This window comes from Protopterus annectens, chromosome 2.part1 (genome assembly GCF_019279795.1).
Source record: "Protopterus annectens isolate FY-2018-M chromosome 2.part1, PAN1.0, whole genome shotgun sequence".
Lineage (NCBI taxonomy): Eukaryota > Metazoa > Chordata > Ceratodontiformes > Protopteridae > Protopterus > Protopterus annectens.
In genome coordinates, this window is record NC_056729.1 from 628,275,880 (window position 1) to 628,420,058 (window position 144,179).

At 38.5% G+C, this 144,179-nt stretch overlaps 1 protein-coding gene across 1 annotated transcript; it reads right to left on the bottom strand.

The window, feature by feature from the left end:
- Positions 1-6,781: 6,781 nt before the first annotated feature.
- On the bottom strand, positions 6,782-93,901 carry LOC122794752 (L-gulonolactone oxidase-like). Its single transcript, XM_044063387.1, has 3 exons — positions 93,743-93,901; positions 83,872-83,962; positions 6,782-7,668 (listed from the first exon to the last, which is right to left on the bottom strand). Exons 1-3 carry the CDS (start codon positions 93,898-93,900, stop codon positions 7,540-7,542), a joined length of 378 nt encoding a protein of 125 aa, XP_043919322.1. The 5' UTR covers position 93,901; the 3' UTR covers positions 6,782-7,539.
- Between the last annotated feature and the right edge of the window lie 50,278 nt (positions 93,902-144,179).

Consider the following 144,179-nt stretch of genomic DNA (forward strand, 5'->3'; position numbering starts at 1 on the left):
TATCTGGATTTACTCAGTGGAAATGGTACTGATCTGTTTAACATAAACGTGGAGTATACATTGGGATAAGTCTTATTTATAACTTGGTGAAAGTTATTAGGCCTTCTAAGCAGGTATTTGAGGAACTATTTGTTCAGCAAAGGAACAAGAAGTCAAGGAGTGTTGGATGTTTCATGGCTTAAAAGCCAAGGCAAAGATTACCATAGAAGAGTCCATAAGAGATTAAGTAGAGAGAGAGAAATTGAGAAATAGAGAGCTGCCAGTCTGTCAGGATAACTGAGTGCCTTGAGTCCATTGATCTTTTTAGTTAGGAATCCATGAGGTCTGTCAAGTTGAATTAAATAGTTTGATAGACACATGCCAAAAGGGGCACTATATTTAATAATGAATCTGATGACAAATCCATAAAGGGAAATTAGAACTTCTTTGGATCTAAACAGGGTGACTTTGTTAATTAGAGGAACCCCATTGAATGTTTTCTAAACTACAAAAGAGACATGATTGTCAAAAAAAATCATTATTGACAACAGTACTTAGATCCCTTATAACTTGATTGGTAGGTTACATCGCTTATATGGGATAATGTGGAAAGGCTGTTTGCCAGAATGAAAAATGACACACAGTGCCAAAAAGAAATTATTTTTTTCATTTTACAGTCTTTTTCTTTTGTGGTTTGGTTGTTTACCAGAATGAACTATACTACATTTTTTACATTCAGCTTGAGACCACTGTCCTTGCAACAACCTACACTGGAACAATTGTCAGTCAGTGAAGAAACAGATACCCTATTTGCAGATATCAACAAACTTAGACAATCACATGCCAGATGTTTTGGCTAAAAGGTGAGTGATGAACTGCTTTCTGTTTTACCTGATCCATTTTTTTTTGTTTTAAGAAATCTGCTTGGTCTGGTGTTTTTGTTCTATATGAGAGATAGACACTTAAATTATCTAGGCTGCACATTTCACATGTTTTTTCATTGGTTAAATTGTTTGTTTGTTTAGTGATACTTAAACAGTGCATTTCTGGGGCTTTATCTTTTCCTGAATATATTTCAAGCCTGCATAAACTAATGCACTACTTGTGATTCCCTGATAGTTTTTCTCACCCACCCTCCCTTTCATTCATCAGATTTAAAGATGCCCACCCCTCCTGTAAATTGAGCTTAATAAGCTTTTTCCTTTCTACAGTGTCGTTGATATATTGAATTATTTATTTGCCTTTCCTCGTGCTTATATTGAAAAGTGCATTTTGCCTCTTATTGTCTGTTCTGCTGATTTACTTGCTGTGAATTCATTATCTAGCTAGTTTTTGGACAAAGTAGTATATTTTTACACTCTTCCAAACACTTACATCAAGAGGTCAGTGGAATTTTGATCTAGTGCACTGAGAGGTAGCTTGGTCTGTTTCGGTTGGGGAAACACTTGAGATTTCTGTATGAAATTCTATTATATGGAAGGCTTATTAATCAGCTTATCTTGTTTTAGTGCCTTTATAAATGCAGTACCATTGAGCAGTTCTTGGCTCATTTATACAAAGCAAAGTACTTTCATTGAATGATCACACTTTTATAAGTTGTTTAAAGTAGACTACTTTATCCACATCTTTAAGTTTGTTTGTGGTAGCATTTTCTATTTTTAAGTTTGTTTGTGGTAGCATTTCACTCTAGACACTCCATTACTGTGCCTTTACATTAGGAGGACTGAGATTGTTCATCTAGTGGCAGTAGGTGTTTACCTGGTCTGTCTGAGCTAGAAATAACACAAAAGGGCTCTAAGTATGTTTTGCACTTCTCTTATATAATGTGACTTTACTTTAGCAGTTTAAAAAAACTGTACTGTCTGCTGTTTCTTTAAGTAATTAATTGCACTGTGTTAAATTGTATGTGTTAGTTGTAGAACTGTTGTTGGTAGTTTGTGTGGTCTTGTTACACTTGGACTCCAAAGAAGCTATTCTACATTAAAAAGGTGTTTTCTGCACTCCTGTGGCAGAGGTGTGCTGATCTAACCTGTCTGAGTTGGTGATTGCTGATGTAAGGCTTATTGTGTGCTTTTCTGATTGGTAATTGGCTTAAAACTTGTTTTGCTTTGCTTGTATTTAAGCCTTTTATCTGTTAACAGTGTCCTGTATAGGTGCAAAGGGCTAGAAGCTCAGTTTTCCCTAAACAGCTGACAGGGAAACCTTTCCAAGCTTTAATGCTGCTCTAGGACAGGCCATGCTGCTTTGCCACAGATGATCTGCCTCTCTCTCCTCTAGGCTTTTGGATACTGGCAAAGGTATTAGCCACCCTCTTGTGCCTTTTTTAGGCAGAGACAAATTAGACAACCTCTCAGCATAAAAAAAAAATCCTCTGTAGAGAAACTCAATGTACTTCTGCTTAATGCTAGGAGTCAGAACATGAAACTGCACTCCCTGGAAGCATGCCTCACTTTGGAAGATGCTGATATCTGTGCAGTCACCATGACATGGATCAAAGGTGCAGAAAGCACCTCAGCCATGCAGGGCTACAATGCCTTCCATATGTTCAGACCACAAACTGAGCATTAAAGAACCAAAGGAGCAGTTGTGTCCATCTTCATTAAGGATAAGTACACCTTGAGACTGGTCAAAGAGTATGACTGTCTTGAGCTACTCCATGTCCAGTAATCTATAGGCAAAGTCCCCTACCACATAATAGCTAGCTATAGGTCCCCCACCATGAAAAAGAAAAGCATACCACATGCCTGTACTTGCTGGAGTCAATTGCCATACAGCTGAACATCTCACTCATGGGCAATTTTAATTATCCTACCATCGAGTGGGAAACATACATGACCAACAAACATTCTGACTCAATGGTTCTTGAACTTTATCAATGCTTATGCACTGGAACAGCTAGTCAGCACACCAACAAGAGGCTCAGATATCCTGGACATAGTATTCACGAACATTGGAGAGCATTGCACTACCCTGTGTGATGTCCTCCCTTGTAAGATCAGACCATAAATTAGTCTTGTTCAATGTAATTATAAGACCAGATACCTCATCAAGCTTAAAAATGTTAAGAATTTTTCAAGGACAAATTACCTCCTACTAAGTGATGGTATAAGAAGTTTTAAAGCTCCCTTAAATGCAGATAACATAGACTCCTATGCAGAAGTGTACACCAATGTCCTGTATAACCACTTAAGCAGTTGTATAGAATCAGCTGTACATGACCGGATTAATACCAGGTCTTGCCAGAAAAACAAGCCATCATGTTGGACCCCTAGTACAAACAGGCTATACAACAAGAGAAAGAAACTAATGTCCAAGAACAAGAGGGAACTGGCTCAGCAGAGGAAGCAATCCATCTCTATCTTAAACAAACAAATTAGAGATATTGTCAAGTCTTCCAAAGCTAATCACACAGAAAAAATAGTCTGCTTAGCTAAGGATAATCACAAGGCCATTCTTTAACTATGTCCAAAATCAAAAAAAGAATACCCAGCTGTGTACTGAACAGGTTGTGGATGGCACCATCCATACTCAACTGGAGCTAATAGCCAACCTGCTAGGTGAAATATTTGGAGCAACCACCCCATCCCCTGCTGTCATCTCCCAAAGTATACCTGCTACCATTCCGCAGCCTATTATCTTAAGAGAGCAGGTCATCTCGGCACTCTCCAAGACCAAAAATATGTAATCAATGGGACCAGACAACATTCCAGGCTTAAAATGACTTACTTGGGTCTCTGTTTAACCACCTCATGTGAACTGGCTATGTTGCAGTGGAATGGAAGACAGTAACAGTAATCCCTCTGAACAAAGGTGAACCATCAACTGTCCTTGGGAATTTTAGGCCCATAAGCTTGACTAGCCTCATCTGCAAGGCCATGAAAAGAATCATTATGGATCTTATTAACAAGGACATAGGTAATCTCCAAACTCTGGACCCAAACCAGGCCAGATTCATTAAAGGTAGATCATGCCTGTTAAACATGGTTAACTTCTTCAAGAAAGTCACCAAGGTCCTGGACAAGGGAAAGGCAGTGCATACCACCTATCTTGACCTATCCAAGGGATTTGACACTATCCCCCTACTCAGGTATTAAACAGAAACTCTCCCAATTGGAAATGAACCCCATACATTACCAGATGAATAGGCCAACTGGCTCACTGACAGGGCACAGGCTGTCAAAGTGGATGACTTTACCTCTATCAAAAGACCAGTCACAGTGACCTACCACAGAGTTCTGTGTTGGGCCCCTTACTGTTTGGAATTTATTTTTTAGAAGTCCATGCAAACTTGGATGGCTTGTGGCTGACCGAGTTCACTGATGATTGCAAATTGGGAGTAATCACTGAATCCCCAAACTATGTTAATATACTGCAGACAGGGTTAATGCTGACAAATGATTGGTGCCAAAGTCATGGATTAAAGCTAAATGCAAAAAAAAATCATTAATATTCCCATTGGGAAAGCTGGCTGACATCCCTGATAATTGCATTATACACAGCAACCCCATAAGTGTAGCCCCAGTGGTATGTGATCTGGGTACTTTGTTTGATAGTAATCAGAACCTTGACCACCATGTATCCACAGTAGAAATGAAATCCTTCTATGTGGCACATCTTAGAAGTAAAGGCATCACATCTACATCTAAGGATGTTATAATTCCATTATATTTGACCTTCATCAGACCAGTAATTGAGTATAATGCTCATTTTTGCATGTACCTCACCAGACACTTGCATCAACTGGACAGACCACAGAAGTTTCTCACAGGGTACATACAGGTCATAAAAGGAAAGACTGAAAACCCTATTATTGTATTCTGTCTTCTACAGATTGCTAAGAGGTGATCTGTGCCTGGCTTACAGGGCAGTCTCTGACCCAGCCCTGATGGAAATGCTACACATTTGTAAATCAAACTGCACAAGGGTCATTCACTCCAGGGATCTTAACTAGCCTCTGACATGAACAGGCCATGCTGGAGAGACAGATACATCTCTCAGACACTGACTCTTCTCCAGAACAAACTTCCAATTCATGAGAAACAAGCCTTTCCCGGACCCCTTCAAATTCAACCTATATCAATGGATGGGGACCGCAACTTCACTTCTGGGGTGATGCCTATGTCAGTCCTGGACAGAAGAAGTTGGTAATAACTACCAAAGACCATTGTAAAATTCACTCAACTGACTACTGACAATTGGGGCAGTTGAGGATAAATATGGCTAGGCTTGCAAGAGCTCTAGGGCTTTTAGCTTAGTAACTTTCTATGAACCTATGACATTTGTGACTCTAACCTTGTGGGTTCTTTCAGACTACCAGTTAGTTATTCAATGCAGAATATATGGATTTATATTCAGATCTACATGCCTGTCACTATCTGCATGGGGCCTAGTGTCAAAAAGGTTATTGCTATAAGACTGCTGATGAGAAAACATTCACCTTAAAGTGAAATGTGATTAACACTGACAACAGAAATGCCAATGGCAAACCAAAAAATTATACACATAGAAAAATATGGTAGTGAGAAAATCTACATTGAGTTCTTTATGCATTATTTTTTGAAATTTTCAGTGTTGGCTTTTCCTGTGAATATTTAAAATATTTTATTTCTTGTTTGATGACCAGGTCTATAGTGAGACTGAAACAACTAATGTAAAATAAAAGCGTAATTTATTTAGGCCGAAATGTGTTTTTTCCCTCATGTCGGAGTTGTGTGTGAAATGTTCCATAAGATTTTGTAAATGAAAAACATTCATACAGTTAAACAAAACAGATTAACAACCTATTACTGTGCAACATGCAAATACACAATTTTACATTTTTGTCAGATGAGCATTTTCCAGGCTTTGCTAGGAATAATACACGGTAAAGCTGCAACAACAAATGCAGAACCAGTGACAGGCATTTCCTTCTTGTTAGCAGATTCGGACTAACGTCTAAACTGTATATATATCACGTTTGTCACTTGTTTGTCAACTAGATAAGATTAATTAGGTATAGAGGTCTCTTTACATGGATTATCTAGGAGTACTGTTGTTTTGAAGTGACTTAGATAAACAACAGTAATGTATTCTGTTCATACAAAATGGTACACAAAGCTTGTAGCGTGGGTCTGATTAGACTCTGCTAATGAAGGCACCTGTGAATACCTGTTTTAATCAAAATGTGGAATACTGTTGAATATTACAATATGGTGCAAAGGAAATAGTGACACATCGATTAGTTTTAAAAGTTGGCACCTATACATAGTATGTCAAAATTACACTGGAATAAACAACATATTACCCATGATTCAAGTCATTCAACAAATTAATTTAATTCTTCTTTAGAATTTTAAGGTTTCACATGTAAATGTTCCACAAAATGGCAGATGCTAAAGCAGATTTAGCAGAATGTTTATTTATGTATTTGTTTTATTAGTATAGTTAAAACATCAGCAATCAAGAATGTAGGTTTATAGTTACTTTTTCATACAAAACAATGTATACACTATTAGTTTTAGTTTGGTAATTGATATAGGGAGTATACCTTTTTTCCCTGGAGTCTTTTATTTTATTATTTGCTTTCTGTTAATTTCATAACTAAAAACGGTCAGCAAAGGTTCATTTTCAGACATGACTCAAGATTTAGTGTATACAAAGAAAATCAATACAAACTACTAAACAAGTCAGACTTCACTCCATGCATTAGTAATGTAAGTGTATAATTTTAGCAACTAATTTACATGGCTGCAGAGATGTGATTCAAGACATCATTACTGGTTTTGTCTTGACCGTATACCTAAAGGCATGCATTATTAGTTTTAGTCTGGTAAAAAAAAAAATACAGAGAGTGCACCTCTCTGAATAGATGAACTAGAACATACAGAAAACAGAAGTACAACAATGCAGGAAGTAAGAATAATGACATTATAAGGAAAAACCTATGAAATAATAGCCTGCCAGTTTTAAGGAGATAATTAGTAAACTGATTGCTCCTTACTTAAATGTAAAGAAGTTTTTTTAGTTTAGGTCTACATCAAGAAAGGCACTATGAATATATCTGTATAACACCGATTTTCATTCCTAAACTCATAGTGGCTTCATTGATGCCTGATGCAGTGTTTTACTAGACAGGGGATCATGTACCTACCTGCTGATATTTAAAATTACAGTGCAAAGAAGAACACAATGTTGGGCATGTTTATGATCATGAGACATAATAAATGAAACTGCAGTTTACAAATCTGAAAATACTAAATTATTTTAAAGCAATGCTAAATCTATTGATGCAAACTGTTTTCAGTCACCATTACACAGTTGGCTTATTATGGGTTAATTGTTTATTTTGGTGATCAGTACATTATTGATATCTTGCAGATAATTTCAAAGCAGTGGCATTAAAACAACACCAATGAGTACGATTACATTCATACAAATATCAGAATAATTAGACGTAACACTTTCAGGTATTGACCAGCCTGAGGATTCTGTCTATACATTAGATGTTCATGATATGCGTTTGATCAGGGTTATACTCTTTTACTGCAGGGATGAGAGTATCTAATTTCATATTGTTGAGTCTTAGTAGAAAACTTTCTCCAGGTAAGTATTCAAGAACATGCCAGTTGGATCCAATTCCTCTCTGATGGAGCAGAACTTCTGAAAGCTGGGGTACATCTTTTGAAAATCTCTGTTGGTGCATGCATGAGCCTATTTAAGAAATTATAAAGAAAATGAATCAACCAGAGCAATGAAAAGTATTTATAAACCCTACACAGTTCAGCATAATATTTACTTTGGAGCAGAAACTACTTCCATCCTTTATACATAAAAACATACTTCTTTCTAAGCCATTCAGAAAGCCTGTGGAAAAAATTGATCGCTTGCCAATGTTTTTCAAAAGAGTACTTGCATAATGTTTCTCTGTATGATCACTTCACAGCTGGTATACATTACCTGTGAATTTACTACGTTTGAAATGTCATGCTTTTCTCTTCCTCAAGTCACAAGCACATGTATAGTACTTGAAAATAGTGCTATGACATCTAACTTCACTTTTGGTAAGCTATAAAATAAGGGAAAACAAAGCCAGTACATATCAGGTTTATGGGGTTGTTTTATTTTTTATAATTTCTGCTTGTTTTCTACACAGGTAGGAAGATTGCTCCATGGCCAAGTTAAGAGAAGTAATCACATGCTATGTGGAAAAGAGGGATAAAGTCCTGACTAGTTCAATTACTGGCTCTGGAGCCTGACAATGGGAGATTGATTACTGGTTCTAGATTCTGACAGTGTTGGCAGGGAAAATGGTCTTGCCTATCATGGAGTGGATGGATAATGCAGGATATCTGTCTGTCATATGGTACCAGCTTAGGTGGGTAGGAGAAGACAGCAATTGTTGGCCATCCCTATGACCCCAGGATGGGCACCGACTCTACCTACTCTTCATTGCCCACCCAGACAGATAGATCTCACTGGCACATAGGGAGAGCGGTTAGGACTAAAGAAAATCATGGCACCCATCAAGGTGATGGTACTACTCATGGTAGTGCAACCTTTTCCCCAGGGATGAGAGAAGTAATGAACTGCAAAAGTGAGCCTCTACCCTGGGGAAAGGAACAGACCAAGTGAGTGTACTGTATGTGGGAACTGATTGCCAAAGTAGTCACTAAACCAAAAAAAAACAAAAAACAAGAAAAAAACTGAGGAGTAGAAAACAACTCAATTTACATAATAGGATAACAGTCTATTGTATGCACAACACAAATCAGACATTTTGTATCAGAATAATACATAACAAAAATCTTTAAATATATTGTATTAGGAAAAATTAAAAGCATTATATAGCTCCACAATAACTGCGGTGGTGATGCTGCGGTAGCATTGCCGCCTCACAGTAAGACATCCCGTTCGATTCTCAGCTAGAGCGTCTTCTGTCTGGAGACATGCGTGAATGGGCGTACCTTCGTTGAAGGTTGTGCGTCAGGGCTTGCAACTCGGCACGTAAAAATCTACTGCCAATCATTAGCGGACCGGAGTTCCGCTGTAGCGACCCCTAACCAGGAAAAGCCGAAAGAAGACAGAAGACAGATATAGTTCCACAATACCATAAAAAGGACACATCATTAAATTACTGATTATCAAAATACACTGAAAAATATGAAAACCATGAAAACTCCAAAAAGTGATAAACGGACTAGTTCAGCAAAGCACGGGCTGTTTATTGAACGTAAGCGCTTGCGGCTAAGATATTCCTCAGCTTTCTTCAGACAAAAACAATATGTTATTCACAGCAGACCCTTATATATAAAAAATATGTGCTGATTAAAACAATTAAAGTTCAAATTCATTAACCACTTGACTGGCTAAAAACTTAAATTTTAAAGGGCTAATACCTATTAACACAGGCAGTTATTTACTTTCCCACTCATCGCACAATATAAAACAAGACATAATAAAACTACTTACGTTTTCTGTTTTCTAAATAAACAATAAACAAATAAACTGCGAGTTTATGAAATATTTCAAACCTATCAAATGTATCAAATATTTGATCAGTTATTTAATCAAGCACAGTAAGCTGCAATACGCTAGACTAAAATAAGCTACAATACGCTAGACTAAAATACGGAACTCCTAAGAAAGTATAACCATAAAAAATTTAAAAATATATATAAATATAAATATAAATAAGTAAATAAATGTAAATGTACATATTACCTACCTAGTTTAACCAATACATAAGTCACTTAGTAATGGTGACATTTATATCAATATAGAAAGGAACCAACAATTATTATTGTTATAACCATTGTTGTATCTATGAACATAAAAAGTACATATACATATATATATATGTATATTCCCTTCATACATTATATATATAAAAATACTAATAATAGTTACAATATGGAAACTCATCTCTTCAGTGCTTTTAGTTTGAGGATGCTCTTTATAGAGGCATACTCGTTTAAACCTGGTACCTGTAAAGTTCTAATTTGCCAAAAGACCTCCTGTGCTTCCAACGTTAATTGCCATGGACCACCCCTAATGTGGGATTTAACCTGGTGAACAACGGAAAACAGAAAGGAATGTTCCGGATGTTCACAAGTGTGCTTTGCCAGTGCATTGGTCAAGTCTTTTCTCCCTATGGCATACAGGTGTTCGTAGATTCTTTTCTTTAATGACCTCTCCGTTTTGCCAATGTAAAAGGAGGGACATTTCTTACACAAGGCCACATATACTACTCCTTTAGTTTCACAATTGTACTTATCATTAATAAAATAAGTTCTACCATTAATATTAGTTTTATTACCAGGTAGAATATATTTGCACTGGGGGCACCTACCACATTTAGCCATACCCATGTTGTTCCCTTTAATTTTAGTTGTGTTCTTTTCAACAAGGTTCTTTAAATTAACCCCTCGTCTATATGTGAATGTTGGACAGTGTCCCACCACTTTAACCAATGCCTGGTCCTCCACTAGAATGCTCCAATTCTTGTAAATGATGTCCCTAATAATGTGAAATTCTGTACAATATGTAAAGAGAAAGTTGATAGGGAACATATTCCCTGTGTTGGCCTTTTGTTTTGCTTGTAATGTTCCCCCTGCCAGAAGGGATCTAAAGTGCCCTGTTTCTCTTTTATTCTGTACTTCCAACATAATATCTTTTACTAAAGAGACTGGATTCCCTCTCATGGAGAACATTTTACATAAGTTTTCACATTCGCTAATAAAATCATGTTTTTCAGAAACCGTTCTTGCCGCTCTGACAAATTGCCCCTTCGCCACACTTCTCTTTTGGTGAAAGGGATGGCTACTAGAAAAGTGGAGGTAAGAGTTTGAATAAGTGGGCTTTCTGTAGATCATGGATTTAAATTTGTTATTATTCTTATCCTTACTCAATTTAACATCCAAGAAATTAATCTCATCTACCCCTACACTGTAAGTGAATTGAAGAAAATTAGACATTTTCGAAATGTTGTTAATAAATTCAGGTATCTCGTCTGGTTGCCCTTTCCAAAAGAAACACATATCATCTTGATATCGAATGTACCATGTGACATTGTGTTGATACATCTCATTTTGAAACAGCCATTCTCTTTCCCAGTATGCCAAAACACTGTTTGCAAAGCCACACCCACAGGGGGACCCCATGGCTATTCCTGTTTTTTGAAGAAAAAACTGATCCTTGAATACCAAAAAGTTGTTTGATAACACCAAGTCCAAAAGAGTTTCTAGCAGATACATTTGCTCATTACTTGCCTTTTTAAACAGCATAAAATTTTTTGTCCACTCAATTCTCAACTGATGAGGAATTACCGTGTACAAATCCTTAATATCCACAACCAGAAAAATAAGGCCTGGTTCATACTCAATCTTGTTAACATGTTCCAAAAAGCCCCAGGAATCCTTTCAAATTTGTACTTCTTCCTTTAAAAGGGGTTTAAGAATACCATCCACAAATTTGGCACACACATAAGTGATGGATCCCCTTCCATCCACAATTGGTCTGAAAGGCGGGTCGATCAAATCTTTATGAATTTTTGGAGTGCCAAACAAGGTTGGGATTCTGGGGGCTGGCATGGTCAAATAGTGTAAGATGTCACAATCAATGCTCCCCTCTAGGAACAAATCATCTAGTACACCCCTAATTTTTCTGTAGGCTACATGTACTTCATTAAGGCTCGACTTAAGATAAGTTCCTGATTCTAGGTGTTCAAACATCTTACTATCATAAAGATATTTGTCCATGAAAACAAGACCCCCTCCCTTATCGGGCATCATGACTCTTATTTTGCTTTCATTAAGGAGATAAATGAAATCTAACTCATTCTTAGAAACATTATTTTTCATTGTTTTAGAACACACATTTGAGTTAACCATTGACCTTAAATCTATCTCACACAACTTTTCAAAAATACTTAAAACTCCATATAGTAGGGGATTAAAAATGCTTGAAACTTTATAGGTGTTAAGTAGTGTAGGTGTGTTACCTAAACTGAAGGCAAGATTTAATTTATGCACAATTAACTTCAAGTCTATAATGGTGTTAACAAGATTACATTTTTTATCAGGGACAAATGAAAGTCCTTCGGAAAAAAAATATATCAATGCCTGTTCCACCTTTAACACCGTGTAATTGTAGATTTTAAAGTCCCCTTGTTTACTTGTGAGGACATTAGGTCCCCCTATTAAGGTGGAACTCATCTCCTGCGTTGGTTCCCTCTTTTCCTCCTCTGTGTTCTCCCCCTGTTGTTCAACGTAGTGTTGTTGTTGTTGGACGTTGCATTCGACCTGTTTCTGGCCCTGGAAAAACCCTGGTTATTTTCAACTTCATTTAAGGACTGGTCCATTTGGTTTTGGTTATTAAAATGTACATTATTACCACTTGTATTATTAATGTGACTCCTTATACGTTCACTCCTCCGCACAGGCACCCTCTCTTGGTTCAAGGCATCGTCTTGAACCACCGGTGAGGAGTTATTAACAGGAGCATCATTGTTCCCCCAAGATCCAGTTTGTCCTGGGGGAGGAAGGGGATAGGCCTTTTTATTTCCATAATCCTTGATGTCCCTGTCAATTTTACGTTTCTTGTTCAACAATAGCTTAGAAATAGATGCTTGAATACTGGACAGGATCCTTAAGTAGTCATACTTGTGGCCAACTTTCTTTCAAAAAAAAGATTTTTTTGCCACTGCCAGTAACGTAACTGATGCTCCAAGTGACCAGGAAAACTTGGTGAGTACTTTTTCTGACAAACTTAATATCTTTGATTTTAAACTATTTCGATGCAGGAAATTACAGTTGGAGGTCTCTTACCTTCAAGAATGCATTGGCAAGAAAATAATTCCTAAGGGCTTGTGCCAATGGTGATATCCTGCCGGTGTAATCAATAATTCAGTTTTTCATCAAGAGTTGTTGGCCCTATCCAATAAACAGGGCATTGAATTTTTAGCATCTTTAGTAAATTACTATAGTGCTGAGATAAACAGTTTACAGGAAGACTTGATACAACTCGAGTCTTTCTTGCAACAACATCAGGTCGAATGCAACATCCAACAACAACAACACTACGTCGAACAACAGGGGGAGAACACAGAGGAGGAAAAGAGGGAACCAACGCAGGAGATGAGTTCCACCTTAATAGGGGGACCTAATGTCCTCACAAGTAAACAAGGGGACTTTAAAATCTACAATTACACGGTGTTAAAGGTGGAACAGGCATTGAGAGAATTTTCTTCCAAAGGACTTTCATTTGTCCCTGATAAAAAATGTAATCTTGTTAACACCATTAAAGTTATTTGTGCGTAAATTAAATCTTGCCTTCAGTTTAGGTAACACACCTACACTACTTAACACCTATAAAGTTTCAAGCATTTTTAATCCCCCACTATATGGAGTTTTAAGTATTTTTGAAAAGTTGTGTGAGATAGATTTAAGGTCAATGGTTAACTCAAATGTGTGTTCTAAAACAATGAAAAATAATGTTTCTAAGAATGAGTTAGATTTCATTTATCTCCTTAATGAATGCAAAATAAGAGTCATGATGCCCGATAAGGGAGGGGGTCTTGTTTTCATGGACGAATATCTTTATGATAGTAAGATGTTTGAACACCTAGAATCAGGAACTTATCTTAAGTCGAGCCTTAATGAAGTACATGTAGCCTACAGAAAAATTAGGGGTGTACTAGATGATTTGTTCCTAGAGGGGAGCATTGATTGTGACATCTTACACTATTTGACCATGCCAGCCACCAGAATCCCAACCTTGTTTGGCACTGCAAAAATTCATAAGGATTTGATCGACCCCCCTTTCAGACCAATTGTGGATGGAAGGGGATGCATCACTTATGCGTGTGCCAAATTTGTGGATGGTATTCTTAAACCCCTTTTAAAGGATGAAGTACAGATTTGCAAGGATTTCTGGGGCTTTTTGGAACATGTTAACAAGATTGAGAATGAACCAGGCCTTATTTTTCTGGTTGTGGATATTAAGGATTTGTACATGGTAATTCCTCATCAGTTGGGAATTGAGTGGGCAAAAAATGTTATGCTGTTTAAAAAGGCAACTAATGAGCAAATGTATCTGGTAGAAACTCTTTTGGACTTGGTGTTATCAAACAACTTTTTGGTATTCAAGGATCAGTTTTTTCTTCAAAAAACGGGAATAGCCATGGGGTCCCCCTGTGGGTGTAGCTTTGCAAACAGTGTTTTGGCATACTGGGAAAGAGAATGGCTGTTTCAAAATGAAATGTATCAACAAAATGTCACTTGGTACATTCGCTATCAAGATGATATGTGTTTCTTTTGGAAATGGCAACCAGAAGAGATACCTGAATTTATTAACAACATTTCGAAAATGTCTAATTTTCTTCAATTCACTTACAGTGTAGGGGTAGATGAGATTAATTTCTTGGATGTTAAATTGAGTAAGGATAAGAATAATAACAAATTTAAATCCATGATCTACAGAAAGCCCACTTATTCAAACTCTTACCTCCACTTTTCTAGTAGCCATCCCTTTTACCAAAAGAGAAGTGTGGTGAAGGGGCAATTTGTCAGAGCGGCAAGAATGGTTTCTGAAAAACATGATTTTATTAGCGAATGTGAAAACTTATGTAAAATGTTCTCCATGAGAGGGTATCCAGACTCTTTAGTAAAAGATATTATGTTGGAAGTACAGAATAAAAGAGAAACAGGGCACTTTAGACCCCTTCTGGCAGGGGGAACATTACAAGCAAAACAAAAGGCCAACACAAGGAATATGTTCCCTATCAACTTTCTCTTTACATATTGTACAGAATTTCACATTATTAGGGACATCATTTACAAGAATTGGAGCATTCTAGTGGAGGACCAGGCATTGGTTAAAGTGGTGGGACACTGTCCAAAATTCACATATAGACGAGGGGTTAATTTAAAGAACCTTATTGAAAAGAACACAACTAAAATTAAAGGGAACAACATGGGTATGGCTAAATGTGGTAGGTGCCCCCAGTGCAAATATATTCTACCTGGTAATAAAACTAATATTAATGGTAGAACTTATTTTATTAATGATAAGTACAATTGTGAAACTAAAGGAGTAGTATATGTGGCCTTGTGAAAGAAATGTCCCTCCTTTTACATTGGCAAAATGGAGAGGTCATTAAAGAAAAGAATCTATGAACACCTGTATGCCATAGGGAGAAAAGACTTGACCAATGCACTGGCAAAGCACACTTGTGAACATCCGGAACATTCCTTTCTGTTTTCCGTTGTTCACCAGGTTAAATCCCACATTCGGGGTGGTCCATGGCAATTAACGTTGGAAGCACAGGAGGTCTTTTGGCAAATTAGAACTTTCGCACAGGTACCCCCAGGTTTAAATGAGTATGCCTCTATAAAGAGCATCCTCAAACTAAAAGCACTGAAGAGAAGAGTTTCCATATTGTAACTATTATTAATATTTTTATATATATAATGTATGAAGGGAATATACATATATATATGTATATGTACTTTTTATGTTCATAGATACAACAATGGTTATAACAATAATAAATGTTGGTTCCTTTCTATATTGATATAAATGTCACCATTACTAAGTGACTTATGTATTGGTTAAACTAGGTAGGTAATATGTACATTTACATTTATTTACTTATTTATATTTATATTTATATATATTTTTATATTTTTTATGGTTATACTTTCTTAGGAGTTCCGTATTTTAGTCTAGCGTATTGTAGCTTACTGTGTTTGATTAAATAACTGATCAAATATTTGATACATTTGATAGGTTTGAAATATTTCATAAACTCGCAGTTTATTTGTTTATTGTTTATTTAGAAAACAGAAAACATAAGTAGTTTTGTTATGTCTTGTTTTATATTGTGCGATGAGTGGGAAAGTAAATAACTGCCTGTGTTAATAGGTATTAGCCCTTTAAAATTTAAGTTTTTAGCCAGTCAAGTGGTTAATGAATTTGAACTTTAATTGTTTTAATTAGCACATATTTTTTATATATATGGGTCTGCTGTGAATAACATATTGTTTTTGTCTGAAGAAGGCTGAGGAATATCTTAGCCGAAAGCGCTTACGTTCAATAAACAGCCCGTGCTTTGCTGAACTAGTCCGTTTATCACTTTTTGGAGTTTTCGTAAATTACTGATTATAGAAACGGTCAGCAGTTTAATGATTTCATATACTCAACATATATTTTAGCAAATTATGTTTCTCATCCATTGTCTTAACAAAAATTATATAAACACTATTTAGGTGATCTAACAGCTTAGTTCTAAATTAACTATGGTTCTGCTTTTTACTTGTTGTTGATAGAAAGTTTCCCCTAAATAGTGTTCTGGCTTTATTAAGGTTTTTGTTGTCTGCCTCCTTTCTAAAACAATGCCCCATAAGTCTTAACACATGGCTGGTCTTGTGATTTCAGTGAGTGGTTGAAGTGAACAATTAACCTTTTTAATTTTGTACCAGACAGAGGCAATATTCCTTGTCAAAGCTTAAAGGTAGCAAGATTAGTAACAGAGTAGCTCTTGTTGTTATGAAGTGCCAGTTGGCCATTTTTAATGACAAGCAGTGAAATTCTAAAGGACTAGACAGGGAAATCAGTCTACACATTTTATGCTGGTCTAGAGCAAACTGAATACACAGCAATTTCCATGAAATAAACTGAAAGAGATGGCAGACAGAGTGCACTCCATCTTAACAATGTCTGAGTGTTAGTATCAGGGTCTTTCTCATCCATACAAACATGACTGAATGTTAGTGCAAGGCATACCTCTCAACCATACTGAATTCCTCTGTATTTCCCAGTTTTGAGGGCAAAATAGTGGGGTGCCATGAACTCCTGAGCTGCCTTGTCAAATCCGGATTTTTTTATTTACAGTTTGCAGTTACCACTGACGTCAGTGTAATGAGACAGTGCCTGATTGTAAATACATCACGCAAGCAGCAAACATGAAGCCAGTGCAACCACTCTCTAAGGATCGCTCTTGCTAGTCAGTTCTTAACCCAATAATTAACCAACAGGGTTCAACGAGAATCAGCTCACATGGCTGTCACACAAGATGCTTCAAGACAGGATAAATCCTCCAACAGCAGATGTACTTTTAAATGTGTATATTTTACAAACATTACGGTAGGTTGAACATTAAATCCACAAGTACTCAAAAATCATTTATAGAAAGTCATAAACTATTCTATAATACAAAAAAAAAAAACTAACAAGCCAAAGATGTGAAAGGTTGCAGCACACATCTCTACAGGTCAAATTATTAGTTTCACTCACCAAGAGACTATTGGCAGTAACTCGTTGGGCTTGTTTTACTAGTTGAAAAGATCTGTTGTGTTCCAGGCAGGCTAAAGTACGTTTGTGTTAATTAATATTTATCCATATTTGCTGCTCCATTCCACTCCACTGCAGTAGGGTACCTAGGGCACCAAACAGCTCACATGATGGTTGAACCATCACTTGACCCGAGAATTGTAACATAGAAGTGTTTCACTTGGATGGGGAACTGTAGACATTAGTTCTGATGGTAAAAACATACAACGTGATGGTGAAATGAAAAATAACTTCTGTGGAAAGTGGAATGCATTTATAAATCACGAATCTGCAAACTAAAGTAAGCAGACTATTCCAGAATGGGACAACTTAAGGTAATAATGGTTATTTTATGTGTTCCTGCTCCATGCCAAGAGTAGTAGTAGTACTACTAACAACACATTTACAAGAACATTTTTTTTGTCACTGTACACATTATACCCATATCTGTTTACTCCTGCAGAGTGTGGAAGCTCTCATACTGCTTATTTATTGAACTGCAGTTTTTACCTGAGGAGGTTGTTTCTAGCCTAGTTTGTAGGCCGCACTTCTGCCTTGAGAAACAGAAGCCCTTTTATTTGTACAGCAGCTAATTCATGTTTCCTTCCTTATTCATGTTTTGAGCAAAACAAGTGCGCAGCAGCCAGAAGCCATTGAATTTTATGGGAACAATTTGTTTGAATGCTACGGTATATTTACAAAGTTATAGACTTGGTACTTTTTAACATGTGTACTTGATTTATCAATGATTCCACATTTGTATGAAATTAATTATCTGTTTAAAGTTTAACTATTAAAGTTAGAAGTGTAAAGCGAACCCTTTGCTTGCCAGCATTACAGAGTTGGTGACAGGCTAAGAACTAATTATGCTGTTACCAGAGTATTTTCAGCTTGACGTTCTTTATTCACTGTTTCTTTCTTTCTCTATGCAGGAGAATTTGCTTTCTTCTATTATACTTTGTTACTACAGTTCTCTTAAAGCTTTCTGCTCCAGTCCAGATCACACCTACTCTTTGCTTTAAGCAATTCAATTATGATTTGATAGTAGGAATGGTCGGATGTCAAAACAAATATTCTAAGTTCCAAAAATATGCTATTCTTAAAAACTTTAATAAAAAAATGAGGGCAAATACACCATTTTAATGGAATGTACATGACATTTTAAGTGGTGTGCATTGATTTGTTTTTTACTTTTTATTTATTATTTTTTTATGGCATTTGCTCTTAGGATGGTAGTCATCCTGCTCAACTGTCCAAATTTTTGCAGAATGTCTAGATTTTTGCTTAATATTTTTGGTCCGTTTTTTATGAAAGAGTGGCAAATCACTGACAATTCATTGACGACTGAAGTCAGAAAATAATGGCACACCTTTTTTGAGTTTCAGACTTCATCAGAAAAATTCATGCAAATGCAAAACCTGTTATTTTATCAACTTTCTAAGTTTGCAAGAGCAATATTTTAAAAAGTGTCCCTATTTTTGGGCCTTTGCCCCCACATCAGTTTTGCCTTTGTCAGGACTTCTTGCTCTAAGAGGTTGACAGAGGTTTGCCTGTATCAGAAACATGAATGGAGTCCACTGGTGTGCTTTGAGGAGTAAGTTTTCTCTTAGTTATCCAGGGCAGAGCACTGATTTTTCTGGACCTCTTTTATGCTCAGCCTGAGAGAATTGCAGAAAAGTACAGAAATGATTAGCAATCAGTGACAAAGAATATGAATGCAAAGAAGCACAGAAAGATTGGGATACGTCATGACATAAACAATCATATTTAAACTTGACAAACTTCACTAGTTACATAGCATTTAAAATGTTTGCATAGTAGTATTCATAGTATGAACATTCAATAGTGAGAAAATATACATGGAACAAAGTAATTTACAGTATTTATAATTACTATTGTTCTGGTTATATTTTGTGTTTAATATTTTGTCTGGTCTTCAATTTGTGTTTGAATGTTGGTATCCCACAAGTCCATTGGAGTGGGTGTGGCTACATAATTATGTAAGCACATTTTATGTTAATCAGCACCCAGATTTATGGACAGTTGTACTTACTTTTCATGAACCTTTGTCTAGATTTTTGAAGTTTCCAGGTTGAGAACTATGGTGTAAGGGTCTAGTTCTGTATATACATTTGCCTGAATGTTAGTATGATGGTCTTTCTCATGCAAATAAAGGTGTCTAACTGTTAATATGAGAGTCTTTCTCATATATAAAAATGCGTCTGAATGTTAGCAGGAGGGTGTTTCTAATGTATATACATATGTCAGCATGAGGGCCTACCTCATGTATAAAAATATATCTGAATGTTAACATGAGGGCCTAGCTCATGTATATAAATATGTCTGAATGCTAATATAAGAGTCTAGCACATGTAAACAAACCTGAGACAGTGAAGGCATTCAATTTTAACTGCCATCAAGTCTCCCTATAATGCAACCAGTTTTCCCAGTCCCGCCCTCTGGGGTCTATGCTCACCTGCACTAAAATAGCAAATAAAAATTCAGTAAGCATTGGCTGTGCCAAGGTGTGGTTAAATAAAGCATTGTTAGAATTCCTTGTCCTAATACTGTAAATATGTTCATATATACGCTTATTCAGTGGTCTTTCGGTCTTCTCTACATAAAAGCATGTACATTCCTTGCACATAGCCAATTAAACAATCCCTTTACTGTAACAATTGCCCCTTTTAAAATAAACCTTACTATGGAGATTGTTGCCTAAAGTAACAATTTCCTCTTCAAAAATGAACTTACAGTAAAACATCTTTCACATTTTTGGTACCACTAGTACGCTTATCCTTTATGGTTTTAAAAGCTCTTTCAAAAATGCATTTAAGATTTTTTCCTGTTTTAAAAACAAATTTTGGGTCTGCACCCAGTTTCACAACTAAAGATATATATATATATATATATATATATATATATATATATATATATATATACACACACACACACACACATATATATATATATATATATATATATATATATATATATATATATATATATATATACATATATATATATATATATATATATGTACATATATATATATACATTTACATACAAGAGCTAGGCCCTCATGTTAACATTCATATATATTTCTATACATGAGGTAGGCCCTCATGCTGACATATGTATATACATTAGAAACTCCCTCCTGCTAACATTTAGATGCATTTTTACTCTCTGACAAAAAGAACTACTATTGTAAGCTACAACAAACTCACGAAAATAATCCACAGAATTTTTTTACTAACATAAATAGGCTCCTTCACCCTGGTCACTCTAGCACACCATCCCCTCAAGATGCTGATCATAATACCCCACATCTAATAGCCAACAACTTCAACACCTACTTTACAGAAACCATACAATCCCTAGCTAGCCAGCTTTCCACTGATAACACAAGGCTCCCTCCTCTTTAGCTGATTCTTTACCAACATTTACATTTCAACCTATCTCTACCAATTTCATCTACAAAATCTTACCAAAACTTCAGCCTTGCACTCCTTCAGCCGACCAGTTACCTTCTGAATATTTGCAAATAGCAGCCAAAGTTATAGCCTTTCCCATATCCATCCTACTTAACAGAACCATTAATGAAGGAATCATTCCAGACATCTGGAAAATCTCCCACATCATCCCCCTACATAAAGGTGGCAAATCCAACAACTACTCTAATTACAGACCAATAGCTCTACTATCACCTTTAGCAAAAGTCATGGAAAAATGCATTCACCACCAGCTACTAGACCACCTAACTAAACACGACATACTGGCTAAGTGCCATCATGGCTTTAGGCCATTTCATAGCACTACCACCGCTCTACTATCTTTCACTGACTCCATTTATAAAAACCAGAATAACAACATCCTGTCTTCTGCACTCTTCATTGACCTTTCAAAGGCTTTTGATATGGTTAATCATCCCCTGCTTATAAATACTCTTGAACTTCTTGCTCTAGATACCTCAGCTATACAATGGTTCAAGTCTTACCTTAACAATAGGCAACAGGCAGTTCTCTGGGAAAATAAACTATCATCCCACCTGCCAGTCACCCTTGGAATCCCTCAGGGCTCCATTTTAGGACCTCTTATTTTTTCACTATTCATCAATGACCTTCATGTAGCAGACCCTGTAGCCACCTGTATTAAATATGCCAATGATTCCACACTTATATGTTCTGCCAACTCCATTTCTGAACTACACTCTCTAACTCAAAAAGTATTCAACTCAGTAGAAGATTGGTTCCTGAAACGCTGCCTCCTTTTCAACGCCAAAAAAAACCAAGCTCCTACTCTTTACTCCTACCAATAGGTCCTCTCCTATAGACTTCTCTATTAAATCTAACAACGGTACCCTCATCTTTTCTGATCCTACCACCAAACTATTAGGAGTCACAATTGACAACAACCTTAACTTCGATAACGATATAAATAACACCATTCAAACAGTGAACAGAAAAATGGGCTCCTTATATAGAATCAAACCCTTCTTAACTCCTATAGCTAGAACCACCATTGCCCACTCTCACTTAATCTCAACTCTTCTCTATGCTTCTCCTATTTACACTAATCTAAAGAAAAATAATCTTCTCAAACTATCCAACTCCTATAACAATATTGGCAGATTTGCCCCTGGCAATGCATTTCGAACACACCACTGTCTGAATCTAAAGCAGCTAGACTAGCTTGAACTCCCCAACATGCTAACGTTTTCCCAACTAACTATTGCTCATAAAATCTTTTACCAACCAAGTAATACTCCAATACTTGCTAACCTCATTACCCCTTATAATAATCTTAATTCCCTATGCTCTTCGAGTAAACTACTTGCTGGCATAAGTAAGTCCAATAACTTGTCAGGTGACAGCCTTTTCTCCAATACTGCTGGGAAACACTGGAACCTTCTACCTATTGATCTCACTCTACTACCTTCACTGTCACTCTTTAAGCAAAAACTCAAAAGTCACCTAAAATCGCACTGGTTATGTCCCTGCACTAACCCTGATTAATCTACTACCTTTCCTATTTTTATCGTCATACTGCGCTGGATACACCATCATACTCTTGGTATGCTAAAAACTCGTAATTGTAAAACATATATAACCACAAGTATATATGTTAACTAGCAATGAACTCCAATGTAACTCTCTTATCAAACGATCACATGACTGTTATATTACTTTATACTCAACCTTCTTAGTATTGTATTTTTTAAACTCCTTCTTTTAATACTAAATACCTCTTACTTTATTTGTTATACAATTGTATATTATATTTTGTGCTATGTTGGAGCTTTTCTCCCCGGGCCTCTACTGAAAATGTAAATATATCCAGTTGGACTAGCCCGGTCAACAAATGTAAAATAAAATAAATATATATATATATATATATATATATATATATATATATATATATATATATATATATATATATATATATGTATAGGACTTTTGATCGAAAGATCAAAAGTCCGAATCCAAAACCACCGAACACACTTTAACGAAAGCTCTTTCACTGAAAAAGCGCTTTCATTAAAGTATGTTAAAAAAAAAAAAAAAAACACACAAAATCTACTTGAATGCAGGGGGGCAAGCCTGGGTCTGTGCCCCCCACTTTAATATTCTCACTCCGAGGTCGCACTACAGTGGGGAAAAGGGAATTTTCCCTTAGCGCACTGTAGTATGACCGGAACAACAAGCGAACTTACACAAAAAAGCTTTTCATTGAAGCAAGTATGCTCACCATTTTTGGGATTCAGTGAAAGATGCTGTCGAGCATCTGTACTGATCCTATATATATATATATATATATATATATATATATATATATATATATATATATATATATATACCAGGACAAAAGTGCTTAATAACTATATTGTTTGGAAAATTAACATTTTGGATTTTATTATGTTCAATTGTGTTTTTTCTCCAAGGTATGTGCACTGCCGTACTGCTTTGAATTTGTAACTTTACATCAATGTAATTTTCACTTGTATATAACTTTTTGCTCTTGACTATTCAAGGTTTTTAACTGCCTTTTGTTAATTTAATTTCTATTCTATATGAGGCCGGCCATGTATTTTTTTTGTTGTTAAACTCGAATTTACAGTTTGGAATTATTTGTATTGTACTGTATTGGAGCTTTTCTCCTTTGGTCTCCACTGATAATGGGCTCCTGGTTTAGCTGGACTACTCCAATACTGTCCTCATTCAGTCACAAATATTTTGAACAAAATAAACTTCATGCTCAGTGGAATCTAAACATAGAAACTCATCCTAAAAATGGCACCAGTCCATCGCAGGGCACAATAATTCTCACACACACACACACACACACACACACACACACACACACACACACACACACACACACACACACACACACACACACACACACACACACACACACACACACACACACACACACACACACACACACACACACACGTATGCACATACACAAATGCTTAAAGGTAAACACAAACACCAACAAAACAGAAAATGTAAACTATCATCGATTCATCTATGCTATATATTTGGGATATGAGTGGAAAATACAGCATCCATCAGAAATCCTTTTGAATGCATGGAAGACACCAAACAGAATGTACTCCATCTAAGAAATGAACTGGAGACACTGGTTGAATTCCATTTTTATATCTTTGTCTTTGCCTGTGCTCCTGAGGAGTGATTCCAGTACTATTCCACTTTATCACCTAAAATGATTTTGTGCCTCTCTCCAGTAACCTGTTAAAATCCTTTGCTCTGTCTATACATATGTATCTGCCCATATATTTTATGCTTTCCATGTCAAAGAAGAAACTGTTTTGCTCACTTTAGTTTGCTTGATTATCCTTGTAGCAACAGTTTTTTCAATCTTTAATCTCTTTATGTTTCTGTAAGCTCAGCATTCAATCGCCTAATTTATTCTTCTTAAAGTCACAGTGTATTGTTTCTTTCTTGTTATAGGTCTTAGTACTAAATCACATCATTTAAATGAGTTTTTTGATCTTTTATCACCCATTTCCCACAAGATGTGACCGGCACATACTCACTATTCTGAGTGACCTTGCTACTTTGACCTCTTTGCTAAGGCTCCTTACTCCTTCCTGTTCTGTAATACAGTCAGGACTGCTGTGAGCAACATATTATCAAATTATTTCCCTTGACTCTATTTAGCAGTTTGTGTTACTCTGCCTAATACTTAAAAAATATGGCAGTGGATAACAGAAGCACAATTAGAACTTATTAATTCCTGAACAAGTTCTGAACCTTGTAAGACCTCTGCAAAGGTGTTTGAAGATGATGAAACATAGGGGAACCAGATGTCAACAAAGACAAAAAAGGGCAGTTTTTATAATCTAATTTTTATATAAAAGCAAAAAATAGCCAAAGGGCAAAGTGCCTCAGTAAAATATCAAAGTCCACGAATCAAAACTTTTGAGGCAACACCACAGTATCGAAGAAAACTTTTTAATAGCAAAACACAAAATAAAAGCAGTATACCAAGTAAGCGCTTTCATGTTACATTGAATGCCTCATCAGACATATAAAAGAACTGCTGTGGATACCATTTAAATATGTTAAAATGTTCTTACAAGTTCAGTATCTACCAAACACTACTGTGCATCAACTAAATCATACAAAACACCAATAAACAACTCCACCTTTAAAATCTACCTGAAAAACTTCATCAAAAGAAAACTGTATATATTTATACATATTTTATAAAACCTATTAATAAGAACATCTTTTTAAAAAAAAACAGACTTAATTATGTGTATTTATAAAATACAGTAAATAAATACTATTAAATGAATTTATTCACAAGAAATGATTAAAATAACTGCATCCCAAAAAAACACTTGGTGGCAGTATACACATTAAACTATATTCATATTCATACACAGTGGTATAGAATGAGAAGTTATGTACTTACCATAACGTTCCATGTTAGTTGTCTTCTTCTCGCCTTCTTTCTTGCTGGATGGGTTCGGAGCCGAACCTCGGCTCTGACTTGGCCTACTACTAAAGCTCGAGAGCTATTTTTACCGGCTCGAGGCTATCCTATGTCCCATAATGCTAGGCGTGATATACCCAGATCTTGTTTGATAGCTAACACTATGGACATACATGTCCCCACCATGACAGAGAATATATATATGTATATATATGGGATGCAAGAAAGAAGGCGAGAAGAAGACAACTAACATGGAACGTCATGGTAAGTACATAACTTCTCAATGTTAAGTTGTCAATCTCGCCTTCATTCTTGCTGGATGGGACAGCGTCCCTAGCACCTTAGTCCTGGGTGGCTCAATGGAACAAACTCTTGAGTACAGTGGAACCAAAAGTAGCCCTACTTCTAGAGGTCATGTCCAGCTTGTAATGAGAAATGAAGGTATGAGGAAGGCCCATGTGGCTGCTGCACAAATGGAATCCATTGGCAATCTTGCCTGAAAGGCTACTGAAGAAGCTAATGCTCTGGTTGAATGAGTTCTGGGCTTAATAGAGAGCTCTTTATGTCTCAGTTGGTAAATCAACATGATAACAGAGGTCAACCACCTGGACAAGGTTACTTTGGAAACTGGCAGGCCTTGTTTCCCTTCCGCGTAAGACAGGAAGAGCTGTTCTGATTTCCTCATCTGCTTGGTTCTATCCAGGTAGAAGCGTAATTGATGGTGAACGTCTAGACAATGTAACTTCCGTTCAGACCTATTGGTGTAAAGTGGGAAGAAAACAGGAAGATCGATGGTCTGATTCAGATTTTTTTCAGAGAGTACTTTGGGTGAAAAGGACGGATTAATCCTAAGTGACACTCTATCTTTGTGAAAAACAAGGTAAGGAGGGCGAACACAAAGGGCTTGAAGTTCCGATACCCTTCTCGCTGAAGTGATGGCTACTAAAAAAAGTTTTCCAAGAGAGCAACTTTAACGAACAGGAAGCCACAGGCTCAAAGGGAGGGAGAATTAAAGACGACAGCACCAAATTTAGGTCCCATGGTGGGGGGGGGGTCTTTTACCAGGGGCCTAAGTAAGAGGATTCCTTTTAGAAAGGCTTTACAAAGTTTGTGTGATATAATGCTGGTCTCTGACAATCCAACATGGAAATTCGCAATAGCTGCCAATTGAACTCTGTTGGTGGCTGAAGAAGGTCCCATTTGAAAAAGTTCTGCCAAAAACTCTAGGACTGTATGGACAGGAGCTGTAAAAATTCACAAATCATACTCTACACCTCCAGGGAGACCCATAGTGTCAGGTATTGGTTCATTGACGGAACCTCTGTCTGCCTTTCTTACTCAATATCTCAAGCCTTTGTTATGTTATATTAGGGCCAGATTACAGGATACTACGGAGTTTCTTCAGATTGTTTTTGAATCACAGCTCGAAGAGCACTGGATGATGTGGACTTTAGATGTTACATCATTATATACCAGTATACTACATTGGGCAGGGTTAACAGCTCTTGAATATTGGCTACAGAAGAATTTAACACCCTATTGATTTGCATGGCAGAACACATCCTTACTAAAAACGTGTTCTATTTCAAAGGCAATTGTTACTGGCAGATACAGGGTACTGCGTTGGGTGCGTCTTTTGCACCCATTTATGCAGATCTCTTCATGGGATATGTGGAAGATCAAATCATATACAATGAATTGCACAACCTGTATCTGCCAGACATGGACATCTGGAGATGCTATCTTGACGATTGCTGGCTAGTTTGGAAAGGAGGTATTGAGTATCTCCAAGAATTTGTTGAATATTTGAACAGCAATAAATGGGGTGTTAAATTCACAGTCAATTATGATACACAAGAAATGGATTTCTTGGATGTACACCTTTCTCGAGAAGTAGACAACACATTATGTACAACAGTACACAGGAAACATCCACAATACAACATTTTACTACATGCTTCTAGTTTACATCCCAAACACATTATCAAGAACATTCCCAAATCACAGTTCATTAGGATTAAGAGAATTTGTTCATCGAACCATGATCTTAAATGTTGTCAGGATGATCTTTCCAACAGATTTACACAGAGGGGTTATCACATCTCAGACATTCATTCAGCAGTTGGCATGACTGCCAACATGTCTAGAGATTCCCGGTTATGTTCCAAACCTAAGGCTGTTCAATCACGTGATCAGGTACCGAGATTAGTTAACACTTTTGGTTGAAACACCCATCAACTACAAGACATAATAAATCATCACTGGAACATATTAACCAATAACAAACATCTAGAAAAATGGTTAGATGACCGATGCCTTTTCTCTTACAGGAAAGGTAAAACCTTGGGATCACATTTTTCGCATTTCAAAAAATCACTCCCTTGGAAGTTTCCAAGATTCAAACCACCATTTTAGGGGATAAACGAACAGGTTGTCACCCTTGTGGTCATTGTGCCTTTTGCAAATTTGTTTTTACAACCAAAGAATTCACTAGCAAAAACACAGGCAAGATTTATGACATCAAACATTTTGCCAATTGTAGCACGGACTGGGTGATCTATTTAGCCACGTGCACATGCAGGGCCTTCTATATTGGACAAACATCCAGACAGTTTCGTATCCACATTTCTGAACATCTGGGGGATATCAGGAATGCCAGGCAAACCAATGCATTATTTAAACATTCCATCATACATAAAACGGCCCATTTTTCCTTTGTTTGTATTGACAGAATTGTTGGCAACAGAATGTACAAAACAGGATGGCACAAAATATTGGATAACAAAGAGACCAAATGGATAGTGAAATTAGGTGGCTTATTCCCACCAGGTCTAAATGATAAACTACAATGATTCACTCAGTGTTATTCATCACATTATATTAACAATGGTACCATGTTTAAAAGATTTTTTGGTCATTTTCTTTGTCAATAATTATTATTTTTTTGAATGCTTGTTATCACATTTACTAGCATTTACATAGTACTTCATATTATTTTATCATGAATGGTTGTAGCTAAATAATACATTTTTAAACATAACTAAATGTTTTATTTTTGGGAAATATTTACTGTCAAACATTAATTTAATTCTTATTTTTTATTTTTTGTGGCTATATTGTGAAAATACAGGAAGTGATGTCAGGTCACCTACTTTATATTTCCTATATATATGACTCATTGTGTTGTTGCAAAATCAGCCACTGAAGAAAGCTAGTTGCTGAAACCGGTTTGGTTTACAATAAACCTTATGTTTGTTACTCATGCTTAGGGTGCTGGATTCTTTTTGTTTTCAACTTGTGTCTCCCCTACCCAAACAGAGAAGCACTTCCATTTGCTAGCATAAGTCTTTCTGGTAGTAGACTTGTACGAAGCGAGGATGCTGTCACGAACTGAATGAGAGATTGAGGGAAGCCTTGCTAGGGTTGGAAGTGGAGCAACCAAGCTGTGAGGTTGAGAGATTGGAGAGATAGATGCAGCCTGCCCGACTGATGTGCCAGAAGATCTGGCGCTGGGTCCAGATGCCAGGGTTGATCTAGCAGATGACGTTGCAGGAACGGAAACCAAATTTGTCGAGGCCAGTAAGGGGCAACAAGGATCATTCTGGATCTCAAAACAGATGCTTTCTGGATTAGCTAAGTAATTAAGGGAAAGAGGGGAAAAGCATACAGAAGACCCCGGGGCCAATCATGGACAAGAGTGTCTCTGGGGGAAAGACCTGGGAGAGGGAAGATGGTGAAGAGTCTGGGCACTTCCTGTTTTGAGGGGTTGCAAAAAGATCGCAGCAAGGCTGACCCCACCTCCTGAAGATATTTTCCGCTACTAGCTGGTTGAGAGACCACTCGTGGGACATGAGAATGGCTCTGCTCAGCCTGTCCGCTATGATGTTGGACTTCCCAGGGATATGCATTGCTACCAGAAACCGTTGAGAAGAGATCACCCACTGCCACAGTCTGAGTGCTTCTCGACATAGGGGGTAGAACCTGGTTCCACCCTGCTTGTTGATGTACCACACTACAGACATATTGTCTGTCTGAATTGCAATAGTCCCAGTGGGTAGAGAGTCTTGAAGGGCCTGCAACGCTAAAAGTACTACTCTTATTTCCAAGACATTTATGTGCATGTGGCTTTCGAAAGGCTACCATGTGCCCTGGACTGTCCTGACCTGAAAATGCCCCCCCCACTCGATCAGGGAGGCATCCGTTGTCACAGTAGCCACAGGAGAAGGAAGGACAAAGGGTCTGCCCTGAAGAACCTGAGGGGAGACCATCCACCACGAAAGGTGCCTTTTGCATGACTGAGTGATTAGAATGCTGTGTGACATTGGAAGCTGTTGAAAGGACCACTGGGAAAACAGCATCCATTGCAGGATCCGCATATGAAAGCGAGCTAGGGGGAGTAATGTGATAGCTGCTGCCATGAGACCTAGGGTTTTTAGTACGAATCTGGCCTGGACTCTGCTCTCTTGTAGTAGGATTTGAACATGATCGCGAATGTCTGAAATCCTTTGTAAAGGCAGTTTTGCTGACAGTTCCACAGTGTTTAAAATGGTGCCTATGAAGGTAATAGATTGACAAGGTGACAAGGCAGACTTTTCGGAATTTATAGAGATACCTAGCTCATTGCAAATTTGGAAGGTATAATCTCTGGAATGGAGTAGCTGATGCTTGGTGGTGGCAGTAAGGAGCCAGTTGTCTAAATATGGAAACACCTGGAATCCTTTTCATCTCAGGAGAGCCGCAACCACTGCCATACATTTGGTAAACACCCTGGGGGCTGTGGTGAGGCCAAAGGGCAGGGCTTTGAATTGGTAGTGACTGGCTCCCAGCCAGAAGCGGAGAAACCTCCTGGAGTGCCTGTTCATTTTGATATGATAGTACGCATCCTGAAGGTCTATAGAGCACATCCAATTGTCCTGACCCAGGAAGGGTAGAATGGACTGAAGCGTGACCATCCGGAATTTCGTTCTTTGAACAGACGTGTTCAGCCTGCTGAAATCCGAAATAGGTCTCCAGTCCCCTGTCTTTTTTGGTGCCAAAAAGAACTTGGGGTAGACTCTGGATCCTTGCTGGTCTGCTGGGACTGGCTGGATGGCTCTTTTTTCTAGCAGCTTTGAAATTTCTAGTGCTGCTTGATCCCTCAGACCGGGTGGAATGTCTGGAAGGGGCCCTTTTGGTGGTTGAGGGGTATGAATAAAGGGAAATTTGTAACTCTCGGATATGATCGACCATACCCAATTGTCTTGCGTGAGGGAATGCCAGGCTTCTGGGTGCAGTGATAGTCTTCCCCCGACTGCCTCCAAAGGTAGACAGTTGGGCAGCTCCTCAGGGGTGCTGGAAGGGTTTGTCAGAGAAGGATTCTCTGCTACCCTGATTCTGCGGACCTCCCCTGCCCCTCGGGCGGCATCTATTATTGTTCCCTCCTCTGCCTCTGGAGGGAAGCTCACCACGTGTGTCAGGCAGTACTCCCTGAGGTTTGCAGAACCATATTTTCCCACCATTCTGACCCTTAGGGTATGGTCTAGAAGGGGTAGAAAAATGGACTCCTACGGCAGAGAGAGTCTTGCCTTCCTGCTCGCACCTGGTCAACGTATCCTTCACTTGAGGTCCAAACAAGGCAGAACCATCAAAGGGGGTGTTAGTGAAGGATGCCTTGAAGGGGTCAGCAAAATTGCAAAGCCGCATCCAGGCATATCTCCTTAGAGCAACGCCTGTGCCTGCAGCCCTACTCGCTCCATCGGCTGCATAGTAAATGAGCCGCATGGAGGAGTTGACAATAGAGTTTATGGTCCCCAGCTGGGAGTTGATCTTTTCCTGAGACCCCGCAGCTGATGGGTCCTGTAAGGTATCACCCAGTTCCTTGAGAAGGTCTCTCTAGAGACGGGTGAAATGGCACAAATAATTCATCGACAGCATAGCAAAGGTCGCTGAGGAAAACATCCGCTTGCCATACCTGTCCATAGTCCTAGATTCCTTATTAGGAGGATGGACAGGTACTGAAGGGTCAACCAACTCCTTTTTAGTGGCTGCCGCCACCACCATGGCATCAACAGGGATGCCCTTAGTTTGAAACTGCTTGTCAGAAGGGGCTGTAATACATTTTGTAGGCCTCCGGGGAGTTGGTTCCATAGTATCTGGAGCCGTCCATGCCTTTCGAGTCACCATATCCATGAGTGGGTCGAAAGGCGGAGACACCCAGGAGGTGGAAGGGCGAGAACCGAATGCATCTGGGTACACCAACTCATCCTCAGAAGGGTTAAGGGCAGACCAGTTTTCTCTCTGCTTAAGAATCTCCAGGATGTCAGAAAATAAGACATCCTCAGAGGGGGATCTTGGGGACCTTTCTGAGTCATCCAAGTCAGTGTCCGATGTGACTGACTCAGGGGAGTCTACATACTTCCTCTTGCATTTACTCTTTCAAGGGGGCTCCCCTGAAGGATATGGGAAGGCCTCGGAAGAGGAGGATACACCCAATGGGGCTACCTGAAGTGTTGGTTCTCCACTCTTGGGATCGGAAGAGCAGGTAGAGACTGAAGCAGGCACCATAGAGGGAGGAGCCAAAGGAGCCGACTGTGGAGCAGGCACATGGGCCAGCACACTCCTCATGACCTCAAAGGCACCCCTTTCAGGCAGGGAAGGGGGTCCCCGCTCCAAAGAGACAAGGACTCCTCCCGGCACCGAGAGGGACGGCTCCAAGGCAAATGTTGGGGCTGAACTCACCTGCGCCGAAGCTCCGAGAGGGAGAATGGGGTCGGACACGGGTCCGATGCCACTCACCCCCTTGGAACCGACGAGAGATTCCCGGCACCCGGATCCCTCCAAGGATGGAACCAAGGAAGAGATTGGAGCCGACGAGGGAGCTGAAAGGAGTGGTATCAGCTCCAACGTTCCGACGGTCCTGACCCCTACGATCTCCGGTTCCAAACTCAAAGGAAGAGTCAGAGGAGGAATCGAAGAGGGAGTAGTGAAAGCGACTGCCTGATGAGGAGGGCTATGCAACATTTGGGCCAGTGCCTGCGACTTAAGTAGTCTGCTAACCACCCTCTCGAGGTCATGGTCCGACAGCCTGGAAGACTGAGAGGAATGGGACCTGTGACTCCGCCCGATAACAAGGGAGACTTAAGAGCCAAATGGACAGATTCCAGGGAAGGAGACCTGGGATGCTTTCTGCTCAAAGACGGCTCCGACAGCAGATTCGGAGCTGACTGAGGCCTCAAATCATCGGTTCCGGCCGGAACCGGTGCAGTGGTAGTAGTAGCATCGCTTGGCAATGGCTCCAAACATGGAGCCGATGGTTTGGCAGGCTTGGAATGTTTACCCGATGAAGGCTTAGCCGGGGAACCTTCAGGCTTTAACAAACCTCTCAAAATAAGTTTGTTTCTGCATTCCTGCAGGACTCTTGGACTGAACACATGACAGACAGAACAAGAGTCCTGCAGGTGCAGAGGGCCCAAGCAATATACACAAGAAGTGTGACTGTCTGTCAGAGACAGCTTCTGACAGCACGAGTCACACTTCTTGAAGCCCGAGACCTTGGTGTCTTTCGACATACTGAAACAAGGATGATGGGCAGAAAAGGACAACTCTGGGAGGTCTAGTCACAATCAGCCAACACACATGCACACACACAAAAAGGTTGTAACAGACCCAGAAATAAACAAAAAACCCCACACTTATTAATACAATTTGACTAGGCACACACATACATCTACAGACAAAAAAACAAAGGGATTTGCTACTACAGAAAAGTATGGAAGATCTTTGGCCAAGGGGCTAACTATTCAGTGAGGGGAAAAACTGTATAAAAAACTACCTAAGAGGGAATCCTAAACAAGGATCTAAAGGGTAGTAACTATAAAAAACTATCGCTAAGATTTTAACCCAAAAAGCTGACTAAAAACAAGAAAAATATGAATACAACCTGGAGCAGGCAAAAAGACGCAACCTCGTAGCTGAAGCGGCAAACAAGATCTGTGTATATCATGCCTAGCATTATGGGACATAGGATAGCCTCAAGCCAGTAAAAATAGCTCTCAAGCTTTAGTAATAGGCTGAGTCAGAGCCGAGGTTTGGCTCTGAACCCATCCAGCAAGAATGAAGGCGAGATTGACAACTTAACATCTAACATTCGCCTTGGTAAAATTTATCCATGTGCAAATGAAATTATTCATATATCAGAGCATTTCAACTAAAAATAAACTAATCAAGCATTAGAGTACCATTCTTTTACAAAAATCTCAAAGGAACCTAAAAGTCATTTAATGTTGCAGAGGTCTATCAGCAAGAAAAAGCTTTAGGGAAATGCTATCATTAAGTCCATGTGCTTTATCCGCTTGGAGTGTAATAATCCACTTAACCTCTAACTTCTCAGTATAATTTCTAAAGTTCCTTAGCCTAACACTCTTATTAACTAATTCTATAGCAAGGAAGGTAAATTTATGACAAAGGTCATGATTAATAACATGCTTTGCCAAGGTATTGATTTCATATTCCCTATTTATTGCATATAAATGCTCCCTCATATGTTCCCTCAAGGTCCTATTCATTTTCCCCATATAGAAGGCTGCACATTTTGTGCATCTAGCCAAATATATCAGGTCACGGGATCTACAATCTGCATAATGCTCAAAGGTATATACTTTCCCTGTGTCGGGATGTATAAACATATTAGTATTTGCCATAAAGGAACATTGATTACAGTTCCTGCGTGGGAAAGTACCTTTCCTCATGGACTGTACTCTATTATCGCTATTTTTCTCATAGCAAAGTAGACATTTAGTGATTTAGTGTTCTTGTAAGAATATTTTGCAGTAGCCCCTACTACACTAGTAATCCTTTCATCTACTGTTAAAATAGTCCAATTTTTATTTATAATCCCTTGTACCTTCTTCCACCATGAGCTTGTTGTACAGTGTCTGTACCTGCAGCTATATTCGGATCATTACTCCTCTTAAAAAATGGTTTACCTTTGCCTTTCCTATCTATAACTCCGTCATCATATAACTTCTCACATTCATCCTTCTTATAACCTCTATCTAAAAATTCCAATACTAGAGTCTTAATGGACTTCTGAAAAATGGTGTCTTAACTGGTTAATCTAGAGGGCATAAGGCCTTGACACTTGACTACTTTTCTATATATGTGAGGAGAGTGCATACTACTACGATGTAATAAATAATTTTTTTTACAACTTTTCCTTTACATATGTGTATGCACTTCATTCCCTTCCTTCTGAACCAATACATCGAGACATTCTATCATATCAGTAGACCAATACCCTATAACCTTCAAAAGTCTAGTGGTATCATTTATATATTTAATGAAGGCTTTTAGACTGTCCTCTGTTCCTTCCCATACAAGGAAGACATCATCCACAAACCTCTTGTAGTATTTTATTCTGCTTGCATATTCTACATTATCAATGACAAAGGTCTGTTCCTAGTATGCCATCACTAGGTTGGCATATGAGTTGGCGCACTTGGTCCCCATTCCCATCCCTTTAGTCTGTAAATAGTAAGAATTGCCATATGAAAACACATTATTGCTGAGAATCAAATCTGATAACATTGTACACTTTATTATTATTTCAATTCAAACGCCTTTCTTAGTCAAAAACAATCTGACATAGTCTAACCCTATGTTGTTAAGAATTGCTGTAAATAGTAAGGTTACATTCAATGTCACTAATGTTACTGTGGATCTATATTCATTTGAGGACACATAATGTGAAAAACATTCTAAGAAGTGTTGAGTATCTCTAATCACTGTATTAGTTTAATCAATAATTTTCCTCAACTACTTTCTACATAAACGGATAGAGGTTCAGTCAATCATCCCCTACTTAAAACTATCAGTTTCAGTGGCGGATCATGCAATTCTTTATGGATCTTGGGTAGACCTCTAAACATTGGAATACATGGTGATTCAACCAAAAAATATTTATGCAAGTCACCACCTATAACACTGCTCATTAAAAAATCATATAAGTCACTATGTACATTCTTAATAACTCTATTCAATAGTTCATTACTTAGGTGCGTATATGTGTCGACATCCCCTAAAATACTTTCCATCTTGTTATTACAAAATTCACTATCTAAAATTACCACAGCCACCTTTGTCAGCGGGTCTGATGATGATATCCACATTTTTTTTTTTCAATAATCATTTTTTATTATTTTTCACAACCATATTACAAATTCACACATTATATACAATATATATAAAATGCTTCCATTGGTTAATTTCACATATATATCAACCTCATGTATTGATCAAAGGTACAGCACTAACAATCAAAAGGAAAATAATAAAAAAAAAAAATTCAACATTAACAAATCCAAGCCAACAATCTGTCTTTTCTGTACATTTTCTATCTAATCTAAGGTTGATTTAGACTATATTCTGGTTCCCGAGAAAAAGTGGATAGTAACCTCTTAAGCCAAAATAATATTAAAAATTTGCTCCCAGATTTTTATGTTGTTGATATTTTTCTTGTGATCACTAATTAACAGTTTATGCGCTAAGATGTGTTTTATTGCCAACAATCTGAAATTTTCCCACGATGTCTGGGCTGGGTTCAACCAATTTGTGGCTATATATAATTTCATTAATAGGCAAATATTCATAATTACAATCGCTTTTGATTTATTTAGATTCTCCGGGGAATATGAAGAATCATAAACTCCCAAGAGAGTGTTGAATTTTGGTAACCCATTTTTGTAACTGCAATTTTAATGAATTCCACAATTTATAAATGCACTTACAACTCCAGAACATGTGAAGCAAATCTGCTGTCTGATCAAAGCAATGTGGGCATATGGGTGAATTCTTCGCATCAAATTTGTGCAAAGTGAGACGAGTATAGTATGCATTGTTAAATATCATCAGCTGTAAATACCAATTTCTGAAGGGATACGGACTTTAATGTTAATTTAAATGCCTCCAATATCTTATTGTCATCTGGGAATATCAATTTCTCTCTCCAGTAACTCGATAAAAGAATACAATTATTATACTTCCTCTCTTTTATCAATTTATATGCTGCGGTTATATATTTTCTATCCTGCAACAGCGTTTCCCATAGATTACGAGAAATGATTAAATCTTCCCCTTTCATTTCAAAGTTGTTAAAATAGTTTATAACCAAGTCTTTTAGCTATCTTACTATAATTAAATAGGAAATAGGGAGTTCTATTTCTTTTAAAATATCCTGTACTGGTACTCCTAGAAAAGGATATAAATCGAGTACAGTTAACTCCATGATTAAAGGGAATTTCTTTAGATCAATCAATTGACCACCAATTGTTAAATTTGGGTTCCTATGAAACGGTTGGAAAACCATCATATATTTTAGTAAATTTAAGAAAGCGAAAAGAGTTTGAATTGCTGTTACATAACTTTTGATGTGCTCCATTAGCTTATATTTACTCATTGTCCAATTATTTAAAAAGGGTAATGCTTTAGCGTTGAATCCCACTTCATTTATATGCTTGTACATTAAGAGCACCCATTTGGGTGTCCATTTTCTATTATCACTATCGAAGTAAGACGTCTTTAAAATCCTATTGGCCTGAATCACTAAATAGTACATTTCAAATCCGTAATTCCAGCCCCCTTATTTTTTGGAGCCATCAATTTTTCATATGAAATTCTCGTCTTCCTAGGTTCCCAAAGAAATCTTCCCAATCTTATATGAAGCTGTTTAAAGAATGTTTTGGTAATTCTGAGTTGTGCAGCTCTAAAAATATATAACATTCTAGGAAGGACATTCATTCTTATGATAGCTGCTCTTGCCATCATCGGTAACTTCAATCTACTCCATCTTTCAAGATCCAATGTTATTTGATCTGTAGTTGACTTTACATTGTTAATAAAAAAATCTCTATTTTCAGTTGAGAAGACAATTCCCAGATATTTTATCTTTTCTTCCGTCAATACTTGTCCTATTAATGGTAGCATTGAAAAAGGTGTGGGTCTCTTTAATGGGAATATTTTAGATTTTTTAAAATTCAGCTTGTAATTGGAAATTCTCTCAAAGATTTCTATTGCAGCTAATATTTTTTTAGTATCGGAAACAGGTGTGGTACAATATATGTTTAAATCATCTGCATAGGCAGCCATCCAAACCTTTATTCCATACAGTACAGGAGAATTATAAAAAAACATTTTGCTTAAGGTATAAAAATAAAGGCTCCAAGTAAAGATTAAATAAGATGGGAGATAATGGGCAGCCTTGTCGGGTACCATTTATGATTTTTATCCTATTCGAGCATTCGTGATTTATAAATAAATTTGTGTATGCATTTCTATATAGTATCCTTAACATTGAGATAAACTCCTGCGGTATATTAAAATAAGGTAATGTATCAAATAAATAATCCAAATTAACCCTATCAAATGCTTTCTGAGCATCAATAATTAGGGCATACAAATTCAGGTTTTATATTTCGCATAAGAGATTAAGGTATGGAGCGTTAAGGTATTATCCGTGGTCTGCCTCCCATCCATAAACCCCACCTGTTCCTCTGATATTATTGGGTTTATTACCTTTTTCAGCCTACTCGCCAGAATGGATGTCATGATTTTCATGTCCATATTCAAAAGTAATATAGGCCTGTAATTATCAGGATTTTTGGAATCACCTTTCTCTTTTAATATCAGAACTGTCCTTGAGGCATTAAAATGAGGATCATTAATTCTATTTAGAATGATATAATTAAAAGTCTGTGACAATACACTGATCAAAATCTCACTAAAAGATTTGTAGAATTCCGAGGTCAAACCATCTGGGCCTGGGGCTTTGTGAGGCTTCAGTTTCTTGATTGTTTCAGACACCTCCTCAACTGTAATCGGTTTGATTAAATCTCTATGAAATTCCTTGTCAATATTAGGGAAAGTGATTCTCTGTAAAAAATCTTTTCTGTCTTTATCTTGCAAGAGTGTCTGCTTCTCACCATAAATCTGATTAAAAATTTTTTCAAAGGTCTTCATGATATCCGCCTTGTCAGTATATGTAGTATTGTTATAGTGTATTTCAGTAATTAATCGTGTTGATTTCATCTGGTTAATAATACGAGCTAATGCTTTCGAGGGGGTTTGAATATGATTTGCATATTTAACTAAATTTCTTTGTTCATAAAGTGACAAATTTCTATTATGAAGTAAAAATAGTTATTTTTGACATCTTAATAGCTCAGTTTCTGTCTGTTCATTATAGTTCTCATCAAATCTTGGTCCAGTAATTGAATTTTAGTTTCTAAATCCAATTGAGTCTTCTTTTGTAATTTTTTATAATATGTAGCTTTTTGTATAAATAGTCCTCTTAGCTGCGTTTTAGTTGTAGCCCATTCTATATCTATTGGGTGTCTATTTTGGGAAATATTATTTAATGACTGTTTAAGTATTACTTGTAGGAGACCTCAATAATATTTTAGAATGTAAGGAATCCTTGTGGCAACTGGTGTTTGGAGCTGACACAACACCAGGATTAAATGAAGTAATAAATTTAAAGTGTTTTTTAATATATAGGTAAAAAAATTTTTACATAGTTTTTTCACACGGTCATTTGGCTAGTAGTAATGAATGACACTAGTTATGATACATAGTAATGAATGACATTTTCACATGGATGTTTTAAGCAAGTTTTTACTTATTTGTGATTTTGAAAACATCATTGAATTTAAAGTATGACATATGCATTGTTAATTCAAGCATTTGAAAAAAATCTTTTTCTAATCAATGACATCATTTCCTGTAACAACAGTATTTAAACAATGGTTTTTAGATGTAATTTATTTCTGAGGAAGTTCACGATAATAAATGTGGATGAAAGCACTAAAGAAAGATTTGGGAGTGAATCTTTTCGAAGCTGTTCATGGTCATCTGCCTGGTTTTGGTATTTTATCTCCCTGAAAGTGATTCTTAACTAAAATTGCCACCCCTGCACTATTTGTTGTTCCTTCCGCCGTCACAATCTTCCTAACCCATTTCTTATCCTTCACTGACTCCCACTGATCATTAGTCATATGCGTTTCTTGTAATAAAATACAACATGCTGGTGATTTGAGAAACAAATGAAAAAACAGCTTTCTTTTTTTCATGTTCTGGAGTCCTTTGACATTCCAAGATTCTATTATCCACATTTAACGTTCATTAGAAATATAACTCGATATCTAATCTCTTTGAGCAACCTTAGAATAACATAAGTTGGCGTATCATCAATTGCATGGAAGCAAAACTGCCATCCTATCCCTACCCAGTGCCTACCCACTATTCCTCTGGACCAGGATGAACATAGGTTTTTTACATTACTGGAAACCATCTGAGTAACTAATCTACTAATTCTATTATTTAACAATGAAACCCCATGCAAAAAACCTACAACAACTACTTCTACGTCTACAAAGCCTAATTCTGACATTCCCTACTAAACACTACTTATAGGTAACTACAGCTCTGTACATATTTATGGATATACAAATAAACTAATTGTACCCTGAGATTCTAATGTACTTCAATTCACTTCAGCTTTATATTCAGCAATAGCAAATAACATTCTAATTTGTTGTTCTATACAGTATTAAATATTAGTTGACATAGAAAGCAGACAGTTATTTAACATTTCCCAACATCCTGTATCTACTGAATAAAATGATCTAACTAATTTAATCTGCTTTGTTCTTCCCTACAACTTACCTACTAACATATTAATATTGAAAACCAATGCAGTTCAAAATAAAACTATAATGGCACTTTCATTTGTAATAACCATATGTGAATAAGAGAGGAACCAAGGGGTTAAAATAAAAAAAAGAAAAAAACATGAAGGAGCACAGCAAAAGGAGAAGAAATAAGAAAAATGCCTTAAATTACACATAAAAAAATAACTTCTTTTATGTTCTGTTATTATTATATGCACATTGTTTAAATCTGATCAACTAACCATTTTTACATCATTTATCAGTTAGAAATAATACCACCTATCTACAGGAATAAAGGAAAGGAGTAAAGAGAAGAGAGATATAGGAAAAAAAAGAGAAAACAAATCTAAAAAAAAAAACTACAGTACCTTATTCTGCCACTACACATAACCATCTCCTTTTTTAATACACAATGCATTTCCACAGTGTTTACCTGCATCACTTTGACTTCACACACTATCTTACAGTCCTTTTCCTGCAAAATAAGTCCAAACAGGTTTCTTTTTACTTCGCCAGCAGTTCCTCTTTCTTCTCAGCTATTTAAACTGTAAAGGCAGTTCAATCAACTGGAACTACAAGATAAGAAGATAAGAAAATAAAATTCCAGGCCTGCTACAAGAAACAGAACAGACAAAGGATTTTAAAGCCTCAGATTGTCATAAATGAAACATCCCATTCTCCCTGGTGCTGCAGAAAGCCAAAATGGACTGTTCACATTTCTGAAGATGGGAGAGCCTTAAAGATCTTCAAAAAGTAGGTCTTGCTTCTTTCCTTGTGCTTACAGAGTATTTAATGCCATCCACAGTAAAAATTAGGTTATTAGGATATTTCATTTGAAATCTGATATTTTTGTCAATCAGAAACTTACAATATGGAGCCAGCATTTGTCTAGATTGCCTTATTTGTGTTGGTAAATCCTGTGCTATAGAAATTTTATTATTTTGCCACATTATAGATCCACCAGATTTTTAATAGTTAACAGTACTTTGCTCACATCTTGGTAGTTCAATATTTTAACATAAACAGGTCTGGGTATATTTGAAGCTTGAGATTCTCTGTATGCTCTATGCGCCCTTTCTATGACCATCTGCTTAACAACCTCAGAGTTCTTGAGCAGTATTTCAAATATTTGTGTAATAGAAGTGATCAGGTCATTATATTGAATAGATTCTGGGATCCTCTAATGATTATATTGTTACGTCTGGATCTTGCTTCCAAGTCCAGAATTTTATTTTGCATCATTTGAATGTCAGTTCCATGTGTCTCTGTTCTTTTAGTGAGCATTAATATATTGTCTTCATTGGTAGCAATTCTAGTTTCTGCTTTCTCCATTCTTTCGAGAATCCGATTACATGTGTCACTAAATGAAAGTGTTTGAGATGTTAGCTCTTTTAAGGCATCCTGTATAGGTAGCAATGCTGATTTGATTTCTTCCATTGTGACCTGTTGATCAGATTTTGTTGATGGCCCTGTTTTTGCAGTCTCTTGTTGTTTGATAGTTTTCTGTCTCTTGATTAAAGATTCTTTCTCCGTTGATTGCAAAGCTGACAGCGTGGTTTTGGAAGTTGTAGTTTCCATATTTTTGTCCTCCTTTGACCTTTCAAAATTCTGCATGAAGATTTATTTCCCAAAGAAAAGTTAGTGAGATCAATCAGTCCTTTGTTTGGTGCTCTGTTCAGAGTCAACCTGACAATCAGATCCAATCCTGCTATTACCAAGTATTTTTTTTCGATTTTTCTTTCTCAGAACCAAAAGTGACTTCTGGTCAATTAGTAATAACTGCCAATTAGTTTGTTTACTCTAGGTATAACTCCACAGGGTTGATTTTTTTCTTAGGTATTTGAAGAGCTGAAGTACTGCAGTGCTTATAGAACGGCAGCCATCTTTGTTCTCCGATATCCACATTTTGTTGTAAACCAATCAGCGCATCATACTCATCTTTGCTTAAGTTATAAAAATCCTGTCTATTCTTAGTATTACTAGGTTCAAGTAGTTTCAAAAAATCCCTCTCACAGGCTCTCTCAAAAGTTTCAGGGAGAGGATGTGAGGGAGGTATAAAAGTAGAAGGTTTCTTAAACTCATTCATCTCATTCACATTTCTTTCACCGTACAATAATTTCAAAGATACATTCCTAGTAAAAATTTAATATCTACAATAAAATAAATTATATCAGTATTTCTTTTAGGTATAAATGAAAGCCCTTTACTAAGCAAGGATCTCTCAGCATCTTTTAAATTATATTTAGAAGTTGATCCCCCACTGAGACTGATAATTTCAGGTAGGGGATGGTTGACTGAACCTCTATCCATTTATGTAGAAAAGCAGTTATGGAAAATTGTTGATGAAACTAATACAGTGATTAGAGATATTCAACACGTATTGGAAAGTTTTTCCCATTATGTGTCCTCAAATGTATATAGAGCCAAAGTAATTTTAGCGACATTGGATTTAACCTCACTATTTACAGCAATTCCCAATGACATAGGGTTAGACTATGTTAGATTGTTTTTGACTAAAAAAGGCATTCCAAACTAAATAATAATGAGTACAATGTTATTAGATTTGATTCTCAGCAATAATGTGTTTTCATATGACAATTCTTACTATTTACAGACTAAAGAGGTGGCAATGGGCACCCCGTGCACCAGCTTGTATGCAACCTAGTGATGGCATACTGGGAACAGACCTTTGTCAAGGATAATGTAGAAAAAAATATTAAAATAAGTTTGTGGGTGATGTCTTCCTTGTATGGGAAGGAACAGAGGACAGTCTAAAAGCCATCATTAAATACATAAATGATACCACTAGATTTTTAAAGTTTATAGGGAATTGATCTACTGATATGATATAATTTCTCATTCTATTGGTAAAGAAGGAAGGGAATGAAGTGCATACAAATATGTATAGGAAAAGTTGTAGGAAAAAATATTTATTGCTTCGTAGTAGTATGCACCTTCCTCACATAATAGAAATGTAATCAAGAGTCAAGGCCTTAGGGCCTCTAGATTAACCAAAGACACCATTTTTCAGAAGACGCTTAAGACTCTAGAACTGAAATTTTTAGATAGAGGTTATATGAAGGATAAATGTGAGAAGTTATATAATGATGGAGTTATAGATAAAAAAGGCAAAGGTAAATATATTTTTTAAGAGGAGTAATGACGCAAATATAGCTTTGGGTATGGACACTGTACAACAAGCACATGGTGGTAGAATAATTATTCCTTTTTCTAATAAAAAGAAGAAGGTACAATGGATTATAAATACAAATTGGACTATTTTAACAGTAGATGAAATGTTACTAGTGTAGTAGCAGCTACCACAAAATATTCTTACAAGAACACTAAATCACTAAAAGGACTACTTTGCTATGAGAAAAATAGCTATAATAGAGCACAGCCCATGAGGAAAGGTACTTTCCCATGTAGGAACTGTAATCAATGTTCATTTATGGCAAATACTAATACATTTATACATCCTGACACAGGGAGAGTATATATCTTTGAGCACTATGCAGATTGTAGATCCTGTGACCTGATATATTTGATGCATGAAATGTGCAGCCTTCTATATCAGGAAAATGAATAGAACCTTGAGGAAATGTTTCAGAGAACATTTATACGCAGTAAATAGGAAAATCGAAAGCAATGGCTTGGCAAAGCATATTATTAATAATGACCTTTCTCATAAATTTACCTTCCTTGTTATAGAATTAGTTAATAAGAGTGTTAGGCTACGGAACTTTAGAAATTATACTGAGAAATTAGAGGTTAGGTGGATTATTACACTCCAAGCAGATAAAGCACATGGACTTAATGATAGTATTTCCCTAAAGCTATTTCTTGCTGGTAGACCTCTGCAACATTAAATGACTTTTAGGTTTCTTTGAGATTTTTGTAAAAGAATGGTACTCTAATGCTTGATTAGTTTATTTTTAGTTGAAATGCTTTGATATATGAATAATTTCATTTGCACATGGATAGATTTTACCACGGTGAATGTTAGTTCTATACCGCTGTGTATGAGCATGAATATAGTTTAATGTGTATACTGCCACCAAGTGAATTTCATTTAATAGTATTTATTTATTTTATTTTATAAATTTATTTTATAAATACACACAATTAAGTCTGTTTTTTAAAAAAAGATGTTCTTATTAATATATTTATAAAATATTTATAAATATATATATCTATATATATATATATATCTATATATATATATATATATATATATATATATATATATATATATATATATATATATATATACATCTCCGGATTCACAAATCCTCCAAGTAAGACTTAATAAGTCTTACTCGGAGGCTGCAGTTGAACGGTATGACATCAGCGTTCCATGAATATGCATGAGGGCATGCTGACTCAACCATAAGTCTTACATGGACCGTGTAAGAAAGCAGGGGGTGTGTCCGACTGCAGAGCAGTCTAAATGTCCACGCCCCTGCAAGTGTTTTAAAACTAAACAAAGCACACACACAAGAGCGAGTCCGCTCAAATGTCCCTGCACCCAACACCACACTCCCTGATTTTGTAAACCCCTATCACAGTTCTAAAATGCAAAACATTAAATATATTTTTTTAAATCCCCAAAATAGCTGCCCGTATTTGCACGTGTGTGCACGGGTGTGCCCATTGTTTAGCTGCAGTTAGTAATTCTGACATAGAAGAGCATAAGAAAGAATGTTAATGCAAATCACACCAAATAGCAATAGCGTAATGGTAGAACATTTGCGCAAAGAAGAGGCATTCACAGTTCAAGTCCCACCACTCCCCTTCATATTTATTTTTTAAATCAGTATATGAAATAATACCTGACAAATATGTTTAAACATTACTAAAAAGTAGTGAAATGGCTAATGTATCAGTGAACAAAATAAATATTTTAAAGGATACTGATATAAAATTGCCTGCAGTTAAGCAGCGCTTCACCCAGCGCAATAGAGTTGCCCATAGTTTAATAGCGCTTTACCTAGCACAATAGAGTTGCCCATAGTTTAATAGCGCTTTACCTAGAGCAATAGAGTTGCTCATAGTTTCATAGCGCTTTGCCCAGCGCAATAGAGTTGCCCATAGTTGAATGGCGCTTTACCCAGCGCAATGTGTTTGTGCAGAAGTGCGCAATGTGCCAACCAGGGCACCGTAGGGCACCGAGGAGCAACATAGAGCAAAGTTGCTTAAATGCAGCCACACCCCCTAGCCTGTCTGGATAGTATGAAAATAAAATGAATGACAAGGTTCGAACTCAGGACTCTGTGCATTAGAATCAAAGTACAGAACCACTAAGCCATGACAACATAGGGGACACAGCCACTATTAACATTCATATACTTACGAATGGTAGTTTAGCCATTACTAAGCAGGTCTGCAGTCAGCCGAGAATTTTACAAAATGGCCAACCACAAAAAAGTGAGAAAAATGCGGGATATTTAAGCCCCACAGGTGGGAATACACGCCATAACTGATTGTAACTCACATCTGCAGTTGGAATGTCTGGTGTCGGAGAGGGAACACGCTTCCGAGCGCGACGTTGGGGCATCGAGGAGTCCAAATATATGGTTTGACTCCTTGTCCACCATCACGAGTCAAGACTCCTGCAGGGCCAGTTCCAAGGGATGGAGTACAAGGCAGAGGCTTGGAACCAGTTAGCTCGTGACCTCACCAGTGCCACAGGCGTTCTGACTCACAGACTGGTGAGCAGGTCCGTCACCACCATGCAGACCTGAAGAGATGAAAGCAGGACCACCTGAACCAATGGATAAAGGAGGCCCGTGAGATGCGGGATGCCCCACAACTGAGTATGTAGCCATGGAATGCAGTATGTAAGAATTGATAATGAAGTATGTATAACGGATAGGTATGTCTCAATATCCCTTCATTTACTTTACAGCTGCAGGTGACCGTGCTATGAATCAGCAAGCCTATGCTGATAGGTTGTTAAAGCTGCGCCACAAGGCAGGTTAGTGATTATTCTGCATGTATTGTTATATAAAATATGGGAGAGAGCATGAAAGAAAGTGTTGTAGTCCAATAATACAGCCATAAAATTGCCTGAATAAGTCCTCTGCATGTACTGTCAGATAAAACCATCAGAGAGGCAGAAAAAGAGTCTAGAAACCCATTAAGAAGGGTAACATATGTCTGGAATAATATCTCTGCAGGCACTGTCATATAAAATAAGTGAGTGATCCTGAAAAAAGATTGTTCTAACCTATTAATAAAGGTATAATATGTCTTGAACATGTCTGCCATATACACCGTTAAAACAAATAAAGGAATGAGCCTGTGGAAAAGTGTGTAATGTCATTAATAAAGGTCTAAAACCCAGAGTGTGTCTGGTGTCACAGAGTATGAAATGTTGTTGTACCCTTGCAGTATACAAACAATACTGTTTGAAAAGGTGCTGGCAACCCAGAGTTGTGCAGTCCCATATAAAGTGGGTGATGGAAGTACTAGTAGCTGTGAAACATATATACAGTCCACAACAGGCAGTTACTGGCTGGCATGAATAAGTAAACCTGGCACACATGTAGCATGTTATTTTTCCCCAGAAATGTGAGTGTGTGTCAAGAAATGCAGGGTTCTGTACAAATCGAAGTGAAAATGTCATGTGAAAACATCCCAGATATGTAGATAAAGAAATATAAATGCAATCAAGAAATATGTAGCAGTAACATCTGCATCCTGGGCAGTTAGTATGTCAGATATAGGTCAGGCATATATTGAACTAGCCAAACCCATTACACAACCTAATGTATGGTGGCAAGTGTAATAATACAGGTAGGGATATACACTTGCAGTCACTAGGAATGTAGTGTAGATGAAAAGGTCATTATAAGATGTTAACTGAGGTATTTTTTACACCCTACTGTATGTGCATAAACCATGCAATTCCACACCTCAATGGGTATGTGTAATCTTAAATATTTGTTGATACATATGTCCTATTGTTCTATAAATATTTGCATTCATGTTGATGCATGTGCCCTGTTTAAACACCACAATCATGGTGGCCTGTTGCTACCAAACATCCCTGCATGCTGTAGGAATAACCACTGTGGTTCAATATATGCATGTGTTATGCTTGCTGTTCAACTGTTGTACCCTTGGTGTGTTAGGTTAATGGGAATATTATTGCATGCTGTTACAACTAATCTGGAATGCTGTTTTGCTTATGTTGTAATTAAACACACCTAATCACAGAAAGTATGGGACGGCCGGTCCCAGCGGACCCACCTGTCCCTCCTCAGCCAGCGAGTGCACCTGGCACCAGCAGGTCTGGTGCCCAGCCCGGGCTCCCCTCCTCCATTGGTTCTGTGCCACCTTTGGGTGGAAGCACTGCAGGGGATGGGGCTCACCCCCCCCCCATGCAAGCGTGGGCAGAGAAGGGCCACCTGTCACCCTTCAAAGGGTCAGGGCTGTGGTGTGTAGGGAGATCCAGCGTTCAGTCGCTGATCCCCTAAGCCAGCTTGAGGTGAGAGTAGCGCGTCTCATGGGTGAGCCTGCCCGTCCTGCGCAGCCCTCAGCACAGCCACCCTTGGGGCTGTGAAGGTTCAGTGGTGACTGCCCATGGGTGGGGATCTCAGTTCCACTGTTACCATCTGTGGGCTCATGGGCTTGCGATTTCCAAACATCCAACCCCATCAATTGTGTTCATCCACCCCATGTGTCATACACCGCCCCTGTATGCGTCTTGTCTGTCTTGTCTGTTTACCTTCCCAACCTACCTCCCCGGACAAACCTACTTCCTCTACCTCACTTCCCACTCTCACCTGAAAAAAAAAAATAGACCACATAGCAATAGCAAACAAGGCTCCTCCTTAGCAGTTGTTATAAATACCCCTGATGATTGTGTGGGAGATTGGTAATACACACCAGGAAACACCTCTGTGGTTCAGGTTGGCAGGGGCAAGTGAAATCAAAGTACATGTGTGTCAAAGGCCAGGGTAGCATATGGATAGGCTGCAGTAGGTCCTAGGGCCAGTAGCATATTACCTACCTATGACACTATGCACTCACACATGTACTTAATGCAATAGCTGATATGTGAGGTTTCATAAGTGTAACGCTGAACGTGTGCAAGGTCTATAAAGGTGTGATAGCTTAGTGTGATGTTGTATCTGACATGATAGTGCCTATCCTAGCTGTGAGGACAGCAACTGATGTGTAATGTACTATTAGGCAGACATAGTAGTACGGCAGATGATGTGACGTAGTTCTCCGTTCTAATGTGGTGTTTCATTGTAGGCTAAAGCAATACATGTATGCTTAGTGAGTGGTACTGCTGGTGAATCCATCACCAATATGAACTGTAGTACTACCTGAAGCTGTAGGCCTAAACAGCACAGTATGGTGTGTGTTCACATTGCTTGGAAACACTGTCATGTGTGTTTCCTATAGTCTCCACAGAGGACAGAATGCAGACATAAGGGTGTGTAAGTAGTGGCACACAGTACTGTATGGTACACAGGTAATGCTCATCTGTGTTGGCATAGAGTGGTGCATTCTATGTTTGCCTGATGTGTGTGTGATTATGCCTGTACAATAGCTGCAATCATATGTGTGTTACAGGGTAAATGTGTGTATCCAGCAACATATATAGTCTGTTACAGCAGTATGCCACCTATAGTAACAACTGGACACATCTGTTAGGCAGGGCTATGGCTTCAATGACTAAGGTGATTGATTGGTACTACTGTACCTGTACTATACATCCATTGCAATGGATGACATCTCTGTTCGTGCATCTGTGTGATATACACCCCTGTCTTGAGGTTGTGCAATGTGTCACAAACAGTGTGTCGGGTACTGTTGTATAGTGGTGTGATATATAGAGTCTGCCAGGCAGTGTTAGTTAGTTGTGGCCTGAGAACCAATAAGTGGTATTGAACATGTGCAACCTCTGACAGCCAATAGGATGGTATATATGGCAGTAAAGTGATATCTGTGGGTAAAGGTATAAAGTGTGACACAGGACACTCTCACACATATTGTTCATATCTTTTTCATCCAGATGGCCCACCACCGCAACCCAGTGTATACAGCGGATGAGGAAGAGGTGATACGTAACAACCTTTTGCAGCAGTACACAATGATCTTCTCCAGAAGCAGCCAGCACCAGCAGGAGTGAACTGCACTGTGGCAGGGACTTGTTAGTCGGTAAGTGACATAGGCATGCATAACCGGACATATGAGCACGTACGCCATCACTGCAGTGATTTAATTAGACAAGTCCGGCGGCATGCATCTGATATCCAAAGACAGCAGCTTGCCACAGGTGGAGGGGTGGCCATTCATCCCCCCCTCACCAGAGCGGAGGAGCTGCTCCTAAGCATGGTGGCTCCTGGACAACAGCTACAACAACCACTGACATGTGTTGTAATGGAGGCCTGAGCCACCCAGCACATCCACCTGGAACAAGCAGGTAACATGCCCAATCTGTAGACTACAGTTAACTGTATTGTTAGATTATGTGTACATGAGATGTGTACTGTGTGTTTAGCAGTTCAGCTGCCTAGTGTTGTGCAATACGGATAGTTTGAATAATATCCCTACACCTACACTTGTGACTGTTGTTGTACTGCAGTTTAGCATACCCACTGTAGCAATGCCACAGTTGTGGCCACTGATGAACCCTCTCATATTCTCATAGGTCCCGCTAGTGTGACAGCAGGGCAGCTAATCCATGCTGGTGAGTGTGTTATACCTGTAATGTTGGTAATGAAATATGCATGTCATAGGTGAGGTGTAGGCCATGTACACGTAATAATGCATAATGCATGCCGTGCATGTTTGCTGTGAGATGTTGCACAGCTCAGTAATGTCAGTAGCTGCCTCGATGACATGCAATACACAGAGCATGACACACAGTTGTGGCAACCCCATACTTCACATTGGATAGGCATAGTTGCAACACCTGTACACAACATAACACATTGATCACATGCAGTACACAAAGTCATGCTACATATGGTGTAACCACACACCTGCTGTAAAGTCACACGTCAGTATCCCACATGTCATCCACACACACATGACATACCTCGGGGGTAGAGGCCTATCATGGGGCTGTGCAGCACTCTTCAACACATAACACAGTCATGTGAGGCAATGCTCCCTACTGGGCACCTCATACACTCACATACAAAGTGGCTGTGTAATAGTGAACGTATACACAGCACTGCATTTTAGGTACAGCATGTTAGGCGGTGGTCTGTCACACAGTAGTAGCTGTGAGTGACCACAAGATGCATGATGATGATGATGGCACATGGTACTACACCCCATCCAGTTACAGTGACCACAGTACTACACATAGCAGTCTTTGCTGTGCACCTCATTGTTCTGCGTGTGCAAACATATGCACCTATACACACCATGCATAGCATGTTGTGTGTGTGCTTACATATGCTAGTATACACATTCTGCACATCAGTCGCCATCTGTACAAAGAGTCACATATATGTCCTGGAATGCTATTGGGTTTATAAGTCACATGACACACATTGCGTATGTCTAGTGTTTAATGCTGCATTCGTGTAGCATGCCATGTCGTGGCTGGCACTGACATACCTGCAATATGTGCCACACTCACCATAACCACTGTACAATGTCCTTGTCGAGCATTGGAATTCCTTCACGTCTACATGCCCCACACATCCCATGTCTGTACATTGCATGCATTCGCTACACCTGTGCCCACTATTATGTGCTATGGACACAGACACTGTCATCAGACATGGCAATCTATGTGTCACACAGATAATACATGCAGATATGGTATGTATACCATTGGGTGATGGTGCACATGACATTGCAGAGCAGATAATACTTTCACAGCAATGTTGTGTCCATGTACACACTCTGTTACAGGGTGTACCCAATCACTGAACAACTACACACATGCTTCAAAGCCGTGTATAATGTCATTAGATAGGGCTGTCTACACTTGCCCTGCATGGTCTTGAGCAACACATATTCTGCATGCTGACACATGTGTGGTGACTGTTTGCCTTGTGATACTGTCACCCACCATCACCCACTATTGTGTATGTGTTGGATTGCTGGTGTGTGTGTATGTGCTGTGGTGAGGAGTGTATTTATGTGCATGTGTTTATGTGTTCATGTGTGCATGTGTGCATGTGTGCATGTATGCATGTGTTCATGTGTTCATGTGTGCATGTGTTCATGTGTGCATGTGTGCATGTGTTCATGTGTGCATGTGTGCATGTGTTCATGTGTTCATGTGTGCATGTGTGCATGTGTGCTAACATCACGTACAGATTGTAAAGTGTGTTTCCTGTCTTCTTTTCACAGGTGCTGAGTTAGGGGTGGCTGAATGCAGCAGGGAACCTGATGTCACCGCTACTGATAGTGGAGATGACGAGACATGTATTGTGGCACAGGAAGGTCTGACAGGGTCTGTTGTTGCTCCACCAATCGACACTACACAGTGGTCAACCCCATCTATGCACACACTCATACTGCCAATACATCCCTCGTCACCAATGGCCTTAGCTGAGGGACAGCATACAGTTGGCATTGACTAGGAGAGTGTGGTACCTATGGCACGTGCATCCCCTCACAGCAGCCATAGCCAGATTACTGGAACGGTACCACATAGGCGGATGTCCAGGGGTTCTCGGGGAGCACCACTGGTTGTATTGCCCCTGGCAGATGTGCCCCCAGAGGTATTACAGCCTCCAGTATGTTCCGGGCTGTAATGCAGGCACAGGCATGTATGGAATGGTACACCCGACAGGGGCTAAGGGCGCAGAGGGCCCATTACACTGCTATCAATGACAGTATTTGTGACCTTCCCGGTGCCATCCGGAATTACACCGAGGTCATTGATAGCCATTGGAGGGAGACAGTAGAAGTCCTCCACGATGTGTTAGCCATTAGCCAGGACCATGCGGGACAGATGAGAAGCCAACATAGATGCATGCCAGCAACAGCATCAGCTGGCAGTCATCGTGGATGGACCATGGATCACAGCCACTCCCGTAGTGGCAGTACCAGCTCTAGCAATGCTAGGGCTGGCCTGTCCATTGACCGTCCTACTAGACCACATGCACATGGCACTGGCCAGTCCCAGCAGGGACATGGGTCCAGTCATCATACCTCTGCCTCTGATGACAGCACCCAGTCAGGGTTGGTACCCGATACTGCCCGTAGCACCCCTGCTAGGCACAGGTACCGTGTCCATGGCCGGAGACAGTGATCTGTATGGCCTAGCAGGTACAGTCTGTGGCTGTCCCAGAACCGCCCATATATGGCAGCCACATGACGGAGTTGTGTGCATGCAGACACACACACATTTACCATACAACTAGGGCTCACCCATACACACACACATTACATCAACATTGGCCCATGCAATACTGTTGTCTCTCTCACACACACACACACACACACACACACACACACACACACACACACACACACACACAGACATGCCGATTGGATGGGTCAATGTCAGGCTCTGGCAAACCTACAACACACCCTGTGCATATGATGACACCTGTGCCACCTCCTGTCATCTGTAACATTGATGCAGGAACAGGCTAACATTGTTCTGATGCACAGGGTGACATTATAGCAGTGTAGCAATAGTAGCAAGTTGATGAAAGGAAAGTGTAATGATATCTTTGTAGGTATACCTGAGCAGGCATTATGCATCACAGCTGTGATAGTCATTGTAGCATTGTTTACACCAGTGTTAGTCCTGAGTATGTAATGTCTACCCATGTGCCACTTGGCTGAAGTGTACAGTGTTGCCAGCATGTGTTAGTGAGTGGACAGTGTGTGTGTGATGTGTGCATTACAAATTAGCGGATGTACATCTGTGCACAGTGGACACATGGGATGTGCGACTTACCCTGTTCTACGCATTGTTAACATATCATGGTATCTTTTGATGGCCAGTACGCATTCTACTACAGATATGTACTAACATGGGTACACGTGTGCATGACATGGGTTGGCACTATGCTGTGGGTGATACTGTTGATATCTGTCAATGATCTGCAGTCTGGTAGTATACACCATCTCAACAGCATGACTATAACCAATCTTTAGATGATGTCCTGACAAATGACTCAAAGTTGTAGGGAACTCAGTAACAGTTGGATCCTCCCAGTACTATACAATAACAGTAACCAGTGGCATTGACTGCCACACGTTCCTGGGACCACACACCTGTGTGGCATATAGCCCTCTTAGGTACATGCAAATACACTAGGGATATGTCCATCAACATCTGGAAATGCATGCATTGGCCTACACTGCATTCCCTGGATGGGATGCATATCCTACACAAGGGTATCATACAGACAGATACCTGTTGTCCAATACATGCTGTATAGCAGTAAGCCGTCAATGGCATATTCATCCACATTTACTATACATACTATCTCGACAGTACTACATAGGTGGTAGCCCTCAACATGTATGTTGGGTACCAATGTTTACAGACAGACACATGTTATGTCATCTGTCCCTTGGTATCCACATATCCATAGGTATTGTGGGGTCCGTCTGTGTTTCACATAACACCATAGGGACCTGAATGCATATCCACAGGGCTGGTGTACACCTATAATGACTGTCTATTATTGCCAGTCGTTGTTGTGTATGAACATGTCTGACATATACCCCGGCAATTATCCTCACTCACAGTACTCTATAGTACCTGTCATGGGTGTGTGTGGCAGAGATGTCCTTGGCCATGGATCACTACATTGGCTGTGCTTGACACAGACATACATATGTGTCCTATGATTTGTGAAGCAGTGGCGCAATCTGTCGAAGGTTACAAATATATTCATGTCGTATGCAGGCTTCACACCTATGTACTGAATGAGGTCACATGTACACATATTTATTTGACAGGCAGATACCCGATGTGTGCAATGCACAGACTGTTTGAAACATATGTCATACCATAGTGAAAGAAATACCCACACTATATTGACCACCTGTGCACACACACTTGGTGTTTGCAGGACTCAAACCCCTACCTAACTATGTTATGATACTAGAGGGATACGCATTAAAACGGCACGCTATATGCATTACTGGGTGGTTGATGTTCTCCTTGAATATTTGTAGGATGCTGACATCATCAGACTTTCCAAAGAGGGATGTACCTCTTTTAATGGGTTTTCCCAGTCTCCAAAAAGGCTACTCATTTAAAAGGAAACCACACACATAACCCCCCTCACACATACTTGGAGGATTCAAACCCCTACCTAGTTATGTTATGATATTAGAGAGATACGCACTAACATGGCATGCTATAAGCATCACTGGGGTGTTTATGTTCTCCTTGAATATTTATAGGATGCTGACATCATCAGACTTTCCAAAGAGGGATGTACCTCTTTTAATGTGTTTTGCCAGTCTTCAAAAAGGCTACTCTTTTCAAAGGAAACCACACACAAACATCCCCCACACACTTGGCATTTGCAGGATTCAAACCCCTCCCTAACTATGCTATGATACTGGAGAGATACACATTAACATGGTGCGCTATATGCATTACTGGGGGGGGGCTCATGTTCTCCTTGAATATTTGTAGGATGATGACATCATCAGACTTTCCAAAGAGGGATGTACCTCTTTTAATGTGTTTTCCCAGTCTCCAAAAAGGCTACTCCTCTCAAAGGAAACCACACACTTACACCCCCCCACACACACACTTGGCATTTGCAGAACTCAAACCCCTACCTAACTATGTTATGATACTAGAGAGATACGCATTAACACGGCATTCTACATGCTTTACAGGGTGATTTTTGTTCTCCTGGTATATTTGTAGGATGATGACATCATCAGATTGGACATGGTAATGTGTGTAGACATTGTTTTGCAATCTCAGGAATGATTCATGTAGGGTGGCAGGTATCAACAGCTTGTACAGGACCCTGTGTGTCTCACCTTGTGTGATCTATCTGTGGACACATTGACATCCCTCCATCTGTCAACACATATCTATGCACATATTGTTGATTTTGTGGATACGACATGTGTCTGATGTTGATGAAGAGCTGTTCAAAGTCTATGTGGGACATGTGTAGCTCTGTTCCATGATGTATGTCCTGGGTGGCTGCCTTGCAGATGGTGTAGCATGCTTGGGAACCATGATCTGCACATGAACATACCACAGTTGGTAGGGTTGTGTGTTTGTCAGTTTCCAATAGCTCTGTTTATCACGTCTGCCATGATGCACTCCATGGCCTTGCAGATCAGACTTTATAGGCTTACTGGACTATACTTCCCATGGTGTGTTGTACACCCACACATGTGGGGAGTGCCTTATGTTGCTGTAACACATTCAACGGTTCCAGGTCCTGTGGAGTGGGTAAGGCTCAACAGACTGTTCAGGTGCAGGGTCTGTTTGTTCTGTAGTGCATGCATGACACATATTGGGAAACAATGTAATCCAATTGCTGCCATGCTTTTGGCTTTGGGGGGAGCTGTTCAGCCATTCTACACATGATATCTCCTGGTATGATGTCAGGAACTATCGTCTGTGGGAGGTGGGTATGTATACATGGGCCTGTCTGATAGGATGTTGGCAATGTCAGTAAGGTACAGTTGTCCCTGACTCAGCACATATATGCTTGTACATTACTATTTATTACATAGCTGAAGGACATGTCATGATTCTCAGTCTGGACTCCTTCTCAGCCACTCTTTACAAAACACCAACAAACCTGAGCACTAATCCCGGTTATACTCTTTTACACACTTAACACCCTACTGATCCTTTGTGCTCAGGCTACAGAGTATGTCATCATAATACACTGGCATGTCCAGGGGTCGGTTTAATGTGTACTCTCCAGTCCAGCTAGTGAATATTGTGGTTATGACACAATGTCACATCTGCCTCATGTACAAAGACGACCCTCTCCTCCTCACATCACACTCACATATATGTGTGAGATGTAACAATATTGACATACAGGATGCTGAGCTCTCTCGACCCATGACTGGCATAGTCTATCAGGTGGTGAGGGTGACCACACACACCACATATCAGTCTCACATACACCAATAGTGACAGCACACAAACCACATTATCACACATACACATATTTGGAGGCTCTACATACACTCTGCCTAAGCAGCAGAGACCTCCACAGCAGACACACATACAACTGCTACCCCACTACAATGCCCACATGTCACACAGTTCACAATGTCAGTGTGCCACACAGTCACTGCCCTTTGGGCTAAACAACACACCTGATACACTTGTTATAGGTGACACTTCATGTCAAAAACACTGTTGTCCCACTCACAATGCCAAACAAGGGAATAGTCACTTTGAGCTGTCTCTCAGGTGCCAGGATCCACCACATAACACATGCACTCAGGTCACTCCAAAGCAAGTCCAGGACTGGCTCCATCATTGTCCAAGCTGGTGCATACAACCTCAGACGTTCCTCTCTGGACCACATGACATGAAACATAGAGTAACTCTGCGATTATGTAGCCCAGCCCAGTATTACCCTGACCTTGTCTAGCATCTTACACTCACCAAGTATGATGTCACAGTATACCAACACTCTGATCACGTTTAACAGTTGGCTAACATATTGGTGCTATTCATGGGATACAGTGTCTGTCACCCTGGGGTGACATGCTCGACATGCCACGTAGCTTCCCTATGGACAGCTTGCACCTGTCACCCTTGGACCTTTGAATACTGGCTAGGGTACTTGCTGCCACCATAGTGCCTTATTTAAGTGGGGCTCAAAGGACAGAACCACCTCCATAGACATTACAAAGTACACGACACTGAGGGTAATGCTGCTCAACACCAGATGTATTACCCTCAAATTGCGCCCACTCATGAATCTCCTCAGTATGGAAGATAGCAATATCTGTGCACTAACAGACACATGGTTCAGGCTCCCACATGCACACCAGCACTACCAGGTTGTATTTCATACCATGCTTTCTGACCACATAACTTGGAATGGCCAACACAATTAGGGGGTGTATCCATATACATCACAGATACACATACCTCCAGGTTGGTAGCACTGCACAAAGCATCACAGACCATACATATGCACCTAACATTTTGCAAATCGGCCTTTTGGTTTGTTGCCTGCTACAGACCACACTCCCCAACTCCGCAACCCCACTCAGCTTTCCTGGGAACATTGGACAATATGAAGGTCTCACCAAATACCATTATATTGGGTGATGTCAAATACCCACACAGTGACTGTGGATAGTACTCAGGCCACAACACCCTCGACCAACAGTTGCTACTATTTCTACACTCATATGCTATGGCACAACTGGTCACCACACCCACACGAGAGGACAACATATTGGACATGATCATCACTGACATGGGGACTCTATGTGCCACACCTGCGATATACCCCTCATTGCTAAGGGCAGAACATACTTTATCTCACTGGACATCCATATCCCGTCCCCACACCCTTCCTGGTTAATGTTGGTGAACTTCCCATAGGAAAACATCACACTCCTCCAAACCACAGTGGTATCCTTCACAGACCCTGGGTCAGTGGTAAGTATGGCTCAGACTGCTGTATCCTTTACATACACATTCTATGGATACCTAGTGGACCGCATGGATCGTTACATCCAAAATAACAACTGGTCTCATTCCTGCAATGGCAGTGGACCTGAGTGGTAGACCCCAGCCATTCATATGCTTTACAACAAATGGAGGAAGCTACTACATAATAGAGCAGAATCCCATTCAGGGAAGGCATTTGTGTTCTGTACTAGCAGACAGCTACAATCACTTGGGTAATTATGTCAGGCACGCTTCTAACGGACAATTGCACCAGACACGTTGGACACTCAAAAGGCCTTCTTCAGTTGATTTAGGTACCTGGCTGGACACTCACTGATATGCTGTGTGTTACTGCATACTGACTAAACATACCCTGAACCCACTGACATTGCCATCATCCTGGCAAACAGGTTCAGTGCAGATGTGTCCCCCACATCCCCCCTAAGGGGGTACTGTCCAGACCAACAGAGTGTAACCTCCCAGACATCACCAGTAAACAGGTCAGTGCTTGCCTCCCCACAGCGGACAACACAGCATCAGTGGGACTAGACAATGTCCCAGCCTGTGTCGTACACAGCCTTCATGACAGACATAACACTCACATTATGTCACTGTTCGACATAAGAGTTACTGCAGCATATGTATCCACGGAATGGTGCACAATGACAGTGGTCCCGCTCCACTGAATACTGCCACAACAGACCACAGACAATATCGGCCTAAAAGGCTAATTAGCCTGTTCTGCAAAGCTATGGGGTGTATTGTAATGGGACTCATGCACATAGACATGGGAAACCTACAGACTCTGGGTCCTACACATTACAGCAATGTTGTGGGCAGATCTTGCCTGTTGGACCTGTTCGTATTCTTTCAACAGTTACCAGGTCCATCAGTGTTGGGACGGTTGTTCACACAGCCTGCATGGACCTTGCACAACCCTTCAACACAATACCCCACTCAGCCATTATTCATAGGCTCCCCAGCATCAATATCGACACATATCTGACACGATGGATTGCTACCTGGATCAGGGATAGCACACACATGCTCAGTGTTGCAGGTGCCATGTCTGACTATACACCCATGACACATGGCATCAAACAAGGCTCAGTCCTGGGACCACTCTTGTTCAGTATATATTTGTGTGATGTACAGGCTATCACAGGAGAGCTATGGCTGTCCATGTTCACAGATGACTGCAAACTGGGTGCCATAATCAGCTCTCCTGCTGGCACATTCTTACTCATACAGGGTCTCACAGAGATAGGTTGAATGGTGCCTGAGCCAAGGCCCACGACTACATGCCATTAGTTGCATAGTCATCCCCTTTGAGGATGACAAAATGCCCACACATTACCACATAGGTTGTAATCCATTACATACAGTAGTGGTTGTTACGGTTTTGGGGACACAACCTGTTCATACTCTCGCCTTTGACAATCCTATTGCCATATTGGTTAGACAGTACATCTACATATCCCACATGGTTTCACATGTTGATCACGTGTGGTCATTGTGCCCCTATACTCTTCACGACCATGCTTGGTTTCTATGCCACATTTGGGATGTACCTTACCTGACTCCTGCAGCAACTTTAATGTCCACAAATGTTATTCATCAAGCAGATGTAGGGACTCACACAGATGCCCTTCACAGTTCCGATACAGTAACTCCAGCTATGCTCAGTCACTTACCACCTACACGGATGTGTTGTGTGCCTGTAGTTGCAGGCAATATCTGACCCAGACTTACTGGACATGCTCCACTCAGGATATCCGACTCCCTTGGAGCTACACACTTCAGAGACATATACCTCAGCACTGTTGTTAAAAGGACATGCTGGGGGACAAATTATTATCAGAAAGCCTCCACTCACTCTGGAGTGTAGTCCCAGTTTTGCATAGGCAGAGCCAACCACTGACCACCTACTGTTGACATCTTGACATGTGGATGGGTGATCACATGTTTACCCATGGGATATCTTCTGGGTCCCTGCTAGACAGAGGCACAATACACTCAGCATGAATGGGCTATCTTGTGTGACCTACTATTCAGAGGCACAGTGTTCTGATTAGACTGGGTTGCAGAAGCCAAACACACTCTTGCTATGCTTGTACATGCCCTAGGGCAGATAGCCTAGTATCAACCTCTGAACCTATGATAATTTTCATGATGCACAATGTTTATTGCTGATACTGTTTGCATGTTTTTATCATCTTTGCTTTCACACTTTCTATGAACCGCTTAGGTATCTGCAGAACATATTTGCTTATGGCAGGGTTCCACTATATTATTTATGTGTCTGTTGTCATATCAGTGTGTGCACAGGGCAGATTGCTGGATAGTGAGAGGTTTGTAGGTTAACACATGCAACTGCCTGCTATATGTGGCCCATTGCTGTACTCCAGCATGGCTTAAGTGTGTGAGCATGCCCAGTTCAGACTGTCAGTGTTCTGTTGCCTGACATTTGTCTCATGTATTCAAGTGTGTGAGCATGCCCAGTGTGACCTTTCAGTATGTTGCTTTCTAAGGTCCACTACATTTGTTGATGTATGTCTACATGTCCAATATTAACATTTGTACTCTGTGTGTTGAAAGTCAGGTTTTATTCTTACTGCTGGACTCACCTTTGTGTCATAATTCGACAGGTATTATGCTGTGCCTGCAGGGTTTCCATGAAATACTTTGCATAGACTTATCGACATTTCTTCATAGAGGCTAACTACTGGAATACTGTCATGGTTTAGTGGTTCAGTGCTATTACTTTAGTGCACAGTATCCTGGGTTCGAAGCCCATCTCCGCTTATATTTTCAAACTGAGCAGAACAGACTCCTTAGGGGCCAGTAGAGCAAATATGAGCATGTTGGCTTTTGTTCAGCTATGCCCTACCTAGACCCAGCTTGTCCAACATTGCTCAATATTAACCCTCATTGCTGGACATTGGCCAATATTACTCTACATTGACCACATTTGTAGTAGTTGGTGTGTGCAATTTTGTTTACATATACTTCATGATGGTAAATGCTGTTTAGCACTGCTTTATATTGCTTAACACATGGCAATCATGCCTCAGGTGTTGATGCAGAGCTGTCTATGTCAGATGCACATACTACACTCCCTATACATGTTTGAAAGCAGGTAGTGTCAACGTAGGCATCCTTTTTACTATATGTGTGGGTCAGAGAGAGGTATCATTTCCAGAGTTCCTACTGAGCCAGTGTATGTGCTATGCATTGCCTGTTTGCCAAGGCCAAAGCATACTGGGCATGCCTCCTTCTGCCTACTGGGGCAGGATCAGGTTGTTCCTTCTCTGAGTCATGCTCTGCCTGTGATGGCCTTGGCAATGGTGGGGGGCTGTTTGGCCCAGGCCTATGCTGGTCCTGCTGCAGCTGTTTTCACAGGATCATATTATGTAGCATAGCACATACCATGACAATTTGGGTACATGTAGTTGGTGAGTACTGCAAGGCTCCACCAGATGTGTCCAGGCACCGGAACTGTGACTTGAGCAGCCCAAACACACGCCGATTACATTTTGTGTTTGTGCGTGTACCTCATTATGGCATTCCTGTTCAGGTGGGTGTGCATTTCTGATGGGTGTCATCAGCCATGGCTCCAGTGCATAGCCAGCATCCCCAACTAGGTGACCATGTGAGATGTCCCCATTGGCAAATGTCTGGTACAGCTGCGTCAGATGCCAGATATGGAAATCATGGCAGCTTCAAGGGCAACCAGCACACACATTCAGTATTATGCCCTGGACATCACACACAACTTGCAGTTGATGGAGGGGAAGCTCTTGCAGTTGAAGTAGACCCTACCCTGCTCACCGGCTGGTGCTTTGATGCATATGTGCGTGCAGTCTATTGCACCCACTACCTCAGGGTATTCTGCTATTTACTGGAAGAGATGCATGTTGCTAGCCAATTCCTCATGGGAATTGGGGAAATATACATGATCACTGACATGTGCTGACATGGCATCCAGGAACTGGTGCAGTACCCTGGATGCTGATGCCTGTGATATCCCCATCATATCACCAGTTGGTCTCTGGAAGGTACCTGTTGCTAATATTCTTAGGCCAACACATACCTTAGTTTCCACTGGGATGGGTTCCCCTCTGTTTGTTCTGTGTGTGAGGCATGGCCTGCACAGCTCAACAATTTGCTGCAAGAGGTCTCTGTCCACTCTATAGTGCTCCACTATCTCCAGCTCATGTAGTCCCTGGTAGGTAACCCTGGGCCTGTACACTCTTCTCCGTCTCCTCAATGTGGGTTGTCCAGCAGCATTTGCATTATCACCACCCTCAGCATGTTGCATATGTTGCCTTATAACAGCAATGGCAGCCCCTAACATTTTTTTGTCTCAGTGAAGCTTTTTCAGTTTTCACTTCTATTAGCTTACTGCAGTGTTGCAGTGTCTCTTAAGAGAAACATAATGGACTGTTGTTTGCAGAGTTTTAAGTGCTGGGCTGGGCTGGGCTTGTGTTCTGCCTGGGTAATTGCCTGTTCTGATTGTTTTCACCTGCTAACTCTGCTAGTACTCCCTGTTAACTTCCCACTATTTGGTGTGCTTCATTTTTCCTTTCTGTTTCCTCAGGGGGGAGTGCCGCGCACACAAGTGCAAACACGCGCACAGCAGCCAACACGCGTGCACACATGCTTACATGGACTAAGCCTTGCTTATTCTTGTTAAAACACACGCACACCAGTGCAAACGCGCTTACAACTGTTTACACAGCCTTACATATGCTTACTCAAGCCTACACGCACACACGGTTACACGCACGCACACTGTCTTACTCAGGTTTACTGGTGTGCCCACGAGCGCATGCACACTCAGCAAGAAACTTTGGTGTTATCCACGGCATACACCTTTGATTTCTTGACTTTACCTGGCCTACCTGCTGACACACCTCTTTCACTATTATGTGAATGTAAGCTGACACATGACACTCTGCTCCAATGGGCTTCACTCCTTTCATAGATACCCCCCTCGTGATGTTGCCTAGCTTCTACTCTGTTACACCCCTTATCCTACTCCTACACTCCACTGACTGTGCTCATTTTCTATGTAAACTTGGGATTCACTATCCTAACTCTCATTTGCATAGGATTGCCTACTAATGTTTAGTTACATCTCTTAGACTGAGCTTCCCCCCTTAGCAACCTCTACTCGGTGGCCATGTTGTCTTCAGCCTGCCATTTCCTTGCATTGTAAATTCTTTTTAGCTATAAAATACACATTTGTGGATCTTAATTATTAATGTTCTGCTTTTAGGGTGCAGTGCGTTTGCGTGGCGCTGCTCTACGGTTAAACCCCAGAGATCGTGATAAAAAAAAAAAAGTTATTTTATTTTTAATTTGCATCCTTTCCCATTGCCAATAGCCATATTTTTGGCCATTGACATGCTTACTCCTGTACATTCATGCTTTATTTCCAGCTGACACAGCTCCGTTTTGCTATTTGCAGAACCGTACTCAGTTATCAACTGAGTACGTTTCTTCAAGTAACACTACTTCTACTCGGACAGGTTTGGGTTTCCTGGATCGCAAATTTACCTCATCTGCATAGCTTTCGCCTGCATTTGAGGTAATTTGCATATGCCAGCCCTGTCCGTGTAAGACTAGTTTAGAGATCTCAGTTGCACGTCCCTACCGGCTGTTCCTGGATCGCTCGGCAGACATGTTGGCTGCATGGAGTCCTACTCTACTCTAAGACTCTGTGCAAGCCTTCGTGAATCCGGCCCATAAAGTTTTTTTTTGATGAAGTTTTTCAGGTAGATTTTAAAGGTGGAGTTGTTTATTGGTGTTTTGTATGATTGAGTTGATGCACAGTAGTGATTGGTAGATACTGAACTTGTAAGAACATTTTAGCATATTAAAATCTTATCCACAGCAGTTCTTTTATATGTCTGATGAGGCATTCAATGTAACGTGAAAGCGCTTACTTGGTATACCGCTTTTATTTTATATTTTGCTATTCAATACTGTGATATTGCCTGAAAAGTTTTCATAATCTAATTTGTACTACACAGCAACACTAAAGCAACAGTTGTATGATGCAAGCTTTTTCGTAAGTGCTATTAAGTTAAGAATAATTCCCATATACTGTGTGCTTCAATATAATAAAGCTCCCTTGTTTTACCATTTAAAGCAAAGGATTAAGGTTAAGACATCCAAAAGTCCTGATGCTGGTCTCCCTAGACTCCAACTACCAATTTTATAAACCAGAGCAAGCCACTTAACCAGACACTGCAAAGAATATTTGTGCTGAGCATGAAATAAGATAATAAAGACTTGGGATGCAGGCCACTGGTATATATAGGGAGTAGTTACTGGCTACTGGTGAGAGAATGTGGTGAGAAACACCTCTCCACATGGATGTAATAAATGATCTTCTGATAGTATTACTTCAGTATAATGATGGGAAAGGCACTCTATCATATGGCATACTAATGATATCTGTAATTTTATAATGTAAGTGCAGTACTTATAACAATGGAGCTGGTCTTCACAGGCCTCCAGTAAAACATGGAAAATGGCTCTGTAGCTCAGTGAAATAACCTAATACCTTAGCAAAATAACCTAGTACCTCAGTAAAATAACCTAGACTAGATTCAACTAATCTCTTTAACCAAGTCTGATTAATTGACATAGAAGACTAGAATCCTAACAGAAATCCAGGTAACCTATGTTTGATGTGCATGTTTGATGTACTTCTGGTATTTTGCTGAACAGTGCACCACTTTATTTCTCATCACAAAATTCTGAATGACTAAAGTTCTTAATTGAATTAATATTTAGTGCTCACTATGTTTTTAGAGTAGTGCGCACTCATACATTTAAACCATGACTACAAAAGAAGTACATTCAGTTCTGGTATGATGCCAATAAATCATAGAATATGCAGTAACATGTAAACATTCCCATACTCACCATACTCACACATATGACATACATCTATGGGCAGTTTAAAGAATCAGTAATTCACCTATGGATATTGTGGAAAGTGAGAAGATAACCACATATCCAGTGAAATTCCACATGGATACACTGAGGAGCATCTAAAGAACCTTAGCCAAAATTCAAACATTCAGCCTGTAGTATCAGGAGCTATGGATATTAACTTTTATTTTCTGTTTAGTATATTAACTAGCAACACATATGAATGAAGTCAAAATAATAAAATGTTTGTCTCCTCTCTGCCTTTAAATGTAGGTGACACAGTGATGTTATAGTAAGAAAATAAACATATTTCTTTATTTTGCACTTTCAGGAAGATTCTTGTTTTACTTAAAGAAACCTTGGCTGTGGAAACTGTCATTTACTTTGCTTTTATTTATAATTTCTGCTTCAGTTATTGTGGTTCTAAGTGTGCAATGAAAAGGAATGACAAAATATTACCGGTCTGTACTGTGGGCACATATCTAAAAACCTTATTTAGGGGTGAAGTGGCATGATAAGATAATTAAATTTAGAGATGAAGGATTCAGAACAAAAACTATATTCAAAGTTAAAAACAAAGCATGATGCAATGGCAGTTATCTGTAAAACATTTCTGTGCTTCAGAAAATGAAAATTGGACAATCTTTACTAGTTGCATCATTTTAAGATGAAGGCTACCATTTCCTAGCTGCTGATATTTTTAGCCTGGAAGAAGGAATTTAGCTTTGAAGTTGATAATTTACTTATACTGCATGGAATGTGGCAATTATACTCTGATAGTCAGAAAGAAAATTAGTTTACTGCTACTGTAGTGTGAGGCACAATCGTAACAAATGTTAATCACCACACCATTCAACTGTCCCTGTTTTGTAGGGAAACCCCTGATGCTTCTCAAAGTTTTGTTCCATTCCTGTTAAAATTGGAAATCATTTTGATAATTTCTAATGTGTTCATAATTTGGGGCCTTGTCCTTAGTTCATTTTGTATTTTGTTCCAAATTCTGTTGGTAAAATTGAGACCTCTGTTAAATACTCCCTACTTAACTTGATAAGATCATATCTCATACTAGGTAGTCAACCTGACAGCAAAGACAGTGGCAACTTAAAAAAAAATGACTTGTTTCTGCCTGCTGTCTGTAATGGTTGTTAGTTACTATACTAAACAAAAAAATACTTAGAATGTAACTAGAATAACAGGATATGTTTTCAGTCGCATTTTCTGAAGAATATATTGTCTGACACTCCAAATATATATCATTATATACTGACTTAAGTACTCAAAGATTTGTCCAAAAAATAAAAATAAAAGATTTTATGAGGAACAGACCAAATATATGAGGCAAACATATGGATGTTCTGTGAAAAGGTGATTGTAAACATTAGGGACTGTGTTAGCACTAGCTAACTGCCCTACAACTTTGAAAGATGGCAAAACACTTTTTTTTCTTGTAACTAGTAGTACATGGAGTAGATAAGCTCCATGTACTGCAAAGAATTATGATCAAGTCCTTGATCATAACCATTAATTATGTATTCTTGACATGGATGCCAGGATTCACCTCTGAAACTTTGCCCTTGAGGTAAATTTCTTGTCATACATGTTTTGATCATAGAATCATATGAGATTACTAGGCATTGACGTAGAGGCCATTTTAAGCCTAGCAGTTTCATCTCAATGCAATACCATAGTAATGCTAGTCAATATCCAAGATTGCATTTAGTGATGATTGCCCATGCCCAGGAAGGTTGTGGGTGCTATCCCCAGTAAGAATTTATGGTGTCCCATCCAGTCATCCAGGGTCCTCTTGAACAGTGTCATAGAGGTGCTCTGTTCCACACGTATTGGTACTCTGCTCCAAAGATGTGGCAGTCACTGAGAGATGACTCTGTCCATCCAGCATGTCCTATTTAAGTTTGCGGGCCATATTTAGGTCCCTGGAATGGGTAGCCTAATCCCATTTCATTTACGGATATGCAGCAAGTTCATTAGGGTTGGGTCTTGGATTGCTCTGTAGGCCAGGTATAAGTGTTCTCTAAGACATCTATTTAACATCTATTTGATACAGAGTATAGTGACAAGGACTTTAGTCGGTCCGTATAAGGCACATGCTGCGGCCTCTTGATCTTCTTTTATTTTATTTATTTATTTTTTTATTTTACATTTGTTGACCGGGAGAGGCTGACTGGATGCAGATCTATTTTCAGCGGAGGCCCGGGGAGAAAAGCTCCAAAAGCAAGACAAACAACAATTCAAACAAATCAAATAAAACAAATCAAACAAGTCAAATCAAACAAAAATACTTACATTTTTAGCAAGGATTTCAAGTTAATGGCTATAACCAATACATACACTTACATAAGGTTACAAAAACACAAACAAATTATAAGCAAGACTTATTAAGTTTCTAAGAATAACATCTATAATCATCTGATAGTTATGTAGTATTGTGTTAAATAAGGAGTTGTAGCTATTAAGTAAGAATGACATAACTGTCTTTGTGCATGGAATGGACAGCTTTATTTTTGATATTTACATTCTATTGTGTATTTTTGTTGGGCTGTAGATTAATACTATGTAGGAGTATGCTATGGAACCTACTGTATAGTATTGTGCTTTGTTGGTAATAGGAACTACCCTGGGGAGAAGCATGGGCACAGCCAGTTATCTATGTACTGGGCTTTCAGGAGATGTTTAAATTGACTGGTAGATACAGTGGAGGTTATCTGGCTTGGTAGTGAATTCCAAGTTCTAACAATGGTGTAGGCGAATAGAGATTTCCCGGCATCGTTGTAATGTTTGATGACCTTTATGTAGTTCTGGCTACTGGATCTTAAAAGTCTTGTGGACATGTGAGGCTGAAGTATCCCCTGAAGGGCAGGGGTGTTTTCAGGAAGATAATAGAGTTTATGAGCTATTGAAAGTTGGCTGAGTAGCAGTAGATGAGGGAGCTCGAGCCATTTGAGTTGCTTTAAGGCAAGACAATGGTTGTATCTGTATGATGCTTCTGCTGCAAATTTAGCAATCTTGTTGTAACAGGATTCCATTTTCTTTAGGTCTATTTGGCGTAGGTTAGTTAGGACACGGGAGCCATAGAGAAGGATGGGCAAGAGATGAGTCCTCGCTATGGTTGCTTTGGTTTGTTTGGTCAGATATTGCTTATTCCTAAAGAGGAGTCTTAGTTTTTTATGTACTTTTTTGATAGTTTGTGCTATGTGGGTATCAAATTTTAGATTATTGTCGATTTCAACACCTAATAGCTTTGTGTGAGAAGTGGGGGTGATTTGGATGTTGTCCTTTGACTTGATGGTGAAATCATTGTTTAGTGGGGGGATCAACCAGGACTAAAAATCAATAGATTTTTTTTTTTAGGATTAAGAATCAGTTTAATGTTAGTGAACCAGGTTTCAGCCAGAGTAAAATTGTTCTAGGTCAAGGTTTGTAGCTGTTTTTGGTTGGGGGCAGCGCAAACAAGGGTTGTGTCGTCTGCATATTGTACAACACTGGCATTGACTGAGGAAGAGGAGATGTAATTGGTAAATAGTGAAAAGAGCACCGGGCATAGGATAGACCTTTGTGGCACTCCTATGGCTACTGGGAGTAGGGGTGAAAATTGGCCTTGCCAGAGGACAGCTTGTAGCCATTCTAAGTAGCTTGTAAACCAATCTATGGAGGAGGGGCATAGGTTTAGGTGTGACAGAGTTTTAAGAAGAAGGCTGTGGTTAACCACGTCAAATGCTTTTGACAGGTTTAAGTATATGGAAGATACAAATAGTCTCTTATTTCTATAGTTGTTGACTGTATTGGAGAAAGATAATAGTGCTGTAGTGGTGCTATGGGAGGGTCTAAAGCTGTGCTGGGTTCTGGAAAGTAAATTATTTTGAAGGAGATACTAGAGTATTTGGGAGTGCACAACTCTTTCTAATATTTTAGATAGCGGTGATAGGATTGCTATAGGTCGATAGTTGGTGAGTTCTAAGGAGTTACCTCCTTTGTGTAGAGGAAAAATGTGAGATGTTTTCCACAGGGTGGGAGCCTTACTTTCTGCAACTGATCTATTTATGAGTATGGACACTGGGTAAGCTATTGCCTGTGCTGCTATTTGTAGGAAATCTGTTGGTAGTTTATCAGCTGCTAGTGTGGTGAGTTTAAGTTTGTTTAGAAGATGAGAAATTACTTTGGTGGGTACTGGTTGCAGGGAAAAGTTAGAGGTGTTGTTATTTAGTCTTGTATTTGGGGGTGGAGGGGGATCTACTGTTGTGGAGCTATCAGTGCTATTTTGAGCCTTAGCAAGGGTTTGAATTGTTTCAGTAAAGAATTTGTTGAATTGAGTGGGAATGTTGCTGTGGTCATTTGGTAGTACTGGGGTTGGGGGCCTTTCCTGGGTGCATTACACTGTTTAAAGTGGCCCAGAATTTTTTTGGGTTATGGGCATGTTTTTCTTGCATGGTTTTATAGTAGTTAATTTTATCCTGTCTAACTTGCCTCTTTGCTTTGTTGCGGAGTTTAAGGTAAATTTGCTTTGTATTAGCCATTTTGTTTTTTTGAAGTTGGATCCAGGCTTTGTCCCTTTCTTTCATGGTAGTTTTAGTGTCTTTGGTCAGCCATATGACATCGTTTATTTTTAGTCTTATGGTACGGGTGGGAGCATGAAGGTTTAGGATATCTAAGAATGTGGAGTTGAAGTATTGTATGGCTTCGTCTAGAGGTAGTAGTTTTAGGGGGTTCCAATTGGTACATTTTAGTGCATTAATGAAGTTGACGGGTACAAAGTTCTTTTTACTGCGGATGACTCTGAGGATGGTTTGACTGATGTTATGTGGTCTAGTCCTAATTAAGTAGGTTGGTAGGTGGTCACTTATACTATCGGGCAGACATCCAGATTATTGCGCTAGGGTTGGGTTGGATAGCAGAATCCACTCAAGGATGGATTCACGTTTGGAAGCTTTGTAGGTTCTGGTTGGGGTGGATATTACTTGGGTGAATCCATGTAGGTTGACGTGGGCAGTTGAGGTCTCTCCAATTGCTGCAGGTGCTTTGCACAGTACATGCTGAATGGGATATTATACTCAATTATGGGCCAGATAAGAGAGGAGTATAGAGGGGTTATAACCTCTTTTGGTCTTGAGGCTATGCCTTTACTAATGAAGTGTGCTACCTAGAAAACCTTCCTTCCTACAGTAGACACATGGAAGTCAAAGCTAAGGTCGCAATCAGCTTGTGATACCGGGACCCTTACCACTTTGTGGGTATTTAGGGTATTACTGTTGGTTTGATAGTATGAAGGGACATTGTTTGTGCCAGAGGGAATGATGATGCATTTCTTTGCATTCATTTTGAGACTGTGACTAATACACCAGTTGTTGGTCTGTGTGAGAGCCTCCTGGTATCATTTGGGGATTCAGTGATTGCACATAGTTTGCAGTCATCTGCAAACTTGGTCAGCCTCAACCCCTTAGTTTTGATATGAACTTCTGAAAAGTATATATCAAACAGAATGGGGCCCAGCACTGATCCCTGTGGCACTCCAATGGTAACAGGTCTAGTGGGTGATGTGAAGTCACCCACTTTGATAGTGATTGTCCAGTATGTCAGCCAGTTGGCAACCCATCTTACAACAAGGGAGCTTACATTCTGTTTGATAAGTTTATCGGTAATCCCTGAATGTGAGATTGTGTTGAAAGTGTTTGCCAAGTTGAGGTATGCTGTGTGCACAGATTTTCCCTCGTCAATGGCCCTGGTCACATTTTCAAAGAAATCCCCCAGATTTTACAGGCAGGATCTGTCCTTGATGAAGCTGAACTGGGTAGAATCTGGAGTTTGGAGGTCACCTATGTCTTTATTTAAGAGGTCCACGATGATACATTCCATGGCCTTACAGATGAGGCTGGTCAGGCTTATGGGTCTGTAATTTCCTGGGTCTGTTGCTAGGCCACCTTTGTGGAGGGGAATAACTGTTGCTGTTCTCCATTTTGCAAGAACAAAACCTGTGGTTATGCTATGACTGAAAAGGGTGCTTAATGGTGATTCTAGTTTATATTTTAGCCTGTTTAGAAGACAACCTGGGATGCCATCTGGTCCCATAGAGGCTGTGTTTTTTTTTGCCTTGGACAAAGCTTTGAGGCTCTGCTCTTCAGATATGAAAGTTGGGTGGAAATTTGGGGCAAGCTCTGTGGAAAGTTAAGAGGGGATAAAGGAGTGAAATTTAATAAATTTAATTAATTTAATACATTTCTAGGTTACGGGCTGGGTGGGTGGGACACTGGCATTGTTATGTGTCATGGGTACTGTCGGGACTGTGTTAGTTGTAGCAGTCTTGTGTTTTGGAGGGCTTTGGTGTTTCAGTTAGTTTTTTGAGGAAACCTCAGCATATGTAGATTTCTGTGTTTGATGGTACTATGTGCATATGTAGTGGTGGGTGAGTTGACAACATTTTCCCTGTCACTGTTTTGAGTACAAGAGAACATGGATTCAAGATTCTTCATCTAGATACATCTCTTGCACTCTGTACTAGAGTGAGTTATCAGTAGAGAGTCATGGTTGTACATGAGGCAATTGCTACACTGCCTCAAGAGACCCAAGTCAACAAGATTGGCAGGAGAAACAAGGGTAGTCCAACTTTTCATAATGCTAGGTTGAAGATTGTTGTCACTAAGGGTGGATTTTCTTTTTTTTTTTTTTTTTGCTGATGGTTTAATAGGTTGCAACTCACTAGCAGTATTTCTTTTACTGGGAAAGCAATAAGGATAAGGTCTAAACTAATGTGCTACAGTTGTATCTAAGGGAAAAATTGTTAAAATTAACTATCTGAATTTGGTGCACAATTGCGTGGCAGTGAGTGGTGTCATGCAACACACAAACAGGCAAAAACCTGGTCAAATGCAGGGCCTTAATGCCAGAAGCTAAACACCTGCAAAAAAATTAAAAGGAATCAAAAGGACCAATAAGAATGCTTATTACAAGCCCTAGACCAACCTCCCTTTACCAGACAGGACCCAATCAGCACAATCCTCTCATTAAAGTGCAGATAGCCTCCTTCCAATCCAAGATGGCCTGGACAAAGTGCTCAGAACAAACAAACCACTACAAACAGACACAGATCCAGCAAGCCTATATCTGGACTATGCTACAGCTATTAGCTATCCTAGTTTCAGTGGGAAACACAAGAGAATGTTTAACACAGCAGAAAAATTGTAGTGAGACACAAAAAAAATGTTTAAAACAGAAGAAAAGCAGCACAGAGCTCTAAAGAGTGTGTTAAATAGTTAGCAGACCAGTTATTTAAACATTGCTTGGTGGGAGAACCAGAACAAGCAGAACAGATAGCTTTAAAACAGTAACAAATACCAGTAAATACTTAACAAACAGTGCAAATACCAAAAAGAGACTTGCAAACAGTGAAAACAGAAACAGAAACTGATTTAACAGGCACAGTAATGCAGAAAATTACAGTATAATAATGTAGTTTAGTACACAGTATATACATACAGTATAAAAGTAGGTGACAGTTAATAAAAAAGTGAAGTAAATAGTATAAATAAGCAAAAATAAAAATAAAACAGACAACTCGTGGTTGTTTGAAAGCTTGGAAGCCTCTAGTCATCTAATATCTCAGCTCAGAGTTGTGGCTGGTAGCTCACCTCAGTTCAGCTCGGTGCAAAGAAGCAGAAACCTGCTCAAATGTAGGGCCTAAATACCAGAAGCTAAAAACCTGAAAAAAATTAATAAGATTCAAACAAACCAGTGAAGATGCTTATTCTAAGCCCTAGAACAACATTCCTTTACCAGACAGGACCCAATCAGCACATTCCTCTCACTAAAGTACAAATAGGCCCTTTCTAATCCAAGATGGCCTGGAAAATGTGCTCTGAACAAACAAACTACTACAAACAGAAACAGGTGCAGCAAGCCTGTATCTGGACTATGCTGCAGGTACTAGCTACCCTGGTTTCAGTGGGAAACACTAGAAATGTTTAACACAGTAGAAAAGTAGCAGTGAGACACTAAAAATGTGTAAAACAACAGACAATCAGCAAGGAGGCTCTAAAGAGTGTTTTAAACAGATAACAGACCAGTTATTTAAAAACTACTCAGTAATAAGCAGATTATGACTAGTGACCTGACCATAATCCTCTATGTCAAAATCAATTTTCCTGATTAAGCCATGAACATTGTGCTGCTTTTAAGATGTCAGCTATGAGGATAGTTACTACCAAGTAGCTAAATCACAATAAGTGCTGAAAATCTGCAAAATGTTTGTTTTATGCCACTGTAATAAAAGTCATAAGCTCAGATGATGGCAATTACCTTAACAAGAAGCTAGCACAAGGTGAGCAGAAAAGAATATAAATTAATGCCATACTTTCAGAAATGTCACAAATAGGTTCTTCTCAAGTTGTGACTTCTTTTTAAAATTCAACTTTTGTTATAAATGAAAGTTAGGCTAAGAATGATTCTTTGTATAGCAAATAAAAATTAACTGAAAACATCTTGGTAAAAAGAACATAATCTGCAGCTTCACTATGGTAAAAAATAAAACAATTTCCCCACCTGTCATGTAAATGTTTTCCTCATGTATACATAATTGCAGAATTCTATAATTTACTGCAGTTTTAATTTTTTTGTTTTCAGCTGAAGGGAATAACATTCAATTTCTATCTAAACTTTATTGAATTTAAAATTAGTCATGAAATTGCATTTTTTGCAGAATATGGAGAATACTCATACAAGGACAGTGTCCTCCGTGTTAACCTTAGTAATATGCTGTGCCTGTCTTAACTCACAAAACAGCAAGGTTTGCTGCTGACTGCTGATGTATCTGAAATCTCAGATTCCAGTTATGTTATACTACACTCAACGTCCACATGCATTTTACATTAAGCAGAAGAGAGAGTTGAAGCTTTGAGGCTTTGACTTATTTGTGCCACAATGAATACTGTTTTATGTCACATTATTTTTTTTGTTCAGAAGTGTAGATATTAAAGAGTGTCATTGGAGCACACTATACTGTTAAAATAAAAATGAATACTTTCAGAAATAATAAAACAAATACAAAAGAAACAATAAAACAATATAATAATAGTACTCATCATACAAACTCTGTCATAAAACATGAGAGGTGTTATAACTGAAACCTGCATGTATCTAATACTGTGTAGAGAGAGAGAGGAAAAGCTCTTGACTATAGATGAAAAATAACACCTGGACTCTGTAACAAGTAGTCACTGGATAAAACAAGTATTGAAATTCTTAGCTGATGGAAAACTCAACAGGCATATACACATTACTAAGAATTATTATGAAAAATGCCTGTTTCAGTGCCAGCAAAGACATAGGCCACAGCAGTCACCTGTGTTCAAGATCATGCCAAAGTTAGTAAGAAAGAAGAACAAGAAAGGTAATTAGTAAGAGGTGTTTTTTCTCAGTTCTTCTTATGACTCCTCATGGTTGTGAAATCAAACAAAACCAAGAGCAAATGCATAGGCAAGGAATCAGTAAACTCAAAAGAAAAAAGCACTTTGCTGCTGCTCGCCCACAAACGTCTTTAATAAAACAGCACAGCACACCTAGTGTTATGAAAGAAGTCTGTGGGCGAGCAGCAGCTATCTGAGTGCTTTTTTCTTTTGAATTGTGATTGTTTGGCACTTGGTCCGTGGTTGTTGCTTTATTAAGGAATCAGTAAAGCCTTCATAAATATCTCCTCTGGCCAGCATTACCCCTGACACCATCACTATTAAACCTGTAAAACTATTAAGGTTTGCATTTTCTTTCTGATTTTAATTTTGCATTGTTCAGCTTCTGACTCTCTTACTTTATTCCTGCATCACTGAACAGAATATACATTGTTTTCCCATTTGGGCAAACTTAACAAAAGTGCTATCTAATGAAGATGTGAGGGATTGATCACCAAATCATTAATGCACTGCTATGATTAGCTTTGTGTAACACGTCGTGTATTGTGCCAATATATCTGCATCTTACACTTTGTACATGCACCATTTCATCTGAAATATTTGTATTTCATAGGCCCAAATGAAGAAATGAATATAGTACAAACAATGTAACTGTTCTGATGTAAAGGCTGCCTCAGTAATTACTTTTATATATGACAAGGTCCATCATTGACAGACACAAGAGATCATACAAATGTACTTTTCTTAGCAGTGCAGGATTGGAAGGCATATGAAAACAAGTTGTTGCTTTCTTTGAAATTTTATGTCAGAGTTGTTTCACTTGATATGTCTGCTGTACTTTGGCTATCTTAAAGTTGTGTAGGAAACTTCTAAGTGATTGAGCAGTCTGAATATGCAACTGATTCAGTAGTGATGCAGTATTCAAGCATCCTGTCAGATACATTTACTTAGCCACTGATTTGCTAGGCTAGAGTAATTCAGGGATATAAAGACATTCAGCTAGACAGTAAATATTCTACCTGGACATAAATCACCTGATCATTCCTTATAGTGGAACAATTTTATAATATAAACTGGCAACCAGTATCATAACTACAACAGCATAACAAAAAAAAAAACATTTTAACAAAACAACACTAAATGAATATAACGCAACAGTCTATTTTTTTATGTAGGGATTAACAGAATTCTTGAATGGTAAATGCATATGGAACTAATCTGACCACACGTTTCAGTGAGAACACATTCAGCTTCCTATTTTTTTTTTAATTTCTCCAAGTCTTTTAGGTTTCTAATACCATGACAGGAATGGACCAAATTCCTAAGTCAAAGTAAGATTAAAGTTCATGAAATTAGTATTGTTTCAATTTTTGATATCAGCCAGGAGTGTTCTTTGCAGCACCCGCAATGTGCCCAGTAACGAGTCCTTCTATAATTCATACAGGGTTACATGGATTGGTAGCATATTGAAATATGATTGTAGATTCTTTTCTATAAGACCCATTGCTCCTACTACTATTGGAACTATCTGGGTATCCTTCTTCCATATTGCTCTCATCTCTGCCTGCAAATCCTGATATTTTATGACTTTGTGTCTCTCTGTACGCAACACACTGTAGTCACTGGGTGTGGCAAATTCAATGATCAATTCTACTTTTGTCTTCTATTCTTGGACCACTATATCCTGATATTTTATGAGTTTGTGTCTCTCTCTGTACACAAGACACAGTAGTCACTGGGTGTGGTGATTTCAATGATCAATTCTACTATCGTCTTCCATTCTTGGACCACTATATATGGTTTTCTAGCATCTATCTTTTGAATTGTTGGTAATGGGTGATCCCATGTGATATAAACTTCCTCAGCTTCTATGATATTTTGTGGCTCATGTTTCCAGTGTTTTTCAGCCACTTCAATACCATAATGTTTGCACAATCCTCAGTGCAACAGTCTTATCACATTATTATGCCTTTCAGTATACAGTCCTTCTGCTATTAGTATATCACAACCAGCAGAGAGGTGTGCAACTGTTTCCAATTCAGTTTTACATAACCTACATTTGTCTGTTTCTCCCACATGTTCAATGGATTTTGTAAAGCAACATGTATGCAGCCCACTGTCTTGGGCCACCAATATTAACCTTTCATATCTTGGTTTGAATTTGCCTCTCCTTAACCACTCATGTTCATTCCTGATCAACATGAGGTTCTACCAGAAGTTTTCTATACTTGCAACTATATTTATGCATTTTCCACATTTATTGCCTTCTCATCTGGTCCTTCACCTTATATTCTTTCTTTTGTTTTTTGGCACATTCAGTTGTTGTCTGATCTACTTCTAGTTTGATTTTCATTCCTACTTAATGGAGATATGCTTCTGCTAGATTAAGCAGATAAGTCATCTTAGATTTAGTCTCCTTATGTTTCAAAACTTTCAATACATTTGGATCTTGTGAGGTCAGCAGATACGTGTGGAGTCCCACGATAGCAGATCTATATGTGTAATCAATCTCAAGGAGGCCTATCCTTCTTTCAGAAGAGGAATATATAATCTTGGTATACACTGATTTTTATAAATCATTTGTTGAGCACGAAGCATCCTTCTTGTTTTCCTATCTAATCTATCCAACACATTTTGGGGCCAGTCAATCAATCCAAAACTATACGTTAGGACATGAAGAGTACATTTGTTTATGGCTTAGATTTTGTTCCTAGATGTCAATGCTGTTTTAAGGATTGATGCTGTGATGTTACCTGGGTTAGACCTTCTACACCAAATACTTTACTTCACAGGCACTCCATAACTTCAACTTCTATTTTTCACTTCTACTTTACCAATCTTCTTTTCTACATTCCATCGTTGTGATATTTTTTTATTGTGAAATTTTCCATATCCAGATGCCTTTGCCTGTATTTCTCTTCAAATATCTTTGGCACTGCCTTCTTTATATTGATTAATTTGACTTTTTCCTTTGCAAAAATATTGCACCATATCAAATCTCTCTTTTTTCCCATGTCCACATTTCTTTTTTATACTTTTCAAATTTCTCTAGGTTTGTTTATATTTTCAGACTTCCACAGATGCTTCTTTTTCCAAAAAGATCAAAGTTTATTGATCTATATACTGTTTTTTACAAATCTGTTGCATTAATGAACACAATTTTTCTTTTGAAGTTTCTGACAGTTTTTCCTATGGAAGTATTTTTCTTTCCTCTAACTTCTCTCTTAATCATTGTATATATTTTGTGTCTGGAAATTCTGGGCTTTTTGCATAATAGTAACAATATATCATTTCTTTCTAATCCCCAATAGTCCACTTCATTGTCTTTATGCTCTTCTTTGGCATATCAGTTTTTGTGGATTACTACTTCCTTCTATAACAGGGGCCATCCTCCCCCCGGCCCTGTTCTAGCCCTATTGTAGGAATGTTTCCATATTTTGAGGAGTCTACACTGTCATCTATTCCAGTCCTGGCAACAGTGTGCCTACCAGGATTAGACACTTTTTATCCTGGGTCTTGTGCACCCAGCTCTCTTTTTTTAAATGTTAACCTACTTTTGTCCATGATACATGCTGTATAAATACAGTCTATATATCAGTGTCGTCTTGGTGAGATTTTGTGAAAAACAGGGTCCACTTCGTGAAGGTAATCACCAAGACATGAGAATGAATTCAATTTCAGCAGAAATCCTGTTCCTCTTCTGTATATAAGAGTTCATTATGCTGAAGAATCTCTGCATATATTGCACAAACTTGTAGAAAAGGGATAAGTGATAAAAAACAACAAAATAACCCTTTTCCTCTTCTCTAACTTGTGCAGTTACTAAGCACAGTATATGGCCTGTGATAAAATAACATCCAGTGAAGTAAGATGCTGATAGCATGCAAATGTGATTTAAGATTACAGTGAGAAAGCTCTGAAACCCTCTTATTCATTAATCTTACAAGTAAATGATGCACATTAGAATGAAACCACCTGTACACTAATGTATGTTCTGACAAATGCAAGCCTAAATTCAATGTAAGCACTTGCACTCTTAGTATATTATATTAACAGGCAGAGCAGTATTCTTTTCCTTGGCAGATTTATTTCGGTCTTTGGTTTGTTTTCAAGTGTAAACATGTTTTCCTATCCAGGCCTGGCAATAGGTGAAATTGCACCCTAGGTAAAGGGCTATATAGAAGTTCTGAAGTGCATATCAAAGCTTTTTTCCAACTTTCTGATTCAGTGATGGACTGAGCAAAAAGCTATGAGTAAGCAAAAAAATTCTGTCTTATTTATTTTTTATTTCAAAGAAGACATACATTAAGTCTGACAAAATACCAGTTCACAGTAAACTGTGATGACAAACTCTTGTGAGGATAAACAAATAATATCTGTCAATAATACTTCTCCCCTAGCTCACACCCAATTCCCTGCCACATAAAAAAGACAGATATCTTTGGTGCTAGATTGGGATGAAAACTAAGGCACAAATGACACCTCACACTTCCTCCCAAAAGGCAGCTGCCGTGTATTATTGTGATGCCATACTGGGTTAAAATCAAAAGAACAAACAGAACACAGTAAGATAGTGTAACCTGTTGCTATTAGGGTCACCACCTGTCCCTGTTTGTGAGGGACAGTCCCTCTTTGGGCAGTTGTGTCCTGTGGGAAAAAAAATGACAAATGTCCTGAGATTTTAGAACAAAAATATTTCATAAGTTTTCTTTAACTGTTGCATAAAACAGTTATTTTGTATCTGAAACATCCACATGTAATATGAAATAACAAAAGCAACTCAAATGCTACAAAAATAAGATTTTATTTTGGCAAAAAAGTGAAGCTCATTCTTTTGTACTGGCTGTGGGTATGTTTTGTCCTGCAAAATCTCACATTTCTACAAAAAATGTCCCGCTTTGAGCATTTGAAAAGGTGGCAGCTCTAGCTGGCTTCATACATATATAAACACCATGCTTACTTACTCCTACTCCCCACTCCCACCCCAAAAGTATAGCTACCAATAAACACATTTAATGTTTGATTGTGAGGAAAGTGAAAATAATAGTCACAATGTAGTCCAACTCGTTAGTGTTAAACAGTACACTGACTCTAGGCAAGCTATAACAGCAGCCTTTAGTGCACACCACTGAGGTCTGTGAGGACATCTTATTAGCATAACATTTGAATATCAAATAGCAGATAAATCTTCCTCTTTCCAGATGGAATGTCTGATACTACTCAGAAACATTTAAAAAACACAGAATTACAAAAATCAAAAATAAAAACACATTATCAAAGAGATGATGCAAAATCTGTTGACTAACGAACTGTCACAAAATCCTACCACATTCGGTCATTTATTTTTCTTTAAGAAAAAGTGAGTTATAAGATGTGTGTCCTCTTCCTTCAACATTGCCAATAGTATGTTGGCCATGTAGCATAGTTTTCTGTTTATTAGACAGCATCAAAAATCACATACAATAAGGGTTATTCAGAAAACTGTGTGAAGAAGTAAATCAAGCCTGAAAATAGGGGCATATCAACAAAAAATGGGGACATACTTTGCAAAGGTATATCATGCCAGAAAACAGGAATATTTCCCCAAAATAGAGACAGCTGAGAGGTTTGTGCAGTAGCCACCCAACACCATACCATAGTCATTCACACACACCATTGCCATTACAGGCCAAAGTGGTGGCTGTAGCATAGTGGTTTCTGACATCCACAACAGCATGGCCAGTTGTGCATATGGTCACTGGAGAAGTCCAAAGGAGATTACAGTGCTGTGGCTCCTAGCCCTCACAGCAAGTTATAGTTAGACAAACACATAGCACATGGACAAGGCCAGTAGGAACTATAGAGCAGTGGGCTATAGTCCAAAAAAAGAGCTCATTTTCAACTACATATGTTGCCTCTGTATGAGCATTTATGAGGGGTAGATTCAAATGTATGCACTACATCACCATCAAGTGCATGTAGAAGACATTTTTTCACCCATTGTATCTATCACATGGGCATCTATCACTCAATATCTGATCTCATTTGTTTGTAGCTGTAGCAGCTGAACTGATAACACAAACGGGCAGCAGATTAAAGAACAGCATGGTATACAATACTTAGAGAAATGCCAGATAAACTGTTATGTTGCTATGTTCCATAAGGATGGGGGCATTGCAGACACTTAGGTTCATATCTCTTTAACTCAGAAAAAAATTTTCAGACACTCCTCTTTTGTTCTTGTGATCCCTTATAGTACTGGCAGCTCTCTTGATCTAGAAAAAAGGATGAAAGCCATGCATTTTTTCTACTAAGCTGTTGTCCAAGTGGATGTTGGAGGTATGGCTGTAAGATTAAAATTTACCATATCTCTCTCTTTCAGAATAGATAAATGGGACTATGAATTTCAGAATGATCTACCATTTTCTATACCAACATGGCGCAAAGACATTTGGTCTGTATTGACTGGACACATAAGTATCTTTACACATGCAAATGTGACATTGATTGGAAAAGCCTTGGTTATCACAGTAACTTATATATATATATATATATATATATATATATATATATATATATATCTGTGTGTGTGTGTGTGTGTGTGTGTGTGTGTGTGTGTATATATATATATATATATATATATATATATATATATATATATATATAGATAGATATGGATTCCTATTACAATGAAAGTTCACAACTTCAAACTTGTTATAGGAAGCCTCACTTACGCAAAAGTTCACTTTAACGAAAGTGAACTTCCGCAAAAGTGCACTTCACCAAAAGTACCGCAGCACAGTGGAGGACATCAAAAAACAAGCTATGTCCTCCTCTATGGTGCGATACTCACGGACCTTAGGGTTAGGGCATGGGTTTGAGTAAGGGGATAGTTAGTAAAGCTATCCCCTTACCTTAACCCTAAGGTTTGTGACTATTGCACCATAGTGGAGGACATTGCTATGTCCTTCACTGTACTGCAGTCATCTCTAGTAACCCATATCTCCTTACCATGGCCTGTGCCCTAACCCTAAGGTCCATGAGTACTGCACAAAAGTTCAGTACAACGCTCATTCATTGTACTGAACTTTGCGTAAGTGCACTTTCGATTAAGTACACTTTTGCTGCAGTGTGCATTCCATACACTATTGGTAAGTAGTGAACCTTTGATCTAGTGTATGGAATCCATATATATCTATATATATATATATATATATATATATATATATATATATATATATATATATATATATATATATACATATACATATATATATATATATATATATATATATAGTGGATATAAAAAGTTTACACACCCCTGTTAAAATGCTGGGATTTTGTGATATAAAAAATGAGACCACGATAAATCATTTCAAAACTTTTCCCACCTTTAATGTGACCTATAAACTGTACAATTCAATTGAAAAACAAACAAATCTATTAGGAGAAAAATATAAAAAATAAAAAAATTTACAATACTTTGGTTGCATAAGTGTGCACACTCTTAAACTAATACTTTGTTGTGTGTGTACACCCTTAAATTAATACTTTTCTGAAGTACCTTTTGATTTAATTACAGCATTCATTCTTATTCGGTAGGAGTCTATCAGCATGGCACATCTTGACTTGGCAATATTTGCCCACTCTTCCTTGCAAAAGCGCTCCAAATCTGACAGATTGCGAGGGGATCTCTTGTGCACAGCCCTCTTCAGGTCACCCCACAGATTTTTTATTGGATTTATGTCTGGGCTCTGGCTGGGCCTTTCCAAAACTTTAATTTTCTTCTGGTGAAGCCATTCTTTTGTTAATTTGGATGTATGCTTGGGGTCATTGTCATGTTGAAAGGCGAAATTCCTTTTCATCTTCAGTTTTCTAGCAGATGTCTGAAGGTTTTGGGCCAAAAGTGACTGGTATTTGGAAGTGTTCATAATTCCCCCCACCTTGACTAAAGGCCCTGTTCCATCTGAAGAAAAGCAACTCCAAAGAATGATACTTCCACCACCATGCTTCACAATGGGGGATGATGTTTTTTTGGTGATGAAGTGTTGTTTTTGCGCCAAATGTACCTTTTGTAATTGTGGCCAAAACGTTCAATCTTGATTTCATCAGACCATAACACATTTTCTCACATGCTTTTGGGAGACTTGATCTGTTGCTTTGCAAATTTTAGCCGGGTCTGGATGTTTTTCTGTGTAAGAAAAGGCTTCCGTCTTGCAACTCTACCCCATAGTCCAGACATATAGAGAATATAAGAGCTTGGTGTCACATGTAGTACAGAACCAGTAATTGGCAAAAATTCCTGCAGCTAATTCAGTGTTGCTGTAGGTCTCTTGGCAGCCTCCCTGACCAGTTTTCATCTTGTTTTTTCATCAGTTTTGGAGGGATGCCCAGTTCTTTGAAATGTCATTGTATTTTCTCCACTTTTTGATGGCTGTCTTCACTGTGTTCCATGGTATATCCAATGCTGTGGAAATTTTTTTGTACCCTTCTCCTGACTGATACGTTTCAACAATGAGATCCCTTTGATGCTTTGCAAGCTCTCTGCAAACCATGGCTTTTGCTGTAGCAGGCAATTAAGTAAATGTCAGAAAAATCTTACTAGGACAGCTGATCTTTAGTTGGGGTTAATCAGACTCTCTTTAATTGATAGCAGGTGTGTACCCATGACGACTGAATATTTTAATTAAATCAAAAGGCGCTTCAACAAAGTATTAGTTTAAGGGAGTGCCAACTTATGCAACAGGCGTATTGTACATTTTTTTTATTTTTTATATATTTTCCCCTAACAGATTTATTTTTCCTTTGAATTGTACAGGTTATAGGTCACAATAAAGGTGAGAAAAGTTTTTAAATGATTTATTGTGGTCTCATTTTTTCTATCACAAAAACCTGGCATTTTAACAGGGGTGTGTAAAATTTTTACATCCACTGTACATATATATATATATATATATATATATATATATATATATATATATATATGATCATCTATATGGCCATACAATGCAGTGTATATATCTGGTGCACTGCCTGCATATGCATAAATTGTGATATGGATCACACAAGAACATGCATATTGCATTCATTTTTAATTTTGCACATGTGCTTTATCTAGGTATTCAGTCACTCTTGGTACAGGCATGTACACCACAGTAAGACACTTGTATATAATGTCAATTCCTATACAATCTAAATTCAGTAGACATGTTGAGATATGCTTTACATATTCCTGTACACAAAAAATGACTTTTATTTCATTAATAGCCTATCCTTACAAGTCATCATTAAATCAAATGGTTGTAAAAAAGCTCTATGATGCACCTCAGAGCATCTAGAACACTATGAATTCTGGGGACCACTACCAAGCACCCATCTTAATTAAATTCCATCATTTTGACATATTATATTAGAGTCTTTGCCAGTTAGGATTTGTTAAAAGCATGGGGGTAAGGAAAAAGACAAAGATTGGAAAAGAAAGAAAGAAGGAATCTCTCTAGATGGTGAGAGGCCAGGATGAGTTGGAAAGCATGGGAGAGGCAAGGGAGAAGTGCAGGGGGTGCTAATATGCATCAAAGGGGTCCATGAAGTCTTTTGTCTAGGGCTGCATTTTATCTAAGGTTGGTCTTGCTAACTACAAATCAGGTCAGACACCTGATGTGTATATATATATATATATATATATATATATATATTTATATATATAGTTAGTAATGTAGAAATATTGAAAAGGTATACACTAATACAGACAGTGGATGAAAATGAATGAACCTGTTAATTGTTTGATTACAGATAATGCTTGCTGACATGCTGTAATAAATCCCCACCTCATTCCGGTTAGCACCACTCATTTGGTTCCTTCCTGCACTGCATCACCAACCCCCCAACTTTGAAGTCACCTGCCAGCACTGCATAAAATCATGTAAAAAAGTAACATTTCTTTTTTTTTTTTTCCTTTGGAGTTAACTCTCTGACATGCATGCTTCTGTACCTTTGCCCAGTGTGGTCTGCCCTCATATTTTCTCATGATGTCTTCATAAGCAAGCCAGTATCGTTCTCGTGGTACATCTTTGCCATATGGTCTAGCAAAATATTAAGTTTAATAAATTAGTAAGTATTCATAACATAATGCAACAAGCAAATTCTAGAAGCTTGTGAAAAATGTGAAAACTGATATAACCTACCAAACTGAACAGCCTATTATATATTAAGTAATTGTATAGTAACATTGCAAATAGTCAGGCCTCCAGAGGAATGCATGAAGAAATAGCATCAAGAAAAGAAAAATGTTTTGTTTCAATCTCAACTATTTCCTCAGTACTAAACTTAATGAAGGTTAAATGTTTCATCAAATATAACATGTCATGCATTACAGATTAGTTAAAAAGTTGTTAACCAAGTAAGTCCTTTTCATGATGCATGAGCAATGCTGGTTAAATTAATTGCACAAGAGTCATACGGGGAACAATGGAAGTTGTGGGAATCAAACCCAGGATTGCTGCAGAGTCTATTTCTAGTACATTATAGTCTTAAACCTTTGTGGAAAACTGCCAGGTTGCACTTTAATGTCTTAAGCTCTTAAACTAGAAGAGTTTAAACTGCTGTGTCTTACTTATGTACATAAAATAATTAATCAATAACTCACGCCTGGGTGTGGGTAATGCTGGATTTACCCACGGTTGGTGTGGTTTGGTCAAGAGGGCAAAGCCTGAGTGGCCAAATAAAGACAACCGTGGATAAATCCAACATTACCCATACCCAGAAGTGGGTTATTGCTATTATACAATGACATTATTTAAGAAAAAAATACTTACTTTTCTTAAATAATGGCATTGTATAGTACCTCCTTGCTGCCCTTCCACAGTTGTCCAGTATTCTGTGGCAGTTCTGATGTACTGTGCATGCGTATGCTTACGCAGTACATCAGAATTGTGTGTGGAAGCAACGGAGAAAGGAAGATCTCCGTTACTTTTAAAAACGTGTCTCGCTATGTTAAACTCGTTTAACATAGTGATATAGCTTTAAAAAAAAAAACAACAGAGATTTTCCTTTCTCCGTTGCTTTTTTTAAAGCTGTCTCATTATGTTAAACAAGTTTAACACAGCGAGACAGCTTTAAAAAAAGCAACGGAGAATGGAAAATCTCCGTTGCTTTTTCTTAAGCTATATCGCTATGTTAAACTCATTTAACATAGTGAGATAACAGCAATGGAGCTCTTCTGTTCTCTGTTGCTGTCCAACAACAAAAAAAAAAGACATACTAATGGAAAAAGTCCAGGCAACAGATCTTTTTCCATTAGTATAAGTCTGATTTACAACATGCATGCTGACCAATCAGCGTGCACATTTTGGAATATTAATGGGGGGTCGTTCTATCATTGTAATCATCTCATATTTAGATCCAAATGAGTGAGAATGTGTATGTACTTTGATATATATATATATATATATATATATATATATATATATATATATATATATATATATATATATATATATATTTATTTATTTATATATATATTGACATTTGACTACCAAGAAAGTCTGACTGGGTCATTTTCAGTCGAAGCCTGGGGAGGAAAGCTCCTACGTATTAGAAAATATTTTAAGAATAATTTTTACAGTCATTAAAAATACAGAAAGCAAATGCAGTTTAAATAATTTTACCAAATTAGACTTAATATGAAAACATTGCTTAAAAATAGATACAAGTTATATGACAATGATTTAATAGTTATAGAAATTTTAGCCAGCTTAGAGATAAATGAATATCAACAGGAATTGCAATACAAATTGAGAGAAACACAGGCTCATGGTGCACAAACAGAGGCAAGAGAGTGAAAGTGATAGAAGTAAGGAAGTGAGTAAAGAAGGGAGATTAGGGAGCTGTAAGGCATGAATAGGTATTTGTTTGCATTCAGAGATATAGTTTACCTTGGTGTTGAGCAAGAACAAAGGCAGCGTTTGGCTAGGAGGCCTTTCAGAATGGTTTTGAAGGATGGGAGGGAGGGTATTGAACTGATGGAAACAGATAAGGAGTTCAAGGCCTAAGCAATATAGCATGAGTACAGACAATGGCCAGTAGAACTGTTAGGTTTGTGGACAGACAGGAGTGTTTGGTCGTTAGATTAAATGGCAGACTAGGAACAAAGTTGTGCAGAATGTTATTTAGTGCCAGATAAGCAGATGGATTCATGATAACTTTATAGGAGGTAAGAAGCTTTGTATATGTTAGTTGATGTGGTACTTCCAGCAAATTTAGGCTTTTTAGTGCTATACGGTGGTGGGTTCTGACAGTGGTATTTGCAAATTAGCGGCTTTGTTATACCATTATTCAGTTTTTGATTGTTGTGATACCTGAAGGTTAGTCAGGATTGGAGCACCACAAAGAATCATGGTGAAGAGATAAATAGTGTCAAATGTAGCTTTAGTTGTGTTGGTGAAAAAGCATTTTGCTCTATAAAGCATCCTTAGTTTTTGATGAGTTTTTTTATACACTTTTGTATATGCGGGTCGAATGTAAGATTATCATCCACTACCACCCCTAATTATTTAGTATGACAAATGACTTCATTAGGTGTATTATCAAGAGAGAGGACTTTAGTTTGTTTTCTTCACAGGAGAGGGATTTGGGGAAAAAGTAGTAGTTTGTTATTTTTTAGGGATGACCATGAGATGTGAGTTACAAAGCCGTGTTTCAATTGCTGTTAGAGCTTCCTGAGTAATACTTTGGAGGTGCGTCATGCAGGCAGATATGCAAATGACTGTGGAGGCATCTGTATTCTGAATTAAGGAAACCTGTTGTATGGATGTGTGGAGGGTGCTGTTGAGAATGCTAAAGAGGAGGGGACCAAGATTAGAGCCTCTTGGTACACCAGTGGTGACAGAGAGTTATGGAGAAAGGGTGGAGTACCATCTTACTGATGGATACTTATTGGACAGGTAGTTTTTGAACCACAAAAGGATGGGTTGAGAGAGATATGATGAGGAAATTTGAAGTAGATGTTTGCTGTATCAGACTGTGTCAAAAGCTTTAGACAAGTCTAGAAATAAGGAGGAGATTAGTTCGCCATTATCTCTAGCTTTACTGGCAGTGCCTATATAGCTTACAAGTGCAAATACTATGGGAAGGATTGAAGCCATTTTGAGTCAGGGATAGGAGTTCTTCCTGCAGGAGATAGCTTATAAATTGTTTTTAATACATTTTTCAAGTATATTGGAGAGGGGTATAGGATTGCTATAGGTCTAAAGTTAGTAATGTCTTTTGAATTTCCTCCTTTGTGCAGAGGGATAATTTGTGACTTTTTCCAGAGAGAGAGAGAGAGAGAGAGAGAGAGAGACTGTAGGATTTCTGGACTGATCTGTTTATAAGGATTGCTGCTATTTTAAGGTATTTGCTTGGAAGGCCATCAGCTGAAGTAGAGCATGGTTTGAGTTTACTTAAGAGTAGTTTTATAAAGGATGTGGCCACAGGTTTGAAGGTGAAAGTGGATGTGGTGATACATGGCTACTGAGCAGGGTTAGGATTAGATGATGGGGAATTCTTGATTAAAGATGCTATACTATCTATGAAATAAGAGTTGAATTGTATTGTGGTTTCAAGTGATGAGTTATTGGGAGAGGAGTTAGGGTATATTTATGGCTGGGATGCAAGATTTCTTTAATAGCTGTCCACGTATTTTAGGATTTAGTATTATTCTGAAAGTTATTATAGTATAGTTTTTTGTCTTCATTAATTTGCTTTTTATTATGATTGTGATGCATTTTGAAGTTTTTAAAATATTGTGATGTTTATTTTATTTATTTATTTTTTTTTGCAATTCACTCCATGCCTTTTCTCTATCCTGCATTAGCGTTCTATTCTTTTTTGATAGCCAAATTGCATTATTTATTTTTAGTGTCTTCCTCCTAGGAATTGCAAGGCTCTTCAGGATATTCAAAAGTTGTACTGAATTCATTTACAGCATTATTTAAGGGGAGGACTTTTAGAAAGTTCCAGTTAATAGATGATAGGCTAGTAATGAACATTTCTGGATTAAACTTGGAAAGGGTGCATGCTATTTTATAAACATGCTGTTTAAGTGCATGTGTGAAACATCTGATTGTACAGATTACAAGATGATCACTGAAACAGTCTGACATTGTACCTAAGGTGCTGCATTTGCTAGGGTCCAATACTAGGATCCAGTCTATAGGGAATTTGATATCCTGCTATCATTTTTGAGGTTATTGATTAGTTTTATGAAACCAAATAAGTTCATATTAGATGTACGGGAGTCAGAGTTTATGTCAAACCAATTGACATTCACATTATCTAGAAGTATTATTTCTTGTGAAATTGCTATAGATATCTAATGTAGTTTATCTTCCCGTATAGCTGCATTGTTGCCAACAGGAGTGTAAAGAACAGTAATATATATTTGTTTCTAATTGCTTAATTTCAGAAAAGTAATAAGAAGCTCTGCTGAACTGAAGTTTGGTATTGGTTTGTTGTAAGATGAAATGTAATAGTTTTGGGGAAATATTAGAGCAATACCACTACCTTTCCTTTATATATGATCATTTCTTTCCAAAAAGGGAAGATGACCTCACATTCACATACCATACGTATCCAATCTGCTGTTACATCAGAATCACATCTCAAGCATTTGACTTTGCTTGATTTATACATAATTGTAACCTTGTTAGGTGTATCAGAAGCTCTGTGTAAGAATTACCAGGTGCAAATTTTCCATTATAAAGAGGATGTCGTTTTTTCTATTGACTTTAATACTATTTTTTTAAATCTGTCTGTAAAGCTTGATACTGTTTTTTGAAGGGTATTATCCACCTATTTTTGTTTTGGTTTGAGCTGAAATGGAGTTAATCAGTCTATAGTTGGAGTAAAGGTGATGGGCGTCCTTAAATAGGTTTGGTGCAGTATGTGGAGAGTGTAGAGAGGAAGTGAATAGGTGGTTGGGACAGAGTCAGAAAGATGTAGGGAGATATTATAGGGTCATGGCAGGATGAGAGATGGCCCAATAGCAGGACAATAGAGGATAAGCTTACAGTAGCACAATTAAGTAAAGGGATCTGTATGTTATAGTTGGCAGGTAGTGGGAAAGTAGGGATCAATAAGGACAAAGAAGTTTATTATTATTATTTTAGAAGAACTATATATATATAAAATATACATCACATACAAAACAAAGTTAATTATTACATTTTGTAGCCAGTTCAAAAATGCCTAAAAACACACTTCCAAGTCAACTGGACCTGCAATTGTAACTCTCCAGGCTAGATTACTTCCACCTTACGTCTGCTCACCCAAAATTTCCCCCATCCATATGGTCAGGTAGTTAACCATTTTTTTCAGCTTACTAGTCTCCTTCTTCATACTTCATATCCTAATCTTCCTTCTACACTTAATACTTGCTCTATGTTTAATGGTATCTCTGAATAGACATTCTATAACCATACTGCTTAATGGTGTCTTCCTATAATCAGTGTAAACACATCTATTTTTCTTTATCTTCAGTTATCACTTAAAATTTTGTATCATACATGGCTTTTTGTAAATGAAAATGTAAATGTCACTATTCTGAATATACAAAACTGTACTATGTTAAACCTTGTCCTTGTAATTTGTGGAGCATTTCTGCCCGGGCCTCCGCTGAAAAAGGACTTGTGTCCAGTTGCAAGTAACCAAATGTAAAATAAAATAAATAAAAAACAATCATTATGAATAAGGGATTAATGGATTCTCTTCAGAGTCTTAATTTTCAGACAAGAGACTGAGTTTGTTTGCTTTTGACAGTCATCGTCCATTAAACTTCACTTAGTTGTGGAAGTACAGGGATTCTTGTAGACATTCTTTGTACTTACTGGGTCCTAACATGGTTAGAAATACAGTGATGGTGCTACTGCTAATAATATCCTCTCCTATGTGCTTTATTTCTTCAAATGAACTGCAATTGTAGGCTGCGTCTTTGAAGATTTCAGGTGCACTTGTGGTTTACTGGTTTAATGAGATGCAGGATACGGCACTATACACAGACTCACACAGTTTCAGAACTTCAAATGTTCTAATATCGACCCCTATTAAGTGAAAACTGATAACATCGAAAATTCAGAACAGCGAATTTTTTCCTAGGGAAAAAATTTGCTGTTCCAAAACACATACACACAACACAAGCACACCAAACAAACAGCAATCCACACACATACACCTAAAATCTTACATCTAACCCTACACTAAACTGTACATACACCACTATCTACCTACTTACCTTAACCCAAACCCTATCCCTAAGGTCCATCACTATTGCACACACACCTCACCCGTGCCCTATCTCACCTACCCTGCCCTAACCCTCACGTCCACACATTTGCACACTTACCTGACCCGCGCCCTAACCCTAACCCGCCCTAACCCTCATATCCACACAATTGCACACTTACCTGAACCTGACACGTAACTTTCCACCACAGTGCTGAAAATAGCGAAGCGACAGGAATGGACAACCAAATTCTTTCCCTAGGAAAGAATTCGGTTTTCTGTAACTTCGCTATTTTCAGCTTTCGCTGAATAGGGGTCGATATTAGAACATTCAAAGTTTTGAAACTTCGATGTTCTAATATAGACCCGATTCTTTTGATACAGTCATCTTTAAATGAACTGTCTGAAGAAAATTCAATTAATGCAATTACTTTCTGTAAAATTTGTATGGCTCTCTTTTTGTACCCATGGTGAGAAAAAAACACCATATCTCTAAACAGTGATGTTGCATTTTGTATATCAGCAATCTTGGAGCGAAGACTGAAATGTGCATTACTTTCCGATAAAATAATATCCTGTTACCAACTCATTTTATTTTTTTTATGAATCTAAAGTCCATCCAGTGCCCATTAGCCAGCTTATATGTGAAGTTTATTTTCACGGAATCTTGTGAATTGTCTATCAGCTAATCAATCTGATCATTTCAAATTTATGTTGTTTACTTTTTTTCTGAAGTAGCCAGGCTCCTCTATCTGCATCATCTAAGTGCTTTTCCTATCCAATATAATAAAAGGACATCTATGTTTCCTATTACAAGAAAAGGTGCCTCACTCCCATTTCCTACCATGGTAGCTTTCCACCATGCTATATATTTTTACATATCATTAAAAAATTAGACATGAAGTGGTATATAATGTTTTCTGCCACTTAAGCTGCTTTATGAATCTGGAATTTCTGACTACAGTGCAAGATTCATAATGGTGGCATAAAATTCCAACACATATACGCAAACAAATAATAGTGCTGGGTTTGGTTTAATACTATGATCACAGAGTATCTAACATTAATGCATAGCCTTTTCTTTACTATCTTCTGGAGAAATTCAGTTCAGACAACATGGATTATTTTGAAGGGACAAGTGCAACCTGAGTAATGAATTATATGTTTTTTGTTGACTGAAACCACCGTACTGCATTGCTGCACAATTATTACAAATGACAGAGATGCATGTCTCCACAATTCCAAAAGCAGTACTAGGGCAGAAAAAAGGGGGTGGCTGCCCTGTGCGCAAGCTGATGCGGGTATGACTGGCACTGCGGAAGGACTCCAATCAGTACCCACAGGATAATGGTGCTTAGGCAGCTGGGCCTGAGTGCATTGCTGGAGTAATTCAAGCATTTACAGTATGAAATCATGGCCAATTAAATTATTTGCTTTGAGTTTGTGTGCATGTGTTAAGATCTGTAAACTGTAACAAGAAAGAAGTATTGCTACTTTCTGCAGGCTCTAGTACATTTTTGGTCCTCAGAGGCCACAACCTCCAACTTTAACTAACTAGTGCAAGACATCAGTCTTTTAGAGAGGGTAATCATAATGTCCTAGTAGGCACTTTCTATAGTCTGTGCGCAGCAGGTGTAGGAATTTTTTTTCCTGTAGCTTCTCATAGTCAACAGTAAACTGTGTCAAGGGCATCTCTTCATTTCTTGGGTCTACTGACCATGACTACCCGCCCTGGACTAACTTTAATACATTTGTGGTGCCAAAGAGGAGACTGGGGTACACTGAGGCAGTGTCAAGCTGTCGCTGTGGAATGCATTCTAAGACTGCCCACCTGTTGTACCCACCTGTTTATGCCTCTTTGAAGAACATACAATGAGTGTGCTGGCATGTTGACCTCACCCACACTGACCCAGCTGCTCTGTCTACCTAAAGATAACTCCTCCTTATGCATCACTGGCCTACACTGAAGATAACGAGAAAGTGTGATCAAGTGTGTCCTCCCACCCAAGATGGGCAGGCCCACCATACCATATCCAGTTGTTGCCATCAGGCAACTGAACATCTAATCAAACCCAGATTGTAGTGTGGGCTTTATTCCAAGATGTCATGGTGCAGGCTTTGTGGAGGAAGATTTTAGTTCCCTGGCAGCAACAGGTAGAAGCTTTGCTGAAATCACTGGTTAGATCCAGCAGGAAATGGTAACCCTGTGCACATGGTCACACGTATTGCACACCACATGGCACACATTATTGTGCAATATGGCTGTGCTCACATCAGCAGTGCAGACAGGCAACCTTATGAGCTTCACAGTATCCATGCATGAGTATGATTATGGTAGCACTGTCTGGGTCAAGTACCAAATCATGTTATAGCAGCAAGTCAGAGATGATCATACCACACCTGCTCACTAGCATAACTACTGTGCTTTGAAGACAATTTTATCATGATAGAAAGAACCCTGTACATATTACAATAGATCACATTAAGATGAGCCTCCTAGAAACTGGAATATACTGGAAGACAGAATGTTTTTCTATCTAGGCACATGGACAGCAGAGAGGAACACTGGAAATTAACCTTGACTACAGGATGCACATACAGGTTCAAGAAGCAAAATGAGCAGGCACGGTGCAGTGGAGTATGTGAAGAAACATAAGAAATGGCAAGACAAATATCTGTAATGCTGTGGAGTTAGGCTCACTCTGATCAGGAAAGGCAGGACAGATTATTATCCTGCTGTGAATGGTGGGAAACCATGTACAATATACACAAAGACCGCAGCCTACACTAAAGGACATGAGACTCTGTGTACATAGCTCACAGCATGTGCTATAAGTGGAGTGATTATGGATGACAATTAGTGGTAACATGTCCACTGTTAGTGTCAGCATGGCACAGAACTTGAATGCTGACAATCTGGCATCTAGACCAAAGGAAGTAAAACTATGAGGTGTTCAGGATCTGCTTACTGAGATCCAGGATTTGAGTCCATCGGCCATCATTCACCTACTATGTGACCTTGAGTAAATCACTTAGCCAGACAGTGATATGGGAGGATTGGAATAGAGTGGGATAGGCTCTCTAGTTTTCCAGGCTGTGTGCACAGTAACTACCTATAAGTCTAATTTAGCTGACAGGTCTGTGGCCATCCTATCAATTAATAAAAGCCGAAAAGACAAACAACAACAACATTTTTTGGTGTTAAATATGATTTCTTCATTTAACTTTTTAGAATGATCTGCTGAGCTCAATAACTTGAACACAAGCAGCCCTACTAAATAAGGTTCTATAAAACCATGTTGACACAGATCATCCATTAACCAACAGGTAAGTGCCATATTTGCCTGGTACATTTCATGAGACAATATAGAATTAGAGGAAGTGAAACTATATTGTTTGCCTGCCTAGCAATTATGTAAAATTCACTGAGATCATATGTAAACATTGCATATTGACAAGTACTTTAACATATGCCATGTTTGAATATTTGTAGATGAAGTAAAATGTGGTAAATTTGCTTACTCCTTGTTCGTTGAGAGTCAGACATGACCTCCATCAGTCTGCATCACATGATATTATGTGGCATGCCTGTGTATGATGCTTACCTGTACATGATGATGTTCATGTAGCAGCTGTCTTTCTGATAGCAAGGACTCAGTAATATGTCATCAGACCGGGCAAAGCGCACTTCTACTGGGAAATGGGCCACTACTTTAGGATTCTCTTCCAGCCAGGCCTTTAGCTCCAAAATAGCTTCTCTCATTTTGCCACTATTAAAAGACAAACCAAGATGACTATAACATATGTGCCTTAGCTTATAAGTTGCAAACTGTCATTTAAAAATATAAAACATCAAATTATTTCTGACTTAGTTCACAAAGGAATTCATATTCATTACACAGCTGAAGTCATTATATCTTAAAATGCTCTTGAAATAAACTCCCTAATGTTACCACATATTCAAGCTAAAAAGACAAAGAAAACAACAACAAAGGATGAAAGTGCAACAGTAAATTGGAACCATGATTTCTCCAGTGTCTCTATAAGAATTAATTTAAGTTCTTATATAAATACATTTGAAACTTAAGATCATCATGTCAGTTATCTGGAAGCTTAAAACATAGTGTTGGAAACTCTTGTATAATATTTTACATTAAAAAGGTCTTACAACTTCAGAAAAAAATCTAATTTTAATAAGACATTTCCATAATTAAAAACATTAAACAAATCACAGTCACACTAACTATATCTAACTAATAACGTCTTTTGGTAAAAAGAGAGAAACATCTAGTGTCAGCTTTTCTGCAGTACAAAGTATTTGCAAATGAAAAGTATCTCAAACCCCTTCCAGAATCTACATGACATTAAAAAGTTAACATCACTATTAACTGAATAAATGCATGCTACATTATGTTAATCATGACGTACAAATAAAATTTCATATTCATATAATTTTAAAGTAACATCGTTGGACCTGATTTCAAAAATGCTGATTAAATCAGTAAGTATATCCAGTATTAATTTGTAATCCACTGTTTACTCTGGAATGTTCTAGGATTCTTCAGACTATTATTTTAAATGCAAATTTATTTATATTTGCACATATTGCTAATCTATTTGCTTTTGCTGTGAGGAAGCTAGAGTTCCATTTCCCCTACCAATGGTATCCATCCTTCCTAGAGCTCCACCCTTCATAGGTCTATTGCCTCCTATCACACACACACACACACCACACACACACACACACACACACACCACCACACACACACACACACACACACACACACACACACACACACACACACACCCACACACACACACACACACACACACATACACACACTGCAGCTCCATCACCAACCCCTACACACACTCCACTCTTCTGGATTTTAATGAAAATGTTCAGACATTAAACTGGAGATCAGAATGGGTACTAATCCTCTGTTAACCATAACATTTTGTTTAGTTTTTAATATTTATAAAATACTTTTCATCTGATGTACCTGCTATACATCTCTCACAAGACAACTTAAATCATAGCCTTTGTGTTTTTTGGCACATTTTATTCTCAAATATGCAGATGTTTCTCTTTGATAGTAGTTACTAATGTGGTATGGCAACAAAGTCATTAATGTGCTTATTGAGATATATCAAACAAAGAGGACACTAATGAAAGAAACTTTTAATTGGTGTTACTAGTTAGGGATGCATCATGCTATACTAATCTTACGTGTGTTAACCTTGTGAATTACTGACTCCTTCATCGAAGTATTTCGTTTAGAATTGTTTCATATCTTATATATTTGTTCTAAGTCCTAACTGGAGTTGTATTTTATGACTGAGCAAAAAGTAATTTGCCCTATATACACGAGGAATACACCTTTGAACAAAGATGACTTTAGTTTTGTCAACAGCGTAACGACAACTGTCAACTTCTTTGCTCAAGTATTCTGGAAAAGGCAATAATGATTTGAGGGCAAAGGTCAAAAATCTGGAAAATGTTTAAATGTTGTCGTAATTCACTTAAAAAGTTGATAGAACACCATGCTTTGCATCAATATGCATTTTCTGAACAGTAAGAGTTATGAAACTCTGATGTCTTACATTATTGACTGACTGCAGTGTAATTTATCAGAAAACAGAAACTTTTATGAGTAATAGGGGAAAATATGAAGCAAAATCAGGGATAAGCTGCAAAATCAAGGACAGCAGAGAAGTATGAGTCTAACAAATCTAGTATACAGTTGTCCTTCCTGATAAGTGTTTCTTCTAATAATTAATGTATGTGAAGAAAATATACAGGTCAAATGGGTGCCAAAAATGCAGCGATGCTAAAATATTTCCTCTGACAGTGCTTTTGTTTATCAAACTCGCAATGCCAAATTCCATAAAGAAGGGAGGATTAGAAATACCACTTGGAGGTATAGAGTTGTGGATATGTGTCTGTAGGCAATCTGAGAATATGATTAATAGAGTCCGTATATTGAAATCTGTTGGTTCTGGATGGTAACAGATGAGTCAAAAAGGGGTAATATCATTCACAGCCTTAAAATCTGTCTCAAGGAGATGAGTACATACTATACAAGATGGTTAAAAATCTAAACATTTGAAACCAACCTCTAAATAATGATGAAGGTTACAGGGCAGAAAATGGCAAATCAGCTAATAATAACATCCTGTGAGCTTGAACAATGACATCTGAATGTTATACACATTACAATATTAACTACAGGCTTTAACAAATAATGGTAAAGTGAAGTACATTAATATGTCATAATCCCAGACAAAGTCATTGATTACAAGTAAATGCAATACAACAAACCTTCCTCAAATAATCTGTACAGTTCATAGTGAGTTTCAATTTAACTAACTATACTGGCATAAACTGACAGAGTGGTGTCTTCAGTAAACTTGTATGTAAATGATCCTTTACCATATCTGATATATAATGTGAGAACACTTTGCACAATCTAAATGGCTTAAAAGCCAGTTGAAAATGTTTCATTAATGAGGACAGTTGATGGTAATGTGCCACAGAGTATTCACAGAGTATATTCAGGAACAACAAATGCTTCAGATTGTAAAAAAAAAAAAAACTACCAGGGGACGGAATATACTAGATATTGTTTGTATTCCCAAAGAAATTATTGTAACTTCAAGTCAAGTTTTACCACCATTGATGTGCAGTGATCATGGGGTCATAAAGGTTAATTTGTTGCTAGATAATTCTACCAAACTGAAATCTAAGCCAATGCACAGATGGTTAATTATACATTATAGGGAAGCAAAACAGTTACTATATAAAATTAAATGGAGTGAGGTGTTCAGTGGAAAAACTGCAGATGAAATGTGAAAAGTTTTGAAAGAAATTTTTGAGTGCAAAAAGTCAAACAAATGTTTAACATCAGGATCTAGACACGCAACATCAGGGGGGTATATTCCCATAAGAACAAGATACCTGATTATGGTGAGAGACAAAAAATATAAGAAATGGAAGAGAGGTCAAACTACAACTTTGAAAACTGAAATAAATGAGCTGGAAAAACAGATTAGACAAGATCAAGAAAAATTTGAAGAAAATTTATATAAAGATATTGAGCATAATAGGAAACCTTTTTATAGATACATAAGATGTGGAAGGAATAAATTGATAAACTGTGTGCAGATTCTAAAACTTATTCTCAGACACAAGTTAACAACAGATTATAGATATATTTACAAAATCTTATGCAAAACAGTTTGGCTCCACAAAAGTGGTGGTAAGTTGTCCTAGTGACATCCAGGTAACCCCAGATACTAGAATCAAATTAGATTGTATTGAAAAAGAACTCTGCAAACTGGATCCAAACAAAGGGCAGGGAGGAAACAGAATAAGTAACAATGACATGAGAACACTTAAGCAAGAAATTAAACTGCCATTACATCTATTATTTGCTAGGTCATATAAATATGGGGAGATTCCTTAAGATTGGAGACATGCACTTATTAAACCTATCTTTAAGGGAAAGGTGAGTAGGACAAACTCAGAATCATATAGACCCTTAAGTCTACTTTCATGTTGTGGAAAAATAATGGCGAAGGTAATACTAGATAAGTTATTGTCAGAACTGGATAGGGTGGGCCTTGAAACCATATATCAGCATGCATATGTTGAAAATAGATCTATTACCACCTGTAACATGATGTTCTATAACAATATAATAACAGCTACGAATGAAAAATTGTACTGTGATGTGATTTATATAGATTTAACTTCAGCATTTGACAGGGTCATGCACAAAACACTGATCAATAAATTAGTACAACTAGGTATTGATGTACTGTTGATAAGATGGATAGCTGCATTGCTTACAAATAGGACATGGCAAGTATCACACACCAACCGTACAGGTGAAATCCTTGGTTACAGTAAAGGCACAAGGCTCTGTACTAGGCTCTTACCTGTTTAGATTGCATCTTTCAGACCTTACTTTTTCATCTGAGGTGTTCTACAGTCTATATGCTGACGACCTGAAATTGGGTAAACTGATTACAAGTGTTAGAGATAAGGCATGTCTGCAAAATAATTTGACTAAATTGACCGTTTGGGCACAGGAGAATAATATGCTGATAAATACATCAAAAACTCAGCATATGAGATTTGGGAGACATAAACTGAAAGGTGAATATTTAATACAGCACACAGTGATAGAAACTGCAGACTCATTTAAGGACCTGGGTATATGGGTAGATTCAGCTATGAGTTTTCTAATTATATCAACCAACTGGCTAATATAGCAATAACCCACGCCTGGGTATGGGTAATGCTGGATTTACCCACGGTTGGCGTGGTTTGGTCACAAGGGCGAAGCCCGAGTGGCCAAACAAAGCCAACCGTGGGTAAATCCAGCATTACCCACACCCAGAAGTGGGTTATTGCTATATCTAATGACATTATTTAAGAAAAAAAAATAATTACTTTTCTTAAATAATGGCATTGTATAATGCCTCCTTGCTGCCCTTCCACAGCTGTCTGGTATTCTGCAGCAGTTCTGATGTACTGCGCATGCGTATGCCTATGCAGTACATCAGAGCTGTGGGCAAAAGCAATGGAGTAAGCAAGATCTCCATTGCTTTTGCCCAAACCATTTTACTATGTTAAATGGGTTTAACATAGCGAGACAGCTTTTAAAAAGCAATGGAGAATCTCCGTTGCTTTTTTAAAGCTGTTTCGCTATGTTAAACCCATTTAACATAGCGAGACAGTTTTGAAAAAAGCAACGGAGAAAGCAAGATCTCCATTGCTTTTTACAAACTGTCTCGCTTTGTTAAAGGAGTCTGACATAGCGAGACAGCTTTAAAGAAAGCAACGGAGAATCTCCGTTGCTTTTTTTAAAGCTGTCTCGCTATGTTAAACTCGTTTAACATAGCAAGACAGTATGAAGCAACGGACATCTTGGGTTCTCCATTGCTTAAAAAAAGAGTTATAGTAATGGAAAAAGTCAGGGCGACCGGACCTTTTTTCCATTACTATAACTGATTTACAATGTGCACGCTGACCAATCAGCGTGCACCTTTTTTAATATTAACGGGGGGTTGTTGTATAATGATAGTTATAGAACTATAGGTTGTATAAAAAGATTCATAATGTCTAGGAAATCAAACATAATGAAGTCATTGTTTGTTAGTTACATTAGACCCAAACTTGAGTATGGAATAACAATATGGAAAACAAGCATGAATAAACTGGAAAGAGTACAGCGGAAATATACTAAGGGTATCCATGGATGTGAAAATCTAAGTTATTATGAAAGACTAAAATATCTGAATTTGTACAGTGTCTGCTACAGATATTTAAGAGGAGATCTTATTCAGGTATATAGGGCATTTAGGGACAACTTCCTCTGGGAATGTTTGGGGTTATCAAAAAGTACTAGAGAATCATCAGACAACCTATGTAGAACATTCTATAGGAATGAGAAGTGTACTAATTGGTTCTCTGACAGAGTAGCTGACACTTGGAACAGACTACCAAGTTACATTAAAGCAAGTACTAGTTTAGATATTTTTAAGAACAGCCTGGACATTTATTTTGGGAAAAAGTGTTTTGGCATATTGGCAAGCTAGAAGGGCTTTAATGCCCGTGCTTGAAACATGTGTATGTATGTATGTATGTATGTATCAAGCCTGTTTCCAAGAAAACAATATCATGTAAGACATCCGGATATGAAATTTCATAAAATTTCACATTTTAGAAGAGAATACTCACCAACAGTATTTTTATATCTTCTTTTATGTACTATTTGTAATGCAACAACATTGTTTTTGACAATGTTATACACTCAGAATTTGTTTTAATTTAATTTCTACACAGATGTACTAAAAGATTTAATGTAATCGTAGTGCTGACTGGAAATTGCACCTAATAATCTAAGGTGTCACATCCAGCAAAGGGATCACTCCCTTTCTGAAAGGCATATCTAGCAGCCACTGCAAGCTCACCACCAGAGGCAATGGCCAGCATAGCCTAAGGTGGCCATGGCCTCCCTTCCTCCCTTTCACTTCTGGACATGCAGATGGACAACACACTGCAAAAAATGATCAAATGCATACACTAAAAACACAGCGGCAGTTGTACACTGGACAGTGTAGAAGGGAAAGACAGCAACTACTACAGTTTTCATCAGAAGAGTCTTTTCTCTTTTTTAACAAAATGTAAAAACTGACAGCTTTGAAAAACTGGAATTAAAATAAAAATACAAGCAGAAAATCAAAATTCTTCATGCACTATGGCAACTTCTTTTAGTAACTCAATTTTGGTCTTAACAGTTGCTTCTGCTACACTACATTAGAAAGGTGCTAACAGGAACAAAATGCACAGGATCAGCTGTCAGCTAACAGCTATTAAAGAAGCAAAAACATAGCGATTAACTAAAAGTCTCTCTCATCATATCATACATTGATGAGAGGTAACATTTACACTTCTGAAAAAAAGCAAATAATCATGCAGCTCTTTCAAAAGGTCTTAACATGACAAACTGTAACAGTTATTGAACATACCTCTCAACCTGCACACATTGAAAATAGGAACAAAGACCCTTGAAAAGTAAGAGCATCCAGCTAACAATCTGGACATTTAATTAGCATACATTTGAATACTAAAATAGTATATAACTCTTCCAACTTCCAATAGAAATGTGAGATATTGAAGTATGTCCTCAAACTGAATGCCGAGAAATGCATCATTATCCCCTTTGGGGAAAATGTCACTCCCACTAATTATCACATTAATAACAATGTACTAAGCATGCAAGCAGTCGTGAGGGACTTGGGCACCCAGATTGATAGCAACCTGACTTTTGACCACCACATTACCTCCATTGTACAGAAGGCTTTCTACATGGCCCACTTCATAAGTAAGGGTATTTCATCCAGGAACAAGGAGGTCATAACATCCCTGTACTTCTCCCTTATCAGACCCATTATCGAGTACAATGTCCCCTTCGGCATGTACCTTGCCAAGCACATGCAGCAGTTGGAGAGACCACAGAGGTTCCTAACCAGGAAAATCCTGGGTCTCAAATGGGCTAAAAGCCCTGTCCCTCTACTCAGTTTCATACAAACTGCTCAGAGGTGACCTGTGTCTGACATACAAGGCCATTCCAGACCCATCCTTGATGGAGTTGCTGCATATCCGTAAGACAAACTCCACTCATGCAACCCCTACACAAGGCCTTAACCTGGTCTGTGACATTAATAGAACTTGTTGCTGGGACAAATTTGTATCCCAAAGACTCTCCCATCTGTGGAATAGACTCCCTCTCCATGTCAAGCAGAGTACCAATATAGCCCTCTTTAAGAGGAACCTGGACGACTGGATGGGAAACAGAAAATGTACCCCTGGGATCCCACCTATGTCCCTGTTGGACAGGTGAAACAGGTGCTGACTTTGAGGGAATATGAGCGAAATTCTTGGCTAGGCTTATAAGGGCCTATGGGCCAATAGCATAGTATGAATGAAATGTAATTGCAAAATTCAACTGCACAAAGTCATCTATTTTTGGTTCAGAAAAAGGGAGATCTAAGATTTACACTCTCTTTCTTTAAATTAGTGTTGTTGTTACTAGTATGTTGCTCATGCTGTGTGACTTTCTATGTGGTAAACAGCTTCAAAAAATACATATGATGATGGGCGATTCAGAACATTGGAGAAGGGTTAAATCCAAAATAAAAATAGAGACATAACTTTAAAGTAGGGACATCCTTTACAGTGATAAATCAGACCTGAAAATCCAAAATAAGGACTGTTGAGAGGTCTGTTATTGAATCAAATTAAAGCAAATAACAAGATTCTCATTCACCAGATCTCATACTGAGAATAGTAACTTTTTTATAATTTGAACCTTTTGGACAAAATAATCAACAGTCAGGGCACACAGGTAAAAAGTCTCTGCAAATAATGCCTGGTTGTACATGTAAATTCAAAGTCTCTGACATAGAAAATAGTCTTTAACACACTGGTAGTGTTTCGTGCAATTAGTAAAAAGTCTGCAACTATCAAATGTCATTAAAGTACTAATATGACTTACCTATAAATTAGTGTCTGGCTCAGGAATCCTTGCTGGAATATATGGCTTTGGATCACAACCAATAGTACTTCCACTGGCAGTTCCAAACTCTTGATAAAAACTCCCTGTCTTAGAGATGACTGCTCTGGCCCCAAAGCATCTTGCTTCACAAGAAAGCCATTCAAACTTCTCTAGACTTTCAAAACTTCTGCTGCATTGTCAGTTAAATGTGCCTTATAAAAGCACCTGCTTCCAGCTATATATGATTACCCAATTTTTCCAGGTAATTCCCTTAAGAAGGCTAGTTTCAAATCCCTGCTTCCAAATGTTCTCCATTGTTAAAACTGTACTTTCCTTTAGATACTTTACATAACATAAGCAGTCTGATGTATTTAACTGCCCTGTCCTGCTATGTGACAGATGCCTCCCCGTCAAGCTTAATGGCACTAACTCTGAACCCACAGAAGGTCTGTGAATCCTAATAAGGCCATCTGCACTGTGATGGTGAACACTGGGATGGTGCTGAATCCAGACACAGAATGGCTGCAGTGCTGTGACCCACTGGTAGAGTCTGTCACCACCATCCTTCTTCTAATAAAGCCACTGAAGAGAGGAATGGTCTGTATCCAGTGAAAATGCCCTGCCTAGCAGATAGCACCACTGCAAACCTAAGGCCCACTTTATTGATAGGCATTCCTTCACAGTGATGGAGTATCGACTCTCAGTTTTACCAACTTTTCTGATTAAATTCTAGACTGTGAGCTTATCATTCATAGCCATCTGGGTAAGCAAGGTTTCTAACTAGATATGGAATGCATCTCTGTAGTCAGTAAAGGGCTAAGAAAATTCTGGGACAGAAAGAAGTTATGTCATTTACCAGCCACATCAACCACTGGTGACCATTTCACCTTTTGTGGTATTCTGCCTTTAATTAGGCTGCTAACAAATAGACTATACATATGAACACTGGGATATGTTTTCTATTATACTCAGGAACAGTCCTGTGGATGCCTCATCATACACCCAGTGCTGTTCTCTAGTCTGTCATCCCTTTAATTGTAAGCTGAAGATGCATCTCAACCTCCAAGCATTACAAATCATAGCACTGGCCTTTAAAGTCATAGCAAAGTTTTCATAACAGAAAGTCTTTATAACCTTATTGTATAAGCTTAGTTTATGTTTTTAATAAAGTAGGTAAGTATAAAGAGGTTTGACTTCATTAACAGTGGCATAACTCTAGAAGGAGCAAGAAAAAATTGAAGGGCCAAAATCATAGGGCTGTGTGTAAATTATAGCTTTTGAGAGGTATGGCTCTAAAGCTCTTGAGTCCTGCTGTCCCATGACAACAAAAGCAATATTCATTTCTGTACCAGTATTCATAAATATCTAGATAAAGTCCAAGCAAAGCTCTTACATGCTTTTTTTTTTTTTTTTGCTTGGGGCATTAGCAACTTTTCCACAACTTCTACTTTAAATCATAGGTTCATAGGTAGGTACTAGGCTATCTGCCCGAGGGCATTTATAAGCCTAGCCAGAGTGTGTCAGCTTTTGCCACCCCATTGATTAATTAACTGAGCCTCTGTCAAGAAGAGCCAATGAAGTGATCCCAGGGGTGTATTTTCTGTTACCCATCCACTTGTCAAGGTTTCTCTTGAAGAGTGTTAGTGAGGGGCTCTGCCTAATGTAGTTAGGAATTTTGTTCCAAAGCATGGGGAGTCTCTGTGACAGGAATCTATCCCTCCAGCATGTTCTATTTATTGTTGTGGTGAGGTTTAGCTCACTAGAGCGAGTGGCTTGCAGTGACTTGGATTTCTTTAGGTGGAGCATGGCCATTAATTCTGAGTTGGACATGGCTTTGTAAGTCAGGCAGAGATCACCTCTGAGTAAGCGATATGCCACTGAGTACAGCTGGAGTTTTTCCAGTTGGGCTGCATAGGACATATGTTTGAGACCAGTAATCCTCTTGGTGAGGTACTTTTGTGGTCTTTCCAACTGTTGGAAGTGTCTTGTGAGGTACATCCCAAATGGGGCATTGTACTCTATGATGGGTCTGATGAGTGCCGAGTAGAAGGGCACTATAACCTCTTCATTTCTAGATGTGAACCCTTTAGTAATTAGATGGGCTTCATAGAAGGATTTCCTAACTACTTTGGCAATATGATTGTCAAAAGAGAGATTACTATCTAACTGGGTCCCCAGATCTCTTATTACCTCTTCTGTATTAAGGGGGCTGCCACCTATGTGGTAATTCATGGGTGTTTTGTTTTTCCCAAATGGGATGACTATGCATTTTTTGGCATTTAGCCTGAGACCATGACTTTGACACCAGGTGTCTGTCTCAGTAAGGCCCTTTTGGAGAATGTCTGTGTCAGTTGGAAAGTCAATTATGGCTCCCAGTTTGCAGTCATCAGCGAACTTGGTTAGCCATAGTCCTCCTGTGTTTGCCTGTACTTCTGAGAAGTATATGCCGAACAGTAGGAGTCCCAGGACCAAGCCTTGTGGGGCACAGATTGTGACTGTTTTAGAGTCGGACCTGGAGACCGCTATTCTTACCGTGTGAGTTCTGTCTGTAAGCCAGTTAGCAACCCATCTCGTTACGCAGGGATTTATGTTCAGGCTGGTGAGTTTTTCTATAATTCCTGAGTGGGGAATGGTGTCAAAAGCCTTGGCGAGGTCAAGGTAGGCTGTGTGAACTACCTTGCCCTCATCTATGGCCTTGGTGACTGTCTCGAAGAATTCACCCAGGTTTAGTAGGCATGATCTGCCCTTAACAAAGCCAAACTGGGTCGGGTCAAGTGTTTGGAGGTTCCCAATGTCTTTGTTAATGAATTCCATGATGATGCGCTCCATAGCCTTGCAGACCAGGCTAGTCAGGCTTATGGGGCGATAGTTACCAGGGTCAGTTGTGGCCCCTCCTTTGTGGAGTGGAATAACCATTGCTGTGCACCATTCTATGGGCACATAGCCTGTGGAGAGGCTGAGGTTGAACAGTGTGTTTAGGTGAGGGCTTAGTTCATTCTATAATTCATGCAAGACGCAGGCTGGGACACCATCTGGCCCCATTGATGCTGTGCTTTTGGCTTTTGAAAAGGCTGTTTTCACCTGTGCATCTGTGATTTCCGGGACACTACACTTTTCCAGTGCTGTTGTGGGCCCTTTTGGGGGTGAGAGGGGGGTGAAGTTTGCACTGAATCTATCTGCCAGGATGTTGGCAATATTAGTGGGTTCAGTATATTTTGTGCTATTTTGCACTAGCTCAGAGCATATCTGTGAGTTGCCACTTAGATTCTTGACATAGCTAAAGAAGGCTTTGTGGTTATCTTTCGAATCCTTGGCTATTTTTCTTTCAAAGTTAGCCTTGGATGATTTTATGAGGGACCTTAGTTTCTTACTGATACTGATCAGGGATGTCTTTCCTTCTTGGGATTTGTTTTTTTTCTGAACTAGTTTCCTCCTTCTATTGTATAGCCTGTTTATGGCAAGGGTCCACCAGACTGGTTTCCTTCTCTTAGGGGAGTGAGTCTTGGTTTTTCTAGGGATGGCATGATCCATGCATCCTTGTAGGTGCTCATAGAGTGCATTTGTAAAGGTTTCTGCATATTGGGCAGCATTATCCTTTAGCGTGGGGGCTGTGAAACTTACCACCTCTGTCTTAAGTAAGGTGAAGTTTGCTTTAGAAAAGTTTTTTACTGTGGTTTCCTTAGTTGGGGTGGTAGTGGGGTGTGGGCATCCAGAGTGTTTAGTTTATGGTCTGATCTAACCAGTGATGGGCTGACCTCTGGTGTGGAACACCTGTCGCCCATGTTGGTGATGACCAGGTCCAATATGTTTTCACCTCTGATAGGGGAGTTTACCAGCTGATCCAGGGCATTTGAGTTGTTAAATTCCAGGAAGCGCTGGACCTGGGAGTTTGTACTTGAGTAGTTTTCCCAGTTAACGGTAGGGTAATTGAAATCACCCAATATCAGGGTGCTTGGTAAGACCTTCATGTTTTCCAGTGTCTCCAGAAGGGCGGAGTGGTGGTCCTGGGTCATGGAGGATGATCTGTAGCAGGCCACAATTTGCATTGCAGATTTGCCCGATGTTAGTTGCACGTGGATGATCTCAGAGGTATCATGCTGCACCACTAACCTGGAGGTGTAGGTATCATTGATGAATATGGATACACCCCCTCCTTTTGTGTTTCAGTCCATGTTCATTTGGGTTTAATGTGACCCCATCATGTAACATAGGCATCTAGCCACAGTCACACCAACCTTGCATTTTGGAGCATTGGCAGTAAGCCAGGCCTGCCCTATTGAGTCTAAAACTGTTTGGATTTTAGGAGATGGCAGTTTCAGGTCTCCAAGTGAATAACTATGTCATCCAACTAACCTTGTGTATGATTGATGAGGCTTTCATACTCACCCCATCAACACTTGGAATGTGTGCAGGTCTCCATAGACTCTGTAGGAAAGGATGGCATATTGTAATAGACTATCCACCATAAAGAAGGAAGTCTTTTCCTTAATCTTTTGGTTAGGTTATTCTACAAACACCTTTTAGTCAGACCAAAGGTGGTGAGGAATCTGGCTTTACCCACTCATTAAATGAGCCCATGTAATTTAGGCATAGTGTAGCCATTGAACTTATAGATGTAACCTAGGCATAGGGTAGCCACTGAACTTGTAGATGTGACAAAGGTATAGGGTAACCATTGATCTCACAGCTGTAACCTAGGCATAGGGTAGCCATTGAACTCATAGATGTAACCTAGGTATAGGGTAGTCATTTAATTCACAGATGTAACCCTGGGCATCGGGAAGCCATTGAACTCATAGATGTAACCCAGGCATAGGGCAGTCATTTAATTCGTAGATGTAACCCTGGGCATAGGGAAGCCATTGAACTCATAGATGTAACCTAGACATAGTGTAGCCATTGAACTCATAGATGTGACCTAGGCACAGAGAAACTACTAAACTTGTAGATGTTGTTCAATTTACAAACATCAAATTCAAAATTTGGTAATACCATCTAATTTTGTTACTAATAAAATGGGACAGTTCCAGTCACTAGCTGACTTCAAGTACTTCCAATTTTAACATATTTTTGATCTCTTTCTTTACTGCCTGTTATTACACTTCTGGCATTCTGCTAAGCTTTCAGTTGACTTTCTCAACTAGAAAAGTCTCTTTGTGGGGAAAAACAAGAAAGGTTCAGCTCAGCAATTCAAAGAAGATGCCCTTATTTCTTAAGAGACATTCGTCTTCCTCTTGCTTTTGGGACTTAAAGAGGGTCTCATTCACTACTTATTGTTTGAGGAGTGGAGGCCAGCAATTTCTCAGGTCCAGTTTGACGACACCTGACCCTGCGCTTACTACACTAACTTGAGTTTCTTTTCAAGCTTTTAGCATATTTACATAATAGGTAATCATTTGAAATCTCGGGTCCCATTTGTTCATGTCCTGTGAAATGGTGACCAAATCACCAAATATCTGTATTTACATATACTAAATCTGAGAGTACTATTTCTTTCGATATTCCCTTTTTTATGAGGTATGATGACTTGGAGTTGGTACATACAAGTTTGGGGAGTTGCAGCGGGCTTGATCCCCCAATTAGATGGTGGTGGTAAGGCTTGCTTCCCTGCAAATGCAAGTTTAGAGGAGAAGACTGACATTTAACATTCACTCTTCTCCTGCCTTTTTGGTCCTTTTTGCAGTATTTTTATTCTCATCAAAGGGAGGTTTCATTAGAGAGTCATGCGACAGATTTGCTAGAGGCACCATTTTTCTATCTGCATCACATCACAGTTACCTAATTCAGCCACTGAATAAGTTTGTAAGGTCCTTACTACTTAGCAAGGAACTTGGGTAGTCTGGTTGTGAATTGCTGGGATCTAGAACCAGGACCTGGTCCACTTCTCATCCCCTCCTTTAGGTAATCACAGTGTTCAAGTACAGCTTTAAAAGGGGATTTCTCATCTTCCTTGCTTTCCTTTATAACATACAAAAGCCCCCTCAGGGCATTCCCCGGTACAGTAGTTCAAAAGGACTAAATAGTGTTGAGGCTTGTGTATCTCTCTCATTGAAAACATCAACCACAGTAGCAACTGGTGACATTTTTTTCCAGACTCTCTCTCTCTCTGTCTCTGTCTCTGTCTCTGTCTCTATCTCTACAGCTTTTCTTAGCATGGACTTTAGTTTTCTGTTGATCCATTCAACCAAAGCCATCTGTTTTTGAGTAATACATTTGGGTTTTTAGCTGTTTCACTTGAAAACTCTAACTAAGACATTGCATAATCTTTTGCATAAATGGAGTGTCCTGGACTGTCAAGATCTCCTTAAGCACACCTTTCCATAAGAATAATAGTACAATGTATTGTCCAACGTCAATAGAGTTGGCTTTTCTAAGTGGGTAAGGCCTTAGTAAATCTAATGTGATAATCCAGGATCACCAATATATTCTGAAGACTGTTGTTGGACCTAATCAGTGGGCTGAAAATGTTCCTTGTATTTCTTTTAAACTATACCTCAACTATTGGCAATAGAATTAATAGATTTTTAAACCCTGAATTCAAGGCTCTTTTCTGATATTCCTGATTGCTAGCATAGCATTTCCAATCTCTTTAATTATGACAGGCTAAGAGAACCTGGCCGGAACCCTCACTTTAGTCTTCTTCATGCCTAAGTGGCCTCCTGCTCATGGCTGTGGACCATCTTCCCTCTGGAGATGAATAGCATGGTAGTAGCAGCTGTTAAGGAACTTCTAACCTTTCTTTTGTAACCCTATATAGCTGAGCATTTTGTATCTCAAGGTTTGGGTAGTCTGGTTGTGATCTCACAGAGGAATCTACCCCCACTACCCTGGGTAAACTCTCCCCTGCCCACCTTAGGGTCTCATCCTCCTAGCGGGCCATCTTAGAGTTAATAGAACTTAATGGGACATCAGACAGTTATGCCTCATCTTCCCCTGAGGAATGAATAGGGATATCTGTGTTACACTCCTCTTAGAGAAAGAGTAACTCACAATAATGCACCAAAATATCTTCCCTGTCTTCTCCTTGGGGTTTGAACTCCCCTTTACTCTGTTTCTATGTATTTTCCACTGCTAAAACTATTCTTTCTCTCAGCTACTCCATATTTCTTAAGTAGTTAATTATATGCAACAGTCCTGCCCAAGTCTATTGGTACCATCCACTAGCAATTTCTAGTGGATCCATCAGACTGCGTTACAACTGGCAAAGACATCATACACACCATGCTGCCAAAACAGGTGCTCCAGCTTTCTGTGATACCCAATGTCATTAAGCTGTCATTCATTTTTCCCTGAAAAGCAAAGCATTTACTTCTAAGTACACATGTACAACAGTAGGATACTAGAAGAGAATACTACATGAGAGAAAAAAATCAAAACAAGGGAAAAAAAGTACATTTCAGGCCTCCTCCCATGATCCTCTGCCTTTCACTGATGAAGAAGGTCAGGGTGGTGCCACCTTAGATCACTGTACCAATGCAGGCACTGCTCTTCAGCATGGTTGATGCCAATGACATCACTCAACATCCCAGGATGCTCATGCTAGCCATCCATCTTCTACTGTAGGCCATCATAAAAGCCTGTAGTTATTATGTTATGGAGAAAAATTGTATTCTCATGAGTCATGTAATGTAGCACTGCATTACATTACTGCTATATGTCCATAATGCTGCATATTGATGTTAAGTATGGGTATTGTATTGAACTGTAGCAATATGGGCATACACAGGTGATACACATGAGCATACTGATCACACTGTAGTTATCATGATATCCACACCTAGCAATACCATGCTTGGCAGCACTTCACAGACAGTGGTGCCCACTGGCTTCATTAGCATACATGCCATACCTGTATGTTAACAGGTTCTTGCTGGTTGAATATTGAGGACCAGCACAGAGTCGTACAACTATGTAAAAGACGATTTAAGTAAAGTTTTATTTTGCCTTTGAGTTCTGCAGATATAGTGGAGTCCTACCTGGTAAATTATCTCAGCAAGAACAACAAACCTTATGTTGTATGCCAGTGACACTGACACTAATGTCGTGATATGCATATAATCAAGAACACATGACATTGGCATGGCATTATATCATCTTTCTATGGCTTTGGCAGGACAAACTGTGTATGCTTGTAATCCTGAAAAGAACATGCCACAAAGATAGTGGTACCTCAAGGGTTTATGTTGAGGCATAGTTACAGTTTGTAAATGGCGGTGAAGACCATGCCGAGCACTAACTGCAGCTGATGCCCAGGGGTGGCTACAGCTACACTACTTATATGGGGGGGGTCTCTATGCTCATCAGGATCAACATACATTATGCCCCATCATGGTTGAGAAGCATAGTCCAATAATTTTACACCTCCCTGCCAAGGGATGCATCAAAACCTGACTCCTCAAGTCACAACAGTGGGTACCATTCATAGACACATCATGGCAGCTTCATCCCACCACTGGAGGATATGATCCCTGACTATCAACAATCCTCATCAGTTTAATGACTACTGTGTTCACCTCATATGATCCTAGCCTTGTTATAGTGTTGCATTCACCTGTCACTGTGCCCCTCCCAACTATGCAAGTGATGTTTACTCTACCTTGTACATCCCCTAACATGTGTGGGTATGATGTCTAATGCACAGTCTACGTACTGGCTTGTCTCGCCTGTGTCATGGCCTGTTGTTGTCCAGACACTGCCTCTTTGCAAGTGCAACAATGTACTGATCTCACCTCTGCTTCAGCAATAGTACTGCCTGCAGTATGTTCCTCCCCTGTCTCTCTGTCCTGCCCTTATGCTGCTGCTATGACTGATATGGAAAGCCCTGCCAAGATGTTCACCTGCTGCTCCTTTGTTTTCACTATGCTGTGTTTTGCAGCATGAGCTGTACAACAGATATTTTGCTGTGGATGTCTGGACTGTATTGCAGTGCCCTTTCTGGCATGTCCAGGCAATAGAAGTATTACTTCAGTAGTCCAAACACATGTGACATTAAATTTCAGGTGTCTTCATGGGCTGAGTTACAGGCTATTTACTACATGGTCTGGTGGTTGCAGATGGGTGTCATCATCCAAGGCTTTAAGATATATCCAAATTCACTTACAAAACACAGCAAACAACATATTATAATGGTGCCTGAACCCTGTTTACATAGTTTCTATGTGTATTGACCTGTCTGTCTAGCACATATGCACACCTACCAACCAAATGACCTGTGGAAGTCCCCTCACAGTAACCTTTGGTATAGGTCAGGCATGTGCCAAATGTGTGAATCATTTGAATTGACTGTGTGGTAGATGGATACATAATAATTAATGCCATAGTCATTACTGACCACCAGGTAGTGCAGCAGTTGGAAGCCCTTTCTATTGATATAACATATTCCCAAAGGACCATCTTGGGCTTTGATGGCAATGTACAAGCAGTCTGTGTCTCTCAGGAACTCATGACAATGGGTTATGTTGTAGATTTCTTGCAAAGTTCTGGTTCTATCCTCTATAGTCCTGGAGAAGCAACTATGCTCCTCAATATGTTTCAGCATAGTATAAAGTTACTGGTTTAATTTTCTTGAGGATAATAGCTGTGATATCCCTAAAGTGTTCTCAGTAGGTTATTGAAATGTCTCTGCAGCTAAAATAATTAAGGCTCTGTATACCTTATTATCCACAAGAATAGGCAAACCAGGCATCCTTCCCCAGTTCCCCTTGTGGGTGACAGAGTTTGACTAGGTCCCTTACAACCTCCTTATCCACAAAGAAATGGTTCTTAGTATGATCTTGTATATTAGGTACTGCCAACACCTCCTGTGTTAGCATAGATGGCAGTGAAGTGCAACATTGTAGGCACTGGCTTCAAGGGTAGCTGCTAACACATGCTAGTGAGCTAGTACTGCTGCTAATGCTAGTATCAGATCATCATGTGCAATATACCTCTTGCTGTTCAAATTGTACACTCTTCTGAATTGCTCCATGATTTTGGATGTCATCATTTATAGGTTCATTGCTGGTTACTGGGCTATTGATCCGAAGGTCTTTATAAGCCTGTCTGTGGGTGCCCAATATAATACTAGAGCATATAAAGGATCTTGCCTAAACTCGAGATCTTAGTTAGCAATGGCTGGTCATATCTAGGATGGTCATAGGTGAAATCCTTGGCAGAAATATATGGTTTAACAGCCAGTCATCCAGGCTATGCTTAAACAGAGTCAAAGAGGGGCTTTGTTCAATGTGAACTGGTAGCCTATTCCAGAAGAGTGGCAACCTCTGAGAGACATGTCTGTCTCTCTAGCAGGCCCTATTTATGTTGCAGGCCAAGTTAAGGTCCCTGGAGGAGGTGACCCTTGTCCCGTTTGACTTGTGGATGTGCAGCACTTCTATTATATTTGGATCCAAGATTCTTCTGTAGGCCAGACACTAGTCTCTTCTAAGTAGTCTGTATGCTACTGAATACAGTAACAGCACCTTCAGTCTCTCAGTGTATGACATGTGCTGGGGATCCTGAATTTTCTTGGTTAGAAATTTCTGAGGTCTGTCAAGTTGCTGCAGGTGTCTGGTAAGGTAAATACCAAAGGGACCATTGCACTCAATTACTGGCCTGATGACAGTTGAGTACAGGCATGTTATGACCTCTTTCGCTTTTGAGGCAATGCCTTTGCTAATGAGGTGTGTGACATAGAATGCCTTCATTACCACAGTAGACACATGGTGGTCAAAGTTTAGGCTACAGTCAACTTGCATTCCCAAGTCTCTCACTACTGAGTTGTTACTTAGGGTATTATTTATATGCTAGTCTGCAGGGATATCTTTTTTTACTAAAGGTGATTATAATGCATTTTTGCATTCAGTTTGAATCTATGGCTTTGGCACCAATCATCGGCTTGTGTAAGTCTCTCTTGAAATATATTGACATAGGGGATTCAATGATTGCACCTAATTTGCAGTTGTCAGCACACTTACTCAGTCACAACCCCTCTGTTTTGGCCTGAACATCTGAAAAGTATATGTTAAGCAATAGGGGGCATAGCACTGACCTCTGTGGAACCCCATGTGTGATAGGTCTGCTGGATAAGGTAAAATCCTCAACTTTAACTGAGTGTCATCTGTTGGTAAGCCAGTCAGTAATCCACCTGATGACAAAAGGGTTGATATTCAACTGGGAGAGTTTCTCAATGATACCTGAATGTGGGATTGTGTGGAAGGCCTTGGCTAAGTCAAGATGGGCTGTATGCACAGATCTGCCTTTGTCTATGGCTCTGGTGATGTCTTCAAAGAAGTCCACCAGGTTTAACAGGCATCACCTGCCTTTGACAAAACCAAACTGTGTCGGATCAAAGGTTTGGAGATCACCTATATCCTTATTTATAAGATCCATGATGATTCATTCCATGGCCTTACAGATAAGGCTGGTTAAGCTTATGGGTCTGTAGTTGCCAGAGTCTGTTGCTGTACCCCATTTATGAAGGGGGTTGATGGTTTTACATTCAGCAGGGACAACAACAGTACTCAGGCTGTGGTTGAAGAGAGTGCCTGAATGAGTTGGTAACTCATGCTTTAAACCATTTAAAATGCAATCTGGGATGCCATCCAGTCCCACAGAGGTTGTGTTTTTGGCCTTTGAGAGAGCATTAATGACTTGCTCTGGAGATGAAAGTTGGAGGAGATGTAGTGAGAATGTTTGCAGGGGATGGGGTGAAAGTTTTGCCAAACCTGTTAGCTAATAAGTTAGTATTTTCACAGGATCAGTGTGTGTGACGCTATCCACAGCTAGATTAGCACATGTCTGAGTCCTACCTTTTAGTGCCTTATGGTTATCCTTAGCTATGGTTGATACATTGTTTTCAAAGTTGCCCTTAGAGGATTTTACAAGTTGACTTATTTGTTTGCTCAAGCAGAGGAGGGTGTTTTTCCAGTACTGGGACATCTTTTTTTTATTCTTAGACAACAACTTATCCCTCTTGTTGTATATAACTTATTAATACTAGATGCCCACCAGGGAGGCTTTCTTTTTCCTGAGGATCTTGTTTTGATCCTATCAGTTACAGCTTTATCAATACATTTATATTAGTGATTGTATAGGGCATTTGTTTATACCTTAGAATAGTTGTCAATATCATTTGTGGGACCAGGAGATTGGAAATTATTTATGCCATCCTTTAGGAGGGTATAATTAGCTTTGCTGAATTTTTGTTAGCCTGATTTCACCTAAGACAGGTTCAGGTGTTATAGCTACTTCAAATGTGACTAATTTGTGATCAAATTTAATCAGTGAAGGTCCTATACTTGTGGTAGTGCAATGGTCACCCATGTTAGTGAGGAACAGGTTGATGGTATTTGAGCCCCTTTTGGGGTTGCATACTATCTGTTCCGGGGCATTAGTGTTAACAAAGTCCAGAAACTTAGTGTGAGCATTTTGGCACGTGTATAATTTTCCCATTCAGTGGAGGGATAGTTAAAATTGCCCATGACTAGAGTGTTTGGTTGTAAATTGATTGACTCAAGTCAATAAACAGTGTGGGTAACTTTGTTCACTGAAGGGGGCCTGTTCCCAACAATGATTTGAAGGGGGGTTTAAAACACAGTTAGTTGAACATGGAGTAACTCCATGGAATTTTCCTGTCTAACCAGTCTAGAGGTATATTTATCTTTAATGAGGATAAATACTCTTCCTCTTTTGGTTCTCATACATTCATTTTGGTGTCTGAAAGTGTGGAAGGCATTATAGCCTTACAAGGTTGGGGAATTTCTACAGCCCTGAAACAAGTTTCTGTGACTGCACAAATGTCAACATCCTCCATGGAGAGGAGTGCTTCCAGAGAGTGCAGTTTCTGTTTAAGCTCCTAGCATTTAGCAGCATAACCTTTAATTTATTTGTGAGTGATATTTCCACATTGGCAATGCTGTTCTTGAGACCTTGCCTAAAAAATGCACTAAGGGGCAGGCAAGAGCTTTAGCCAGTAACCGAAAGGCTAGAGGTAACAGGTGAAGACCATCTCTAGCAAAGCAGTGTAGTCTATCAACCATGTCATCCCAGGCTGACAGGACCTGGATCCCCTTAGAATAACACCAGCAATTAAGCCAGTTGTTGGAGTCTGTCATTTTTGTTTATATTGTAGTATCATCCTAGGTGAAGGTATTATGCTGCTTAAGGCTATGGACATATCTGCCTGGGACACATATTCACAGAGCTCATCATGTCTCTCTTGATATAGTCCAGTGAGGTACATCTCAAGTCATTCACACCAACATAAACTATGACAGAGTCATAAAAGTACTTGTTGTTGAGAGACTTGAGTGCATGTGTAACATGACGGATCCTGGGGTCAGATAGACAGCTGACCATAACCTTCTCTTTTTTTAGCATGGTGAGCTGGACATCTGTGTATCTCACAATGGAGTCACCTATGTCTAAAAAATTTGATTTAGATGTGTTTTGCCTTAGGAGCTTATTTGGTGAGACACTGGTGCTTGTGCTTTTCTGTGTATTAAGTGCTGTAGATGCTGTATTAGGTGTAGTATGTTTGTGTTTGGAAGGTCTCTGGTGTTTAGCTACATTTCTGTTTAGTACCGCTTATGGTGTTTTATGTGTTGAGTGCATAGTTTGTGTAGGAGCTGACAACTTGTTCAGAGAGCAAAGATTCTAGATTCTTAGTGTAGATGCATCTCTCACAAATTGTACTTGGGTGATTTAAGAGTAGAGGGTTGTCAGTGTACATGAGGCAGTTGCTACACTGCCTCAGGATACCCATGTCAATCAGATCGGTAGGAGGAATGGAGGGAAACTGACCATCCGTAATGCTAGGTTAAATCTTGTTTTCAACAATGTGGGCAGAAAATGGAGGGGTGTGGTATAACTGGGTGCTCTAAATGGGGTCTGTACTGATGATGTGCTCTATAAAGGGTTTGTACTAGCGGGGATTCTCTAAATGGTATGAGACTGTTGTAGATTTGGTGGTTTTGGGAATGTTTAAGGGGCAAAAGTTCAGCTGAGGTGCTCTCTGAGTAGCTAAGCTCATTTTACGGACTTCTCAGCTGGATCACAGGCAGCTACTAAGGGAAAATGTATCTAGTGAAGTTTGTGTGTCTATAACTGCCAATGATTATACCCATTGCGCTGTAGTGTGCAGTGGTGCAAGGAGTTGCACTACGCATAAACAGATGAATACTGCACAACAGTGGCTTGTCACTTAACTCTGTAGAGCTGTGTTAAAACAAGTGCAAACCCGTGCAACAGTGAGGAAACTGAAGTAAACAATTTAACAAATAAAAAAGCTCAGAGATGAGCCCTGTGTCAGCGACCTTCAATCAGATGAGCCATAACTGAATTTTCCTGCCACAAGGGTGCAGGGGGCCCTCTCCAACAAAATATAGCCTTGTTTAGTACTCAATTTAACAAACAAAACCAGATTCTGCAGGTCTGAATCTAGTCTATGATACAGCAAACAAAAAGTGCAACAAATCAGCAAAAACAGTTTTAAAAAAAAATCAGCAACGTTGTTGATTCCACTTGGATCATCTGCATGGAGTTTCTCATTCCATGTCATTATGCACTCATTAGCATTGCACTGCATGCATACTACATGATTTTAACTCTTGCACAACATTCATACATTTTGCTGCTACATGTGATGATTTTTATTATATAATGCTACTATCATCCATGAATGATGGCACCAATGTATTAGCAACACATTATTAATGTCATTTGGCAAGATCCATAATAAAAATATTCAATTGCAAGTACTGAGTATAATAACTACTAACCACATATGCATGTTGAGCAAAAGGAGATTTATTTTATTTAATATGATGTTTGATTTGTTCTAAGGAAACATACATTGTTCTTCAAACTATAATGCACAGTAGAGTGGGCATTACAGGGAAATGACCATTCAGGAGAACTGCAAGGTACAGCAGCTGCTGTGTCAGTCCACCACACAACTGGAAGGTTGGTTATTTCCCTGAAACACCCACCCCATAGGGCATGATTTACAAGAGAAAATATACAAGTACTTTTCAGTGAAAAAATGCATAATGCAGACATTTTAGTTTTTCTTTTATTAATACTTTTGATAAGCAATTGTCCTTTACTCTAAATTACAGTATTTTTATGCTGTAAATCTTTTATTCAAAACACTCATATTATGATATTTATTTGATATGATTTAGTTATTTGTTTATTATTTTTGTTGTAATTTTATAGATTTTTTTCTTTTAAATTGCTGTTTTAGCATTTGTTCAGTAGGTATATTCCTATCCTTTCATTTGTGTGTGTGTGTGTGTGTGTGTGTGTGTGTGTGTGTGTGTGTGTGTGTGTGCGTGCGTGCGTGTGTGTGTGTGTGTGTTCATATGTGTTCATGTGTGTTCATGTGTGTCAGTATGTCTGTGCATTTGTGTCTGTGTGTGTAAATCTGCATTCATATCTGTCTGAATTTGAGAATTATATTTATTCATGTGAATCTGTATGTGTCTATGAATATGTACATTTGCATCTGTGTCTGAATTTGACCATGTATGTTTGTGCATGTATCTCTGCCTGTGTTTAGAATGAGTTTGTGTGTGTGTGTGTGTGTGTGTGTGTGTGTGTGTGTGTGTGTGTATGTGTATGTCTCTGTGCAACTGTGTGTACGTATTTGCACTCTCAAGTAAACGTGTATATCTTTCTGTCTGTTTGTGAGACTGGATGTAAATGTGTGGTTGTGTGTGTGCATTTGCGCATATGTGTGTGTATTTGTGTGTGTGTGGGGGGGTCTATGTTAAAAGATCGACTTTTTAAAAAGTCAGATTTCATATGGTCAAACTCATATGATTGCCTACTCAAAAACTGAACACATCTCTATTTGCTTAAACAGCGAATTATCCTGAGATTGCGGTACAGTGGAGATCAGAAATATGCCCTTTCCCCACTGTATTGTGATCTTGGATTTGGTGTATACACACACACACACACACATATATATATATATATATATATATATATATATATATATATATATATATATATATATTATGAGCAGTGGGTGCAGAGGGATTAACCCCCCACCCCTGCTAAAATGCTGTTTCGTTGTTTTGAGTTTGTAGATTAGTTTGCCTTTTAAAATAGATGATCATATGAGTTGATCATATAACATAGAACCATGTGTGTGTATGTGTTTATGTGTATAATTCTTGTAAAAATCAATGGGGAGAACTCAAATTTAATATTAATGCACCTATTGAAATACAAGCATTAACAAATGGATTGTGGTAGGAAAACTACTTTGCATCAAAATTATATAAATAACATTTATTTTAATAATACCCCTCAAAAATAATCAAAAACATATCCAGTGGTAACCCTTTTTCTTATCTCAGTAATGCATAAAGAATGAGTATTATAGGAAAATAATGGACCTTTCAAGGATGAGTGGCCCTTTCACTGCTGTGTCAGGCTGTATATATCATGTATCACCTGTTATTTCCATACAATACCCACCTATTTGGCATTTCTACTTACTTAGATGCTTATCATTTGTTCTTTAAGGTAACCATTTGAAATGTCAGGAGCCGCTAGAGCAAATCCTAATCTGAGATGCCATTTCTTCGAATATTCCCTTATATATGGTGATCTTGGAGTTGGCATATAAAGGTTTGGGGGTGTGGGGAACTTGCCTCCCGCAAAAAAAAAAAAAAATTACAAGGAAAATAGCGATTTCCAAAACTTGCTTTTCTCCTGTGTTTTTAATGTTTTTTTTTTTTCTGGCTTGTTGGTACTTGGCATTTCAAGTGCCCGCATTTCAATAGAGAGTTATTATTTAATGCTTATGATAACAAAAAAAAATCTTGATATATTATGGGTGAATATAATTATACTGATTTATTTTTTTTTATTAAATATTTGTTAAATTGTAGTCTCAATGAGCAATGTTTAGGAGAGTCCTGGGGTTGGGGATTAAAGTTCATAGGTTCATAGCTGTTTACTAGGCTAATGACCACAAGGGCCTTTTTAAGCCTAGCCATGCATCCCAAATATCTGACAATTCTGATACCCTTGATAAGTGTAAGCAGGGGCTTGGGAGATGAAACCTTTACAAGCTACGGCCTTAGAGATGAACCATTTACAGGTTGCCTATTTTCATTACAGACATAGGTACCAAACCAGGAATTAATTTCCTGTTCCTCATTCAAATGTTCAGGTTGAACTTGAATTGAGTTAGGGCAGATCTCTGGTTCACATGGATGGGGAACCTGTTCCAGAGATGGGGTAATCTCTGGGATACATACCTGTTTCTGCAGCAGGTCACATTTTTATATCACAGGCATGGTTTAAGTCTTTAGAACAGGTAATTCTGCTACTGTTTGTTTTGCGGATGTGCAGGAGGTCCATCTGAGTGTGGTCTGATAATGCCCTATATGCCAGGCATAAATCTCCCCTCAAAAGCCTGTAGGAGACAGAATACAGGGATAGAGCCCTGAGGCAGTCTGCACAGGACATTTTACTTAAGCCCTGTATGTTTTAGTGAGGAACCTCTGTGGACGTTCCAATTGTTGGATATGCCTGGTTAAGTATCACATAGTACCACAGGCTAGAAGCCCAAATACAAACAAATAAATGCCAGAAGAGCAGTTTTCAACTTTGAAGGCATGGTTGATATTCAATGCCTTGTTATGTCTGTTTACTTATTTATTTGCTTTTTGCATATTTATTATATTTAGTTAGTGATACTAACCAGATAGGTGGACTGATTCAATGACCTACCATTTGGAAGAGATGTATGAGACACATTACATATGGCATTTATCTACATCTGATAACACATTATATATATAGTTTCACAACATTTAAAACATCAGCAGTTGATAAACAAATTCATAAAACAAATAATTGTTGAAAACCATACTAGCATCCTAAAGAACAGTTGTTTAATTTTGATAACTGGGATGTCTTTTATTTGAGTACAGAGACAAAAAATGCTATCTGTCATATGCATAAATGCACATTTGTATTCTTCTGTAGGCAAGTAGTTCTACCCTGCTGGTATGTAGTTCTACCCTGTGGGTATGGAGTTCTCCCAATGGGTATGCAGCTCCACCCTGTTTTATGTAGTTCCACCCTGTGAGTATGTAATTCTACCGTTTGGGTATGTAGTTCTACCCTCGGGGTATGGAGTTCTACCCTGTGGGTATGCAGTTCCACCCTGTGGTTATTGCACATGAGAGTCTGTTGTTCTCAGCATTGCAGGCAGTAAGGGAATGTGAAGAAGAGAAGCAGTGGAAGTACTTAATGTAGAGAGGATGGGTAGCAAGTAAGGGGTTAGAGTAGGGAGAGTATGTACCATGGAGGGACAGGGTCAGTACTGCTGATTACAGCTCAGCCTAACAGTTATGGTCAGCTTGTTAACATGTTGCAAAATGACAGAGTAATAAGTAATGCAGGCTTAAACTGGGAAGAGTGCACATGTTTATCCCAGAACAGGTGTTATGATGATCTTGTTATGCAAAGGAATCAAGTTTAGCAATGTCTGTTTCACTGAGAATAAGCAGGGTGCAACAACTGTGTATAAGCAGGAGGAGAATTTTGTTGGAGATTGCGCTTTTAGAAGTGGGACTCAGGAAGTGTCTGAGACATTGCAGTAGTTCCAACTTTGAACAAGCCTATTTAAAAAGAAGAAGAGATACATTCAAGAAATGGCACTGCTTCTCAAGAAGAATGTTCAAGGCATTAAAAGACGTCCTTTGCTTAATGGAAACATCACTTGAGAACATATTAACAGGTGACAGTATATGAGAGCTGTCAGACTTCTTTATAACACATAGGATAGCCTTAATCTTTCAGACAATGAGGAGTAGGCATTGTCTTATTAGTAGTCACAACACAACTTGACAGATGGATCACTACAGTTGCTATCCCCCACTTGGGGCTAATTCCACTTTACAAATCAGTTAGTAGGATGTTATTGTAGAGACAGAATATACGCTATAGAGGCATGCCATCTTCCAGCAGTTCAGCTCATCACAAAAACTGGTCTTTAATTCATTACTATATCATAGTGATCTCTCTTTGGAATGGGGTAATATGTGCAATTTTCTGCAAATGTGGGAAGGAGTCTTGAGTTAAGGAGTATCTTAGGAGAAGCCAGATTGGTAAAGCAATCCATTATGCAAACATCTTCAGTGATGTAGGTGGGAGGTTGACTGCTCCAGCTGCTCTGTTTCCTTAAATGTTGAGTAACAGCTTCAAGATTATGCCTCAGAATGGAGGCTGGAAAGAGAAGATATTGTATATTGTGGTACAGGGTTCAGCTAGAGGCTCGGATGTATACTGAGATGATCATAGAGGTCCTAAAATAGGTGACAAATTCATCACTGACAACTGTGAAAATGACTCCTACACTGATGTCAGATTCTCCTTTTAACACCGTGTTCAGCTCTTTCCAGAAAAAGTTTACTGTTGCAAAGATTTTTATTGACAGTCTTTGAGTCAGTTTCTTTTAAAAGTTCAGCCCCAGCATTTGCACTTACTGTGGAATGACCTGGAAACAGTTAAGGAAGATTTGGCCCTGGCATTACATTTGACTAACAAGACCTTGCTCCAGACTGAGATCATGGCCTTCAGCCTGGAGACAAGACATTGAATACCCTTAAACTCCTAAATTATATATAGGGACATATATGTCCAGATTCAATAAAATGTAAACAAATACCTAGACAATGCTAGGTGTGCAGCCAGCACTTATATGTGCATATAGAAGAATCATTCAAAGTGCCTGTTGTTATATTACCTAGGTATAATAACACAATGTGTAATTTTGATAGTGTGGTTTCCTGGTTCTACTAAACTGGACAGGAGTCAGAAAAGATAATGATTTTAGGTATGATAATGTCATGGCATTCACCACTTATTTAAACCTTTCATGTTTCACAAGTTGTGTAGTTCTAATGTGCTATCATGTATAAATAAGCATATCTATTTGTTATTTAATTGGTAATATCTATTTTGTTAAATATCACGTTAGTATGCAGAACAGATACACAAATAAGTATTTGTAGGTAGGATGACTGACAGTGAATACATTAGAAAGTACATGTGTATTAAGTCTTGCTGAGAAGAAATTGTATCAAGCTGAAATAATAACATTACTCAAAGTTAACCAAGTATTAACTGTTAAACACTGAACATAGATGGACAGAGGTGGTGTGTTTTTTCCAAAGGATACATAAATTCTGTGATTAGACAAATTAATTGCACATTCCTTTTCTAATGCCTGATAATTTAAAATAAAAATGGAATCTCTGCCATACTGTGTTAATGGTACTAAATGTCTAGATAGATTTTATAGATAGAATAATAAAAAATAAACTATTATTCATACAATGCCACCTAATCTTATATGTAATAGGATAAGTGGGCAATGACACAAAATGAAAATGTGGATTTTAGAAAATTATTTCCGACTGACATCTATATAAGCAGTGCAATATAGAAGGGCTTTCTTACAACAGCAGACATGTTGGTCAAAAGTTAGTTCACTGTCCACAAAAATTCCCAAATGCTGAACCAGTGGGTCAGCTCTTAGGGGAGTATTGTCAATGTGGTAGTTCCCTGGGGGATATGACTTTCCAAAGGATGCAGTAATGCACTGTTTGGCATTTAGTTTCAGATCATGATTTTGACACCAGTTATTTATTTGAGACAACCCCTCTTGCAAGACAGCCAAGTCATTTGGGGATTCAATGACTGTTGTTAGCTTGCAGTTATCTACAAACTTAGTTAGCCAGAGCTCTTTGGCATTGGTTTTTGCATGAGAAAAAGAAGTGTCCAAACAGGAGAGGTCCCAGCACACAAACCTGGGGGGACTCTACTGATGAGTGGTTTCTTTGTAGAGGTAACCTCCCATATTCTGATTTTCTGTATCCTATCTGTGAGCTGGTTGGCAATCCAGTGAGTGACAAAGGGGCTCATTCACAGTTTATTTAGCTTTTCTACTATGCCTGTGTGGGGAATTGTGTCAAAATCTTTGGCCAGGTTGAGGTCCGTAGTGTGTACCATTTTGCCTTTATCCAATGGTTTGGTGAGCTTTTCAAAAAAAAAAATTCATTAGGCTCAGTAAATATAACCTGCCGTTGATAATCCAAACTGAGCCGAGTCCAGCGTTTGGAAGTTCTTTATGCCCTGATTGATCAACTCCATCATAAGTCTTTCCATAGCTTTGAAAACTGAGACAGGTCCAGTGTTTGGAGGTTTGCTATGTCATGATTGATTCATTCCATAATAAGTCTTTCCATAGCACTGCATATGAAGGTTGGTCTGTAATTGCCTGAGTCTATGGAAGGTCCACTCCTACAAAAGGAAATGACTGTAGCTGTTCTCCATTAGCTAGGTACAAAACCTGTATGGAGGCTAAGGTTGAACAGTGTTGTTAGGGGTGTGGTTAAACTGTGCATGATGCTAATTAAGATGCATTCAGAGATATTGTCAGGACTCAATTATGCAAAATTCTTAGCTTTTGATAGTGCGTTGAGGAAATGATTTTGTGTGATAGCTGGACGCCATCTTTATGTATTCTAATAGATAATGTAATATCCTGCCGTTCTTTCCACCCTTCCTCAATTGTCTACCATCTTATCTTGCATTCTGACACTCCACTTATTAATATACATGGTACTCCAACTCTTGTAAACTTGCTTCCATATGAAATTTTATATATATATATATATATATATATATATATATATATATATATATATATATTGTGTAACTTGTTATGCATATCATATTAATCTGTTATGTTGCACTACATTATAATCTAGTATAACCTATGCCTTTCTTATTTACCTTATTCAGTTCTGCTCAGTTCTACTCTTTCTGCTGTTTATTTGAAATTTTTCCTAGATATTATATCTACATAGTTCATGGCTCAGCTTCTACAAATGTATGTGGTATGTAGCATCAATTAAACATATATTGGAGCTTTTCTCCTTTGGTGTTTGCTGAAAAGGGGTCTACTTTGGCTTAATCAGACATTTCCAGTTAACAAATGTAAACAAACACAAACACATAAATAAAATACTTGCATATACTTAACAGAATTATGGTAACATAAACAATGAAAGAACTCAAAAACAAACAAACTGCTGAACAAGAAAAAATGTACAAGGACTTACTATTGTAACAGAATCCATAAGTACCACCAAAGAAATGGGTTTACTAAGGCAGTTTTTAACAGCTAGGGAAGATCCAACTTGGTTGATAGACCAGGTAGAAAAAGAGGTATGTGAAAGAAGGCAGGACAAATTTAGGCCTATTTTGGGTATTAGTCTTGACAACCAAGAGAATGGGAACCAAGTTAAACAGGATACATATGGGAATGCCTTAGTAACAGAGTATAATGGAAGCTCCAGATTGGTCAGGTCTATATCAAACACTGAGTGGAATAGATTTGTTGCACTTACAGATCTTGAAAAGATACCTAAGAGAGAATTAAAAAATGTTTTTTAGAAATTCACTGAGTTTGAAAAATTTATTACAGAAAAGAATGAGACAGAATAGAGCAACAAAGAAAAGGAAAGAAACTTGTAAGTATGACCACTGTTCCCAATGTAGTCATATAATAAATAAGGAAAGTATATGCTTAAATTAAGGGTGGTGAAACTGTAATAATGGTTTGAAACAGAAGAAAATGGTTAGATTTTTGTAATATGCACATGATTTTTTAACTTTTATAATAACTTTTTTATTGTGTATTTATATGTGTATTTATACAACAACATTGTAGAAATTTTATGATGGAAACAGTTTTAGATACAATTTTAGTATGATTATGTTTATTTGCACATATATGTTGATGACAATTCATAATGCAACTTTATGTTCAGAGTTCAGCATGTTATTAATAGAATGGACACTAGAGGGAGGTTTACACCCATTTTTCTATACTTTACATGCAATTGTTTTAATCAAGTTTTAAAAGTTTTAAAGTATATGATTTTACATGATTTTATATTAATTTATGAAGGCTTTAACATAAAACATTCAATTTTTAGATAGAGGCTTAGGTAACATGGCTTGTAAGTAAAATGATGATATATGTACTTCTCATTCAGAGAAGGTTGTATATGTACATAGTCACTTTCTATTAATTGTATTCTGTATTAATTGCCAATTAACATTTTTAGTCCATTGGGTAATTAATCCAATTCACAAAGTAGAGAGAATATAAAAGGAATGGTTCATAAGTCTGTCCGTATCTGATGAAGTAACTTGCAAACGAAAATGTATTAATAGGAGACGTTAATGCCTGGAGAGTATGCGGTTTTACTGATTATCATTAAAGCTGTGTTTTCAAAGAAAACTGCTGGTATTCGATTTTTGGTGGTACCTGTGGATTCTGTTTGAAGTGAACTTTGATGCCTTGGTGAATACTTTACTTTATTTTGACTTACTATTGTAAACTGTATAGCAACACAACTAATAAAATAATTATCTCAGCTAACATTATTTACCATACTGGTAGCTAGTGATGGCACCTGCTGATGAGAAAACATCAAAGAAAATTTATTGATTAATGATATAAAATAATAGTTTCCAGGAAGATTGTCACACCATAAAGTGTTTTTTTTTTTTTTTTTTTAGATTTGTTTCTACATTTAGAAGCTGCATTTAAACATGCTAAGAGAAAAAATATTTTCAGTGAAATCCTTCAGGTCTAGCTATTATTAGTCATCATAATGCAGAAGATTACAACTGGACTTCCAGTCATAGCCAACTTATTATGATATTAAAATGCAGTTGTGAAAAAATTACCATGAGAGCAAAGTAAAACAAATTTCCAGAGGTCAGTCTTGACATCTACATTGAAAACACATAATAAACATCAATCTCGTGACTCACTAATACAATGTTGTAATAACAGTATGAATCTCCATATCAATGTTCACACTGTCTTCTTAATTCTAAAAAATAAAAATAAAAAAACAAACTGTCACATGCTTTTTTATGTGGAATGGTATAGATTTAAAACTGAGGAGTAATATGAGATATAAGTCATGTGACTAGGTGGGTTTCAGCAATTGAGAGTAAAGTTTCAGTAAGGAAGCCACTCTGTACCTTTGTCTTATGCTTCTTAAGGCCAACATGTGTCAGTCATGTGTATTCATTATTAATGTCTGTATTTGTAGATATCTGACAAACTATGATCATACAAGAGAATAGATCAGTTGCTTTTGTGTTAAAAGTCTTTATCAGTGCAAAACAAGAGACACACTCAGAAACAAAAAAGAACTGCTAAAGAAAGAGTGTGGACGTGAGAAGTTTCTTGAATATTTTAGAGTAAAGTGGTAAGAAACTCAGATGCAAGCAGACTAGGAAACATATTCAAAAAGGAATTGTATAAGATACCTCCAATACTGCAAAGCATATTAAAATTATATGATCTGAAAATGAAATACAAAAAGGCAACAAACTGCATATGGTGGATTCATTGAGTACACAATAGTTAGCAGATAAGCATGATGAGTTACTCCAATAAGTATACATTTTTGAGTAACAATGCAGGTATTAATGGTAGAAGAAAAATTAACTTAAGAGATGAACTGATACTGATTAAGAAAAGAAGCTATTGAAAGCCATTACAATGAAATGATGGCCTGACAAAATTATCAGTATGGTAAAAAATCCAACCTTGTTTTTCTTTCACAGATGCATTTAGTTGTGTCCATGTCTTTGTGTATAAAGCAAATGAAATGGTTATGTGCAATCAGATCAGTACACAAATGCTTGAGAGGATACATGAATCATACTCAGAAATAATTAAGTACAAATAATTAACAGGAAATACATTAAGAACTATAAGACAGAGCTACAGAACGGCTTCCTTATTAAATCTTTAGTCACAATTGCTGAAACCCATCTAGTCACATGACTTATATCCCATATTACTCCTAATTCTTAAATCTATACCACTCTCCATAAAATGCTAGTTCATACATAACAAGTCGTACAAAGTTATGCAATCTGCAAAGCATACCACAGAAAAATCCAAAAGAAATGCAATCATACCTGGCTCCAGATCATCCTTAAATTTAAGCTGGCACTGATTTGTTGCACTTCACAGCAGCTGTGTATTTCATGTGTGGATTATTTCAAGTTCCCTGAAATAATCAGACTGACAGGCACAAGTGCAAATGTGACTGGTGCATGTAAGTCCATATTCACAAGATAGGGCATAGTCAGTCACGTTCTCATATCTCACAGGGATGTTTAATACACAATTCAGAATTGAAATTCAGAAGATTTCCACATGAACGATAATTTAGATATAATGTCCTGTTTGTGTTATCATCAAACAAATAAACAAATGCAAAGAGCTATCCAGACAGTGAACCATTTAATGAGAAAGAACTATAGCAAAAGCTATGATGTAGATTCTTGGCTTGCAGTTATGGAATATAGGAATTTTTCATAGTAGGAATTCATTTTCCAGCCATCTCAATTTTTAATGGGCAGAAGGTTGAAAAACAGATTATTCACTTCATTTATATTACTAATTATACGACTGATTTCAGAAAATTATTACTACATAAATGATCAAACTACATTAATGAAATCCTATAAATTATCAGAGAAAGAAATATTACTGTGAAACAATCTGCAAAAGACTGATTGACTTATATGATGGAGAAAGTGTAGGAATCTAAAAAAAAACACATGTGAATATCCAAAGTCTAAAGTCCTTCACTAATCTGTTGAACCAAAATCTTATGTAGCTTTTTGGGAAGATGATAATCAGTATAGAAAACAGTCTTAGACATTAAAAGATAAATAAGTCAAAATCAAATGCTACACGAAGAACCACTACCATGACTGCCACAACCAGTAGTGCAAGAAGAAAACAGACCCTGTGAAAACCATGATAGTTACATGATGCAAATAGATATTCCTGAGGTGTGGCTTCAAATGAAATTGTAGCAAAGCAAAATTTACCACAAAAACATGACTCGATGACCATTATAAACAGTCCTGTTAAGGTATCCACATATGGCTCTTATATGAGCTTTTCCAGAGTTAAAAACAATTCTAAGGATTGAAAAGTTTCAATATTTTGCATATTTAAACAAAAAAGACTACAACGCCCATACAGGCCAAAGACTTAGAAAGACCCCAGAGGTTCTTACAAAAAGAAGACCATGGTCTTAAAATCCCTAAGCTACTGGAAAACACTAGAAGCATTGTCTTGCTTTTCTGTGTTGTATAAGCTCCTCAGTGGAGATCTGAGCCTTGCTTTCTTAACATTCAGAGAGCCAGTACTGCAAGATCTCTTGCCCCTTCACAAATCAAACAGTTCCAGTAATGCATAAACAAAAGATTAGCAACAAAGTGGAGAGATGGATTCACTACTCAGTGTTTCCTTCAGCAAAGGAATTGACTTCCCTTAAAGATACATTATATTCCCTCGTGAAACATGGGTAATCAGATGGGTATTTTTACCTTTACACAGGACTTGACTGACCTAGACATTTTTGAGAGGGATGGTAGAGTTTGGAGAGGGAACCAGAATGGTTTAATGGTCAAAAGACTCAGTAGTCTTGAACTTCCCATGATCTTCTGATTTTCTGAAACATGATATGCATAGTATACTAAAGTAAACAAAAACAGCCAACAGTCTACTTTGATCTGCAGAGTTAAAATAATGTATGTACCTATCCATTAGCTCGAGTTACCAGGCTTTGCACATATATCATAGAGGTTACTTCTCTTATACAGCTCACTGGTGGGAGCTTCCTTCATTCAAAGGCTTTTCTTACTTGTACTGCATTTCTGTTTTCCACCATCCTCTGTTTCTCTGCAATAGCTGAAGGCCAGAATTCCGGTTCATATTTCTGTCACTATCAATGTGTCATTGTTAAGGTAACCTTGGTTGGCTGTTAAGTGTAATGTCAATAGTCAGCTCTCTGTAGAGATGAGTTATACCTCCTTGCAAGGTTGCTCTTTAAGCAATACTGCAGTGCATTCCTATTTTTTTATTTCTGTTCCCTACACAGGCAGACAGGTTTCTTATATTGCTATTACTTTTGTCCATTATGGTTTACCATACTGGACTCAGCTTTTCATTCAACTTATCTAATTTTCCGTTGATGACATCAGCTCATGCATACAATCCCAGAAACAAGAGATTCTGCCTACTTTGTTCCTTCCTATCTCCAGACCTACAGACCCTCATACTTACTTTAAATTGCTATTCCTCTGATGTCAACCAGAAATATCACCAGACCGTGTGCGTAGTAATGATTACATAAATATCCTGTACTGCCCACAGTTGCATCTGCATTTTAAATGCATTATTCTTTATATATCAAAATACTCACATATAATGTTGCACTTCATAAAATGCATGAGTTTTTCAGAAATGGTCTTGCTCTTAAATCTAGCTGCTCCAATGTGGGTTACATTTTTCTATTATCCATTGCTCATGCTATAAAATAACATTTACCCAATAACACAATCGCACATTCCATATAACAATAATTTATGCCCTACTCTGCCCTCTCACCATCTCAACAACACTAACATAATAAAACATCATCCATTTAACAAACATACAAGCAGAAAACATCAGGAACTCATATTAAAAATAATACTAAGATGTAATCGCCTACTAGGTCACCTGTTACATAGAGGTATACAAACCAACCCAGGTCCTGCCAATTATAATACACACTTTAAAATCTCCCATTAATTGAAACTGCCTCTTTTCTTCAGATTTAAAATGTTGCCATATAAGCATTAGCAGTGTAAGTAACAAGCTCAGTTAACTTCAAAGTTGGACAGTTTATCACAAACTGAATATTCTTACAATTAAAGAAACCCGGCTAAAGCCAAACATCTCAGACAAATACATTTTACCCCAGGTTACAATATCATTTGAACTGATTATGTCTCTAAAACCTGGTGATGTCTGCTTAATGTACTCAAATCAACATAACTTAAAAGTAAATACCAATTATTATCCTTACCTATGATAAAGCTAAGCTACTAATATAAAAACAAATTAAAAAGGCAAGTTATTAATAACATTCCTGTCAACCCTTCTTCAGCTGTCTACATAGCTACAACCTATAGCCCACCTCAACCAAAAAATGAAAACATTGTAATACTAGAATATATCCTATTGTGGATATAAAACAACACGTAATAATTTGGGGAGGCATTCATTTTGATTCGTACCGACCTCATTCACATGAAAATTGTACACAAACACATCAGATTTTATGCAGCTTACAACAGAACCTGCTGAAATAAATAAACCCACTAATAATGTCAGTAATGTCAATCTGATGCTTACAACATAAGCATCTTTTGCATGATTCTTAGGTTTTCTCCCTCACTCCCTCAGTGACTGCTATGGCATCTATGCAATATGGTGTCCACAAAAATTCCTCCCAAATTTACAGACTCATTCAACAAATCTTTTCAAAGAAATATCTTCAGTTATCAAAAAAACTTGGTTGAAATGGCTCATGTAGCTCTATGGTACTAAAACAAAACAAATGAAAACACAATGGAGACTGGAATTTAGTGCTTTCATCCCTTCTTTATTTGGAATGTCTTCAGAAACTTCTGGTTTCTGAAGAAGTTCCAAATAAAGAAGGGATGAAAGTGCTAATTTCCAGCCTCTGTTGTGTTTTCATTTGTTTTTGCTTTAGTACCATAGAGCTACCCGAGCCATTTCCAAGGTTTTTTTGGAAATGTGGTGTTTTTCCTTGGAACAGTATCCAGTTTTGTATGCCTTCAATTACTTAACAAAACAATGTCACTATAGTATTCTTACCTACCTTTCTTTGGATGATATAGTATATTCCATTAATACAAGTTTCATATTAGTCCTTAACTTCATAGCCCCAGCATGTGGGAAAAAAGTTAGATCCTTCCTGTCCTGGTGCAAGATACAAAACAGCTCACACTCAAAAGAGATAAGGTCTAGAGGTGCTGGAAAAATAAGGAAATTACACAGTCAGGGTTAGCTTACACCACACTAAGGAACCTTAAAAGAAAACTTCATAAAAACAATCTTACTTCCTCCAGCTTTAATTGAACTATGTGTAGACATCCAAGCAGTACTGGTCAGGTGTCAACCAACTTCAGAAACCAAGGGTAAACTATCCTCAATACTCTACCTTAGGAACCAGACAACAACAAGCCTGTGCCTCAAATAATCATTTTATTGATGCAACCAACAAATCTGTTTGTCCAACTAAACAGATCACATCTAACAGCATAACCAATTTCTCTGACAAACAGCCAGACAGGACATTCCACGTACAATTAGTAAATGTTAGATACATCATAATAAATAAATAAATAAACTACTTAATCTGAAAACTACCAGCCTAACTCCTGACCACCTTTAATCTGAATATCAGCAAACTTCATCTGAATGAATAGCTTATCCTGTTGACATATTTTCACCAGATCAATCCAGCATCAACAATAAGTCTTTAAACTCTGCAAACAATCATACATAATGCCAGATATAAAGAAGGACCTTCAACTGATCTGTCAAACTTTAGACCCATTGCTATTCCATCAATTCTCTCTAAAATCATGGAAAATGTATAGGTAAACAGCTACTTAAATACTTGCTATACGAAAACATCTTTTATCAACTCTGCACAGCTTCAGACCAGGAAACACCATCACAACTGCCTTTCTAACCTCTTAGACATCACTAAGCATTAAAAAAATCAAGGACTTCAAACAGATTCATTATTTTTGAATTTATAGATCTTTTTGAAGTCTTTAACACTGTATCCCACCCTTTACTAATTCAAAAATGAGCCAAGGTACATTTTAGCAAAATCCCCTGCAATGGTCAGAAGCTACATATACAAAAGATGTCAGGCAGTGAAATGGGCCAAGACATATTCTAACTTTAAAACCACATCCATAGACATACTATAAGGCTCTGTACTTGGCCCAGTTGTGTTTTAATATTTTCATAAATGAAATTAACATAGTTGCTGATAATATCAGAGATGCAAAAGATATTGTTAAACTAGAACAATACTCAGATGACATACAGCAACCTCCCCTAACCTGTTTTAAGACATAACCCAACAAACTCTTAATGAAACAGAACATTGGATAAACCGAGGTTACAACTAATGGTAATTACAAAAAGTTGGGTTTATTTGAATGCATCAGAAACAATAAACACAGAATCCAAACTCTTAATCAACTCATTCAGCAAAATACCCTTCAAACAAGTCATGCCATCATTGACTAGAAGCTTCACATTGATAAACATATGGATTATCTAGTTGTTGTTGCATCTTTTGGCTTTTCCCGGTTAGGGGTCGCCACAGCGGAACTCCGGTCCACTAATGATTGGCAGTAGATTTTTACGTGCCGAGTTGCCAGCTCTGACGCACAACCTTCAATGAAGGTACGCCCATTCATGCATGTCTCCACACAGAAGACGCTCTAGCTGAGAATTGAACAGGACAACATCTTACTGTGAGGTGACAACGCTACCACAGCACCACCTTAAAAATAAAAAAAATTGGGAATATTGATGTAAAGCATACCTTAGAGTCTTCACTATTATATACTGCCATAACTCCTACTACCTAATCTTCTATACTCCTCCCCTACTTTAACTAGCATTTCAAAACCTTATCTCCACAAAGTAGAATAAACTTACAATAAAATTACTATACATCATTAGTATATTTAACAGAAGCTATCACTGTACAGCTCTGCAAAAAAAATCACTGTTTGGAACTGACAAACACCTTCACACTCAATTATTATACACAGACCTGACAAGTATCCATCTTTTATCTTTATAATAACTAAATACACTTGACTCAGATAGTTAAGATCATACAATTGACACCTTCTAGAAGTAGCAAAGCCAAACAACTATTTTTGGAGCTTATTGTACTTTGCAGTCACTAAATACATTTCTTATGTAAAATCCTGGTCTAGTCTGTGCTATCCACGCTCTACCATAACAGTTTTTATTTTTTCAGAATAGTTCCCATCTAGTAATTAAATGCACTTGTGCTTCTATGGCTTAATGAGTCATTTACTGTCTTTGCAAACTGAAGTCTGATTTGGTTCTTTCTCTTTCTACCCTGAGGCTTGACTCCTCTATTCTTGGGCAAATCCATTTGTGGTGTACTGCTCTTTTATCTATTTGGAAATCAGTGTGCAAAGAGAGAGAGAAAGAGAGAATATGACAGTGAAAAGAGTTTTTCAATTAGAGACTGGAGTTTTGGCTCTCTGTATACTGCATTTGTCTGTACTAGTGCCCAAATGGTAGAACTAACCATAACTTTGATATAGGCTACCACAGTTCTTCATGACCAATATATAGTGACTGGCCAACCTGTAACAACAGTTCACTGCATTCATAAATCTATACAATACCTAACATCACTGAAGGTTCTAAAACCAGTGGTCCACTGAAGATTCGTGGATTAGAAGAAGATACTGATGCCTGCATAGTGGCAATTAAATAGCATGTGACCAGAGAAATCTGGTGTTCAGTGTGTGCGACAGAATTTTATTTTCATGACTGACTGGGGGCATCCTAGAAGCCTTTGTGTTATTGTCTGGCATTGATGCACATAATTATCAAAAAAACTAAACAAAGAAAATTCTATGAAGAACTGACACTTCATCACAATCACAGGTTGTTGAGTTATATAATGGATCATCCATTATAGACAAAGTGATATGATCACAAATGGCTGATTTACTGTATATATCTTAATTTGTGATTAGAACCTGATACAAGTGATATAGAAACATTTTAGAAATACTTGTCATAATTACATTTAAAATGTAATGTTATAATACCTTAAGAATGTGGGTGCCTCTAAGTGACCATAAGTTTTCTTAAATGTTAAGTGCTTTTGTAGAATGCTTGTCATTAACAGAAATAGAATATCTATATCTGACTACCATCTACTAATTGCTACTAGCAAGTCTTCAACTAACAGTATGTTTCTTCCTGTAAACAAATAAAAAAATACTAAACTAGTCTATTGTACATGTTTTATGCCAGGGCATAGAGCTAGGTATTGCAGATCTAAGGGTAATTATGATTACATCAGTTAAATTACAATATGTGTGGAAGCACAAAACTATTAGTAAACTGACCATTAAAGTAATGTGTGTACTTTTGGGGAAAAATTAGTACAGCTGAAAACTCCTTCAGACAAAGGTCAAATCTAGTAGCTAGCACTTACTTACCCAGTTCAAGGAACTTGTAAAAATGTGTGTTTATGGAGAGGCATATAACCAGATATGTTGCCAGAGATAAGTAGATCCATCAACAAAATAGCATGAGATTAGAAAGTTCTTGGGAACTAAATGTTTGATCTGCATGGATGGGAAGAGGACTACTGAAGCAAATACCATGAAACCACCAGCACTCTTCAAACTTCATACTTTCATCAAATATTCTTTAGAAAGAATTACATAAAGTGGAACAATATGATTTTCCTGTCTTTTTAGTGGAAGAAGCTATACCTTCCATCTCAGATTAAGCTACTGATGAGAGCACTGCTGATATGACTGTGCTTCAGATAATTCATGCACATTTTAAGAAAACACAATGCAAAGATAATATACTAAGTAGTGCCCTAGAGACTATAGCAAGACTTGTGGTGGGAAAAGAAAGCCTACCTTCACATCTCTACTTTAAACTGCCAAATTACTTGGTCTATGGATTGACTAAAGATGAATAGATAGTGAGCCAGCTGTTGGCAAAAACATCCTTAAGGATATTAGTAATAAACTTGGCCATATCTTGGGTGGTGTTCTACATTATTACTGGCCTAGTATTATGAAGGATATAGAAATATTTTGTGTGGCTTGTCCAGAGTGACAAAAAGCAGCCCTTCTCTACTTTTGTCTACAGCTGCAGTGCTATTCAGTGAATGGTAATGGATGTCATTGGTCCACTGGTGGTTACTAACTGATTATTTATTAAATTTCTTGAATAATACCTTTATTATGAGTTAGCTAAAGACAACAGAGCAATCATATTCAGCTTAAGACTGAAGCCAGAAGCATTTTCCAGTGCCTCAGTATCAAGAGGTTATGCAAAGGCTGATTGATCTATTAAAACTGAGTAATGAAATGGCTGAATTCTAAAGCCCTTTCCATTTTGATCCCACTGTTTATACAGAATCTTTTACTGACAAGTTCTATTCACATGTAAATAGCTGCATAGATCCATCTGTCCCCCTCGGAAGTAAATACAATGCCAAATTTAAAAATAAACCTGTATGACACAACCCTGAAATAAACGATCTATATTATAGCAATGAACGATCAGATGATCGAACGTTGTTATATCGACCCCTAAATGTAGAAAATCCAAAACAGCGAACAACCTGAATAGTGATTTTTTTCCCAGGGGAAAAAAATCGCTATTCCCCCCCAAAAAAAGGAACACTAAACACTAAATGAAGTGGGGGTTTGCACCCCCACACCCCCCTACTTAAATATACCAACTCTGAGATCGCACTACAGTGGAGGAAAATGCACAACCTGGATGACCGGTCCAGCGATTTCTTTCCTTGGGAAAACATTTGCTGCTCCGACAATTCGCTATTTTGCTGGTTCGACATTTAATGTTCGCTCTAACAGCATTCGATCATCTGATCGTTCGCTGTTCTAAAGTAGACCCGAAATAAACAGTGTCTTTAATAAAAGAATAAAACTCATTGAAAGCAAAACCACATTTAACTTTCAAGATGCTAGCAATGCTCTTGTTAAACTTAACAAGGAACTTTGAATCCTGGTAAAACCAGTCAAAACCAGATATGAGATAAAATAGCCACCCAGGCAAAAGATAACTCCAAAGCCTTCTTTAACTATGTAAGAAATCTTAAAAACAATGGCCAGAACTGTACAAAGATAATAGTAAAAGATATTGCATACACTGACCTGGAGGACACTTCTAATCTACTAATGAGCAAAATTAGTTCAAATATCACCCCTCACTCCCATATTCTTAGATCATATACCTGCATCTACACCACCTCGTTTCTCCCAAGAATAAGTTCTCAAGCTGCTATCAAGGGCAACGTACACTGCTTAATGTAGTGAATGAGTACAGCAACAGTCATTCCCTTGAACAAAGGTAGGGCATCTATAGACCTATGTAATTATAGACACATAGGCCTGATGAACCTCATCTGTAAGAATATGGAAATGATTATAATGGAATCTTGACCCAAGCCAGCTCAGATTTGTCAAGGATAGATCTTGCCTACTTGACCTGCTTGACTTCTCTGAGAATCTTTGAGGAGGTTAATGAAGCAAAGGATGATGGCAAATTAGTACACCCAGCATATCTAGAGCTTGAAAAGGAATTCAACTCCATCCCATAATCAGGTATAGTAGATAAATGCTCCCATCTAAATTTAAATCCCTGTGTACCCCACTGGATTGTAACTGACTCACATATAAAACACAGGACATTATGCTAAGTGGTCTACCTTCTACAAAAGACCTGTCACTGGCTCTGTACAGCAAGGTTCAATCCTGTATGGCATTTACTTATCGAATATCAAAGCAAATGTTAAGGGTTTATAGCTGAGCAAATTTGCAATAACTATAAACTTGGTGCCATCATAAACTCCTTAGAGAGCACTAAAATTACCCCAGCTATGCCTGCAAAAAGACCACTGAGATCAGTGTACTACCCTGGTAAAGAAATATAAATAAATAAATACATACATACATACATACAATTCTCCAACAGGGCCTCTCTCAAACAAATAGCTGATGCTAAAACCATGGATTGAAGCTAAATGCCAATAAATGTATTGTTGTTCCCTTTGGCAAGTGTGACTTCCCTTGCAACTGTCACATTGACAACAGCACCCTGAAAGTTTATCCAATAGTCAGGGATCTGAAAACCTCTGTCAACAATAGACTGTCCTTTGATCACCACATTTACACTATTGTAAAGAAACCTTTCTTCATTATACAACTTACATCTAAAGGGATGGTTTACAGTAGTTCCAGGGATGCAATCATTCCCTTGTACTTGGCTTTTTTCAGGTCAATTAAATATAATGCCGCATTTGGTATGTATACATCACAATGCCTTCTCACTAAACTATGCAGTCCCTCTCAAAGTCGTATCCCTTTTCTCAGTAACATATAGGCTATTAAGAGTTTATCTCTGCCCCTCATGTAGATCCTTGACAGACCCTGACCTGTCTGACAAATTAAACATTTGCAAGTCCAATGGTGCTATGAACACCTGCTTAAGGGATCTCATTGTCTTTTGCAACATAAGTATAACACGTCGGGAAAGATGTATGTATCACACAGAATACATCTTCTATGGAACTGTCTTCCAGTCCACTTAAAGAAAAGTATTTCTATTATTCTATTCTAACATAATTTGGATGAATGGATTGGAAACAACAAATCCATTCTCAATTTAGCACCCATGTTCATAGGTTCACAGGTTCGTAAGAGGATATTAGGCTAATGGGCCTAGAGCCTTTATGAGTCTAGCCATGCTATACCCATATTCCCTAAATAACCATGTCCGAGGGTCTATATTAGTGCATCAATGGTCAGCACTGACTACCTCTGTCCATGAGGGACATAGGTACCACTCCCAGGGTGCATTTATGGTCTTCCATCCAAGTGTCCAACTTTCACTTAAATTGGGTCATTGAGGAGCTCCTCTTCATGTGAATTGGGAGTGTTATTCCAGAGGATCAGCAGTCTCTGGGAGACATATCTGTCTCCCCAGCATGCCCTTTTAATGTCACAGGCTAGATTATGTTCCCCGGAGTGAGTAAATCTTGTCCCATTTGACTTGCGGAAGTGTAACATTTCCATTAGGGCAGGGTCAGAGAATGCTTTGTAGGCCAGGCAAAAGTTGCCTCTCAGTAGCCTATAAGATACAGAATACAGCGAAAAGGCTTTCAGTCTATCCACAGAGGTCATATTTTGAAGGCCCCATATTTTCTTGATGAAGAACCTTTGTGATCTCTCCAGTTGCTGCAGGTGTCTGGTGAGGTATATACAGAAGAGAGCATTGTACTCTATTAATGATCTGATGAGGATCATGTACAGAGGAGTTATAACATCCTTAGTCCTGGAAGTGATGCCCTTACTTATGAGATGTGCAACACAGAAGGCTTTTCTTACCACTGTGGACACATGGTGATTGAAGTTTAGGTTGCTATCAACCTGTGTAGCCAAATCTGTCACCACTGGGTCTGAGCTTAGTGAGGTATTGTCTATATTGTCATTTGCAAGGACATCCCCTTTGCCATAAGGGATAATAATGCACTTTTTTGCATTTAGTTTGAGCCTATGGCTTTGGCACTGGTCATATGTCTATGTTGGCCCCTTCTGTAGTACATTAACATCATTAGGGGAGTCAATAACTAAACCCAGTTTGTAATCATCAGCGAACTAGGTAAGCCACAATCAGTCTAATTTGTCTGGACTTTTGAGAAATAGATTTAAACAGTAGAAGGCCTAGCACAGATCCTTGTGGTACACCACTGGAGACTGGTCTACTGGTAGAGGTGGAATCCCCAACATTGATGGTATACATTCTGTTGGTGAGCCAGTTGACTACCAATCTAGTGGAGTATGGGTTAATCCCCAGCTGGGAGAGTTTCTCAATGATACCTGAGTAGGGGATTGTGTCAAAAGCATTGGCTAAGTTAAGATAGGTGGTATGTACTGCTTTGCCTTCATCCAGGGCTTTGGTGACATTCTCAAAGAAGTCCACCAGGTTTAATAAACATGATCTTTCCATAACAAAGCCAAATTGGGTTGGGTGAAGAGTTTTAATGTCATCTGTGTCTTTGTTAATAAGGTCTATGATGATTCTTTCCATGGCCTTGCGAATAAGGGTTGTTAAGATTCTTTCTATGGCCTTGCAGATAAGGCTGGTTAAGCTTATGGGTCTATAGTTACCAGCACTGGTTAATGGACTGCCTTTGTGCAAAGGGATTACTGTTGCTGTTTCCACCCTGCTGGAGCAAAGCCGGTGCTTAGGCTGTGGTTAAAGAGAGTGTCAAGTCATTCAGCTATGTCCTGTTTTAGGCTATTTAGTAAGCAGCTTGGGATGTTATCTGGTCCCATAGATGCCCTGGATAGGGGCAACAAGTAAATGTCCCAACATCTCCTTGTTCTTCCTGTCTCTGGGTTATTTGTATGTAAAATATAAGCACAACAAAATGATATGGGAAGACAATGCTAGACTTTTCAAGTTTTCCTCACAGAGCACTACCTAGAAATCTACTATAAATCTATGAGACACATCTACCTTTGTCTAAAGTAAGACTGCTCCAGGAATTTGTAATGGATAAAGGCACCCCATTCATGCCTAGCATAATGGATGGATTCTGTCAAGTCTTTAAGGTAAATACTAATGACCATTGTATATTTTCTGCTAACCATTGGACAAGTACAATGTTTTAAGAATCCCTTAAATCCCATGTTTAGAACGCTGTAATATGGGATAGACAATTAAGACTAATTGCTTCCATATCACCTATTTGACATAAGGAGGCATCCCAAACCTCAAATGTATTTTCTGTACTTAAACATCTATATGACACACGTCCCTGGAGTCTGGAGGAAATAGTGAAGGAAATCTGTAAAGCAGAAAAAGCCCCCATTTAAAAGTGTAATAGAGCATTTTACAGATACTGAGAAGAGGTTAAGAGCCATGATGCCTATGGAAAAGTCATCGGAAACAAAGCAAATGACATATAATAGAAATGCATGGCTTAGAGAGTTCAATACAGGAAAAAAAAGTGCTTGTGTTAGTACCCATGGATAGAATAAGTGCCATGCCAAGTAGCAATGACCTTCTGAAGTTATAGAAAGGATACGTGGAGTAAACCATGAGACAACCTGGGGAAAGGAAACTAGCACAGATAAACCACATAAGTATTCTGGAGCCTTGAAAATATATGTGTGATATCTGTAGTAAGAATGTCTACAAAAAAGATCTTAGCAACATATCTAGAAGTCAGTATATGTGTATCACTATCAGCGTATTAGGTATAGTTTCAGAGTTACCAGGCAGGACCAGTTTAATTCAGCACAGCACTGAAAGTATGAGTGATGAAAAAGTAAATCTAAAACCATACTGTATAGTTGTTATACAAAAGGTACAGACAATGTTTCAACATGGGGTCATAAATCCTGATAGACCAATCAGATTTTGTAAAGACTTCAGAAAACTAAACAGCATCTCCAACACTATCTCATTAATATAGCCTGAGTGAATGAATTTAGTAAAAAGGTTAGCCATGCTAATTTTCCCTCTCTACTTTGTACCTAACTAAAGATTATTGTCAAACAACTTTATTTCCAGAAATAAATGTGAAGACGTAGTTTTCCATGGCAGTTGGCCTTCTCTATTAAATAGTCATATCCTTTATTCCAAAGGCAATGTGCAACAGAGTCAATGACAGGACACTTAAACCCTGAGCACTATACCCAGCAGCCTAAATGAACAATGTGGTAGTTTTGACACCCTGAATGAAAATAGACTTAGCACAAGCTCGGCTAAGTATAAGATAGGCATTTTACAGGCCCACTATTTGGCCTACATAATAGGCAGGTGAACAATAATGTTTCAGTCTGAAGACGTAGAGTACAGAACTGGTTCAGGCCAGTAACAAAAGACAGGTTAGTCTTTCCTGGGCCTGGCAAACTATCATTGCAAGTCAGTCCCAGATTTTGCCTCCATTGCCTGTGTCTTGACTCTACTTAACCAAGGAAAGGCCCCACAGAATATGAAATAGACAGATGAGATGGGACAATGAATTCAAAAATTGAAAGACATTTGTGCTCAGAATCCATTTTGATATCACTAGATGTCTTGAAACTACTTACTAATTTACTGATGCCTCTAAGGCAGGGACTGGGGTAGTTCTATCACAAAATGTAGATGGGGATGCACACTTTCAGTGGTTTATTAGTTGAAGTTCAGTAAGGATGAGCAATGTTACTCTGTGATTGAAAGGGAATGTTTAGCAATTAAATGCAATCTCAAATTATTAAAACAGTATGTTCTAGGAAAGGCTTTAATGTCATCTCAAGCTATGCTCCTCTGCAGTATCTATATAGGCAGAAGGATGATACATACAACGTTGGTCATTGGGCCTTAACCACCCAGCCTAATAAAATCAAGATCACACCTCATCAAGGGTGCTGCCATGGGCAGTTCTGGACATACAGCTCATGCATGGCAGTGGTGGGCCTTAAACTTAAGTATCTTTGTTGGCATAGATATGGCTATGGAGACAGTGTCTTTAAGGCTAAGGCAAAGACAAATGAAAGGCTATAGGGAAAACAGGATGGAAATACATGCAGGCAGAATACAGAATGCTTACTGCTTCAGAACATGGAAGTCTCCTATAGGATAGAAGTAGGAGGGGTTTCCATGTGTAGACAGCAATGCAGTGTATTATTCACCCTGTACTGACAGAAGTGCTAACAAACATGTTTATGCTGTGTTGACTGAGCTAGTACTGGGTTAATCCCATTATGCTTTATTGATGTAACTAGTACCACTAGACCAGTCAGTTTCCTCACCTGAAAGTTGGTGAACTATGCCTGGGCTGGGCGAAGCCAGATGAATCTCTGGTTGAGGTCAGTAGCGGTCCTGATGTGAAAATTGGTCATCTGACCTGGGTATAGGGGTGAAAGACTAATTGAACCATCTTGTTGCTGGTTCCCTCCAAAGTTTCCCTCAGGATATCTTGCGCTCGGTGGACGCAGTTTTATTTGGTAAAGCAAATGATTGGAGGTCTTGGGGGTGAAACAATCTCAACTTTTTTGACAACTTTAAATTGGCAAAAAGTCAAACTCACTGGCTTTGAGCCAAGTGTGGAATGTGAGTGCTCAGTGGGCCACTTTTGGTAAGCAGAACTGGAGCTGTGGGTTGAACCAAACTCTGGGTTAAGCCGCCTGATGCCGATGCTCATCAGACCCCAGAAAAGGTGTTGGTTGATACAGACAGCAGGACAGTGGCCATGGAAGTTGGAATCCACTAAGAAGTGTGTAACAACTCACCCGCTGAATCAACTAGCCCTGAGAACAGATGGCACTGGAGCATCTGGCCCATACCCAGCCATTGACAGTGCTGGGAGCTGAGAGGGCTATGCCACAATGAACAGGAGGGCCACCACTGTGGCACTGAAGCCCAGGGTAAGGGCCTGGGTGGAGCCATCATGGATGCAGATTTTGATGGTAGTAGCAAATATTCAGACAAGAGCTTTGAAGGCCGAAGTGGGAAAGGGTTCCATGTGAACAGCAGTTGAACATGGGTCAGTTGGTCCTGAGAGATAGGTGAGTGTCATTCCAAAAGGACAGGCGATGGCCTCCGTCACCCTCGGCCGATTGAAAGGGAGTCAGGTTCAGATCCCCAAATCCAGAGCAGTGGAGATGGTCATCTTGTGGCATCCAGTGCAGTGATACAAAAGATCCTGGAGAAGCCAATGAGGGGCCCTGGAAGAGTTCTGTTTTCTTTTTAAAGGACAGGGTGCCCTGGAATGGGTTCACCCTGAGAGAGGGGTCCATGCCCTGGAAAGTGTTGCAGTTTCTGCGGCATCAGGTGAGCTCTCACCAGCCCTTGATGATCTGGGACAGAGGGTGTAAGTCTTGTGCCAGGCTGTACCCATATCCGCAGCAGATCTCCAATGTGAACAGCCTCTGGCATGTTAGAACAATATAGGTAAGGGAAGTCAGCAAGCCAAATCCATAACTTTAGGATAAGGTTTGGTTCTAAGGGATGGGTCAGTTGGACTTGGGTATGAAGCAGGGCTGGGTGTGTGCTGCAGCTGAACAAGCCATCCCCTCTTCATTGCACCTCCCATCCCAGGGGTATGGAGAGATGGCAGCTGTGACTCTGAACACGCGCAGGGGCCTAGCATCTCACATCATCTGGCAGTTAGCAGCTGACTTAGAACTGATGCAGACCAAGGGGATCTGACTGTTTAATTGAAACAAAGCATCATGAAGGATGAGCTGGGAGCTGACATGATGTGATTTCTGCTCAGTGCTCTGAATGTCAAAGTGAAGAAATTCAATGAAGCGCGGGTAAATGGCGGAAGTAACTATGAGTCTCTTAAGATAGCCAAATGCCTCATCATCTAAGTGGTGATGCACATGAATGGCTGAACAAGATTCCCACTGTCCTTACTTACAATCTAGTGAAATCACAGCCAAAGGAATGGGCTTGGCAGAATCAATGGGGAAAGAAGACCCTGTTGAGCTTGACTCTAGTCTGGTACACAGGTGGTTGCGTGAGGTGGTATTCATACTGACTTTCAGGAAATTTGACCAGGTTCCAGGGAAATTTCCCTACTCTTATTGAAATGAAAAGCATGGCATGCATTATACTTGTATTTCTAGCATGGTTCTGGTGGGGAGATGTAGCAAAATGGAGGAGAGATGGTGTAGTAATGGAACTGAGGAGGGGTGTTGTAATAGTGTGACTGTGACTGAGAAAGGCAATGAAATAAATACTGAATATACATAATCAGAGAAGGCTGTGAGTATGGTTGCAAATTGCAGTGATACAGACATTGTAAGTAACCAGCATTTAATTGGTCTAGCTATTGAATAAGGAAGTGATGATTAATGAAATTTCACCAGGTGGACTTGAGGATATACAATTGGTTCATTTGCTGGAGCCAGAAGAGCCAGAAGTAGAATCAAAATTGTCATGGACAGAACTGAAAACAAGGTAGCAGTAAGAGATGAAAATAATCAGAAGCAGCAGAAAGATACTGTAAATATAATAAGAAAAGAAAGCATCCTACAGTTAGAATATGAAACATAAAAGACTGTGTAATACACATATTAATTGGAACAATATTATCAGACTTTTAGGGATTACTATGTAGGATGTTAGATCTTTCATACATTTAGGAAAACAGTTTTCTTACTTCTTAATAGACACGTTTTGTTATGCCTGTAA

Bases quoted from the DNA above. Each gene is read 5' to 3' on its own strand.
- LOC122794752 (XM_044063387.1), bottom strand. From the start codon at position 93,900: ATGAGAGAAGCTATTTTGGAGCTAAAGGCCTGGCTGGAAGAGAATCCT. The intron at 83,963-93,742 runs GTAAGCATCATA...ATATTTTGCTAG, and splicing joins ATGAACATCATCATGTACAG to ACCATATGGCAAAGATGTAC. The intron at 7,669-83,871 runs GTACAGAAGCAT...TTTCTTAAATAG, and splicing joins GCAGACCACACTGGGCAAAG to GCTCATGCATGCACCAACAG.